Consider the following 121,896-nt stretch of genomic DNA (forward strand, 5'->3'; position numbering starts at 1 on the left):
AGGTAAATTAATGCCGTTTCACAGTCGGCTGTGTCGAGTATACGTCTTTGCATTTACTCTGACATGATGGGCCGTAATGAAGTTGTGATCTACGGGGGGTAATGAGGCGCTCGCAGGGACGCCACAGTCGGCCGGCTTCATTACCAACCGTCGGCAACTGAAAACATACAGCTTATTTGCAGCGACTCTTCACCGGTCCATTTGAATGGAAGTAAGCTGTGATTAAATGAGGGGAGAAAAATGAGAGCAGGGACGTGAGCCAGCGCCGTATCTGGGTCGATTGCGAACCTTCCATTTATAAACACTCATCAAACTTGACACCAACCCTGTCCAGCATCATGCGTCACTTGTTCAGACGGAGCTAACTGCTGGTGAGACTTGTTGATTCATTGGCTTCACTGCCGTGTCACGTTACTCAGCTGTGACTCTTAATACTATCACGTCCTACCTTTCGTATCAACACAGTCAACACTGCAGAGGGAGGTGGTTCACCAGGTTCCTGACAGACAGAACCACTGGCCCCAAATGTAAACGTATATGCAGATGACTGGAGGCTGGACGGAGACAATAATTCAAGGAACTTCAACCCTACATATATGAATGATCAAAGAGAAGTGGCAAGATGTACCACAATTGAACAACAATTTTTTTTTTACTGCGGTATTCATCATTTGTTAACTGTGAAATATTTATCAGCACAACAGCTGAAACAAAAAAAGAAAAAAAAAGTCATATATCATTGTGGTTTCCGCACCTTCAGTTCAGTTCAAGTTTTCCATTGAGAGTTACTTACCATCTTGCCTTGGACAAACTGGGAGTGTGCTGTTCAGTCCACATAATGCTAGAATTGGACAACTAGTGCTGGGCCGCTGAACTGCATCCTGTGGGGCACAAATGGCCCGCGGGCCGCAAGTTATGTTCACTGATTTACATGCATCGAATGAAACATCAGACAGACCTGATCAGCCACCAGAATAATCCACCCGAAATTTTCATTTTGAACGGACCGTTTCATTTGGAAAGACGTGCTCACATCAGGCATTCAGATTCAGATCGGGTTCTTGTTTGGGTTAGCGTGTTCCGTGTAAAAAAAAAATGTGGAAAAGTCTGCCATTGAAATACTGCCGAAGCTCCAGAATCACAGTTGCTGTTGCAGTATATTTGATTCATTATTTGAAAAACAACTTAAAGTGGAAAGCAATCTTGACATTAGACCAGTAATTCATCATCTGAAAACAATAAATTAAAGCTCATATTTAGTTTGTTCTTGAGTCGTCTGAGGTTCTTTTGTAAACGTTTCATTGTTTTCCCTCCTCAGAGAGTCCTTTATCTCAGAGCGCTGCTCTGAGTCAACAAACTTGTGATGAATGAAATCTCCTCACTGCAGCAAGGCGACCACAAAAGCAGCTCATGATAACAAACAATCTCGGGAGCGTCACAATACGCAGAGTCAAGCGCTCTCTGCCAGAACACCGCCAGAAAACATGCAAACCATTTCATTCAACAGCCAGTCACAGCATTGATTACAAACCTGTCAGACGGTTGTTGAGAGCTCTTCAGGTCTTGCCCAAAACAGGGCATTTTGCTGTTTAAGAGTCGAAAACATGGCGAAGTTATCAGGCGAAGAACAGGTCTGTCCTGCTTTCCTCACCACTGTGTCCAGTGTTGCTCACTAAAATGGGCTTTTACAGTAAAACAGCAAGAGTGAGCTTTTACCAACCTTTGTTTCAAGGCTCCTACCATGGTGACATTTGTTGTTTGTGAAAAAGTCTCCAACACTTCAACTATTACAGTCAGTATGACAGTACTGCATGACGGACAGAAACAATTTTGACAGATAGTCAATATGCAGGTAGTGGGTAGAACAGGTTGCTGCTCACCTTTTTATCTGGCGTGCCTGGTTCTGTCTGTCTCAGGCTCTCACACACTAACACTCCACATCCAGAGGACGGTCTGTTTTAAACAACATGTACACACAAAGATGGCCATTAATTAATTGTAAAGAATAAATAAAAAATAAATAAAAAAGAAAGAAAGTAATTGGGGTGATTGTGGCGTCCGGCGGTTGCCAGGCAACACTTTCTGTCACACACGCTCCTGGTGGAACATGTCACCAGGCAGAAATCTCAGCGAAACTGTGGCACTGCAGCTTCACGGCAGAAACGCCTGTAGTGGAAACCAGTCCAGGAAGAGCTGCGCTTTCCCTACACGTTCTATCTTCCTCACACTGTTTGTGACGGCAATTTGTTAAAAAAAAAATCTTCTGGACGTCCCCAGAACAGGTTCTTTGGCTGTGGAAGAGTTGAGGCAAGATCAGCAACGTGTACGTGGGGACATGCTTGTAACTAGCTTGGGTTAAGTATATCACATGATACATCTTTAGCAAGTTCAGCATCTATCGGTTTACATTCAGTGGAAAATCATCTCAGCACAAAACATATTGGTTCCCAGTCTGATTTATGATCATGTGACTTCATCCATGTTCATTATTTCCTGGTAGAAACTCAACAACTGTTAACAACAGTTTGCTGCAAGTCAGTGGAACAGGAGGTGGACAGCAGCCAGGAGCCTCTTTTCATTGAACCAACAGCTTCAGCATCACAAATCATTGCATTTAAAAAATGAAATCACTAAGGAGCAGAACATTAATATGCAAATCACAATGACACAGTCAACAAACACTCGAACAAAGAGTCATCTGTCATCTGACAGTGAAATGAATGGGCAGTCATAAGTCAGAGTACAGAACTATGGATGTCTGAACACAACAAAGTGACAAATACAGCTGTGGACGACTGCGTCAGGTAAATCTCTTGATTTCATAATACAGTGGTACCTCGGTTCTTGACCACAATCCGTTCCAGATGGCCGTTCAAGAAGCGAATTGTTCGAATCTGAATCTATTTTTGGAAAAAGAAATAATGTGTTCCAAGCCTTAAAATAGTCTTTTGTAGGAGTGAATGTAGAGTGTCTGCTGCAGGTGGCTGTTCCTCTATGTGTGTGGCCGCTGCATGTGGGAGGGGTTGCCGAGTGAGTGACGTCTCTCCAGAAGTGAAGAGGTGCCCGGTGCGTGTCCAGCTCTGAATGTGCGCTTCTGTGCAGTTTGGCTGTGACAAAGTCATAAACCAAGTAACGCTCTGTCCCAGACTCGCCTCATCCCTGTCCCAGCTCCAGCCCACAACAGGACATCAAACCCTGGAGTGAGCGCTCCAGCCTCGGAGGTGTGGAGAGCGAGCACCTCCCCTGTGACACTCTACCACGGTCCAGTGCGGAGACAGGAAAGGTTTTACACCTCAATATGAAGAAAAAACAGTCAGTAAATGTAGCTAACGGGACACGTCTGCATACAGAGGCTGTGGTATACACAATTACAAAGCGCGTCGTGGGTCAGCTGATCGGTCCGCGCACGTTAGTTTTTTCCGGCTTTTTTCGCGGGGCGTTCGAGTTCTGGATTTTTGTTAGAAATGTTTGTTTTAACTCTGACTTGTTCGAATTCCGGGACGTTCGAAAACCGAGGAACCGCTGTAAATCAATGAACACAACAAGTTTGTAAACACAACTTATTGCTCGATTTAACACAACAAAACAAAACATGCTGGCTTTAGAACAGACCACCGCGGAACATACAGTACTGTTTGAGTTCTCCCCGCTACTGCGTTAAGGTTTTTCCAAATCATAGCAAACCCTGGTCCACAACAGGACACAAGTGCAAAGCTTGAAGGGCTGAAACTTCTTCTCTCCTCACGTCTTGTCCTTTTCTTCCTGCAAATCTTGTCTTCATCTCCGTGTCATTTGTTTGTGTCAACTTTTCGAACTGCAGCAGAGAATTCATGCAATATTTCTGAGCCGTTCTCTGTGTTGAAGTTCCTGAGACGTGCCAGGAGAGAAAAATGATGCAATTCAACATCAACACTGGAATTATCAAAAAGTCCTTTTGTACAGTAGGAAGACACCAGTTCTGGGGCGCAAAGCTCAACCGCCAAACCCTAATATGCCATCTCTCGACATCCTCTTCTGTATTCACAAAGGACTTTTCTCGCTTTCTCTCAGTCGCTCGCTATTCCCACTCCTCCCGTCCCCGGCCTCCTTCTCCGCAGCTCCCCCTCCGCTCCGGGGCGTATTGTTCTTCAAGACTGGAATCATACGGGAGATTTAGAACTCGCTGGATTAGAGGAGGCGGCGATGTCCCCGGTGGCTTTTGCCTTTTTTTTGCAGAATAGACCCAAAAATAAAGGTTCAGAAGCGCCTGAAGAGAAGGGAAACAATCCATCATGCCGGTTTTAAACCCCCACTTGTGGTCAGTTAAAAAGACCATCTGTGAGAGTCACCATTGATATATCGGAGTTTTCCCCGCAACGGGATGGAAGACGGTCCGGTGAGGACTGAGTGGAGCCACAATTAGAAGCTTCCTCAGATGTTCCAGCAGATGTTCATGTGCATCCATATCATGTTGTTTTCGTGGCGTAATCTTGAGCAAGCTGTGCGAGGATTCTGAGCTTTAAGAAGACGTTCTGCCTGCACACAAGTGGAACCTCACTTGAGCAAATAATGATGTCTCTTGTTCACCTTTAGACTCCTGGTGATCATTCTCATTCACTCACATCATCACCAGAGCGCTGTAAGTCCTGTAATAACATGGTTATGACACCTATGAGACCAATCACTATTATGCCTGGAAGTGATTCCTAGTCTTATTTTACTTTTTACATCATGGTTTTTGCACGGAAATATATGTAACTTACACACTTTGCAGGTATATCAGTGTAAAAAATGTTTATTTTTAAACAGTGGATTAAATCTTTAAAAGTAACACAGACAAGCAACATAGCGAGACAGGCAATTGAGAAGAAGCTTTCTCACACACACACACACACACATACACACACACACACACACACACACGCAAACACACACACATACACACACACACATACACACACGCGAACACACACACACGCACACACACACACACACATATACACACACACACGCAAACACACACACACACATACACACACACACGCAAACACACACACACACATACACACACACACACGCAAACACACACACATACACACACACACGCAAACACACACACATACACACACACATACACACACACAAACACACACACACACATACACACACACACGCAAACACACACACATACACACACACATACACACACACGCAAACACACACACACACATACACACACACACACACACGCAAACACACACACATACACACACACACGCAAACACACACACACATACACACACATACACACGCAAACACACACACATACACACACACACGCAAACACACACACATACACACACACACGCAAACACACACACATACACACATACACACACACGGACGCACACACACACACACATACACACAACAACAAACACACACACACACATACACACACACACACACACACACACACACAGAACGAAAAGACTAGAATGCTCTCCAGGCTCCGGTCCTCATAAAGTGAAGCACTATTCATGTGAAATCATGCCAAACTATAGCCAATAATGAAACATGAACATTTTACAGTAACTTCTTACTGCATGTACATTTTTGGGAACAAGCTCCTAAAACATTTTTTTTGCGACTATGATCAATATTTTCAATATGTCAATATGTCAGTGTTTATAACAACTTTCTAATATCATTGTTAATTCAATGGTATTGTATTTATTGTATTTATTTCACAAAAACAACAGTTGATTCAAATCAATGTTTGTGAAATATATCAAAGATCAAATATATAAAAATAAAAAAAATCCCCTTTGTCCTCTAAAGGTACTAAAAAGACAGACAATATATCGTCATAAAGACCCAGAATTCATCTGCTGTAGTGAAGACAGAGCTGAGCCAAATGACAAAGGTTCCAGACACGACATGTCTCTCACTTGACCAGGAATACTTGACTATTCTGAAGAGCTGGAGGAGGCTTTGAGGAGACGGACGTCTGGAGTTGTCTTTCAAACACTGGCCCATAACCTCGGACAATTGGAGGAAAAAGAATGGATTGATATTTTAACCTTATAATCACTTTCATTTCAAATCTCTCCAGTCATTCCAGCGTGATAAAGAAAGAACAAATAAGAACTGTTTTAGACATAAACCAAGAATTGAAATTAATTTAAGACAGCAAATATAATCTGCATTCCTTTTTTTTCTTTTTTTTTTTTTATAAATAATGAGATGCACATGTTTAATGTTTGATATTTCTCCTGTAGAAACAAGCTTCTTCTCCTGAAGAATCCTGTGGAAGAAGGTTCTCCTGGATCATAAGTCAAAGTCTCAGGCCGGTGTTGCACCTCCAGTGATAGGTTTCACCCTCAGGCAACGCTAGGAAAAATTCCAGGTTACATCATGTCTCCTTTCTTTTCTTCATGAAGACGCCCACACGCCAGTGATACTGCCCATGAGAGCAGCTCCTCCAGGTCCAGAAGTCGGTCCACACCTGACAGCAGTGCGGGTGTGAAGAGCCTCAGCTAAAATCATTTTCAGCCCACTGATGTTCTCTCTTTTCATCTCTTCATCTGTCCTCTGATGAAGAGTTCTGAGACTGGAACACAGCAACAGTCAGTTTCACCGTCCAAGTGAACGTCCGAGAACAGGGGAGTCGATCCACAAAATAATTCTAGCAAAGCTTTTTCATCATAGTTTAGGTGGCATTAAGAGAGGCAGAAGAGATATAATCATCATGTCAACAAAAAGATTCAACAATCGCTATAAGATGAATTGAACTGAAGGAGAGATCTACGAGGAGGCACATCTACAATGACAACAATATTAACTGAAACAAAACGAATCACTGCGGCGTTCGCACCGCATTCTTTGCTCACTGGTTCGTTGTCAAACTCCGCCAGCTCTGCACTTTTCGAAAACTAGATGAAAATAAAGTAATTCTACACCTGCAAGTTAACTTTTTTGGGGTTAGTATGGAGGTGTGGTTGAGGGTCATCCCCAGCATGTTCCCCAACACCTGCTAGCTTCATCCACGCTGCCCTGCTATTGAGATTTCTGAGTGAGTCACATAACAATCGTGAAATTTGATCAAGGTTTCGAGAATTATTGAGTCATTTTCTAAGTCACATGACCAAGACACCGGACTCGCCGAGAAGCTATTTCCAGGCGTGATTTTTGGCATTTTTCATGTTTGTTTTCTGTCGTAGACCATGGGCTCACAACGTCTCCTGCTGTGCATTGGAACCGATTCCCAAGTCACATCTCCTTTGCGACCCTTAAAAAGACGAATCTAGCGTGAAGCCAGGATTCCAGTGACTTCTTTTGCCATTAAAGTCACAGCAGAATGAGACGTAATCACATCGTTATGTTCTAATTACGCTCCAGATTGCGACAGTTCTGTCGGCACGTCCATAAATCTCAGCGACCAGCTGCTAAGTCGCTCCTGAAACTAAGCAGCTTTGCAGCGCCAGCCGAGGATTAAGCGCCAGCGCGGAAGGCACTTCAGCCATTTGGATTCTGACACGTTTATTTCCTCAAAACCAATGTGAAGGACTGCTGTATGAGCTTCGTTCTGCACCCACCAGGACACCGACATGTTGGGTCCAACCTCCCGGGATAGTTTTGACCACAACTCAAGAGGTTCCTCTGCTGTCTGTGGTGATCTTCTTGTTCACCTGTGTTGAAAGACCGAGACCAAAAGAGTACTGTCCATGATTCAGTGACTGTATTAAGCATATAGAATAGTAGTGGCACTAGCTAGAATTCCTCTTCTTCTTCTTCTTTTCCTTTCGGCTTCTCCCTTCAGTAGTCCCCACAGCGGATCATCTTCCACCATCTCACCCTGTGCTCTGCTTCCTCTTCTCTCAAACCTACAAACCTCATGTCCTCCTTCACCACCTCCATCAATCTCCTCTTTGGCCTTCCTCTCCACCTTCTGCCTGGCAGTTCCAACCTCAACATCTTCCCACCAATGTACTGGCTCTCTCTCTCCTCTGTACATGTCCAAACCATCTCCATCTAGCCTCTCTGACTTGGTCTCCTAACTAACTAGAATTACTATCAGATGTTATTTACCTTTAATACATATGTGCGTACATTGAAACGCATCAATGCATGGGTTTTTTTTCTTTCAGTTTCATTTTTTTCCAGTGTATTTTTATATGCTATACATATGTGGTTGGAGCGTCACTGTTTCCGATGACGTATGTCGCGAGGGGAAATTCATCAACAACAAGAAACGAAATGGGAGAGAAGCTGATAGAAGCAGTTCCGATGCTGCACAAACTGAAATGTGTCTTCTACCAGAACAGAGGTCAAAAAGACCCTGGAGGAACGTGTGTGAAACGGTCATGCCATTCTGGTGTTTAGATCAAAGCGCGAGATGTCGCTTCTGCGGGATCACATGGATGTAATGTAGGGATTACGCCGACATCCACAGGAAGCCGCACATTTTCATACCCTAGTTTCCAAGTATTCCGCAAAAACGGGACAAACAAGGTGCTCTGCTGTCGATCGTGCCGTTTGATAGCGGTGAGCTGCTCAAGTTTAAGCAGTACAACTTCACTTTATTCAGTAGTTAGGTTTAAACAATGAGATGATGCATGGTGCTGCTTCTTCCTTTCGGGAACTCTGAGACGTCACGGTGAGAGGATGAATACATTTGATGTGGCGGCTCTACGGGATGTTGGTCGTGATCTGCATTCAAAGTGGCACCACGACTGGAAGAGAACCTCGGCAGAGTCATTGCACTCTGCAGATCCCCCTCCTGCAGATGCTCACAGAGGAAAGCAGAATGACTAATGTGGGCGGAAGTCTGTCTTTGGAAGCCCTTGGAAGGATGGATATGTGTGGCAGCTCCAGGCCCGGCCATCCGTCTTCCACGTCAGGGTTTATAAATACCCGTTACAGAGGACGGCTGCTGGATGCGCCGCACCGACCATGACGGCGCGCAGGCAAACACACAACAAAAACATACAAGAGTCAGTGGTGCTGCGACCCTGAGGAGCCGGGTTCCTTCCTGGGCTTTTAGAAAGCCCTTTAGCAGAGACTACTTGAGTATCAATCTGGATAACTGCCTCAGAGTCCAAACAAATGACAAGTTTGTCCTCTGACTCATGCCGTGGCACTTAATCTTCAAAGCAGGTTCTTTTAAAAAACACAGATTCGGGTCAGAACTGCAGATTAGAGGAGAATGATTAAGTGCCCGACAGCTTCAACCTTTCTAATCAACATATATAATCATTTTCCCACGAGGCCGCGTGGGAGGAGGAGGGGGGGGAGCACGGAGACTTTTATTTTTAACCTGCGCCGTGCGGCGATTAATGTGCCGTTACCATTACGAGCAGAATCTACGTGATCTGACCCGAAGCTTTCAGGCACTCGTGCAATGACAGACGAAAGTTGTGTGACTTGTGTCGCCTATTAAGGAGAGAACTGGAGGTTAGCATCAACAACCGGTTAGCTATACTGTAGTCTCATTCGCGTCTACATTGAAAAAGCAAAATGGAGTGTTGCGACCACGTCAGTTCCTGTTGTTGAAGAATCTCCCTCCTGCAGGACTAGAACAGCAAATTATGTTCTCCAAAACCTAGTGTTAAATACACAGTGGACAATAAGATCATCGATTCAAAAACAACATTCTGATACACAGTGTACCTGGCAGAATTGGGCCGAGACTCTGGAACCTCTTGATGGTGGACATTCTTGTGAACTCTTTTTGACCCTAGCACAGACTTACACAGGGGACACGGGCAGCGTTCACAAGAACAACAGAGGAAGAGTGTTGCACTGGGTCACCTGCAATGCTGATGGCTGTGCAGGTCAGGTACGTGGAAAATGTCCTGGCCTCCGATGATCCTGAAGTTTTACAGAAGGAGGTGCCACAGCTTCCATAGTTTACAGTAATACAGTGAGTGATGATGATGCTCTCGTAGAAGCAGAGCATGGTGGTGTTGGGAGGATGTGCTGATGTGTTTAAGTGTTTCCTGCTAGTGCTGTGGTGTTTTGGTCCTGTCTTTGTTCTCTCTTAAGTCCACCACAATCTCCATCTTTATTTATTTAGCTATTTATATATTTTTATTTGTCTATTTTGTTCATTATTGCATGACGTACTGAAGCACTTTTCTATTTTGTGGGATCCTCACTGACATTGCAAGCTTTTCTGAGTCTGATTCTCAAAAGAGATTTAGACCACAGCGTCCGGTCGGCTCAACTCCATCCTGTAGTTGGCCTCTTTGTTGCCTGAGTCCCACCACAGTGACGCTCTCCTCTAAAGAGTTTGCTCTTTCTGTAGGTCAATCGCCTTTGCAGAACTTGGCCCTTTTTGCAGTTAATTTTGTGACAGCTGTCTTTGGATGGTTGACTTTTGGTTTTGGTTTTTTGTTTGTCCGACCGACTGGTGACATCCTCTTCAGCCTGGATCAAGGTTCAGACAAGGACCTGCCTCACGCTCACATGCTGCCACATCAACCGTCCCGTTGCCGCCCTGTTTCATTCTTCTCTCTAGCAGCCGGCCTCAGCATCTGATGAACTGCAATGTATTGTTCCAATCTGCCTTCTGGTCTAATCCCTGACAACCAACTTTGTCTTCCATTCTACCTGGCGCCCCATGTTTTCTTTCACGATTGGACCTTTGTCATCTCCCTGTCCTCAACTACAGCTCTACCTTCAAAGCCTTGGACTTCCCTGTTATGACTGTGGATGATTCTCACTTTCAGCCTGGATTGGCATCGGGTCTGATCCAGGAGGAAATGACTGGATGCGGTATGAGATGATTTCTGTGTTTCATGATTTCAATAATTCAGTGTTGAACAGTTTACACTGGTAGACAACGACAAGTAGACGGTGTCAACTGATCAATCTCAATCCTGCAGTATCGGCAGTATCAAATGTGCAAAAGTGGTATTGATCCATCCAAGTTTTGATCCCAACTTGTGGCATGCATGTAATTTTTTCTTTTTGTGCTCAATAAAGACCAGAAATGTGATACCAGATTGTTTCTCTGGACTTGGTCCTATACCACCTGCCAGTCTGTGTCTGTGAAGGCAGCGCAGGTGGAGAAAAGCGACCGGCTAAATAGGCGTAATTGACCAAATGTTGCTGTTTAGAAGTGTGTTAGTTTGTGTGCTTGTGCCAAGCGTAACTGTACACAATCATATTAGCCAGCGTTGTAAGTCTTCTTGTCTGTTACAATCTCCCGAGTCATATATCAGCGGCTGGGTAAAAGCTCATTAATCCTGCTGTATAAATGAATTCAAAATAGACTGTAATTACTATTTTTAATCTACTTTGGCTCTCAATATGTCAAAGCGCTGGCCCCGTTGTTCCCGTCACAATCCTGAGCGATGTAGGTCACATGGAGGTCTGAGGACAAAGACAGATGAGCCCAAATAAACACTTCCAAATCAATTTCCATTTGATTTCAACCCGCCGCGGCGTCACAACGGCTGGTCCTGACAGGCGGCGGCGGCGGCGGCCGGACGGATCCGGCGGTTTCAAAATTGCCAAGATACATTCTCTGACCTTAATAACTCGGCAGTCATTTAGAAAATGGCAGCACTAGAGTAAATGAAAAGATGAAAGTTTGATGTGGCACAGGAGGCAGAAGGCTTCTAATTTTCAGAAGAGATGACCTTCTCCAGTTTTTGTCTCGCCTGTGTGTTGTGCTTCTGCTTTATATTGGTTTGATTAAAATTCAGCAGCTCTTGGAGCCCATGTCCCCGGCCGGCCTCCCACTTGAAACAAAGTTTCACAGTCATCGCCTTTGTTCAAAGCTGGAATTAAAGCCTCTAAAGGACCACACGAGAAGTCCGAGTCCGTTTGAATGTTATTTGAGGGTCATCTGTCAAGTGAATCACAATTTTGTGTCGTCAGATGTACAGACTATTGTTGTCGACCCGTCAAAAACAGAAGCTCTCGTCCACGAGCTACATTCTAATCCAGACCAACAACTTTCTGTCCTCCTATATGGTTAACCGGTGTCAGGGGTAAAGCCTCCTCCACCTTGCTTACACTCCTCTTCATGTCCTCATTGACCACCTCATGTGCCTCACTGCTCGTCTAATCCTCCATCGTTTCTGTCCAACATGCCCACTGTCTCTCTTTCAGACGCGTCCAACCTACCTTTGTCAGAATCAGAATCGACTTTATTGCCACGGTCAGTGGGATCCCACCAACTAGGAAAGTGCTTTAGAGTAAAGTGCTGTCAACAAAAAAATAAAATAAAATAAAATAAAACACAAACAACAAAGGCTGATCATGAATTCAACAGTCTGTCGAGGGGAAGAAGCTGTTCCTGTGATGGGAGGTTCTGGTCTGGATCGACTGTAGCCTCCTGCCAGAGGGACGAGGGACAAACGGTCCATGACCAGGGTGAGAAGGGTCGGCTCTGATCCGACCTGCACGTCTCTGGGTCCTGGAGACATAGAGGTCATGAAGAGGTGGCAGACTGCAACCTTCTCAGCAGGACGCACAATGTGCTGCAGTCTTCCCTTATGCCTGAAGGTGGCGCTGCTGTAACGGACGGTGAAACTTCTCTACCTGAGCCGCACCCACGTACCTTCACCTGGAGATCGAAAGCTTGTTTAGCATCATGTTTGCTTACTTTTCCAGCACAATCTGGTGTTGAATACAGCAGGAGTGTAGGATTTCGCTGCGTACACTTCTGAGTTCATGTTTAACTAACAGTGCATCGTTGTTTGAGGCTACGCTTGCTAAAATGATGTAGTACTTGGCCTGGCCCAAAGTGGGCGCTGCAATGATCTAACCAAAAACTAAGGAGCCCACGTGAAGCGTATGAAGTCGCAAAACAAACACGGAGGAGACTGACAACAAGGTTGAGCTGTTACTGCGAGGCCACTCTGAGCAGCAGGTCAACATGAGAAAATGACCAGAGACACATTCCTTATTGAGCAAGTTCTGTGAAATCCTTGCTACATGCTCCATCAACAGTGGAGGCATCTGAATTACAGTACTATCAGTTCTACAAGTTCTCATTTGTTTGTGGTTTGAGAGAATGTTGAAAAATGTATTTGTGTGCACTTCACAACAGTCACGACATGATGCTCACTACAGAGAAGCAGCAGATTTTGTGTCCATATTAGGGCTGATAATAGATTTAAATCTTTAAACACAGCAGGGTTGATCACAAATTCATCACTTTGATCTATTCTGAACGCAATTCAAGGGGCATTTTAATCAATCCAATTTTCATTTGCGATTAGTCATGAGTAAACTCTGCTTCAGTGCAGATTATGAATCTATTGACAGCACTAGTTCATATGAATAATAAGAGCTGCTGGTGAATAAACACGAACACTTTGGTCCAGCAGCATTGTAAAGAAGTGACGGCGGTATCCATGCGGATGAAAGGCCGATCCGGCTTTGAACTTGTGCAGACACAACCCACTCCGTCTCTGTGTGGTCAGTGCCCAAGACATTGCATTCTTTCTACTGTAAACATGCTGAGCTGCATAGTCACTGCAGCGAACCGACGGTCACATACCTTTGAAAGACAAAGCTTTTAGTTCGCTGGATTCATCACTGTGACTGTTTTTAGTGTGAGCTGTGTGCACCCTCAGTACATCAGCACCCTGTTGCCTTCAGTAATCTGTTTTTTATTGACATATTAAGTTTAAGACTGCCGTTATCCGAGCGCAGAAGCAGGTGACTCATCGTAGTAAAGTTAAAGGAACAGGAGCAAAGTGCCCCAGACTGAGGCAGCAACTCTTGGCATTGAAATAGGACGGCGCTTGTCGTTGGTTGTGGCCTTGCAGCAAGCAGATCCTTTGGTCTGTCACTCAGTGCAGGCAAAGTGCATGCAAACCTTCAGTCAATAAAAGAGCAGCAGCGGAATCTTGTATTTCTGCATCTCACTGAGCTGTGTGGGAGTCAGGTAGGTTGGGGTGCCAACGGAGCAACATATCGAGCTCCACGGTGAGTCGACGGCCGCAGGGCCATTTTGTCCAACCTGTTTAAAAAGGCTCCTTCTCCATCCCCTCCACCATCTGCTCCCAGAGCAGTGATCTTTTCCCCTCCCACTTCACTTCCTGCCACAGCAGCGTGTCCCTCGCAGTTTATTTTCCATCCCTGCGCAGCGTGAGTCCTTTCTGTTGATTTCAGAGTTGTTCTTTTTTTCCCTGGTCGGCTCCTCTTCGTCGCCGCATTCTGCTCCACTTGTAAATAACCCTTCTCTCCTTCACTTGGTTGGAGGCATTAAACAATATTTGTCGTAGCAGGTTTTTTCATTTGGAAAATTGAACTTCTAATAAAAGGAGTGCGTCTCGGCGAATTTAAGAGCGTTCAGCGGGTCCAACATTTAACTGCAAATCGAGTTCCCCAGTGCTATTAAATCGACTGTTTTACACCCATTTGCCGACGCTGGTTCTTCATTTACAAGCTAGAATGCAGTCAAGGACGCGTTCAGCTTTCGCTTTCCTGGAATCAGAAACTGTCGTGACAGATGTTGATACAGAAAATGAGCTGATAATTCCTGGAAACATTGTGAAAAAATATATCAACAGCAAGAAGATGAAAATGGCATTAACTCAACAAGAGTCCTGCAAGAGGGAGAGTCATATATTTGCTGTTGAAATAATGTGTCCGTCCTGTTCGCGGGGCATAAAATGAAACCAAAAGAGGAGAGATGTTTCCGGCACACACCGTATTTACTGGAAGTCTCCGCTGAACATTCAGACCCGAGGTGGCATCCTGAGAAATCGCGTGTGCACGAGAAACTTTGAACGGTGTCACGTCACCAGTCAAACTCGTCTCGAAGGAACCAGCCGCTGAAAAACGCCCCTCATCACTCATCCGTTTGTTTTCAGCCGCTGTTCTCCTCTTGTTTCTCCTCCTCACCGTGCTCGCTGCGTTTTGTCAGAGTGATTAATGTCAGGTGAGGCGCTTGAATGCTCTCCGCTGTACCTGTCGAAGCTTTCCCGCTCTCTGCCATGTTTCCTGTTGGTCTCCATTTGTCCGCGGCCCTCCGTCGCTTCATTAAGAGGGACTCTGCGCTGCGGAACCTCATTCACCCCGTCACAATGGCTGCTCCGTGGAAGTGTGTCGGCACCGACTTCCTGTTGAGACGCTGCGACGCTGAGGAGCGTTTTAGTGATGCTGACGAACCCTGGAAGCTGGGATAACTGAGGCATAAGTCAGTCTTAGGTAGAAGAGTAACAAACTTTTCTTTCTGATGGAAAACATGCGGTCGAGACCACCCACTCCAGACTGTGACCAGCGTGAGGTGAGATCAAACTGAATATGGCACAGAGTACTACAGTTCATTCCAATGAGAGTATTTCAGTTTATTTTACTGTATTTTTTTTGTCAAAATAAACCCTTCCATTGGCGTCGGTCTCTGTCCCTCTGTCAGCTCTGGTCTCGGTCTCAACTACAACACTAGCTCACAGTAAAAAGACCTTGGTGGCTGAGATATATGTGGATCTGTGGTCCTGGGTCCTCGTGTTTACAGAGAGACTTGATCCACTTCAGGGTGGTAAGTGAAACCCGTTTCATGCCAGGAGACCATCAGCTTTCTCCTGTTGATATTCAAGTCCCACATGAACCCAACACATGTAGCTGGATGCTGGGAGCAAATTAAAAGTAACTAATAGTAGCAGATAGATAGTAGATTTTTTTGTGGAAATGAAAGTAAAACAAAAATTATTGTCGCTAAGAAATGTAGTGTGCAAAAAGAAAGATGAGAATAACTGGAATCAATGAATGAAAAAAGCATGCAGGCAGCACATCGCAAGCAGAAAACTCCAAATGCAGCAGTTTGCAGTTTATGCAGTTTCGGAATGAGAGAGAGGTGAAAAAATAACTCCAAAGTAGCGGTGGCTCAATCTCAGAAAATCATGACGCCACATCAGTAAATAGTTCAGCCATCAAAAAAACATCTGGACGTGTGTGACTGAGAAATGGGACACTCCTTAAATGCTCAGACTGTGGGGGGCAGCATTACGCAAAGGTGGTGTTCAGTCTGTCATTTCAGAAGAAGAAAAAGATTGACAAAAGATTGTAAAATAAAAGTAAAAGTCCTGCTACAAATAGGTAGACAAAATACATTGGTTTTCATGAATGTTAAATGTATGTTTTCAAGCTCAGTACAGGAAGAAGCGTGAGGCCAACATCACGTGCAACTGTAATATCTGACTTCAATCACAGAAACGCTCGCGCAGTGGCGGCACACACTTCATCTGTTGTTTCAGACGGAGATGAAATCTACGTGCCGCGGCCCCGTGCTGCTACATTTTTCATGGACGATAAACATGAGCTGTGATTGATGTGAAGTCGAAGGAGAGGAAGTACGGAACCCACTCGCGAGGCGCTATGACAACGGAGCTGTGATTGAACTGGTCAACTTTGTCTTGAGCATGTGGCATCGAGAGAGGCTGATGATGCTGGAGGCATCCCAGCTACCTGGGGCGTGAGGGGCCTGCACTTCTGTGCTCCTGTCTGCGGAGGTTCCCACCAGTGGTCACAACCCGTGACGGCCGTGACCCGAGTTTTCAGATTACATCCTGCACATGAGCTCTGAAGGGCACTTTCAACAGTTTCATCAAACCTAGTTTCTTCCTGTGAGCCGACCAAGTCAGCGCACGTCTCAGAGGTAATTTTGATCCGAGAGAAAGCGCACTCTTGCTTCTCGCTGCAGTCGTGAATTAAATATAAGGACGAAGTGGAATGCTATCACCGATGCTGCAATTATTTAAAGGAGCAGCGCGCCCGTCCTCCAGTGGCCGGTCGGCGTTAAACTTCAGAACTCCTCAATAAATTAGCACTTTTACCAAACACTACTGGGTCGCCACGTGAAAAGGAATCAAGCTTGTTCAGAATCTTAAATGGATTTTTGGATCATGTGCAAGAAGCACGGTCTGCTACCCCGATATGCTGGACCCAGATTGAGAATTTTGTTACACAGCTTTCTCAAGTCTCACACATTCACGGCGTTACACGCACATTTTGACCATTTTACACGCATAAAAATGTCACTCGCCATGTTACGATGATATTTTAAGTCACAGTGTGCATCATTGAGTTCGACTGGACTTTGACATGCGCTTGTCACTGAGCTCAACCACCCACCAGCCAATAAAAACATAGCATACTGCCGGTGATCAACCAGTCTGCCGCGGTGTGTCGTTGGCGGTCAATCCTGTACGTTGTCGTACCGTGAAGAGGATGAGTTCTCGTCCCACTCCAAGAACAGTAAGTTATCCCATCATTTGATCTGAGCCCTAGTGAACCAAAACAAGAACAAATCTCAGGGCTTGTTACCCTTTGTAACAGCCAGGACACTCACACCTGTCACCGGCCTTTAATGTAAATAGGTGGTACAATAGGTGTCAGTTTAGAAGGGAAGAACATTGATTTTCAGTAGTATAAAAAAACACTCCTGAACGCACCATCCACACGCATCTGAGATACTAACTCAAAGCACTTTCCGCAGGAGAGAGAAAGAAATGAAGGAAAACAGCAAAAGCGCAGCAGAGCTATGTGTTGCCCGACTGTGACATGTAAACAAACATATTCCTCAAGATCAAGTAAGTAACGTAAGTAGCTTGATCTACAGTGACCTGGCTATTTATCGAAGTAAAAGTAAACCAAAAGAAGTTATGTTTCACGTAAACAATGTAACAAGTGTTGCAGATGCTTCTATAGTTGCCTAACTTAAAACACTGGCGTTGATGGTGTTTTATTGGCTTTGGCAACTTGAGAGAAAACAAAACATAAGTAAAGTTAGAGATGGATTGGAATTATCATCATTTTTTTTTTGCCCATGATGTAGAGGCAGCCCTCGTTCAAAACCTCAAATGTATATTTACAAAAAAGGTTTTCTAAATTTAAAAGTCACAGACTAATTTCCGATCTTCCAGGCGAAATCCCAAATTCATCTCATCATCATATCATATTTTTTATTTGTCAGAGACCCCATACATGAAGATAAAAAAGTCAGACAGTTGTGTTATGCACCGACAGTCCGCATTGTCCCCCAAGCCAGAAAGATTTCGGTTTCCAAGTGGAAGCAGCAGAACAACTCACAACATGCAAGTGCATCAGATGATGGTTTTATTTGTTTTCTAGCAGCATAATAACTCAACGACTGGAACACTTCCGCTACTCACAGAACTTAAGTTTGTTTCCGTATCGTTTCCACTCAGACACCTGACTGAACGGACATGGTGAGCACAACTATGGATTGCAGTGATATTAACATCAAGTGATTCAAAACCAGCATTTTTATTGCCATCAGTTCAATAAATGTAAACCCATCCCCCGGGTCCGAGTCGGCCCTGAATGTTTTCAGAGCCGATTATCGCGACAAATTCACACTTAACGCTGCCCAGACATAAGGACTCTCTAACTTTGCAAGAGTTAAGATAAGCAGGCCTTTACTTCCTTTGGGACCAAACCAGCAGTTATGTTTGTGGCCCCCTCAGACTGCCATACCTCTGACCCAGAGGAGTGACATTAGTGCTCCTTAGATTCACGACGAAAAAGTTCCTAACTCTTAACCGAATGTAACGCCACACACGCTTGAGCTTGTGATGCCCAAATGTGTATCAGGTTCCTCAAAATGGCTGGGCGTCGATGTTCGGAGGAGCTCCTCGCTGAGTAGATAGATATAAACGGGAGGCAGGATATTCTCTGATGTTTCTAAACAAAATTGTTTACGTGGCGGCGGCCAAGCTGCTAATATGCAGTAATGATGCCACATCACGCCGTCTTCTGTACGGAGGGATAGACCCGAGCGGAAAATGAAAACCCATTCCACGTTTGTTCCCAGGGAGCAGGACGGCCGACAAATAGGACATACAGATGGAAATTGATCCTTCGGCGGAATGACTTTTACAGACGGCTCACTGATGGCCGCCTCGCCGAATAAATCAGGTCTATAATGGCCGCGGCAGACAACCAGAGAGCGCAGGCGGGTTTTGACGCTCACTTGAAAATGTTGGATATTTAGTGAGCCGGGCTTTTTCGCAGCGAAGCAATGGCTCACTCAACTGTTTGTTTTCAGGAGTGAATCTCAATGATGTGTGGGAAAAACAAACACGTTTGAGATGGAAACTTGAGGAACAGACGCTGGTTTGGATGCCAACGGTGAATCCTCAAACTTTTACTCTCAGCAGCTATAAGAAGTACATTCTTCCTTCTCTGGAATGTTGTCTTCCTTTTATGTTGTGTTTATTTCTTACACACTCTTCTTTCGGTGTTGCGCTTTCTCCGTTCATCATTTTTGTGGTTTGTCTTTTCTGTGCTGTTTTCGTTTGATGTTGTGTTTTCTGTTTGGTTATGTCTTTTTTCCCTGACGGTGTCCGTCGGGTTGTTTAATCCTGTGGTGCTTGTACTACTACTGCATGCTGTCATCCGCTGTTATCCCCCCCACTTTTTGTCTACGTTTTTTTTGTCTTCACCACTCACAAATCCAGTGAGCCATCGTTACCTCAGTTATTATCAGCAGTATATAAAATTCTCATATTCATTGTCAGAGCCAAAATGTTTTGTTGCTGCGTTTCATTTGGTATCGTTTATACTATTAGTGATTTGTTTGTGGTTCAGTGCTATACATATATATATATATATATATATATATATATATATATATATATATATATATATATATATATGTATATATTAGTGGTGGGAATTTAACAAGCTAATTACAATGAATTAATTCTAACAAAAACCATGTTAAAATATTTTACTCGCATTTAATCGTTTTTATTTAATTTCATTTAATTTAATTCAACAGACAGCGCAGAACCTTTGTAAGTGCAGGAGATCCTGGTCCAGTGATCACACTGATGCACAAGACACATGGCAGCTAGGATGATAACAACAACAACAAACATGGAGGAATCCCTGAACAAAAGCAAACAGATGCTTTTGGTTTTTCACTACACAGTGGCCAGGGTTTCCACTACTCTGAATGGACTTGAAAGTCTTATAAAACTGAAATTCTTATACAAATATTTTCAAGACATTAAAAGAGTTTTAGTTTAAATAAGGTGATATAAAAACTGGAGGAAGCAGAGCACAGGGTGAGATGGAGGAGGATGATCCGCTGTGGTGACCCCTGAAGGGAGAAGCCCAAAGGAAAAGAAGGAGTGGACAGCACATGCACAAGGTTGGTTCGTTGGTGATTGTATGTTGGAATATCGAGGACGGCATGATCATTCAGGTTTTTGACCGTAGACCTTTGGAATTCTTCATGTTCCTGAGCCCAGAAGAGTTTGCGACTTTCAATAAAGAAAAGGATTTCAAGTTCCACGGCACGAGCTTCAGTTTGGTTTTTCTTTTTTGATTCCTGTCAAAGAGAAGCTCAGGGAAAATGTTCGTCCGGCTGTGCTGTTGACCGCGAAGGACGAAGAAGCAAACACTCAGGACAAAGGAGGAACAGGTCCGAATAACGTCCACAAAAAGAACCAGGTAGCGAGCTATTGGAGTTTGCACACACACTCCTGCGAACGCACCATCCGCACACAACAAAGTACATATATCAGCACTTCACCGGAGAGAACAAAAGAAATTCAGTGGAAGTGTAAAAGAAACATATTCCTTGTTTATTTTAGCCTGATCAGCTCAAGCAGGTAGCACAAGTTCACTTGATCTGCGATGGCCTGAAGTGGAGAAAAAACACTTACACCTTTGGATGATGTGTTTGTAAACCTTTTCTTTTAACCTTTTTTCCTCAGCTTTTTATTCTATTTACTATATTGTTGTCATTGTGAAACAGACAGAGAGGAAGAGGAGGAGACAAGCACAAGATTGATGCTGGAACGGGAGGACACTCATCCTCAGAGGTGCCAACACTGTGTCACACAGGCAGATGACCGGGTCAGGGATCGCTGGGGTGAGAAAACTGAACTGCAGGCTCATGAATCTCAATTCCTGAAATAGCAAACTACAATTTAACTCATGTTTACAAATATCTTGCTTTCTGGATCATAAACAACAACCTCCTGTCTCACACCTTCCGATGTACGTCAACAGGATCAGTGGACTTTGTGTGAGCCAAACTCCTGGTCACATGACAGTGATAGAGCAGCTCATCAGTATTCTTCTGCAGCTCCCGACTCACTTCATCAGAAGGAGACATGATGTAACCCCGATACACGTTTCACCCTGACCGGGAATCAGCCTCACTCGGCAGTGGCACAGCGCCCCCTCTGGAGAGACATATTTCTGCAGTCGCACAGAATAGGATTCAATAGAATGCATGGAAACGCAATCCCTGAAAGATGTTTTTGCTTTCATTGAGGTATGAGGCTTTAGGATTTATTTTTTGCAAACGCACTTTCTCCATTTTTCTCTTTATGATTCCAAAGCCAACCTCCAAATGAACCTCTCGATGTGCGTTCACCTGCGGTCATAAGCCTTCAGTAGCGACTGCAAGGACTAGCTTGCAGATGGAAGCAGCTGAAATGAATCTTCTCTGCAGGGTGTGACAGGATGACAAGCGCATCCAGAGGAGACTCAAAGTAGAGTCACTGCCCCTCAACATCGAGCTAAGCCAGCTGAGGTGGTGGTCTTATCTTGTCAGGATGTTGCCGGGATGCTGTCTGGGAGGTGGGTTGGGAAAATCCGCTCCTCCGGGAGAGCAGGAGCAGGATCCTGGCCAGAGGGGGCTGTGGGCTTCTCTTCAGCTGCTGCCACCAGTCAATGATAAATGCAAGGAAGCGGATGGACCTTCGCTAATTAGCTGTCCGTCAACATTCTCCGAGGATCTTCCACCTTCATGCAGCTCCTCCACCTTCAAACAGGGATCTCTGTGGACTTCAGGAATCAGCTCTCTCCAGTGGCAAATCTCCAAGTGAGAAACCAAAATATCTAAATGCCATCGTCGGCTCACGGCGTAGAGCGCAGTTTAAAGAAACCTGGATGGTTTGGGAATGAAGATTATTGATCCCAGAATGTCCCGGGGAAAACATCGATCCTGACATTTGAAAGACTCCTCAGACAAGCGTTGGTGAAAAGGAAAGTTCTGGACAGACGGTACAGCGAGTTCCAAGTTTGGCGGGTCCTTTGTTCACGTCGATATTTTACATCAAGGTCAACGCAGCTGCCAATCACCCTGTCCTCATTTACACGCTCAGACAAATTTGGGAATACCGCGCTCGGAGGATATTTTCTGTCTGGAAGGGGAAGAGACGACGCGCGTCTCTGCGGGAAAGATCAAACTCATCCGATATTTGAAGCGGGAAGAAAGAAACGCTTGGCTGCTGCTGGTCTGGACGCTGATGACACAGATCCATGTCAGAGGAGTTGACGGATACAATCGATGATTAAAAAATGTCGTGCTGTGAGAGGCGAGGGCGGAGCCGCATGTTTGTGATACAAATGTCTAGAGAGTTTCATAGACAAACCTGCAGACTAACACGAGACAAGTTTTCCAACCGCTGGTCATTTTAAACAAAGACTGCTGCTGGTTGAACTCAAAGAAATGTGTTCACTGGATTGTTTATTTTTTTCACTTTATATATAATCTGAATAACCAGTTGTGTGTTCTATACTTTGGATTTTAGTAAAAAAAGAAGAAAAAAAATATATATATATTTTTTTTTTTTTCATTGGTTGTGTGTGAACCCATTTCTTTCTAAACATTTCTTATTCATCTTAAATATATTTTCAACAGTATTACATTGATCTTGCGCACAGCCTCCAGTTTACTGGTGCTGGTTGAACGTGTTTACTGAATTGTTTATTTTTGTTTTTCAGTTTATATATGATCTGAATAACCAGTTGTGTGTCCTGCTGTTAATTTAGTTTTGATACGATTTGATTTTTTGAATCATTTCAATTTCATTTTTACTTTTTTTATTTTACATTTTCATAATTCTACACTGCCGTCAATGCTGTAAGACATTGGTTTTCTAAACATTTCTTGTTCATCTTAAATATATTTGCAACAGCATTGCCTTGATCTCACGCGCAGCCTCCAGTTTACTGGTGCTGTCTTTTGCTGAGTACAGTCTGGAAAAGTTTGACTGAAAGTTGTTTCAGTTTGTGTCTGTGTCCTACCTGGCACGGTGCTGGTGACCCCTGCAGAGACTCCCCTTCTCCCCCACCAGCTGTCTCCTCTCATCCGCTGATCCTCCGACGACCAGACTACACTGAGTCGCTCCCCCCTGCAGGCCCCGCCCACTCTAGACCCACTTTCCATTGTGCAGCTGAACACAGGAGACGCATCAGGAAGCATCTGCTCCATGATGAAGTTTGGCAATTCTCAAGGAATACAGTCAGAACTTCTAAAGCTATTTTAAAGCAGTTCAGTGAAAGCGGTTTGAAAACGTCGTCCTTCTGGGAGGAAGCCACCTTTGCCGACCCCGAAGCTGAGAGCTTGGTCACAAGCTTTTGGTGGAGAATGGAAGAACAAGATACAAAATATGACTTTTCTCTACAGCTTGTCAGAAGTCTCTTAGAAGCTCAACCATCCAGGGAAGACTCAAACTAGAAGCCAGTTAAGGTGACACAGTCATATCGCTCCTGGTGTGAGTGAAGCTGAGCAGTTCCGTCCATCACATTTGTCTTAATAGCACATCACAGCGCCTCCTGCTGGTCAACCAAAAAGTTGTTGTTTGATTCATAAATTCTCAATTTTTCATTTCCGTCTGAAGGTCATAGAAACAGTCGGATCCCGCTGACGTCACCGTCACGCTGAACGTGTTGTTGCTCCCTCGGAAGCAGTGTTGAGTGTGAACGCAACAATTCCCAAAGTGTTTAGATTATATTTGCGGAGGAAGTGTCGACGGAACAACAAGCCAGTCATCAGCAGGCAGTTAATTAACGGCTCCGTTTTCAGCTTCAAGTGAGAAACAACACCTGTTCTGGGGCGGGAGCGAGAGGTAGGGGAGAGGCGGGGGAGTGTGACTCCACAACAACGCCAACAAAGCCAGGAGAAAGAAGCTGAGACTGAGACCTTCAGGACACTTATGTTGGCCTAAAAGACAGAACTGGACAACCAAGAACTTTTTGGGATCATTTATCTGTTTGATCCTAGTAGGGTTTTTTAATATTATTACAAAAAGATGAAGAAAATAAACTCTGTCACACGAGAACAAAGCGGTATAGCAGAGGACACTTCGACAAATGAAAACAATGCAATACCACATTACACACGGAACAAGTAAAATATGAACAAATGGACCGCAAACTTTCTCTTTCTTTTGAACCGCTCTTATAATCGCACACGTGTCTGCTCCGGTTCACTCTGTTAAATGAAAACATACGACATAAACATGACGACGCATAACAAAGTTGAACACACATGTAAGCACTCAATCACACCTAGCCAACATGAACAAAACAAAACCATCTTATCGAGACACTGTATCACCCATATACATGTGTGTGACGCATCTGCACCCAGAAACTACTCAAAACTAAAAATGACCATTAATATCTTGTGCAACGCCTAATATCCAACATAGTTTATACATATTAAACACTTAGGTTTTCCTCTAACGCAGGATGACAAAATACTGAACACACCGATGTAGATTTCAACACTTGTTCTCTGTGACATCTATAACTTTGATAAACTAACACCGACATGGGACGGTAACATTTAAATACATTTTCCAACTGGTTACAGTTGTAAAGAATCCTATGCTCCTGACACTTCCGTCACTTCATGGTTTGTGCCACATGTCACAAACATGGCCACATCCCATTTGTGTTATGTGGGGCAAAAAAGGGCTCGGCCTGGTACATCATTTACTGTGTCATGGACGAATGAACACTCCTGCTGCACATCTGCACGAGAAGTCCAGGGTGAAATCCACATGTGCAGGCAGATTCACGTACAAGTTAAAGCGCTCTATGACAGAGTCGTGCGATGTAAATGGCTATACATGACTCCCAGCGCTGAAGTTTCTCACATGAAGTGAGTCTTCAAGTTGCTGTATGATGTCCAAGTGAAACAATAACACTGGCAACCTCAGCTTCAAATGCGTCGCAGCACAACTTTTATAACCTCCTCGAATGACATCATCAAGGCATGTAGAGCAATTTCAACTGCCTAATAAAGTATCCGCTCCATCGATCGGGCCTCCAAACTAGCTAATAACTCCGGCGAGGTCGCCACTTTCCATGCGGGTACGTGCGCGCAGGGGAGCAGCGAGCGGCCGTGGCAGCACGCTCGCCGCCGGCAAACTTTAATTGGTCACCCATCACCGACAACTAATTGAAGCTCCGAGCTGTTCGCTCCTCGTGTGAATAACAGCCACCCCGCGCCCTTGCAGGGTCTGTTTTCAAGTCCGAATTAGGAATTTTTTATAATCTCGGAACCTCAGACGGATGTAAATACGTCGGACGCCGCCATCTCTAATTAGCGCTCGCTGGCACAAAAGGAAAAAAGCAAGTGTTTGTCACGAGGAAGAGGCCGTTCACTTCATTATGTCCATCCTGCGGCAGTTGTGGTGTTGTGACGCCGCGCAACTATGACACAACGTCCTCTAGGTCATGATGCCATCGCTGCTGCAGAGGCCATGGTGGAAAATGAGAATTGAATTTAGTGAGTTTTGCTTGCAACTTCTTCTACTCAACTCCTTGCTGACGGATGTTGCACATCACATACACAAATGTAACATCTTATAACATATTAGACACGAATATAAAACATCACACACGAAACACAATACCTAACGTTGGCACGTATGTACATATTACATATATATCTATCTATATCTATATATAGATAGATATAGATATACACTTAAGCCCAAAATTGTTGTCAAAAACAAGGTATTCCTCATTTTTCTCAGTGAAATGAAACTTCAACAACAAAGCCACCATGTCCAAAATTATTCATACCCCAGTGATACTAAGACACTAGCCACAGGATAAATCGTCCTCTCTGAGGGTCTGAGTTCGCATTTTGTTCTTTAGCCAGTTTTCGGACTATAAAAGTTGACTTGCTTCAGACATTTCAGTCATTTTCGAGTCAACACAAGACTTGCCATAGCTCATGTAGGACTTGAGAACACGCATTGTAAATGCTAAAACGGAAGGAAAAGGGTACAAAAAACAATTTCAGGTGTCAGTAGCAAAAGTGCAAAGTATCATCCGGAAGTACCAAAAATTTCACACCGTCAAAAACCTCAATGGACGTGGACGGAAGTCAATAGTGTCACCTCAGCCTGCCAGAAAGGTCAAGTGGGATGTTGAATCAATCCAACGACAACTACCAAGAGTTTGAGTGCTGTGACTCTATCAAGGCAGACACTCCAGCGGGCGCTGCACCAAAGTGGCCTCTGTGGACGTCGACCAAGGGAGACCCCCCTGCTTCAAACTAAGTATGTAAAAGTTCGTCTGACCTTTGCAAAGACACACTTAACGAAAGATCAAAGCTTCTGGACGTCTGTTCTATGGTCAGATGAAACAAAGATGGAGCTTTTTGGGCACAGAGATGTGGCTTTCATCTGGAGAAAGAAGGGTGATGCCTTTAAAACTTTAAGTTAAAGTTTAAGTGTCTAACATGGAGGTGGAAGCATAATGCTGTGGGGTTGCTTTTCTGCCAATGGACCTGGCAGCATGGTTAAAGTGGAGGGAATTATGAGGAAAGAGCAGCACATCAAGATTCTTCAAGAAATCCTCAAGAAGGCAACAAAGAACCTGGACCTAGCATTGGACCTCTCAGCAGGACAATGATCCAAAGCATACTGTGAAGAAATGGTTCCAGTGCAATGATATCAATGTTATGAAGTGGCCAAGTCAAAGTCTTGATTTAAACCCCATCGAGAACCTTTGGATGGAGCTCAAGAAAAGGGAGGCAGCACGGAAACCCTCCAACCTCAAAGATCTGGAAACATTGGCAAAGGAGGAATGGTCCAAATTTCCTGCTGATACATGCAAGAAGCTTGTGAGCAATTCTAAAAATCGTTTGGAGGCTGTGATAAAAAATTAGGGGTTTGCGACTGAGTATTGAGGCAGGGTATGAATAATTTTGGACTGTGTGATTTTTTTGTTTTTAACCCGATAAAGATGTTTATTTACTCTCTTTAATAAATTGGTTATGGCTTCAATCTTTGTGTGTCCGATTTAAGTAAAATCTGAAGCAATATACTATACTGTGTAACTGAAAAAAAATAGGGAATTGTTTGTTTTTGACAGGAAAACGCCTGAAACACACACACATAAAGCATGTTGATATGATGAATATCCCACACACTATGGTTCAATATTTAATAAGCAGATGGATATTCAGCCTCGAGGTTCTGCAGGAGACCTGAGGTCTGACCCAGAACTCTGGTTTGGGAACATCTTGGAAATATCAAAGTGAAAACTGCAATGAAATAAGGCTTTTCTCTCTTTGTGTCTGCTTCTGAGCGCAGCAACTTTCCCCTTCACGTCCCCAAATTTGATTTCTGGAGTGAGACCATGACGGTAGAATATTTCCCGCCTCGCTCGATGGGAACTGTTGAACTCCGGCGCCGCTATCAGATGGAATTGGGCTTCGTGCTGTGAGCGTTTATTGTCGGCAGTGTTGATTTCACAGCCAGCCACATTTCATTTCCAGTAATTTGGCAGAAGTCAATGGTTTCCAGCCACCGATGTGCGATAAATTACTTCATGTTTCCTCTTTTCTCTTGATAGAAATCATCTTTAGGAAACCAGCAGCTGCTTCTCGATGTAAAGGTTTTACGGTCTGTCGCCTCGCTGCGTTATCGGAGGCAGGAGAGATCAAATCGTCTACAAATTAAACATCTTTTATTCTCCTCCATTTCAGTCTGAAATAACCGTTTTGGGTTCAAACACTCCTATGATGTTACTTGAATGTCTTTCGCTGCAACAACTCGTAACCAGAAATCGCTCATTTGCTGCTTAAAAACTAGCAAGTCAGACTTGAGCGAGTGAGCTAGCAGTGCCCACGCTAACGCTGGAGTTAACCAATATTCAGATCACACAAACAAATTCTTTAGACATGACGTACTTGTACACATCGCCTCATTTCTGAAGTTCACATTCGGCAGATTTCAGGCACAACAGGACCTAGAGAAAAAACCCTCTCAATCTAAAGCACATCCGCCTCACATCAATCCTGTACAACAGTGTAAAGTGCTCCCCGCCCTACACATTTTACAGTTTCTGTCATCATATATCTGAAACACATCACTCACTCAGACTTACATCGATCGCCATTGTACTTGTACATGACTGAATTCCTGTGGAAAAATGTTTATTGCCAGAACGGCTCACCACATGGCTCACGCTTCTATTCGCAGAGAAACACAGATGTCCCTCTTTTCCACCGGCAAGTGAACGCAGCGTGAATGGACACCAACAGTTCCCAAAATCCATGCGGGCTGTGACCAGCCGGAGCATTCACACACACGGCTGACATGGAAAATGGTTCACACGGAATGAACATGCACAATGCACAATAGCATCACACCTGTGAGGGAGCATTTGTTTGACTCACCTCTGAGAAACAAACATGAATAACCAGAGAACCAACAAAGACTGATGCCTCAAACACATCAGGATTGTTAAGCCTTGGACACTGAGGCTTTAGTGCAGGGGTCAGGATCCTTTTTGAATAAGAGAGATGAAAAACCCACATATTTTAAAACAGAATTCCATGGGAGCCATATATATATATATATATATATATATATATATATATATATATATATATATATATATATATATACACACAGTGGTACCCCGGTTTTCGAAACAAATTCGGAGTTCAAGCAAAAATTTCGAGATTTTGTTGCTTCGGATTTCGAACGAAAATCCAGAACTCGAACGCCACCGAAAAAAAACGGAAATAACATAATGTGTGTGAACCGATCAGCTGACCCGCAACATGCTTTGTTATTGTGTATAACGCAGCCTCTGTATGCAGACGTGTCCCGTTTACTGACCATTTACTGACTGTTTTTTCTTCATATTGAGGTGTAAAACCTTTCCTGTCTCCGCACTGGACCGTGGTAGAGTGTCACAAGAGAGGTGCTCTCTCTCCACACCTCCGAGGCTGGAGCGCTCACTCCAGGGTTTGATGTCCTGTTGTGGGCTGGAGCTGGGACAGGGATGAGGCGAGTCTGGGACAGAGTGTTACTTGGTTTATGACTTTGTCACAGCCAAACTGCACAGAAGCGCACATTCAGAGCTGGACACGCACCGGGCACCTCTTCACTTCTGGAGAGACGTCACTCACTCACCAACCCCTCCCACATGCAGCGGCCACACACATAGAGGAACAGCCACCTGCAGCAGACACTCTACATTCACTCCTACAAAAGACTATTTTAAGGCTTGGAATGCATTCTTTTTCCATTCATTGTAATGGGAAAACTCGATTCAGATTTCGAATATATATATATATATATATATATATATTATTTTATTTTATTTTATTTTATTTTATTTTTTTCTGAATGATTTACAGTCCCAGACTGCACAGCAAAAACGCAACATTTGACTCTAGTAGGGCTCTCCCCAGCATTTAGCATCTTCAGGTTGCACCCCCTTCCCACCATAGGGTTTTCATCTTTTTTTGTCAAGATGTGGTGAAATAGAGAGGTAGAACCTTAAGGAGCACTTTGCGGCTTTTGCGTTTACGGTTGTCAGAATCCGACACATCACTGCTGCTACCCCTCCATCAGAGACACCTCCTGTGCTGTGGAAAAATATGGAAAAAACAAAACAACTATGCCGCATGACAACACAGCATATTCAACAGACATCAACCACAAATGACAACAGCTGCACACAACAGCATGCGCATTGACAATGGCATGCAAGGTGCACAGCCACATCATTGCACCGCCCACCAACGACTGCAGGCAAAAACAGATCAACAATGGTGCACAAAAAAGCAGGTGACAAAAAAGTCCCACAACATCAACAATGCATGACAGCCATGCAGAGCAACAACACCTTACAGCAACTGTGACAAAATGGCGGCTGACAACAGCGCAGATCAACTGTGAAAATGCTCAATAAAAAACACAGCCACTGTTGAAAATCAAACTGACAAAAGGCAAACAAGCCTAAATTTGCTTAGCGCCTCACGAAGGAGCAGAACCAGTGAGGCCGACGTGGGAGCGCAACAACGCAGCGACAAGTCAGTCCGGCTCCTGGTCTCGGAGGAATCCGCCATTAATTCTGCCTTCATGCTAAATAAGTCACCCGTCTGCAAGGGCGCGACTATATTTAGTCGCTCACTCACATGACTCCACGCAGAGCACAACAATTAACATTTTAAAGGTTCCGCAAGGAAACCTCGTGATGACACTCACAAACCTCCGAGTCCCACAGCTGCAGCGTGGAAAAATCACTGTCTGTTATAATGTTTTATTTATTAGTGTCCACAAGAGGGCCTCGGCAATTACGCCTGACACACCACTTGGTTGACCGGCGCGATATTTCGTAAGTGGGTCACTGAACATGAGAGCAACCAATGTGCTTTATCTGAGCCAGTTAGAGAGGCTCAACAAACCCAGAAGAGGCAAAGTTCAGAGGGACAGAACTACCTGTACAGTCCAGTCATCCAGGCTCCCAATCGTTTTAGAATGTTTGACACAGTGCTACACTGCAACAGTTTCAGCTGCCAGCAGAAGCTTTTCTCCAACAGGGAGCCCTTTAGTGGACCACGGCATCACCACATTATTGAAGGGGCCATAAGAAAGTTCATTGAAACTGGCCACCTCACACAAAAACACTAGGTTAGGCGACAAAAATGGCCAACACACGCTCCCAAAAGTTCTATACACAAGTCCTGGCAAATTCGTTATTCATATTTCGAACCAAACTATACAGGTCTATTTTCTGTTCTCTGTGTGTTTGATGTGGAAATGCAAAATTACAAGTTGGAGGATCGACTGCACAAATAACATTGGTTGGTCTGAGCGATAAATTCAGTCATTACACGCCATTTCCTCACGCTACTCAGCGCTCACTTTCTTCCCAAATACATCCTTTTTTAAGTGAACTTGCGGCAACTGAATAAAAACGCAAACTGAAGGTGAAGAGGGACATGTGTATGCTGTTATTTACCAAAACGCATACTGGGCCACTTTATTAAATGAAGGCATTCATACAAACATGTCCACATTCATACACTTCATCTGAGTATGTATTACTTTGAAAGGAATCCTTTCTTACAAACAACATCCTGCTTCCAGAACAGTGTTTTCCCCTGTTGGGATAAAACCAAACTTGGGTTCAGCTATCTGTACATTTTGAAAATACAATGTTGGCTTGGTATTTATAATGGAAAACATTTATAAATCAACCTACAGGTTTATCTTTTCATCTGTTGTGCAAGAGAAGAGTAAAATAGTTGTTGGTAGTCATGGGTAGACGAGGTTTCATGAAACTGTGTGCTGGTTTTTAAGTGCCACCAGATATTGGCTGCAAAAGGTTTGGGTTTGATCTAGTGTCCTCTGAAAATTAGGTCACTGTTTCATGCTAGTTCAACCGCCCCATCACCAGTTGTCAGTTAGACACCAACTCCAATGCAGTGTGTACTCAAACATCCAGGACTTTATCCAACCAGCCTCAATATCTACACTTTATTGCACTTCATTCACAAAACAAAATTCAGTTAAAGTCGAAGAAATACACAGGCACACATAATGTTGGAATGTTATGTGTTTTCCACAGTCAGTTCTGGCATGTGGCGTATCGTGCCTTCCTGCAGGGCAGGGAATATCTTGGAAGGCACGCACGAGTGGTTATGCCATCGTGTGGAGCGTTGAGGACCCAGATGGAATTTCCCGTCAAGGAGCGGCACTACATTGCCTTCCAGCCTCCCCTCGGCTGTACTGAGAGACGTGGCTGGCAACGACCTCCTGGTTTGGTGTCTTCTCAAATTGGGAGGACCAGTCATCTGGAACTGGGACCTTATTGAGTTCCTCAACAAACTGTGCAGGATTGTCCAAAACCTGATCAAAAAGGAGACTCATCAGATCACCAACATATCCTGCAAAAAACAACACATCATGTAAGTGCTGACTTGTAAAATGTGAGTGTGAATAAAGTGGTTTAAAAAAGAGAGATTTTGTTAAACAAGAGCGTTGACTCACTGTACGTTGGCTTCACTTTTGGAGGTTTAGCAGCGGCTCGTCCTTTCATTGTTTTTGGAAAATCTGTCTTGAACGCAGCGGTGCCATCTGCAGCGGGTGACTCTTCACGGTTTGTATTCTCGTTGAAATGAAAAGATGCCAGGAAGAGTCTGGAAGACACACACAAGATCAGGAAGTTAATTAAATGACACAAAAATAAAAATGTGTTTTAGTCCAAATATAGAGCAGCGAACAGTTGGTCAACAGACGCAACTATGTAAATGTGTCTGCCAGACCAACGCCTCCTAGTGACCTTCTTCTCAGATGAGGTGCAGAGGCCTTAACTGTACGTGTTTAATGTAGGAACCTTTTTATCTTGTCAGTATGGGGGGACAAAACTCCTCAATATTATGTGTATAATTTACCCAGGGAGGCCTCGATTCCAATTTTGCCGACGAGTACGAGTACTGACATTTGACTCTTGCCACCCACAAGTACCATTAATGTCACATGTCCCCGAACAAACATGCCACCCTGCCACAGATTTCCCTTTTGGCATTTCAAGACTAGCCTGCACAATCCATGCTTATCCTGATCAGGCACAAGATCCTGCTACTGCCCACTGGTTCACGTGTACAGAGCTCCCTCCAGGACCACATCGGATTGTTGAAGCAGCATAACTCCGATCATCAAATAACATCTCTGTCACTACTAATCTCATTGTAAAGTGCTTTCTTGAATTAAACATGTTTAACACTACCGTCATGAGAAAAGACTCCTCCAGTATCTTGACTTGTTTCTCTCACAGCGCAGCTGCACTGGCTAATACATCAGCTGATCTCATCGCGGCAGACGCACAGGTGGATCTAATCGCATCAACAGAGTGAACTGTTGAGTTTCTTGTGTTAAAAGTTCCATGAAAACTACTCTAGCACGCTGCGCCTGCAGCAGTCTCTGATGTATTGAACGCCCTGCCTGCCATACTGTACCGACGACCACCCTTGTTTGGGTGAGAGTCGACAGCCCTGCAAAAACCGACGACGCACTGAATCCCCAAAATACAGCGAGGGAAGACAGTAACAGGTATCAGGTGTCATCATGAGCAAATATTTGACAAGAAGGAGTACAGCAAAATAGGCCAGTATCGGTGCAAGTACCAAGGCTGGTTATATTATAGACATCATAATAGTTTAACTACAGTAGAAGTGGAACGTTAAAAACATTTTTACCTGCACAAAATCCCGATGTATGAAAAGACCAAATTCTTTGGTGCAAATCTCTGAATGAGACTCTGGGAAGACTCCAAAGTTGATGTTTGGTTACAATGGCTGAGGTCCCCAACATCACGGACGACTCGCTCACTAGTTAGAAGCTTCTCCAATGAAGAATGGAGCTGTGAAACTGAGTGATACCAACATCGTGCACTAGTAAAAACACATTTAGTTTACTGTGCATTCTCTGTCGTGATGTAAAAATCCTCACTAACCAGGTTGCACCCATTTCTTCTGGTTCCAAGTGGGTGAACACAGCGGGGGAAGAGCGGGTCATCATGTGCGTGGACATCTTGGATGTGACTGAGGAGACTCTTCCACTTGGCCACTTTCTCAGGTGCCTCTTTAGAGGACATGGCCGTCCAGTACACATGGTTTTTAATACTTGGCAACCATTTGTGCAGCAGCTCGTGAAAATACTCTCAAACTTTGAGTGAATATAAAATTCTAGGATCTTCCCACCTTTCTCAAAGTGACATCATAGTAGTGCTTGGTGTTTTTTTCCCTCAGATATTCCAGTACCTGCGGTTGGCGCTCAGTGACGATGTAGGCCACTTCATGACTCTGTTGAAAGGAAAACACAAGTCACTATGATAGAACCCGGATACGCACTGGATACGCCGACTCATGACACCTTGAAACATAGGTAAGTGAGTTGGTCAAAGGCGAGAGGGAGATGGTTTACCTGAACTAGCTGCATGTCCAGAACTTTGTTGGTGTCCAGGTGCATGAGTGTGTAACTTCCATATTTGGCAGAATGTCCTAGGTTGAATGAGCAATGTCATTACTGTGAGGATTTTAATTCAAGATGTATCCTCACCTGGTGACTCTGCTCTCATGACACCACCCAAAGCAATTTTAGTGAGCGGCTGTAGGTCTCGCATCGTGGCCTGTTGGTTTGTCTTCCACTTGTGGTGTATATGGTTGGCTCCAGATAGCTCCTGGCATGATGTCTGAACGTGTCATAGTGGTGGATTTGCATATTCGTGGCCTGACATGTCTGGAAAAATAAAGCATGAGTTTTGTTTTTTTTTTCCAACCGACATCAAATATTTCATCAAACCTTTTCCATTTGTCCGAATGATCCACCGGTGAAATACACCGCTGCAGACAGTTGCAAGCTTCCAACAGGGGTGCTCCCTCTCATCGGCTGAGTCTGCCATTTTCTGGAGTATTTGCAGTCGCCGCAGACCTGGGTGAAAACCACACACCCACCGCCGAGATGCGACATGCTGTCGCTGGACATCGGTACGACACCGACAGATGGGACATGTGTTGAAAAGCTCTGTGAGAGCTCTCAAAAACGATATATTTTGCTACATTGTAGTCACTACATGTCCCAACTCCACTGCAACAATAAAATAAATATCAGATTCTGAACAATAAAGTCAATTACAGACAATACTTGACATTAAAACTGTACCTAGTTTTACATCAAGAAGATGACCAATGCCAGAAATACTGAATTCCTCATCTTCCTCCTTCAAATCCAAACAAAGTCTCTTGGGTTTGTGGCAGATGTGGAGGGCATCTGGAACCATGACCCCGCTTTGGCAGATTCTGTAACAACCCTTGTGGCTACTGTTGCCTCCTGTGTGACTGAGAAAGTAAAACAGGAACTTGAATTTATCAATGGAATGTTTCATGCACCTTTGTTTGTTAGCTTGCCTGACTGTGGTGCGGTATTCTGGAAACGGAGCAGAGAGATGCACTTCAGTGGACCTGTTTGTGTTTCGGCGTTTTTAAAACGGTGTGTTGCCTGTCTCGTGGACACTTGCTCACCTGTGATCTGAAATGGTTTTCAGCATAACAGATAAACAAGACAGTCATTTATAACTATGTTCATCTTAAGTAAACAATTGTCGTATTCCTGTTCAGAGAGTCAGACGCGAAACTACTAGCCCTGCTAACGGCAGCTCACTCACACTTGCTGCAGGTACAGGTCCAGCGCAAATCGTCGGAATAGCTCCGTGATTTAGCCTCAGTTTGGTCGCAAAACCTGCAACGTACTGGCTCATATTGGCAAAACTGGCCGCCGTGAAAAGCTTAAAGCACATGTACAGTCCGATGCCGCTGGGCTGATGCCCATGTGGAAAGGCAAACTTCACCCACTCAGCATTGGTCTCTGGGTTTTTAGGAAAGGAGAAGGCATGGTCTTCTTCGCCACAACCAAGGACACACTTCTTCATCTCTCAGCAGGACACACCACTGCAGTAAAATATATATATTTAAAAAGTTATTCCTCAGCGACCGAAGCTGATTCAAACAGTGGCTGTCAGTACAGTATCTGTGTAGGATTAGTACTGCGCCTGTGCGACAGCGTCGAAGCTTGATGACTACCGTTACGCCACAAGGACAAACATGTCTAACGTCTCCGAAGCTGTACATCAGTCCATTTTTGGAAGGGCAGCTTTACTCAGAATCAGAATCAGAATAGAATTTATTGCCATGGTCAGTGGGGGTTCCACCAACTAGGAAAGTGCATCGAAATTAAGTGCTGTAAAATAAAATAAAATAAACAACAAAGGCTGGTCACAAATTTAACAGTCTGATGGCTGAGGGGAAGAAGTGGAAAAGGAAAGGCAAAAAGCAACAAAACAATCCCTGCAGGGATTTTATCCATATCAGCTGTTGACAAAGAGATCAATAATGTGGAGAGTAACTTACCGCGCTGGCTTCTGTTTTGTACGGAATTACTTGTAAATGTATGGTCATCGCTCACACAGTGGACGAGCACGACACAGCCCTTTGTAGCAAGTGGCAGATAAAATTCTACAGCAGGGAAACTCAAAAGACTCATTTAGAAGTGTGTCTTGTGACCGATGGGTTAATTTACAGATCCGGGTCTGAAGAAATGTTCCGTTCAAGGAAGAGAAGAGGCCTCTGCGAAACAGGATTGCTGAAACAGAGGAATATTCCCGGCGAGCATCTCTCTGCGGGGTCGCCACACAGCGATGCTAGTTGTTAAACTTTTGGCTAAAAATGTGAGTCATACAAATTTCCAGGTTTCTCGGGATATAAACGCTGGCTGCTGTTTCAATATTTGCTCAGGTTAGGAGCGAGGAGGCAGCAGCCGCTGACAGCAGCGGCTCCAACCATGACAAAATGGCCTCGGAGGTTTCGGGCAACTGCTCTCAAAACAGCGAATAATGAGACAGGCCTGTCAGGAGGCGCGTCAAGCTGCGATCATGAAGATTCACTGCTTCCTCTATCCTGCACAATTAGCCCGGGCAGCCACAGCCCAAGAGAAATAAACGCCAGGCAAGAGAGAAACCCCAGACCTGTGGCAGGAGCCGGCTTTTGTTCTGCTGCAGGCGGAGCGCCGACAGGTCCCGCCGGACGATACCTCTACCTCGCAGCACGTACGGCGGGCGCCTGCATGCAGAAACCGGGACTCCTGCGAGCGGCTTGTCTTTGATTTGCAACCAAGTCTGCACCCACAAGTCCAACACCGGTGAGATGTATTAAAGAGACTGGCGAAATGAATCACAGTTAAATCAGATTTCGACAAATCATATGCTCGACTCCGGAGCCTGGAGGAAGTGCCAGAATCAAGTTAGATTCTAGATTGCAACGCTTCACATGATGAACACAAGATGATGCCAAGACACACATTTTGCAGGCTAGTTTGAATACATTTTTTTATGTTGTTTTCAGTTGTTCTGATGTGTCCTTGTAGGATGACCTGTTAAAGGGTCACAACAAACAGAAAACCGACAAATGCAGGGGCAATAGAAAGATGCAAACAATGAAACAACTCAAAGGTCGTCAGTTCAACCAGTGCTTAGTCCTGTCCAGGGTTGCGGGCAGTGCTTCAGTCTATCCCACTGGTCACTGGGCGAGAGGCAGGAATACACCCTGGACAGGTCTGGACTGTTGGGCTGTGGGAGGAAAGCCGAGTACTGGAGAAAACCCACGCAGGCACAGGGAGAACATGCAAACGCCACCCAGAACTGGATTCAAACCTGGAACCTTCTTGCGGAGAGGCAGCAGTACAAACCATTGCTCCGTTGTTCCAATCCATTTATTATTATTGATATTGTTATTATTATTAGTAGTATTAGTAGTAGTAATAACTGTCTCAAATGTCTCATTTTTACAAAGTAAAATCATCAACAACATTCACCAAATCAGTGAAGACAATAACATGAGTTCCTATGACATGAAACGGACAAAAACAGAAACAATTTAAAGAAAATTAAAATAAGGCAGCGGAGCAACTAGAGCAACCATGTCAAAAAAAAAAAGATTTAAATGCTAAACAATTTTCAAGCTAAGTTGCAGATGTTGGAATTTAAAGTATAGCCAAATAAAAGAGCAGTGGACTTTAAGAGCGCCATGCAAAAATAGTGAGCATGAGGGGAAGCTGCCCAGCTAACTGTGTAGTGATGCCAACACTGGGGTTGAGTCAACATGCAGGCAGATGCGTGTGACACACACACACACACACACACACACACACACACACACACACACACACACACACACACACACACACACACACACACACACACACACACACACACACACACACACACACACACACACAGACTGGGGATGTTGGATAAGACGTTTCCTATTATGGACGCGCCAGGAAATGTCGCTGTGTTGTGGGGATCCACCGCCGCTGTCGTCAAGCTTTTTGTCTGCTGTCGTCATCACTTTGCTTCAACGTGCTCCGTGAAGAAAAGGCCCTCGGCAGAGGAAGATACATTTCATCCGCTCAGGGAGGGAGACACTGCCTGATAAACCAGCGTCATCTTCTCTCTTTCCAGCAGAATGACTGCTATGTTCTAGAACCATCGGAGAAGTTTCTTCCTGATGTTATTCAACGTACTCAGTGGTTTCAGGTCCCCTTCAAAATGAAGGATTAACGATAAGGCCAGTAAATTAAAATATCTTGCCAGCATCGCCGTGAGAGAAAAGACGTCGGGACCACAAATTTCCAACCATCAGAGCGGTGCGTTTCCCAGCATCCTGGCTCCGTCACACACTCTCACTTGGTGGGCTTCGGCGTGAGAGGCAGCCAACAGCCGGTGCTTGGCGGGGTCCCGCTGGCCCGAGTTCGCCGTCGCCCCAGCGCACCGATGGAGACAGATGGATCGGGCCAGAGCTCAGATGCCACAGCCAGGACCCCCGATCAGTCAGAGTGGAGGAAGAAACGGCAGGTCAGTCCCAGGACCCCCAACGGGTTTGAACTTTTGAACCAGGAAATATGAGGAGTTGAGGAAACAATGAGGGGAAGACATTTCACTGTCGTGGCTGACAGTCTTGGTGCCGTCCCCAGGTCAGATGAGGTTCATGGTGTATCCAGAGTTTTCCGTTTTAAAGCAATCAAATGTGGCTAATATGGTTGAAATGCACTGAAGTGAAGCAACAGCACTGACGTAGCATAGCAGCTAACAAGCGCAAAAGCTTCAATGGCAGCTAGCCAAGTATGAAAAATAGAAGTGAAATCAGGCTGGGGAAAAGGGCTAAAATGAAAGTTTCATTTCGAGTTAAAATGAAATGAAAGTGTGTGTTTGTGCTCATTTATTCATGCTGACAAGTTTGCGATTTTAATTAAATTGCATGTGGCACAATCGGCGTCACCTGACTTCACGTTCACTCATGCATGTCGGAGTCGTTGCAGATGAACTACCCGGGCAGAACTACAGAAATCCTCCAGAGGGGCGGCGAGTCAGAGGGCGACCCAGGTCGCTGCAAGCACCCAGACACGACAGTGAAGTTAAACATCAATCCGACACTCAATCCACGGCCCAAACTCTCCAGTGTTGCTAAACAATGAGTCAATGGCCTTTCAGCTGCTCTGAAACACACTATGTATCAGCAGAGAAGACGACTCCCGCAGAGGCTGAGCAAGTATGTCTCATCCAGAGCCGACATGAAAAGGACTCTCTCCAGCGTCAACCCTCAGAAGACTTACCTGGCTACGATGTGAAGGTGGTAAAGAGGAGCTCAAAGATGTCCACATCACCACCTCCTTCAGGAGAGCAGTTGTACCATAGTGGCACCAACAACAACTCCAGCCATTCCAGACACATTGACCTCCACCAGGAAGTACATCCCCACGACCTGCTCCCATTTCACTTTGTTGCTCTCACCCACCTGGACTCTTCAACTCAGCTTTCAACACCATCATCCCCCAAAAGCTCATCCAAAACCTCCTCCATGTCCCTTTGCAACTGGGTGCTGGACTGCACCACATTTTTTTTTGAACGGAGCCCAGAGAGATGGTGTCAGACCTCCGCACCCCAGACTGTAAAATCAACAACTACACACATTCTAAATCTGTCTCAGCTGCCTGCACACAGGGACACAGCCAAGTGACTATTGTCGATATATTAGCGCCATCCTGCGCCGTTGTTCTCGCACTTGAATGGCAATACTTTAGATCCCTGCAGCCATCTGCTCAATACTGAATATAGATGGGTTGGGTGTTTCTACTTTTCTTTGTGTTGGCAGTGAAGAAATGTTGCAACGGTGTCCAGTATATCGTGGGTGTGCTGCACAGAGAGCCAGGTTGACCCTCGCAGACTGACGCTTCCTGCTTCTATTCCAGCTGAGGTTGCTGGTTGCCCTCAGATCAGCGTGTGCTGAGAGCCGAGTTCAGTCCGCCCAACATCCTCCAGTGAGTTACGACATGATCCACAGTGCTGATGCGCGGAGAAGTTCAAATCCACTGGCAGCGCTTGACAATTCATGCGATTGGCTTCTTTAGTGTGGAACAGGAAACTCACCGCCGACAGAGGCTTTGAAAACACGGAGCACAGAAGTCTTTGAGACGTCTATCAGCCGTGGCCTGTGATGAGAGGCAGATTAGGGAGAAGTTAATTACACAGGAGTGGAGAAGGGTCCACGTTCTGTGGAGACTTCCTCCTGTTCAACGTAGCAATGTCTTGGGTCTGGAAATACAGATGATATGACCTTCCTCCTCCGGCTCATGTGGGGAGTTCCCAGGCATACAGACATGATGGCGCCTCTCAGTGGTTGGATGCTTGAGGCACTTCATCTGGCTTGGCTGACTCTACTTTGAGTCTGTCCCGGATGACTGTGCTTCTCACCTTATTGCCAAGAGTCAATCCAGGCACATTAGTCAACCACAGGACAGAAACCATGACAGGCTCACAGACACCACACGGTCCCCTCTGTCCATCTCACGCCCTGTCCTTCCTCACTTGTAAAGAAGACCTCAAAATATTCAAGCTTCACTTCAAGTGTTACTTTTATCATCCCGCTTCTGAGCGCCAGTGAGCGTTTTCAGTTGCTCCTTTGTACCTTTCCCCGATCTGTTCAGTTCAGCTCTCGCCTTCCGTCTCAACTGAAACTCCATTTTGTTTGCGGTTTCATTTCATTATTTTTTGGACTTTTTTTGAACTCTCTACTTTGTTCTATTTTTGTTCTCCTCACTGAAGACTGTCGAGTTTACTATTTTTGGACTCGTACTCTACTTGTCACAGCTTCGGTCAAATTGATTCCACTTCATTTAGGATCTGTTTGAAAGCCAGACATACATAATTAATTTTAAGCTTGCATACAAATTCAGGCGTCAAGGGGAACAAAGAATTAGTCCCTCCAACAACTGAGCTCATTTAAATGTTCTTTTCCATATATATTGAATGGGATGAGGCCAGAAGCCTCGCAGCAAGACGCCCATTTGTTCGATTTCCACTACAACTCTTGTAGTGAACCTTGATCGGGGGTCGCAAACTCGATTGACCAGGGGGCAACCAGGGGCAAATTCTTGGAGAGGCTCGGCTGCAGACCAGAGGAGTGAGGGGTCCTGTGGTTTTTGCCGCTTATCATTCTGTTACATCCTTAGACTCTAAAGCCATGTAGATAATGTACATGGAGGTACAGTACATTGAGGCCAACAAAACAATAAGACTCATTTTAAGAGACCTTATCTGGTGTTTACGTGTCTGTCAAGATGATACCATTAAACACATCAGTATGTTTGCATAAGAAAATGTGCATAAGCCCCGCCCATTGAGAAGACTAGTTTAGTGGGAGCTGAAATTGTGCTCTCCTCAGCCACGCCCACTCTGCTGTGGTTGGTCAGGAGAAACACCTCTAAAAACTAACACTCTTGTTGATGTTCCTCACTGTGGGGCTAATAAAGGTCATCTAATCTAATCTAATCTAATCTAATCCAACCCCTCCCCATAGCTCTGCAACAAAGTTGCAAATTATCTGCACCATTAGTCGAGAGTTTAACTACATGTTTTCAAGCTAACTGTAGCCTGTGTCATCTTCACTCATACAGTGTTTTTTACCAGATGACATGGAACAAAGAGGCAGTGCCAAGTTGGGGCAACAATCATGCTAAAATTGGGCACCAAATAGCATCTTGGGGGGCGAAAATGGCCTACAGGCCGGAGGTTTGACACCACTGACCTACATCCATCTGCCAACTCCCATTCAATCGGAATGAGACACAAGCAAATGGCACGTTTCACACACACCACACCTCCCATTCCTTCAAGCCAAGTGGATTTATAACTTCTCTGCAGCTGTCCTTGAAACGGCACAGTTTTAAAGGACAGCGGTCAGATCCAATGAAGTCTGAAAAGGCACTGTTCTGACTCGGCAGGCTGCCACCATACAATAAAGGGAGTGGTATTCTGTCTAGATCCTCACACATTCACAAACGTACTGAGGTGAGGAACTATGTAGGTACAATTACGCAAGTCAATGTTTGTTCATCTGTGCGTGCCTGGCACGAGGAAAAGGATTATTAAAAATAACTTTGCTATATTTTCATACCCACAACTTTGTCATAACAAAAATGACTCATCAGGCCGGTCGTGTTTCATCGGGCAGTTTATTGACTTCGTAAATGTGTTAATCGCATCAGGTACGACTCCTGATCCTCCTGTTTTCTTCTCTACACACAAAAAAAAACATAAACGTAATAATCTGCGGCTTCAACATTACATTCAAAGCTGTAAATCGTTATAGCTACATATTATTTTTCATCTTCCCGATAAAAACATATTTACATCAGTCGAATACACAAACCTTCAATATTTGGCATAATTACATTTAATCTCATTTACATCTGATTCTTCTTCATCGCACCACAAATCAACAATATGAAACATACAAAGGACTCTAAAGCTAAGCCCCGCCCACCCCAGCCATCTTTAGAAAATCAAACATCTCACCTCTATTGTACAAAACGCTCGAATAAGCTCGCGTCACAACTCTGTTGCTTTACCAGTGCAGCTCGGTCCCGCATGTCATTGAAGTTACAATAAAATGTGTCAATTGACTGTGCTTTTCTAGAGTTTCAATCTCACTGAGCGAAGTGCAACGTGAGCGCTTGAGGGAAAAAAAGGAACTGAACTGTAGGTTGCAGACTGTGAAAAAACAAAAACAGAAGGTTTGTAATTAACACTATGAGTGTGTTCCCAAACATGTAAAAAAAAACTACCTTAGAGAGGAGTACTACTACGGGATGAATTGCCTTTTTTCTGTTTAATGCTTTGCAGAACTGGGAGACAGAATCCCGTAATACAGAGAACATAAACACTGCTGCCTCCTCGCTCACTATCATAGGTTTGTTTTGTGTGCCAGCGCTCCTGTAATGCGGCGGTGACATCACCAATCCCCGTCTCTATGTGGAGGATGGTTCCAAGAACAACGTGGTTCTGACAATCATTCTATAAACTAAAAAAAGGAAAGAAGCAAATGTACTACATCAGGAAGTTGCGGTGATAATTCTTATTGTTAGCTGATGAGTACAGTATTTCAGCAGATGCAGACATAAGGATTGTCCCCAGAACCAATACTTTGGCATTACTTGTCTAGATTCTTCATGGCAACATTATACGCGTATATGTGCACATTGAAATATCTGGGCTGAAGAAAGCACTGGCCTTGTTTTTTTCCTAAAAATAAAAATAAAAAAAGCTCCCAAAATCCTGTGTTTTAGGTTTCTACTGGCAAAGTACAAGTAAAAACTGAAGACACTTTGTCAATTAGGAACATTTTAATAAAACAGTGAACTTGAAGTACGTTTGTTTTTTTGTCGAATCAGCTTCACTAATTGTGGGAAATTGCTGGTATTGGTATCAACTACTGAAATATTAGTAGTATCATGTGTGATGTCTCAAATATCATGACAACCCATTAATTCTAAAAGTTTTTCTTTTGTCATTTTGGTTTTGTATCATGACCTTTTCAACGTTGGTTTTCCAGTATTTCATTTATCCCTTTAATAGTAAGAAGTTGTTCTGAATCAGCAACTTCTCAGGTGACAAACATAATTCAACTTTGAAGATAATTTCATGTTTAAAAAAAGGCTACATTTATAATAAATACCAATGCCTCACATGAAAAGGCTGTTTCCAATGGACTTCAAGTCATTAGCAAATGTAACTACAACAGTGATTCCAATTTCTTTCTTTCAGTTTTTCGTAGAATTTGACTAAAATGGTTTTCCGATAAAAAGTAAAAACATTGATTGATGCATTGAAGCAGAATGACGTAAAATTAGCGGAGAACTCAAGTCAGCTTTGTCTCAGAAAAGCTCAGCGTTCAGAAGACGACAAACATTCTACTCAATAAATAATGACCTATCAGACAAAAGACTTGAACATTTAAACTGATGCTGCTCAGATTTAGTGACTAGCTATTATTAGCACATCACATGAATATATCTACACATTGCACCAAAGTACTCAACTTTTATTACGATAAATACTACTTATCCTTTTGATGATGATGTGAAAACAAATAAAAAAGAATGTCACTTTTTTTTTTTCCTCAAGCGTTAACGTTACACAGCTGAATAATACCAATAATGACTTTCAGCGTTTTATGGTCCCGTTGGATAAGCTATTTCCTTTGGCACAATAATCAGAATCATCAGAATATAGTTGCGTCATGCAGGAATAAAAAGTCGTGTTTTTAACTCGGCAACGGTACACAAGTGTTTGGTCCTCATCGGTTTGTTTGTGCGCAATGTTTTTTTTTTTTTTTTTAACGAAAATGACCGTTAAAATCGGAAACGTTTTCTATCAAAGGTGATTTATAACTGAAATAACAAGATGGATGTTCCGATTGTTCCACTGAGTTCATCTTTAAACTAAATGCAAGCATACGTCTCCCTGGCCAGTGACAACAGATATGTAACAGTAAAACAGGAAGTTTGGAGTTTCAAAATGGATGTCTTTTTTTTTTGTTATTCGAAATTAAACGTAATGTTGAACTTATCGCATTCATAAGCGGTTAAGACCTAAAATCAAAGTGGGTGTGTGTGTGTGCTATTAGCGAGAATCCCGCACCCTGTGCCAGACTGTTTTTCGTGGTGCGGTTGCCGCATCACTCCGTTTGTGCCTTCAAGTGAGGGCTCAATAAATCGTTCGCCTAAGTTGTTTCTCCAGCTCATGAACAACAGCACATTTCGGAGCCCGACTTAGCTCCCAACATTTGAGACGGATGCTAGCAACCCGCTCTAGGATGTTGGACTGTGCGATGTTACTGTTCATGGCCAAACGGAAGGGTAAGAACGTGAACTGATACGAAAGCATTTCTCTTCATGTGGACACAGAGTTGTTCATATTGTGGGAGTACGCTTGTCTTCATCAAAGGAATGCTAACATCCAAATACAGAGCACGACACGTATGAACACAGTAGGATTTGAGAATACGACGGCAGCTTGTGTCTGGTGGACTCGCGGGTGCAACTGTACCATGTTGCATGTGACGATATAACGACGAGAACATGCCCTTAGCACAACCCTCCTTCTAGCACCTAAGTAATACAGTGTACAAATCTCTTTAAAATCATAGAAAAAGACGTGCAAGAATCACCGATAAAAGACTCTGTTTCCAATACTTAAGGCAAAAACAATTCTGGTATATAAACTAATGTACATATTAGAGATTATTACATCTATCAAAACCGCGTGTTTGCAAGAGTGTAAACAAAAGTCGGGACTGACCTGGTGACCTGCCATACGTAGCTGCTCGAGCTAAAAGTGCGGAGAAGTCTCTAGAAGATACCAGCTGATGTTCTGGTCTGGATTAAAAAAAAACAAACAAAAAGAAAAAAAAAACTCCCGGTAGAAAAGTGCAAAGAAAGCCACAGTGCAGACCAGAACCTATAGCTGGGACACCTTCCTGGGGAGAGGGCGCGGTCTGGGCACTCGAGGGTCAGAGGTCCCTTCGAGCTTCATACTGCCAGTGCGGAGCTGGTGAGGTTTGGGCGGGAGCGCCGGGGGGTCCGACTGAGGCGGGATGGAGAGGCTGTGGGGCAGCAGCACTGGGCGACGCGGGTTGTTCCGCTCATAGACGCTGTACGGTGGCGGCGTCTTGTTCTCCCGGCGGATGGGTTCATCGGAGCTGCTGGAGACGGAGATGGGCAGGGTGGTGGGGGGAGGCAGTGGGTGGTCGGCGGTTGGAAACTCTGTCCCTGAGGCCTCGGAGACGCTGCAGCGACTCAGGGATGAGATGCCGCTGCTGTAGCTGCCAGACAAAACGGGAGAGCTGCTGACCAGACCAGTAGACTGGCACTCTGTGGGCGACGGCGTGAACGGCGGCACCATGGCCTGAAGGGGGGGAAACAGAACATGTTGCGAACACCATATTAGAAAAAGAAAGAAAAAACGTGACATTGGGTGGGTTTTGAAACTCAACTGACATTGTCTGCATCACATAGTCTTTCCTTCATAAACAAAGTACAGTATGTCAAATGAAATCCCAATGAAAATAAGTTCACAGACTGGAATTAGCCAGCCGTGTTGTGTTGTTGCAGTTAAGGGCCTCCAGCTGCCCCAAGCCACCAAAGACACATTAACAGGAGCAGCAGGAGTCCAGTGGAGGACCCTGGATGGCTGTTGCTGTGACGCCTTGGCAGCCTGCTACTTTCTTCTCGAGGCTCTTCTGTCCTGCACCACACACACACTCACACACAACTCCGTGATTGACAGATCCTGCTGAGCACCGAGCTGTCATTCAGAAGACATCACGCTTGCACCGAGGCTGGAAGCTTCGCGCCCGTCGTTCGCGATAACGCCGCCGCTTCTGTTCAAAGCAACTTCCTGAGCCTCATTAAGAGCTCAGAGTCAACAGACTCCCCATGATCACGCGGGCGAGTATTAACGACTACAAGCCTCATTAGCGGTAAACCACAACAGACACGCAGCGATAACACTCGTGAAAACACAAAAAACATTGTCTGGGGAAGTTTTTGTGCCGTCGCGAGTCATTGCTGCTTATGTTGTTTAGGCTGGGACATAGTTTTTCAAATACTTGCTTTGATTATGAAAAAAAAAGGCTGGTTATCGTGCGCCACTCATCACAAGACTGAATGTCTGTTTCCAACTGTGTTGACGGCAAAGACACAACATAATTGGTTTGCTTCCCTCACGAGCTCCCTGGCTCATGACGTGTTGGGTTTTTCTCGGGTAATAGAGACACATTTGGAAAAAGTGCTGACCTTAGCACTTACGGTCAGAGGGGAAAATGCAATTTAACTCCGGAAAACTTAGCTTGTGTTCGACCAGGTTGGAGGAATAGGTAAAAACAATAGGTAGAAAGGTGCAGTCCAGATAGCCTCATTCGGGTATCAAGGAACGCTGGTGGCGGTGGAGGATGAGCACTGACTGACAAATCTCTTCGTGAATTACTGGTTGATCTACGCTTCTAGATCGGAGATACAAACAAGTATTCTCTTCTGAGTATCAGGACTGTCTCCCACAGACGGGGCGAGGAGCTCACTAATGCAAGACAGAAAATGGAGTGGAATCAGCGCTCCTCGACTGAACAGGTGGCTTAGGCATCTTGTCAGCCTGGAGGCTTCCCTGGTGAGGAGACGCCCTGCGGCACAGCCAGGATGCCAGAAGAGCGGGAGGGGGCATGTGGGGAGAGTGACGTCTGAGCCGCTTAAAATTGACTGCTGCCCCCACAACCTGACTTCAGATAAGAGGAGAAAAATGGCTGGCTGGAAGGACGTCTAAAAACGTATGCTGCAGCAGAGCCAACCTTTATCGGAACCCGCATGAAATCCCAGCGCAAAGTAGTACATAGTCGCACAACATTCCGAGAGAGCAGAATCGGTACTCACCTTCTGAGGAGACCTGGACAAGGGGACAGGCGACTGCGACCTCATGTTTCGGGCCGAGGATCCTGCTGACAAATCAAAAATGAGAGTGAAAGGCCAGATGAGAGGACAAACTCCAAGGCTTTCAGGGTGGCACTGTGAGTCACACACACACTGAGACACGCAACCAGGGGCTTTCACGGATCAACTAGAGGCTGACGCCGTTCGGCTCCTTGAGGCGGCCAGAAAACTGTTTTCACTCCGGACAGCTGCTGCAGAAATGGTGGGGAAAAGAGGGGGGAGAGTTTGTCCCATCTGTTTTCCAACGCCAGCGGGATATATGATGCACCAGCAGCTGGCGGGGGGAGCTCGTCTGTGGTGACTGTAAATACGTGATTCTGCTCACAAGTCTGACGATTAAATGTGGAGACACGAGCGACTACAGGGGACGCGAGAGGAGAGGAACGATAGAGGCCGCGCTCCAACGGTGAGCTGGTGGGAAACAGTGACACCAAGTGTTGATCTTGAAAAAATGTATTCACATAAAATGTTTTTTCTTCGGATGGCAAAATAAAAAGATGTGTGACCAAGATGATAATAAATAAAACCCAATTAAATTAAATTGTTTTCAAAAATAATGCTTTTTATTACTTCTAATACAGACCAAAATATATTTCTATGAAGAGTTTTCATGAAATAAATAAAAATGAAAAAAAAAAAACATTATGAAGAAAAGAACAGAAAGGAGAACGAGAATAAAAAGAAGAAATATTTTCTAAAATTTCTATTTCCCAGGTTAAAAGTTACTCTCACAATGTGGCAAAGTAGGTAGTTCCAAGGAAATGTGGAGGAAGACACAGGAAGTAGAAGAGTCGGTTGAGATGGTTAAAAGTCGGGGCGTTAGTGAACGAGCGGGTTCTGCTTTGGTCAGACCAGTTTACCTGAGTGTGGCGGTCGTGGTGGGATGGGAGGGCAGAGCAACTTCCCGACAGAGTCTGATGGTTTGACGCTGTCAAGACTCCAGCTACTTGGGGCGAGGCGCACTTACACAGGAAGACACACAAGTCACTCGACAACATGAACAAGATGGTGAACGTTGAAACGGAAACACACAACACACGAATGAGCCACATGTGAAGAAAGTTGGAGAAATATCGAGAGATCTACTGAGATTTCTCTGGTTCCGCAGGGTTTTAGTTACATGTCTTGTGTTTCGAGGCTGTCAGACATGTTGCAAAATCTCAAAATGACACCTGCTGAAAATAGAACGTCACATTATGACGAGTGCCAATCCACCTTTTATTTCTTTTATTTCACATTCAAATAAAGATTTATTTTATACATTTATTTTATACATGCTTAAATCTTTTAAATCATGTTTGTTGTTACATATAAGAGACTAAAATAAATAATAAATATTCATAATATTGCTTCTCTCTTTGCACTTATGTTGTTGTTTCTTGCAGGTTTGTCATGTCTTCTGGTAGAAAACGAATTCCACATCTGTCACAGTTAACATCCGACTGTCCTTGTTTTGTTTTTTAGGTCGCACTCCATCACAGCCCGCACCAGTCTGCACGGGACAGACGAATAAGTCTGGAGCGCCATTACTGAAATTACCGTCTGCTGCTCTGAGGAACAAACACAGACGACTGTCAAAGGTGCTCCTTCACTGCGCGCTGGTTATTTGGAGGTAATTTATGATCAGGTGGCATCACCTGCTCACCAACAGCGTTAGATCTCAGAGCTTTTATCATTGTCACTTTTGGAAAGGTGCTGTGTTAAGGTGCGGCTGCGCTGAAACGCTCCAGCACCAGGAAGTGTTGGTGGTGATGAAGTTGTTATTTCCGAGTGACTGACATTCATTAACACCTACTTTTAACTCAGTTATCCACGGGCTTCACATGTGGTGGTGATAAGGAGAGATGGAAGGATGGAAGGAATGAAACTGAAGCACGACAAACCCAACAACAAAAGAGATGTGTGGGTGCAACATGGACAGCTCCTGACCAACACACGCAGTTCCAATGGTGCATTCATCTGACAATAATTCTCAGTTCTGTTGAGAGTTACCTTTGTCTGGCGCCGAGAGATTTGGGTCGCTCCTAGGTAGAGTTGTGTCTCCAATCTGATGAGGAGCAGCTCGCTGGGGAAACACAACGCCGCGTCAAATGTTATGTCTTCTGCAGAGAATAAAGTGCTGTGCATGCCACATCCTTGGCACACAGCACTCTCATGTTTCCTTCCGAAGTGCAACACTGCAAACATAAATACACACGGCGCCTCTTCAAGCTGGTTAGCTGTAATTACAGTAAACCATAAAGCTAATTAATGGCCCCAATAATCAATATTCCATTAGCGGCTAATAGCTACGTCCAGTGCAGTCGCACAGCAACTCTCAACTTCTTCCTCCTCTGTCTTAGAATTACAGACACGATGTGCTGAGGAATTAGGACAAATCTGATGACAAGCCGAGGTTAAAGATATAAACACATCCTCAGCATCACTGAGCAGGAACAGTGGCTGGATCTTTTCCTTCCTCTAACAGTGTTGGACTGTCATCGTGTGAACGCTGGTAAGTTGTTTCAATTCGTCATGAAACAATTACACTTCCATATATGAAAGAACAGTAAACAGTTAACAAGTGGGATTAAAAAGAGTGGGATAAAAAGCAACACAAGAATGAAGGAAGAAGCGATGGATAGAGAAACCTGTAGATAGAAAGATGGATGGAGGGAAGGAGGGGGAGAATAAATGGATGAGTGCATGGAAGGATGGAAGGAGGGGACGAAGGAAGGAACAATGGTAAGAATTAGTTGAAGGAGGGGAGGAAGGAACCAAGAAAGGAAGGAAGGAGAGACTGAAAGAGGGAAGGTAGAAAAGAGGAAGGGAATAGGAGCAGAAAATAGTGATGGAGGGAAGGTCTAGCAGTACAGAGGATAGATGGATGATTAGAGGAGAAGAATGAGATGGATGGGCCAAAAGAAAAAGAATGAATGAATGAAGGAAGAAAGAAAAAATCATTGTACTGAAAGACGAACAGACGGATGGATGAAAAACAGACTCCAACAATGAAAATTTGCTCGGGCGTCGACCTCAAGTGTCTCGTGGTTGACATTGTACATGTTGAAGAGGAGTAGGCCACTGGAGCTCGTCCCAGTGGGAGTCGCTCGAATGAAACAACACAACTTAACAAAGCGACAAAAATAAACACAAACTCCTCATCAAAGTGGCTCTCATCTCCCGCCACGGTTTTCATCCGCTCCCCCGCTGAGAGCAGATGTCAAACGACGGCGTGACGCCAAACACTTCTATTATTAGTGCCTCTCTAACCAATTACGGAGTGTGTCTCGACCTGCGTGGGGTCCAGAGGGTTGGGAAAGATGGCGCTGACGGGCCGCTCTCTGGGCGATAGGCAGGCGTTCTCTCTGGAATGTTTGTGTTTCTCCGCCATCTGAGGTGACCCTGCAACACACACACACACCACAATAAAGTGAATGTAGCAGGAGTTGTGCGACTATTACCTGCAAACACTTGCAATCAGGAAAAGGCCAATCTTGTGCTTGTAGCTGCGAGCCTCCATTTTCTCAGGCTCACTTGCTACAGCACATGATGAATGGACCGAACCCCTCCTCTAATGCTTCTTCACAACGTTTGACATCAAGCCCCCACAAGCACTAAATGACTCCACCTTTAGAACAAATCGGTAGCATCAGTGATTGAGACAGTGTGGTAATAACACTGTTATTATCACTAGTAAAGCAAGTGCATGGTGTAATAACACTTATGAAAAGCTCTTTTCCAAACGCAATAATTGGCTCATAAAAAAAGGGTCTCACAGCGCATTCTGTTCCTGTCTACGCTTCGATTTCCTGTTTAAATGTACCATAATCTGTAGCTTCTCCCCAAACCTGTGTGGCAGAGCATTACAACTGCTCTTGACCTACCAGAAACTTTGGTGAAACATGAGAGCAATATTGCATAAATATTTTTGACCCTAGCGATAAACAATTCAGTCCTTGCATCTGAGACCTTGTTTCTTCAGTCATTATCTAGCGCTTGTGACCAAAGTTGAAAATATCGATGGGTAAATCGAGAGTGTCTTTTGGCACAAGTCTTTCTTCTCCACAGGCCAATAGAAGTCCTCATGACTGAAGACGCCTCACACATTCATCTGTCTATCTACATCCTTCCATCACTTGCGAACAAGTTCCAGAGATACTTGAACTCCACCACCAGGACTTACACATATTTTATCAGGACTAAAAACACCAACAGCAGAAAAATGGACCCACCTCTGGCACTGGATGGAGCGGAGCTGGTGACGTTGGGCGAGGCAGAATGGTTGGAGCTGAGGCTCGAGGTAGACGGACTGGGCTGGAAACACCAAACACAGAAGGTTTACACACGCAGGAGATCCTCCAGTAAACTATGTTGTCATTTCGTGCTGTGTTTACCTGCATGTTGAAGACTTCGTCCGAACTCTCCGACTGTCCCGTGATGTTACTGACTTCGTTAGATGCCTGAGACGAGAGCGAAGACGACGAGTAGCGGTTCACTGCAGGATAGCTGAGGAGACTGACACAAAGCACAAGCGGGGAGGTCAGACCTTGTTACAGACCAGGAAAAGAAGTTGTTCTCTGAGTTTAACTCACCGTGAACAAACAACATCAATGAGAAAAGAGAAAGAGAAAAGAAGAATACGTTCAGATTAGTGAACTCTGTCAAGTCTTCAATGTAAGAAACACAATCTTATCCACAATGTCCAACAACTGCTGACAACATCCAGACCAACTAGTGCCTTTTACTGTTGAACCACATTAGTATTCCTTTCATTGTTGACAGTCCACACAACTCCAAACGCCTAGTTGATGAACATTTTTAACTCTGCGAACTGAGAACAACAAAGTGAAAATGTCACAAAGACCACAGCCGGTGTGTGTGTGTGTGTGAGTCTCTAGGGGCGAAACAGTGGAGGCAGAATGTCGCAGGTAGACCGACTGTCGCAGGGTCAGTGGACACATCAAAACACAGACACGCCGAGACGCATGCGTAAAATGGTCCCGGAGGAATTGAGCCAGACTGACCCCTCACAGTCCTCAACCACTGCCGCCCACACCATCTGAGACAGAGTCATGACGGTAACGAAGCGGACAAAAGAAAAGAGCAGAGGACTGGAGTGGCGGTGAAGTGAGGACAAGAGGAAGTGAAGCCGGAGGCAAGTAGTGTGACACTGCAGAGAACCAAAATGTTAACTGTGTTAAACTTTTGCTGTTTTTATTATATAAATGACATCTTTATGCTGTGCTGTACTGATGGTTGTCTTAAAAGGGTTGTAATAACACCTACTGGTGTTCCAGGATCCAGCCAAAAACAACATGACATCCAGCTGAGAATTTGTGTAGTCACACCAAAATACAATGCTGCTGAACTTAAATACCAAAGTTCTTGCACTTGTTGAGACAGTAGTGGTCAGACACTAGTGAAATTGAGCTAGCAATTGCACTCATAAGACAAGCGTAGTCAAGCAAAGTAGATTGTTGGGTCGAATTAAGAGGTGGTGTAGAAGAAAGAAGAAACTTGGGTCAGTTAAGTGGTCAAGTCAAGAAATTGGCATAGTTGAACAAAGAGAATTGAGTTGCAGAGTAATGAACGTTGGAGAATTGAGTGAAAAAAAAACTTGTGTGGTTGAGTTATAAAAGTTATTTGGTCTGGCTCAGAAACTTCCGCTGTGAAGTGAAGAAATTTGTGTGGTCAAGCTAGGAAATTTGCGGCGTCAAATTAAAAACTAGAACTCAAAAACTGGAGCTCAACAGAGCCTTAGTTGAGCTAAGAAACTTGTGTGTGGTTGAATGAAGAAAGTTGTGTCATCAACCAAAGACACTCGTGTAGTCGACTTAACGAACGTGTGTGGTTGAGTAAAAGAACCTGCGTACCCAAGCTAACACAGAGGTTTCCAAAGTAGGGGTCATTTGGGAACCTCTCAGTTAAGAGACTTTTGTAGTTGAAGTTCAGAAACTTGCATAGTTGCATTCCCACACAATAGAAGGAAACAGTCCAGCAGCTAACAGTTGGTCAGCACATCGATTACAGTTCTGCGGCTACTCACCTGCGCCGAGTGACCCCGCGACCTGCGTCAGGACTGATGATGTTCGGCACAGAGTTCCGGCATGCTCTTGGGCTCCCGTTGGTGAAGTGCACAGGGCTTGCACGCACGTATGCTGGGAACTCCTGGAATATGGGCAGAGCTAACACTTGTGAGGATAGGTTTCTTCAGCATGGCGATGAGGGAGTCCACGAGTGTGACCCACCTGGATGCCCAGACTGGACTTCATCAGGTGGAACTGGTCCACCAGCTTCTTGTGCAGCGGCCTCATGTCCTGAGGAACGAACTTCTCGTGCACGGCCAGACCGTACTCCAGAATGTGTGCCTGACCAAAACATTACAGGAAAAACCGGGGAGGAAATGAATTCAACATATAAAATACTATTACTCTGTTAAAAATGACAAAAACAACAATGCAATACTGACTACAACAAGCTTCATGAGTTTTATTTTAAAACAATCGTTCAGCAAAAGCAAAGAGATCTGTAGTTTTTTGGGGGTTTTTTGACTCACCTGCTCAAACATGAGCTCCCTCAGTCGGCCAATCTTCTCCCCATCCTCCGGATGGTTCACAATATAATCCTTCACAAAGAAAGCCTGACAGGACACAAAATTATGAAGACAAAAATTCAGATTCACTTTCTAGAGAATTGAAAGACTGGTGCTTCTAAAAAAGACAATTCAGTGAAAGGATCTTATCATTAATAAGGCAAAACAATATTGATAAGGATGTCAGTAAAACAAGAGGAAATAAACATGGAATGCAACTATAACTTCAATTTACGAGAGTGTTATAAATTTAAATTAAACTACGAACAGACATTTTTTTAATGACATGATGGATTTTTATCACTAGTATTAGTATTGCTCATACTACAACCGTAAATAAACAAAAGGAACAACAATAAATCAATGAAAAATATATTTCACAGGTTATAAAACAATTGTACCTATAAAGTAATTAAAATGTTCTGAGGATTTTTTTTTTTTCAAATTCTGACAAAACAGTTCAAATTCTGGAAATAATAACAGTAGCTAAGTAATGAGTAGGTCTCTTAATGGGTAAAAAACATAAAACAAGAAACATAAACAACATAAGAACATAAGAACCAGAATTAAATGTGTAGAATCATATGCGTCACCATCAAAAAACTGCATCGGGGGTCGACATGTATTCCAAAGAACACACACACACACACACACACTCAGCAATGTGGAGGCAGGTTGCTAAGCGACCACTGTGGATCGTGGAGCGTGAGGAGGAGAAAACAGGTTTTTCTGGAGTTCATTTTTCATCCAGCAGCTTTCGTCTGTCAGAGCCGCCGACAGAACCGCAGACATTACGGCCGTGTTCCACTTGTGTTCGCTGTGGCCCTACGATCCAGCAAGTGGTCCAACAGGAACGTCAAATATGACTCAGAAAGCATGTAAACACATTTTTCATTTTTATCCCCCACATCTATTGTTCTGACAGGCAAGTGAACATCCATTCAGCCATCCTTTAGGAGGCCCATCCTGCAATCCGTCCACTAATCCTTTAATACTTTCTTCATCCCTTATTCCATAATAATTTATATTGTGGAATATAATACATGCATCCTCCCCAGGGCCACTCCATTCTATCTCTAAGTCCAGCCAGTTGTGGAGACAACACGTCCTTTCAGAATGAACAAGCCCATCTATTGTTTCTTAAATCTTACCACCGAGCCAGCGATATTTAAATCCACCGAGTCCTTACTCCACCATCCATGCATCTGTGAATACACCCCACATCCGGCAATCTGTCCATCAATCACTCATATTCAAACCCAACCAATTGTCAATGAACCAACATATTCATACTAAACTCCATCCCTTCCTCCCGTATAACAATAACAACCCCCACCTCCTGGTATCTGGCCAGTCCTCCATTGACGGCAGCATCAATGACTCCATTGAGACACATGGTGAGCGGGTTGATGTTCTGCATCTGTCGGTTCTGACACTGAGTGATCAGGGTCCTCAGCTGCAGGTTCTTGTTCTCCATCACCTCGGTGGCGTTTTCTAGTGGGCTCACCTCCACCTGCGTGTGCGCACACACACACACAGGTGAAAAAAACATAAATGCTAGCGGATAAACATGCGAGGAGACAAACACATATAAATAACAAAAACATGACTTTTTTTTTTCCTCATCAGGTGACTTGGCCAAAACCGGTCACACAGACTCATGAGACTCAGATGCTGAACAGAAACCCATCGTGTTGATCCTTCACCAACTCACCAGGTCGCGTTTCTCCACCTCAAACCATCGTGATATTCCTGGGAGACTCTGGACAAGAGTCAGAGTGGTCCTCTCCACCCACAGACTCTATGGTGACACACACACACACACAGACAGTTGGTCCAACAAAATCATAGTTTTAGAAAAGTTGTGTTGTAATGCTGGAAAGCAAGGCAGATTTTGAATGAAATACTTGCGTTGCTGCACGATAGAGAAACAGAACGGTGCTTATCAGTCATTCATTCATTCATTTTGCAAAGGCATGAGTCTGTGCCAATCTTGACGTGTATTTGTCCTTAATGTGTACATGCTTTGCTGTAACTGCATGCAGTCCCCAGTGTAGTACAACGCACACAGTATCTCAGAGTTCTGCGAGTTTGTGTAACCAATTGGTGTGTGGATTATGTTTTTTCCACTTGCCTCTAAAGGAGTGGATGTGTAGCTGCACACTTCTCTGTGGGTTTTGTGCAAACCAAATTTGAGTTTGCAAAACGATTCTGTGTGTGTAATTATTGATATAGAGTCCTAATGAATAATGAATATACTCACAACCCACCCACGCACGCACGCACTCACTCACTCACGCACGCACGCACGCACGCACGCACACACGCACACACGCACACACGCAGGTGCCTAACTGAAGAGCAATACAAACATTCCACAGGAAAAAAATGTAAAATAAACAAAATATTCATTATTTTCTTCACGTGGCAGCAACGCCCCCTCCTCGCTTTTTAATAACATTTAAACCGGCAGAATTATTTTCGGTGAAAAACTCATTATTGAGCGGCTGATTAACTTCCGTCACCGCCATTAACTGATTAACATCACATACCACTGAACAGGAATTAATTGTTGAAGAACAAACATAATGCACGCTCATAAAAAAAAAGAAAGAAAATAATCCATGTTAACAATAAAATATTTACAGCACGACTTGATAAAATTGAAAAGTCAAATTAACTAATTAATTGTCAGCATGTGACGTGCGTACCTAGCTTGGCTATACTTGTGAGGACCAATTATTGGAAACACACCTACTTGTGGGGACGTATTTGCTTTGGTTAAGTTGAGTTGAGTTGATGAGAGGCTGGCAAATACATCATGTCAATGAGAGGTACCCAAAAAGACCGTGGTATAAGTGTGTGTCTGTGTGTGTGTGTGTGTGTGTGTGTGTGTGTGTGTGAGCTTGTTTATCCAACTTTGTGAGGAAAACTTCTTCATTATCATTGGGTTTAAGTTTGGTTCAGAGTCCTGGTTAAAGTTAGCCATTTGTTTTGGATGGTTTGGTTTGGTGAGAGGCAGGGGAGAGCATTATAGAAATGAGAAACCTCACAATGTCCCCACAAGAGCAGAAATACAATTACGTGTGAGTGTGTGTGTGTGTCCACCTTGAACTCATTCTCCTTGTCCTTGCTGCCCTTGTGGAAGGGCCGGTCGTATCTGAATCGCCAGATGTGGTTAAACTTATAGAAGCTCTTGATGTTGTCCGGGACTCCATCTCTCTGCAGGACATCTTGGCTCTCAGGGATCGGGGTCACCGCATAGATCTGCAGGTCTGTTTGTGCTTGAGTCAGGGAGACCAAACAGACCGAAGACACAGGGTATGTGTGTGTGTATCTGTATGAGTGTAGCTGTCCCACATTACCGTCACATAATGCTCATCAGTGTGTGTGAGTGCTTAATGAACACAACTGTGCATGTGCATGTGTGTTTAATCTGTCGTATGAGTGCCACTATGCGCGTGTTTTCATTTTTTATGAGGTGCTTGGGTGCGCGTGACTGTTAAACAGCTGCCTGTGCGTGTGATCTAGCGTTCTGCAGTTTACATGAGAGCAGGTGTGTGTGTGTATTGTTTGTGACTGCGTGCGGGTCACTATAAGTGCAACTTCTGTGTGTGGTAAATGCAAGTATATTTCAGTGATCACATTTAGGTGGCTTCATTGGTGCAGTGGGTTGCTGTGAATTCTAGAAAGGATACACTGGGCCTCAGCCTGGTAGATGGTCTGGTCAGGCTGGTTGACATGCTGCATGGCGATGGCATGAGGAAACTCGCTGAGCATTCGCTGCTGGAAAGCCTCCAGTCGCTCGTAGTCGTGACCCCGGCACACAAACTCTTTATTCTGCAGAGAAGACGGAGACATGTGGGCTCACACTGACCCCTGCTGGCCGCACTGCGCTGCCGCAGCAGACTCACTGGTACTTACGCGAAGGAAAAAGGGAAACTTCTTGCCATAGAATCCGACTCTAAAGAATTCCGGCTCCAGCCGCTGCTGGTCCATAATCTTGTCATAGAGTGACGCCTCCATCATCTGAAGAATGAAGATGGTTCAAATGTAAAGATGAAGGAAATAGTGAGATTAAATTTATCTGTTTAAAATAAATATTAAAATCAATGTATTCTACTAACTTTTTTTTGTTTGTTTTTTGCAAAAGTAAATAAGGGTTTAATGCCCATTATAATTATTGCACTGGTGAATTTTATGTAATTACTGTGAACTAGTGTTAGTAAGGATTAAAGACAAAATAAAATAAAAAATATTTATTTGAATTGTATTTAAATACATGTTGCAAAAATAGTGATGAAAAAATGTGATAACATTATCAAAATTATATGAATGACAGATATTTAAAGAAAAACAATGCAGCTTTCAAGCACATGAAAATGCTATTCAAAAAATAAATTAAAATACACGTACGAACGTATATACATATACTTACAAACTAATGATAGCAAACTAAAAATATAGATTTTGTTTATGTCACTATTGTAAATTAAATGTATTTAATCTGAAAATGCACAATTAAAATAAAAGCAAGAAGAGAAAACTTAAAGATGCAGATTGCTTATGTAACATTTATCTATTCCAGGGACTCAAAACTACATTTATAATATAATGTAAAAATGTACTGAATATGAACATAGCTTCAAAACTTTCAAGTAAAAGAAAGGATGATAAAGAGGTAGGACTGACTCTCATCTTGCTGAGGTTCCTGTAGTCATAGTAGGACTCGTACTGGTCGGCGAGCTCCCTACAGAGGATGATGCCGTTCTCCCAGCACTGGAACACACAAGCTCAATTATGTCATTAAAAATTAAAGGACACAAGAAATCAAAGTTGAATAAAAACAACTCACATCTAAACATAAAGGACATAAGAATTTCAAGCTATGCATTATACATAAAGCATACAGGTATATTCAATCGTATGATTCATTGACGGTAAACATATCAAACGCAAATACATTTACAAAAAAAATTACACATCATTTTCATAAAAATAAATATTAAATAAAAAGGTAGCTAATATTAATTACATTTTTAATATATAAAAATCTGAAGACATTGTAAAAAAAAAAGGTTACAAAAATCTGTCAGCAATCTGTTAAGTCACAATCATTATATTGTGACAAAAAGAAACATCTGAACATCTGATCCACTTTATTGATGCTGCAGTTGTGAATCTGTCCACGGGGCGTCAGTGTCGCTCAGCTGTATGGTCGCCATGACAACACAGATCAGCGCTGCTGCCGCTTCCCAACCTCAGTCCCTGCAGTCATCACAGCGGGAGAAGGGAAGCGGCTGCTCACGCTTCACCTCAACAAACAAACAGCCTGCCTGAAGAATAAAAGACACGACTCAAACGTCATCAAAACCAACTGACACAGCTGAACTGCACCGCCACTGAAATGCTCACACAAATGAATCACTAGCCTGACACCAAACAAACTAGTTAGACCACGGTGTCCATTCTGGTCATGATCACATGACCGTGGTCACATGCCTAGCAAACACTCACCTTGCCACGGTCAAAATTCTGGACAATGGTCAGGTGCAGGAACTCTTTGCGCTGCCACTCGCTCTGCATGGGGTAGTTGAGGAACTCTCGCAGGGGTCGGTCCGACCACTCCAGCAGCTCATCGTAGAGCAGCAGCGTGTACGACGCCTCTGCCAGGGAACATGGCAAATGTGAGCCATAACCAAAGCCAGGTTGAGGAAATCATCTTCGAGCGTACCTGTGTAGTTCTGTGCTTTCAGGTGAAGGTCGTAGAGTTTGTGGATGTAGCGGATGTACATCTCTTCTTTGTTCAGCTCCGTCTTGTAGAAGTTCTGACCCGGGAGTTGGACGAAGACCAAGTGACACGTCAAGATGATGTTCATACTCGCAGTGTGAACAACTTATCAAAAATACATCAGAGCACACACTTAAATAACTAGCTTTACATCTTTTAAGTTAATTTTAACTGATGATAGACAAAACGTCTGGATATTAACTTCAAAATGAAGCCGTTCCAATCGCTCATTTGACTGACCAGTAAACTGACGGTGCAGCCGATCTTCTTCCCGTCCACTTCTCCGATCTTCATACAGTCCCTGAGACGCGCAAAGTTGTGATCAGCGACTTGCCACATCTGACACAACGTCATCCTCACCTGTAGTCCAGCAGGCGCTCCATCAGCCGGGTGACGGTGGCAATGAGCGAGATTCCACTTTCCCGCCACGTTTCTCTCTCGATCTTCTTGAGAAGACTGGAAGCAGAAAAAAAGGTTGGTGATGGCATCAAAACTAGTCATGTCGGAACGCGACAGAAAGCCTGCTGCCGCCACTTGGTGACAGCACGCTGGGTTGTGAAGTTGTGAAAAGAAAACACTCAACAGTGAACAGTGACCCAAAACATTGTATACAATACACTGGCTACCACGACCTTAACCTCATGAAGTCAGAAATGTCATTCTGGGCAAATGCTTTCACAGATGTTGGCAGAATTCGGAAACAAAAACGACGGCGGTGATGACGTCGCAGCAGCGGGGGATGGGTCTGTGGAAGAAGAAGGAGGGCGAGCAGGAAGAGTCTTACCTAGGGTACGGACCAAACAGAGGAATTCTATCCAGGTGGGAAGCAGAGGCGGAATAAAGTCAGACCGTTAATAGTCACACACGCACACACACACACACACACACACACTGGTTATTGAATTAAATATTAAAAAAAAAAAACACAATTAAATATGTTTTTTAAAAAGTGGGGGAAATATGAATAACAAAAAGCAGAAAAATCAAAGTACACTATTTCTTTTATTACATTTCTATGACAAAACCACCAAAACCCTAACATGAAAAATAAACACTTAAACTGAAGCATTAAAGGGAATACAACTAATAATAATTTTAATAAAAGATCCTATATTAAAAGTGATGAAATTGAAATGATTTTACTAAACAATTTCCATAGAAAGATGAAAATGAATGGATTCACAAATGAAATCAAGAGTAATAACATTGCTGGTTGCACATGTCACTGACATCCTATTGATTTATGCCTCAAACTCCATATTTGGCAGTTGAGTTGAAGCATGTTGGTGACTATAAAAAAACAGTGAGGAGGGATGACGAGAACAAGAACACCCACATTCAGTACACACCAGAGAAAGAGAGAGAGAGAGATCATGCAGGAGTCAAAGAGGCGCAGTGGAGTTGTGACGGCAGTGGAGATGAAGACGAGAGAGGACTTACCTTCACCTGTCAAGGTTTGAATTCATTTCCCCAGTTTTGACATATCATTGTGTTTACTAGTGAGTTATAGTAAAGGTTCTATATTTCTGTTTTCACCTGGGACCCACTTAAATGTCTGTTTTTCCTTACCAAACAATATTAAAAATGTATATAAAATCAACCAAAAAAGAAAAAAAATGAAAATAAACTTTTAGAAATATTTACTACCTACAAACTCATTTCCAGCTGTCAATTTTGGGGATTTGTTGTTCTGAGTAACAATCGCAACACTTTATATTCCATGAGTAAGAAATAGGTACAACTTCTTTCCAGATCAGTCAAGTTTTTCGCCCGCCTGCAGGTGAACATCAAGCATCCACTCACATGCTGTTGAAGAGCTCCCTGTACGTCTCGTCCCCTTTGCCCTCTGACATGAGACTGTCCAGCTTGTCGATCAACTTGGCCTCCACCTGCAAATGAGAAGGTATGGTGATGTCATCATAGCGTGACAAACTGAATAACAAAGAGAGTTCAGCCCACCTGTTTGAAGTTCCCACTGCGCCGCTGTTCCCAGTCCATCATGTCGTGGAAAATTGGGATCATCACATTCCGCAAGTCGGGCTGCGGAACCAGCGTCACCTCCAGGAACGGCCCAATCATGGCCGGGATGAAATTCAGCTTGTGTTCACCTGTCAGAGCACAGCACAAGATGTCGGGTTTTTTATGACAATATTCAGGATTTGAATTGAGATTGACACTTTGAATTAACAAATATTTAATCTGACTTTTTTGCTATTGGAAGGAAGATGAATGTTTTATGACATACACTTTGGTAACCTTGTAACCATATTTTTATCTAAGGTTGAATATTTATCTAATTTTGATTTTGATTATATTTTTCAACTTTTACACCTTTCATTATTTTTTTACTCTCTGACAAATTATCTACAAACCGTATTTTAATATTAAATGAATATAACTTAAAATATGCACAATAACCTAAATTAATATTTAAATATAATTTCCATGGTTTCTGATGTATTTTGAGCTGTATGCATATTTTTATTACGTAATACTCTTAAGCCACCGCTAATATTTTAATAATGTGAGTGTGAAATTGTGTTCCAGTTATCTATTCTTCATGCTAGCGTCAATATTTTTTGTGATTTATTTCCAATTAATTGTATAATTATTAAATCATCCAAATGGATGATGCATTTATTTTTCAAAATTAATATATATTTACTTAATTATATTATTTATTTTAATGATTTCCTTTTTTGTTTTCATTCTCCATTTGCTTAGTAAGGACTAGTATTTTTTAAGTATTTACTTCTCCCTCACAACTGAAGTCTTTTGCATTATGAAATCAAATACTTGAGGGCAAAGAGAACAATTTGAACCAGTTATACACATCTTTTTAACAAGGAAGTTGAAAGATGAAATTTTAAAAGTACACATGAACAAATGAGGATTAGCAAAGCAGTTTTGCTGGAGAAAGATTGCTCACCAAGGTTCTGCCACATACTGAAGATCTCGCATCCCATCATCACCCTCATGTCTCCATACCTGGAGGAACAAAGCATGTTATGAATTTGGATTTATGGCAGTGAATCTGGACCTACTTTTCCAGAATCTTCTTCCTCTTGGACGGAGAGAAGAACTCCAGTTGGAGACACGGCTGGTTAATGAAGATGACGGACAGGTAGAAGTACGAGTCCCACACCTGAAAGGAGTCAAACTGCTGCAGTCATTCTGATCAAATGTTTCAAAGCCTATCACAGTCAATTTAAATGGTCATTTTATTAATTAGAAAAACCTAAATAAGCTCTCACACAAAAAAAAGGGAAATATTATTAATGTTTTCAAACAATAATAAAACATTATAATAAAAATAACAACATAAAGATTAAAACATTTTTTAAGTGTTCTTTTATTCAAGCGCTTACATTGTATCCATCGGATTGTGGAACAAAATTATGTACAATAATAATAATAAAGAAAATACGGCAAAGTAGGGATGATAAACACACTTCACCTTATAGTCAAACTTATCATTGAGGAAGTTCTTCCTCAGTGCTTCAGAGAGGTAGAGGACGGTGGTGATGATGACGCTGGCAAGACAAATACAGAGTTGTTGTGACACATCTGCTCCAAGATATTACTTCCTAATGTCTATTATTTGATGATCTGTCCCACAAAGCACTGCTAAAGTTACCTGAGTCGAAACTCCGAAGTTAAAATCTAAATTGTAATCCTGAGAACAAGATTTTACGGATAAATGTCGATCCTGTTTGACCATGATTTTAATTTTATTTTGGAAAACTCTGCTCTGCAACATCACCACCTCAGTTAACACCACGTGACCGTACTTGTTGGTGACGAGTCTCATGACGGTCCAGTCTTTGGGGAACATCTCTGGTCTGATCAAGATCCTGAAGACAGTGAAGATCTGGAGCAGGAAATCCTGGGACAATGGGAACACAAGGAGCTAAGGGAGACCAAGTGCGTTGCTGAATAGTGAAAGTGCACTAACACATATTAATTCTAAACGATTCTTTCAAAGCAACCATCACTCAGCTGATGTGGACCAGATTCTGGTCCTGCTCACCCGCAGGTCGTCTTTGTTGGAGAAGGCCTGCAGCAGCTGCTGATAGTGACGGTCGCTCATCTGACGCAGCAGAGCCAGCAGGCATGACACAAACTCGCCCTGCACGACCACGACAACACAAGATCAATCAAGGCTGCATTAAAAAAATATATATTTTGAGGAATACATGTTCAACCAAACAGCCACATAACAACACACAAAGACACACGCACACATGACTAAATAATAACAAGAAGGAAATGCACATGAAGCACAATTAAAGCGATAACACCCAAAACAAGATCCATAAAGAAACACACACCAAGGAACACAAACTTACACACCAAAATCAGTCTGAGATTTAGGAAGAGAAACACAGTCAAGCACAACACATAAACCAACACTGTGACACACAGCATGAGACAAAACACGCTGGGCGACACAAACACACACCACAGCACAAACATACCGTGACGTCCTGGAACTGCAGCCTCATGTTGGGTCCAGCTGGCTGCGGACGGTTGCTGATTTCCAAAATGGTCCGCAACAAAACCCCCAGCAGACTCTCCACAATCAACTCCACCTCCTCCGACACCAGTGGCTCCTGAAACACAACAAATGCGTCAGAAGATGCAAGTGAATTAAGTTCATTTCAGCTTTGGACTGTACAAAGACTAACAAATTCACTGTAGTGTATTCTCAGTGGACATAAGTGGCAAACTGGACTTATAGCATCTTGAATTTTAATTTTCCACAATCATTTTTTATCGTAAACTTTTCCAGGTAGCCATGACTTTTTCAGTATGGACCCCTTATGGCCCAACTTTTTCCTACTCCGCACACAACACGATGTATGAAACCAATCAAGATCATTATCACAACCAAGTTACTGCTGTCAGTCATCCACAACAACTCTCAAATTGGGCTCACGTCAGCAGGAGAAAGTTGAAGATGATCTTAAACACTTTTACACAAACATACAAGAACCTCCTTTTTTCATGACTTGTGCAGGAAAAGAAATTCATATTCGTGATAGAGTGGTATTTACAGGACTCTGTGAAACCTGAGATTCAAACTGACAGTATTTTTCAACTGCTCATTCTGTCAAAACAAATAAGTTTGAAGGTTGTCCTAAAGTCAGAAGCCGGAGCAACAGAGGACACAGACAGGGCAGAGCTGCGATAAACTAGACTGTGTGTGTGTCCTGCTGAGACAGACAGGATTTCAGTCTGACACTCTGCCACTTTTCCTCAGAGGTGCAGACTGCCGGCGGGAGTGTGTGTGTGTGTGTGTTTCCCCCAGCTCTGGCCCAGTGGATAGCAGCAGTGCACACCTGAATCTCATTGCTCACCTGCACGACTGCCAGACTCTCACGCTGAGACTAATTACTCCTTTTCACAACACAGTAATCGACCTCTTGAATGTGGCGGCGTGGAAATTAGCCAAGAATCATTCCTTGCAGCAGATGATGTAACAGAGACTAAAGACTGTCAACGGCATACGGCAGAAGTAAAAGGAGCAACATGGAGACTGGAAGGAGTAGGAGTAGTAGGAAAGGCAAAGCACATACTGCAAAAGCTGTACTATAGTAGAAGTCAAAGGAGCGGGGGCGGTAGAAGAATCCTAGGTTGGAATAGCAATTGTGAAAAGATTACTTGTATCTGTGTACACACTGTTCACACAAACAACACAATAGAAACACTCTGACAAACAGAACTTATTAAAGACGGAGACAAATCATAAGAAGTAATTATTGGAAGCCGAAGAAAAGCTCTAGCTGAATTTATGGGGAGCTTCCTTCCACATAACTAGGGCCCCTCAGGCAACAGATAGTACGGTGCTTTTGGTGTCATGAGACCATTTCATGATTGGCAGGTATGTTGTCTTTTTCCCGGTGCTCCAACGGGAAGCTGCGTCTTCCAGAATGCAATCATCTGTTTGACATGTTGCAGAGCATTCAGACACTCTCTTCCTCAAAAGAGCTGAATCAAAAGGAGGAGGAAGGGGAGGTGGAGGAAGAGGAGAAGTAGGGGGAAAAGGAAGAGGATGAGGAGAAGACGAAGGGGGAGGAGGATGATGGAGGAGGAGCAGACGTGGTAGAGGGATGTTTTGGATAAGGAGGCAAAGGAGGAGGAGGAAATGGCAGAGGAAGAAGTTGAGGAGGAGGAGAAGAAAGAAGAAGCAGGGGAGGGGAGGAATGAGGAGGAGGAGGGAGGAGTGGTAACATAATAGGAGGATAATATGGACTGATCATTTATTCACATTATTCATATTTTCTCAATAGCATCTAGGACATGTGTACAGATGGGTCCACAGTTAAAGTAAACTGTTAAGAGACATGAAATACATTGGGGACAGCAGACAGACGGCTGAATTTAACCCCTAAATAAAACTGGCAGAGCAGTCTGTCAGACACGACGAGGTTGTGAAACAAAGAATTTCTCATCTCTACGCTTACTTAACTAATATATTTAAACTAAAACAAATGATGTTGGAGACAAACTCTACTATGTTTCATCATAAAACAGTTTCAAGGGTGCCAAAATGACAAAATGTATCATGATTTTTTTTGTGCATATCGCCCATCCCAGTGGTAAAACATCTAGTAGTACAAGATCTGACTCCAGCTCAGTTGGAGGAAAGTGTCTTTGGACTGAGAGAGACCCAGAAGCACTCCTCCCACATCAACAAGTGACTCACCGCCGTTCCGTTCTCCTCCTTCTTGATGAGCGACAGCATGCTGGTGAGGATCCGGGCACACATGACCTGGTCCCTCTGCTCCTGCATGTGGGCCTGCAGGACCCTCAGGACCACCGGCAGCAGGATACAGCGAGACTCTGACACATAAGTATTGAACACATGATGAAATCTGCTGTCCCACACTGAACCAGGATTTTACAGCAAGAATCCATCATCATCACCAACACAACAATTTCCAGATGCAGCACATGCTCCTCCGCACCTGGGTTGATGTACAGCTGACTCTCCACAGTCTTGGCGATACACTGCAGCTTGACAGCCTCCAGGGGGCAGTCAGGCTGGACGGTAGCCGGGAGACTACCCAGCGTCTCCCTGACAAAGCCTGCCACCTCGCGCACCGTGAAGATCTTCAGCAGCTCGCCGTACACAGCCGGGAACGTCTGCAAGAACACGGCCTGGACACCCGCACACAATCACAGAAGGTCAAACAAAACACCACAACAAACTGTGTTTTATTAATTCATGCATTTATCCAGAATATAACACTATGAAGCTGAAACATACACATTTCAAATTATATTATTATTAGTAGCAGGGACAATAGCAAATGAGCATCCGAAACAATAATAAAACAAACCTGTAAATTTGAAATAAATATATTCAATACTAGCATATGTTTTAAGTAAATATCATCTAACAATAAGCGAATGACTGATAATGGTAACATAGCAAACCATCAAATATAACAGATTTCTATTGACAACAGGAACATTTTGAGGTCGTTTATTATTGTAGTTATAATGGAAACAATTGTTATTGCAGTAATACTAACATTGTTGTCGCAGTATTAGTCGTGGTGGTCATTTATCTCCTCCTAATTATCAAGCTCACAAACGAAGACGAACTGTGGGCACAGCTCGTAATTGGAATTAGTTGGTTCATTTCCACAGAGCTGACAGTTGAATCCTCATCAGGACCGTGGGCGGAGCGGGAGACAACAAAACAACACACACTCCCCTTCTGAGCAAAGGCCCACACGCACAAATGTTGTGTGTAATTGCAATTATTGTCGGCGTATTTACTGGCTTTGTTTCGGTCCCTGAAGGCGTCTGGCTGCTTTGAGGCTGGGGAAGAAGACCTACCACTCTGACAGCAAAACAGACACATACACACACCTGTGTTTGTGCGACGGCGGTGATGCCTTTGTTCTCCTGCGACAGGAAGAAGCGGATGGACATGAAGAGCTCGTGGATGCAGACCCGGAACTCGTCTTCGCTCTGACCGCCGGTGGCCAAAGAGAAGAGGCGGCGCGACTGGATGATGTACTTGAAGATGTACTCGCTCGCCTGTGGGACCCCAAAAACTTGTGAGCGAGACAACCAATCGATGGGATACTAGGAAGTGCATCACCTCCAGCTGTATTTAGAATTGTGGGTCTGAAAGTGTTGGCGAGATAAATTAACACATGTGGAATAGTGTGTGTTTTTTTTGCATATAGGAAAGTGATTTGTGTGATTAATGTACACACACACGTTCACAAACACAAGCTAACTTAAGCACCCACAAATTTTCATCCATACATAAACACACGGCAATCCCACACGTTGCACTAAAACAAAACAAAGGCCTCACTGAAACACACTCATTTATGCCATACGGTGACTTGCATGTGCGTTTAACTGGTAGCAGGAAACTCTCCGTGTCCAAGGTTGTGTCTATGCAAATGCGTATTCTCACCTTGAGCACCTGCTGGATGTGATCCTGATGCTCAGCATCAACAATCCGATCCACGTACCACTTCAGCACTTTGATTAGGTCCCTGGGGACGCGCGCACACACACACACATGCAAAGACATACACGTTAGATTATCTGTTTACTGAGCACGTGCAGACCACAAAACCTTTTCATAATCAGGTCCTCGCAACTACCATGTAACCCACAACCATGGGGCACATGTGATAGTTGCAGGTTTCACAATGACAATAAACACACAGATGAGGGAAAAAAACATGACACTCACTGAAAATAAACCCAAATGTTTAAAGTTTTTATCATGAAAATCTTCAGCTCTTCATCACAGTTGAACTGTCGCTCAGTGCCCAGCAGGGGGAAGCAGAGTCTCAGAGATGCAGACACTCATTCATCACGCTCTGTCGTGTGAGCCTACACGCGTGAACGCCTGCTACCTTGATATAGCTACAGATTGGACACACACCTGTATGACAGAGCCCCAGCAAAGTGGCTCTCAATATAAGTGTCCATGACCGGCTTGAAGTGCTGGAACTTGCTGTCCTGTAAGAGGTTAATGATGTGAACCTGCAAAACAACAACCACAAAATATGTGTTAACAGTCAAGTCCCAGAAACAAACTTTGACAAATATAATCGACACAAGCAACAGGTGATAGTGTCTGAGCGCAGCGGTCAGTAAGTACTCAGAGCAAGACAAGTGTGTCACGTATTTTTCCAATTTTGGTTCCCAATCTGCTCAATCTGTTACGGTACAGATTGATAGCTTAGTACAGTTTTTTTTTTAATCCAAAATGTATTTTAAATAAATGATCTTCTCATAAATCATTTCGAAAAATGGATCATGACAGATGGAATAGTATCCAAAACTTTAAACCAGATAAACAGGCAACACAATTTCACAGAACAGTCATTTACTTCATGGAGATAACCTAGTAAGCTGCATCGAATATCAAATGAGTGATATTCGATGTGCAAAAGATATGAAATAGCAAAATGACACAACTTTTTCAGTATCTACCATAATGTGTTTAGTAGGAGTGCAACATCATTTTCTGAAATTGATTGTTTTCCATTTGTCTTCATCTACTCAGGCATTGCGATGCTTCTGGCAGACAGCATTTTTCTCAATTGTCATTCAGGTGAAACAAGTTCAAAACCTATTTATCTCTTTTGCCATCTTTAATATCATTTATAAAATAAATAAGTGCAACTTCAACTCCAACCTAACTGTCCTAACCCCTGTTCTGTTTGTCTCTTCCCATAGTCTTGTTTCAGAAATGCGATGGAAACATGCAGAACTTTCTAAAACGTTCCTGAAAGCGATCAGCCAAAACATCAGTCCAGTGTGACACTTTTATCACTGACACGATGAGGCTCAGAGTGTGCGTCAAACGAAGATCGATCTTTGGAGCCACTTGTGCATGACCACTGTGATGAGTTCACTGACCACCGGAGCGTTTCATCACTTTTCCCTCAGTTCTGTCCTGACTCATACAAAATACACGTCACTTCATCCGTAAAGGACAAAATGAAGAGCTTACCAGAGAGTCAAAAACTTTGAGTCCATAGCGCTGTGAGCTCTCATCCAGAATTCCAAACAGAGTGTCCAGAGTGTCCTGCAGGAACTGCCAGAACAAGGAAAGGTAAGTTTCAACCAAATATTGACAATTAAGGAAGTGGTAATGACGCACTTTGACAATCTCAGAACCATCAATCTCCTTCAGCTTGGAGAGGCTGTCGTTGATCCGCTCAGGATGTGCTCGCCACTTCAGCAGGTCCAACATGTCGCCTGCAGAGCATCACATCGCAAGTCAGTGGAACTCATTTGTCAGCTCAGAAATAACTCATTTCATTCAAGTTTCTCAGTTTCATGATCCAACTGCCAGAACTGGGGATGTAATGGCCAGTCAACGTAGTCGACAATGACAACAATTAACTTAGTTGCTGACAGATTAATGTGTAATGTGTAGATGAGTCCTGACTTTATTATTTATTTATTTATATATATATATAATATATATATATATATATATATATATATATATATATATATATATATATATATATATATATATATATATATATATATATATCCTGACTCTTTTCATGCTTAAGTTAGTACAATCCACAATAGGAAAACCAACGAGAAATACTAAGTAAGGGAACATCTAAGAACATTTAAACATTTACTGTAGGTTTCGAATTTGTGACGTTTGGACTTTTTCTTTGGCCAAATCGACTTTTTTCTTTTTTTCTTTTGCAAGACGATATTTTTTCATCATGCTCTATCTTATTTGATGGCCAAGTTCTTTTTCACATAGCAAACTGTTTGTCGTAGGATGGCTTCTTGGGACAGTCCAAAAATGTGGCAACATTCAGGTGATTCTTAAAATAAACACTCCTTATACATAATTGCATGGCAATGGAATTTAAGCTTGAACGGTCCGGGTTTACCATTCTGTGTGAGTTTGGTGGAGCACAGGAAACTGGTGATCCAGAAGGACTCCTTGGTGCCTTTGAGCGTCTGGTTGTTGGACGGGACGTTGGCCTTGGAGAAGGGGAGCTTCAGGTATCGTGAACAGTCCGCCAAGTTGGTGTTTTCCTCACACTAGAAACAAGAATATGTACATTCAATTACAATTCAATTAACGTTCTATGATCTCTAAAAACTTTAAATTAATAAGGCTCAATCTCATGACACAGGGGGTCACCGCTATTAACCACTGACTCAGACATGGGTTTTAAGTGTAACATTAAGTGTAGAATTAGAATATGTGGAAATGTATCCTGTACTTTGAATATATATAAATCATTGTCCCTCAGCAGGTGTGATGATACAGGACCGGCCCAAAAAGAAACATTCCAACAGGGTTATTTGCTAAAGCCAGATTGTCCAATCTCCTTTGTTGGGATTATAAATTCTCTCAATCCAGCACAGATTTGTTTGTTCCTGAACTCACAGCTGCCTGTATTTGAGCTGCCGAGCTTCCTCACACTTTGTTCTGATTCTTGGGTCTATTTTGGGTCGGAGGAGAAACTAGGCCACGTCAGTTTTGCACAGCAACTTCAGTCTGTCACCAGATTTGACTTTTTTCACAAACTGCAACGGGCGCTGGACCTCGTCATCAGAAGGTCAGTCTTCAAAGCTCGGTCCGGAAGCGTTGTTGACGGGCCTCACCTTGTGAATAATGAGCTCGTGGTTGCCATCTGGCAGCGTCCTGCCGTCTTCCTGCATCAGAGGAACAAAGGAGTAGCCGAACAGTTTCTTCTCACCCTTGTCTTTGGCTGTGAACAACAAAACAGATAATGTCAGTCACAGAGAAATAAACTTAACTTCTACTTTTAACCTTTTCCAATGCAAACTTGCATTGAATTCTACTTGTACGATGCTACATCACTACGTCGCTACGCATTTCTGAAGCAGGTCCATCAGAAACTTGACAGACAGAGCTCACATTGTTTACAACTTTTTAAAAACGCTTTGCTGCTGACTGAACTGAAATCATCACAGAATTTCATTTCTTCTTAACTGCTTAATGAAAACTCCATTTTGGTTCTCAAACAAGCGCAAGCGACTGATGAACTCACAGAGCATATGTTTACATTGACAAATTACAATAGAACAGCCATAAAGCAGTGGAGAGGAAATATTCCTTTTCAAAATATCTGGCTCCGTGTAAAGTCAGGAACATGAGGTGACATCTTTGGTGATGCCAATGAACTGAATCAGTCCCTAGCCAGACATTCAAAAAACAACTTCTACTTTCACTCCATGCACCAAACACCACTGTGACGCTAAGGCCATAACATTCTTGGTAGGCCCGATTAACACAAGCCGTTGTGTTTTTAAGAAGCTTTGGGAAAGCTGCAGGCGTGATTTACATCAAGAAAACTTGTAATCTGGTTTATCCGAGTCGCTGCTAATAAAGCGCACACACAGCAGGAAGCGCGGTGAGGAGCACAGTGTTCCATTTGCCTTCTCTATGTTTGATTTGTGGCTGTTTTTGTGAGCTCCGCCATGAGCCAGAGACAGCAAAACAGCAAAATTGTCTCTTTATTCAGAAGCCATTAGAGCCTGCTTACAGCTGTTTTATGTCAAGGTCATAGATTGTTTCCTTCCTGATCTATAAACGTAGCAGGCAACAGCAGATTACAAAAGATTAAGGGTGTGAAATTGAAGAGTTTTGGTCTGACAAGGTACAGGATTGATGTCAGCTGTATTTGGGTGACACTAAATTCACATCGCAGTTGTTTACACAAACATTTGTCCAATTCTTCAAGTCCATGGTTTGTCTTTAATCCTAATCTTAGTGAAGTCTGTTCTGCCAGTCGTTAAATATCTGAGAGCTATTTTTAACTCCTGGCTAATTCATCTATTGTCTTCCTCTTAGTTGAAGTCGGGTCGCGGTTGCAGCAGCTGAACTAAAGAGGCCCAGACTTCCTGCTGCCCAAAATAAAACAGCAAATATGCTCCCAGGTCAACAGAGACAACAACGTAAAACCTCAGTAATGATCAGTCACATTATCAAAGCGCACTTACTTGAACAATGCCGGAATTCGAAGCGCACGTGAGAGCCTCGAAACATATCCACGGGAATCGGCAGCTTGATCTGCTCCGCCCACCGGGGACTGTTGTTGTGGTACAGAACCAGGGAATGGTACTCGTCACTTCCTGGTTCACCCGAGCCAGCGGCAACGTGACCCTGATGACGAGGGAAGTTCAAATAGAACAGTTGAGGTGACAAGTCATTTGGGTTTTTGGCTCAATTAAGTAAGTATTTGTCGAAAAATACACGAGCAGACACCAGCTGGACTCATACCATAAAATGTGCGGCAAAATAACATCCGACACGTAGACAGTGTGCCAGTGTGTGATGATGTTTTTCAAGTTTTTCTCTACTTCAGAACAAGTCAAGCATGAAATCTGAGAGACTGTAGTAGCAACACACAACACTGCAGGGAGTCAATAAGGGTCAGAATTGATCGCACATGATGGACTTAAGCAGCTGTGATTTACCAGCATGCACAAAGGACAGAACGGTTGGTGGTCACCTTGAGCACTTGTCCATCGATGTCCAGCACGTAGACGGTGATCTCAACATTCCGGGCCACGCTCTTCCCACCCTTATCGAACTCTCCCTTTTCCAAAGTGACATACAGATCGTTTCTCATCTCTCCTGTGGAGAGACAATTTTTAACCATCAGAACTATCGTCACCCTGGATTCAGCAGACTCTGGGATCCTGATTCAAACATGTTTACCGAGAAGAGCATTCCTCAAATTGATACAGACTCACAGGATTCACTTAAGTGTCAAATGAGCTTGGATCTACTTCAGTCAGTATCCCAAGTCCACTCCTGTAATCTTGAGCTTACAAATATGAAGATGGAATTCATATTCAACAAAAGATGTGGGCAGGATTTTTTTTCAGTCAGAATGACTCATATTTATCAATATTTTTATTTATTTTCCATGACAGGCTAATTTTGCCACTTCAGGTCTTGTTGTGTGCAGTCTGTATCATATATAATCATATAATCATAGCTTCAACAGTTGTATATTTAATTATTAATAAAGTCCCCTTTTGAAAATTCAATTTGAAACCTTGTTGATTGTTCATAATAGTAATAATGAATGCATTTTTTTTCTTGTTATATTTATATTATATATATATATATATATATATGATACATACTTTATCTTAACTCCACAATTAGATGTGTTTGTTGCATGATCAATTTTTTGTTTTAAACAATTTTTTCCCATAGATTTTTTTATTTCGTCACTCGAATATATTTTTAATATTTTTTAATTTAATTTGTTTTCATGGAAATCCTTTGCTCCTGAAAAAAGGAGGGCAACATTTCTGTGCTTGAAAGGTTAGCTCAAATGAATTAAATCGATGTTTCGAACAGATAATTGTAAAAAGGTGCAGAGTGTGTGTGCCAGTAGGGGGCCTAACTTGGCATCACACTAACTTGAGGCAATAGACATTAGGTTCAACCGGACAGGTCCAGATAGTCTTGGTCATTTTTGCCAACTAACTGTTGCTGTAAAAACAATCTGGCGAAAAATGAGGGAGGGTTGTTGTTCGGGTGAACACTCTCGTTTCCTTCTCATACGGAAGTCAATAGTGGAGAGGAAAGGCCTGTTTCCTCGGCAATGTGTACATGTATTCATCATATCCGTCTCCTGGGTCAACATTGATTTTGCTCTTGACAACAGTAGCCGTGGCAACATGAGTCGATCTATATACTGTACAGGAAGGCAGCAAACATGCAGGATGTTGTTTTAGACAGACAATAGACAACAGTGAAAGCAGCGAGGGGTGAGGTTGAGGTACACCAATGTGCCTGTTGTGTTTTAGTGTGTCCCTGGGGGGCAGACAGGGTGAGAAGAGACATTTTTATTTCATCATCTGAGTTTCATCTCATCGGAGACTGCGGCGACCCAGCAGGCATTCAGAGGAGTGCATCATTTCTAGCCCAAAATGACCCACCAGACACAAAGAGAAGTATGGTGACGACAGCCAGCTTGCTTACCTGGCATGATGACATCTGAGAAGCCCAATTTCCGGGTTATGGACACGCCACGCGTGAAGAGGACCATGTACTCCCGTCGCAGCTGTTCAATGTCACCGTGGAGGAGCTGCATCGCAACCGCTAGTCCTGAAGGAGAGGTCAAACATAAAGCATTAGTCCGTGCTAACGTTTTATATCACTTGCACATCAAATGGATTCATGAAGTTGTATGGGTCGGCCGGCCTGTACTGCAGGAAAGCGGCTGTGAAAGTGATTCATTGGGGAGGATCATGTTTGAGGCTAAGGGTTTCAACTTGACTTATGAATCTATAGACTATACTGGTGAAAAATGCAGGAACCCAGAGGAGAACAGGTGCTCATCTGCTGTTTATTGAAAAAATGATGCGGCTAAAGGACGTCACAATGAGCTACCGGGTGTCAAGTAGCCAGTCAGCAGTCACTGGGAGCTCCTGTGTGGCAGCGCGGAGCAGTCGGATCTGCCCGCTCCCTAATTTGGAAGCAGCGTCTGGCAAGGAAAGAAGGCTGTAACAGCTTCTCGAAGGCGATGACCGAGCAGACCAGCTTCATTACTATTCCGGCTGCTTACAAAAAAAAAAAAAAAAAAAAACATGTTGCCCTCCAAAGACTCCCTTTATCTGTAAGGACTGTTGAGTTGTCGCGGCTTCTTCTGTCGCAGCCTACGCCGGCATGGAGGAGGCTGCCGAATTATTCACCTGATGTGACTCATCCACAAACACAAAACTTGCTTTTTAAATAAAGTAAAGCCCACACAGGTAAAGAGGGATGACGTAAGTAATGTGGGAGCAGTCCTTTCACGTCGTTGTGCAGCCGCATCTTTGTGTTCCTGGAGCGGGGTATTCATCCGGGGCTCAGCTAATTGGCAGCTAATAAGAGACTCCTGGAGCAGCGCCAGGCCTGTTTAGAAAAGGGGAACCACACAGCGAGACCGAAGGAGACACAAAGACCGCAGACAACACAAAACCAGCGCTGCAAAAACTCAGAGACAGAGCTGGTTATAGTCGGGTCAAAAGACAGCATCGTACTGAAAAAGGTAAGTGTCACCGTCCCTTTCCGCGAATTCATAATACAGGTCCATAAGACTAGTGTCAAATTCACTTAAGTACTGGAAAAGTGATTTCAGAGTCGACAGGTTGAATTACACAGAAGACAAAAGAGACTTGATGCGCTTTGAAAACGGGGGCGCTCAGGCGAATCGGGCTCTCAGCCGGATCACCGCTTGGATCTGACAGCTTCTCGATAGGAAGCAGCAAGGTGACAGTGAGGAAAAACCTAGTAACTCTTAATTAGATCATCTTGTTCTGCGGAGGGAACTCAAGTGAGAAGGAAGGTCAGCTTTGTTGCGACAGGTGACATGCTAACACTATTGCACTTTCTACTTAGAAACTTTTACAGAACACTATAGCTCGATTTTCTCCAACCACATATCGCTACTTATCCCTCCTTCGAGTGGACAGCGGTTATGTCCATCAAACATCATTCATTGAATGTTTCTGTTAACCTGTTAACCTTCAACAGGCAAACTTTTACATCAAGGGTGGGTAAGTACATATCTGCACTCATCAAGCTCCCGTGCTGAGAACATCAAAATACTCTCTAGATCAGGGGTGGGCAAACTGTTCCACAAAGGGCCGCAGTGGGTGCAGGTTTTTGTTCCAACCAATCAAGAGGACACTTTTTCACCAACAGGTGTCTTAGGGGTACAATCACTCAGTCAGTCACCTCCACTTCATTGGTCAAACTGTGTGAGCTTGTTTGGTTGGAAGAAAAACCTGCACCACCACGGCCCTTTGAGGACCGGATTGCCCACCCTTGCTCTAGATGGTTGCAGCGCCACTGATCACAGTGACTTTGATTTCCACAGCTTAGATAAGGCTTGGATTTATCAAACTCAAAAGCTATAGAAGACGGTCATTATGCAAATACACAGATAAATACATTCATCCGAATGACTACATGTTACAAATGATGCTGATGAAGCTGTAGGATCTTTGACCATGACCAAGACAATAGTTCAAAGGACACTGTTTACAACTGAAATGTATGACCACCACCATATTAAGAACATCTTCTATCACATTCTACCAACACTCAAGTACTTCCCAACAACCTCCTCTACCAAAACACACAGTGGACGTCAAACACTTAACACTATTTGTCAACCTAATATTGATCATTAAGCAAACATCTACCATCTTCAGTCACATTCCTTTGTCAACCTAAAACCGTTGTTCCCAGAAGAATCTGCAAGACAAATACTTATATATCTACTATATCTACTTCTATAATCACCTCTGGATCATTTTTACCAAACACACGCAGACTAAATAATTGACAAGTTCTAACACTTGGAAAGTAATGAAACCAAAGGCTTCAGCCAATCACATGAATCAGTCCAGCAGCAGACGTCAAGGAAACATTTTCTTCCACCAACATTCATGTTCCTCATTTCCTTAAAGTCACACATTTCTAAATACAAGCCACATGGCAAATATACTCCTCAACAAAATTCTTCTGATTCACCAGAGTCGGCGTCTAGCTAAACCTTTCTATGGAAAAAAGCAGCAGCATCAAATCCTAGCGGTATTTCAATAGCTCAGCAGTGAACGAACATTCTTCTCTACCAAACGCTCACCACACACAAGGCTTCTTCCCAACATTTAAGATGTTCAACAACACGCCAAAACATTCCAGAGACAACCAAAACAAGGCACAATTCAGACCATAGTCTACCAAGCACCTAGTCAACTTGGTTCCATCCAAAGCAAGTAAAAGACCTGATAAGCCGATATTAAGTATGGAATATCCAACAGTTTTTAAGTACAACGACCACAAAAATACCAAGAAATTTGAAAATGATAATAAAACAATAATAGTTTAAAATATGAATAGGGTTTTTGTCCCATGGTTACAAAAACAAGAACACCATACGGAAGAAAAACCTCACACCGCACATTTAAAAATGCCATTACTCCACCAGTCGATGACTCAAGTATTTTATCGTCTAAGAATTGCATAATCACAGCAATGATGGAACACTTAAACATCTTTGACATTTGCAGTACGTTCTCTGCCAGCGTCGCTATGGGAACCTGCTGATGCCCTCGTCAGTTCTGGTGTGAACACAGTTATTTATAAAAAAAGTGGTTGAGAAGCACTTGGCTGTCGACTACCTGCACTAACCAGCTTATTTCTCAGCTCAGCTACAGAGAATGTCCCGGATAGGGTGAGGGATCTGGTGACCCGGCACTGTTTAGGAAAGACAGCAGGAATCAAAACGTGACATATCCACTGACCTGTGTTGGATCCAGATAGGTTATATCTTGAATTGGCCTTTTTAATGATGTTCTCGTGAATTTGGTTCCAGTCACTCTCCGTATTGCACCTTGGAAAAACATTTAATAGCTCTTAATGTACAGCTGTCGTCAACCAAATGAAGCAAAACATGTCACACAATTTGTTACATTTCAAACAAAAACATCAGTGACAATTTCAGGAATTATTGAATTGAATTATTTTAGCTTTGGTTGATAATTAGCAAGCTAGTTCATTGCATCCCTGTTAACATACATTCCATAACACACAAGTGTGTTACAGTCATGATAACAAATCAAGCCACACGTGGGTAGAAAAGAAACAAACACAGCTTTTGTAGTCAAAAATACTGCTCATAACTTGGATGCTAATCGGAGGTTGCAGCTCATGATCCGGCGACGAAGGTGCTTTCCTCCGAGCTTAACAGATTTGGCAAGTCGGTCTGAACCAGTAATTTTTTAGGTCAAACTCCTTCAGGGTCCTGAACATTTGTGTCAGACCACATAGCTGAGGCACTGAAACATGGTTGAACATCATAGCACTGAAATATTTCATTAGCTTGTTGACTAGTCACAGAAAAAAAAATAAAGAAAAGTTAATAATTTGGAAAAAATAAAAATAAAATCACTGTGAAACACATCACATTGTTTTAAAAATCACTGTGAAAACAAAACGACAAAAGCTATTAGTTTACTTACGCATAAACTTTGAGCACGTGGTCATCTTTGGAGTCTGCCGTCAGGAGATCCGCGATGCTAACAATAGCGCAGCCAAATGGGCGTCGATACTGGACGCTGCAAAGGTTCTTCTTCTCTCCAGCACCCATCCTCCCTGCATATATAGGCCAGCTCACAACAAGACCAGAAAGAGTCGATGAAGCACAGACTAACCTATTCTGATGAGGTGGACGACGATATAGACGTCTTTTCTGAGATCACTGCTCCCCAAATCCTGGTGGAAAGAATGTTGCGTTAGCTACACACACGAACGACTGTATTAGTGCAAATGTTCTCTAAAAGAGCGGAGTCGTAAGGCAGATTTCAACCTCTCCTGCTCAATATACAACTCCACACTCACTCAGAAGACACAAGGTTAAGAGCACCAATCGTGGAAATGGGGTGCACGAGGATGACACTTGTTGGCAAGCAGAAGCGTTCAACCAACCATTAGGGAAGTGTACATCTTGTGACGGCAAGTTGGCCAGTCAATGGTCCGATAATACCAATATCATTGTGGTTCAGAGGCCAGAAATGTTTGTCGGATGTCAGATGTGTTCACCAATTTGCCTTTTGATTGTCAAATGACACGACAGTGTCGATGTTATTTTCAGCTCTGAGAATTATGAGTCGATAAAGAGAATCGATGAACAGCAACTCAGCTGTTTGGAAGCATAAAGGCTCGCATGAGTTTCTGTTTGACTGAAGAGAAACGTGACATCGGGTGGGACTGATCGACTCACCACAAACAGCGTGCACTGTCTCTCTGTCTTCTCTGGCGACTTGGGCAGTCCGCTCTTATTCAGCCGCACAAAGAACCTTTCACTGAAAGAGGGAGAGAAGAAGAGGGACACTCACTGATCGACTGACTGAGATGAACAACAGTCTCAATAGCATCAGAGTGAATGAAACTACTGTGGTTAAAGTTAGCAGCTCTTTCCCCTTTGACTGTTTTACCCACCACACGTTTTCTCATGTGATCAAAAGCCTTTTTAAACTAACTTTTCTTTTCCTACACAGCACAATATGAAAACACCTTGAAATCATTAAGCTCTTAAAAAAATTAATCTCCAGTCCTTCCAGCGACAATAGTGGCATTGTTTCACAAATTAAACAAATTCCAAATACAAGTGGGAATAAAAACCCTTCAGTGTTCAATGGTCAGAAAGGCTTTGTTTCTCGTTTCTCTCACAGCGATGAGTGTCGGTGGTGGTGGTGCTGAAGGGGAGGAGGGGTTAATATCGGTTCCTGCTGTGACAGTCCTGGTCGGTTGGGCCACAGAGCACTAATCCAGTTAGGTGACTTTCACAGTGGGAGATAAGCAGAGAGTAGAACCCCGACACGCCGGCCAAGTGGAGAGACCAGCAGTCAGAGTGAGCCCGGCTACGTCGGAGCAGAGTCCGTATTCTCACCAGGGATGGACTCAACAATGGTCACTCATTTTCAGTTCATGTGGATGCTTTCTTTTTTTTGTTTGGATGGATGGCACAAGGGAGGAGGAAAAAGGCGAGAGAAAGTGGAGAAACAAATGGCAAGGGAGGAAAAAAGAACGGCAGAACTAAGGGAGTCATTAGGTGAGGAAGAAACTTAAAGACAAAGACAATGAAACAAATAAGTTAGCAAAGCATGATATCTGTAACAGGGGAAGTCAGAGGAGTATCAAGCCAACAAAGGACAGATGGGTGATAGTCATGGAGCCTGGAAACATGAGAAGAATTAAGGGCAGAAGTTGGAAAACAGAATAAGGGACATTGGCGATAGATGATGGACAGATGTAAGACAGGGAAATGGCGAGGTGAAGAAAGAACTAAAAAGGAATCTAGAAATGAAAAGGACAGAGGGATGAGAATAGAATGGATAAAAGAGGTCATGGAGATAAAGAAAAAGTAGGAATGGCTGAAAGACAAAATAGAAAACGGGATACAAATGAGATAGATGCGAGAAGAAACAGGAAAGAAAGACTGTAATCGAAGAGAAATGGAAGAGGAGAAGAGGTTAGGTGGTTGGAGGGGTAGTCATGGAGGGAAACAAGCAAAGTAGGACTGAAGAAAATGGGAAGTAGGAGACATAAGAAGGGAAATGAGGGGCATATAGAAAGTAGGACGGCCCCATGAGAATGAATTACCCAAACTTGTAATTAATTATACAAGTGTTTCTCCTTTACTATTCGGCCTCACATCAGAGTCCAAAGCCAAATCCATTGGTTCCTCATCAAGGTTCCCGACTCCAGCCAGAGCATAATTAGTCCCCAAGTCGGGAGGATCGAGGGTCCTTGATCCTCTGAGCAGAGCCAAATCTCCCGCGGGATCCGCCTCAGATCCATAATGGAAACAAGAGCTACTGACCACTGCTGGTGTGGAACATGACCTTCAGGTCTGGCAGAAAAAGAGGATGTGAGTATGGTTAGGAGGCAAAGGAGAAAGAATGAGATAAGATGGCAAGTTTCGAAGGAGGTAAGGCAGAAAGAGAAATGGGTAAGAAGAGGAAGAAGGTCAGGGTAATAAAAGAATGAATACGAGCAGAAGGAATTGTTTTGAAAAGAAAGTCACAAAGACGAGATAAGGAAAAGAGAGAGGGCGACAGAGACTGAAGAGGGTTTGAAGGGAGGAACGGACCGAGAAAGAAAAATGTAAAATGCAAAAAGAGTGTAATTGTCAAATGAGGGATTACTATGAGACAGGGAGAAGGAGGATTAGCGGAAAGAGGAAGAAAGCAAAAATATGGTGAGTAAGGTATGACTGGATTGAGGTGTAGCCTAAAGGAAGGAATGCAAAGGGAAGAGGGAGACAAAAGTAGAGTTCATACAAGACAATAAAAGGAAGCAAGTAGAGTGGAAGCAGGTCAAGAGGAATATGGCAAGGAAGGAGATTGGAAATGAAGAAGAGAAGGAAGGAATTAAAGGAGGGAGAGGAGAAGAAAGACAGAGGGGGTGAAAAGTAGGTGGATCCGCTGCAGTCTTGGAGCAAAACTCATGAGCGGCAGCTTGCCAGTGTTGTCTATCACACAGACCCACACACCTGGAGAGCAGCCAGCGTGTGTGTGTCAGGACCAGATGGGGGTCCAAACCCAGCATCTTGTTGGTGCCAACACCAGAGTCTCTCTGGAGCTGGGGCTTCTTTTGAGTTCAAGAATGTGGAATTCACTGTGGAGCCGGCTATCCTCCCTACAGTCCTTCTCCAGGTCATACTTCTGGGCAGACTCCCACTGTGGACTTGTGACCACCTGTGAGAGAACACGCCTGACCATCTGAAGAGGTGCCGCAGTGTCAGCGCCCCCTAGTGTTCATTTATATTCTTTTTTTTTTCAGTTTCGATTCCAACATTACAAATGATGATTCAGGTCTCGAACTGAACCAGAGCTATTCGGGCTGGATGAGTCTTAGTACCTCAGCGGCCGATTTTCTCGCCCGTCGTAGATGTGGAAGAAAACCTCCAGCTCCTCCCCCAGGTTGGCGCTCATCAGGCTCTTGACGTGGACAAACAGGTGATGAGTGCTGGCCGTCGTTGACGTCTCCTTCTTCCGATGTCGGTGCTCCATCTGACAAAGAAGAGTCACATCAGGTGAGAAAGGTCCTCACACCTGGATGAGTCAGCATTGAAAATAATAGCCCCAATCCCAAATCCTGTCTTTTTTCTTTGGATCACTTTACATTTTGTCAAAGCAGATCACACACTGAATTTCAAGATTAAAACTTCAGTATGTGTTCAGAAGATCAGAATCTGCATTGATAGAATGGCCCCAAAAGACTATATTATCAACATTTTATTTCCTCTCTGTCTCCCTCAAATTAGTCTGTCACATTATTATGTCATTATAGATTATGTTCCATCAGATTATTTCTCTCTGCACAATCTGCAAATACTCTATCTTTACATTACAAAGATTACATCTTCCACATTATATGCCTCATGATTCTTCAGATGATAATTTGGATTGTTGCTCTCTACACACCATCTCTGTTATTCATGTCTCTCTTGATTCTTCAGATCTATCAAACTTTCAGATTATTCTGTTTTTGATAATTCCATGAGTCTGTCGGACTACATTCTTGATTTCTTTCTGGATGCAGTCTATTTTTTTTTATTTTATTTGTTGAATTTTCTCCAGATCATGTCTTTTTATATTATAGCTCACTACATTATGTTGTTTATTCTCCCAACATTATTTTACAGTTAATTCCATCTCTCCAGTTCTTAAGTCTTCCACTACAGATTATGCCTACATTTCTTAGTTCTGGATTATTTTCTTGATATTGTCCATCTCATGGACTTTGTCTCTCCTCCCTCTGGCAGGAGGCGACATCAATTCAGACCAGAAGCTCCCATCACAGGAACAGCATTTTCCCCTCATTGATAAATTTGTGATCAGTCTTGTTGTTTGTGGTTTATCCATTTATTAGTTACTTCTATTATTACTGTTTATTCTCTTCTAATCTCATCTAATCTCATAATGATTTTGTTCATGACAGCACATTATTCCAAAGCACTTTCCTAGTTTGTGGGATCCTCACTGACCATGGCAATAAAGCTGATTCTGATTCTGATTCTCTCAACTCTGTTTCTTCTGCAGCTACCTTCCTTTTTTGAGGCTGTAGATTCTGGACGTCTCTCTCAATTACCCTCTGAATTGTTTTGACTATATTATATATCCCAAAATCAACTCATTTCGCTTTCCAACATCCTCATTGTTTTCGTTAAACCTTTAAAGATTATTGAATAATAACACCTTGTAAGATTATGTCCTCTAAAATACACTGTAAATTATGTTTCAATAGAGTTTTTTTGGATTCCACCTCACTTCACACATTAAACAGTAAACCTTGAACCATGTCTCCAGATTACGTCTCACTAGATGTTTCTGTTCTATTTTGTCTCAAGATTATGTCTCCAGACTGAAGCGTCTGCAAGCTCAAAAAAAAAGAGGGGGAAACCAGACAGTAGTAAATTTACACAATAAAACTCCTCCAGCAGAAACACGCACATGCACACAAACACACGCACACACTTAATCTTCCTCACAAAAAAGACGGTGAAAATCTCATAAACGCAGGTTTTATTGGGTATATCGATGTCAATCTGCTGTGTGTGTGTGTGTGTGTGTGTGTGTGTGTGTGTGTGTGTGTGTGTGTGTCATTACATGGTGTGTCATCAAGGTGAGACTCTCATCCTGTTCTCCCGCCTTTTGTTGGACTCACAACAAAATAAACTGATTAAGCTCCTCAATTATCCCTCAGTGCGTGTATGTGTGTGTGTGTGTGTACGGGTGCCGTAATAGGGAAGGGAGACGGTAACCATGGCAACAGCGGCTGCAGGAAGCTGGAAGGAATTCCGCGGAGGGAACGGAGGCAAGAGGAAGCACGATCGAATGAGGAATTCTGCTTGTTTGTTTAAAAAGAAAACAATGTTTTTTCTATAACATTTCCAGCCACTCAACTGGCGATCAGATATGTACCCAGATCTGAAACAGTGGACTTACCAGTCTGTAGAGTTCTGTGACGCTGATTTCATCCGGGTCCACCATGCTGAACTCTTGTCTCGGAACCAGGTCCAAGCCCAGTTGTCTGAGAAACACAGCAGGGAGGGTTGCTGACATCCACTATGATAAGCCAGTAGAAGACATGGATGGATGGATGGATGGATGGATGGAATCAATGGATGAACAAAAGGATGAAAAGATTATTGGACAAACTGGAGAGTAAATGGATGGAATGATAAGCAGTTGGATGACTGAAGAGACGGATGAACTGACGAACAGATGGAAAGCTGAAAAGAATGAACACAAAGTTCTGCTGCTCTCACTCGTTGCCCCAGTCCAGCCGGGCCGTGATGTGCTGTTTGACGTCCCGCATGCGGTCATGTGTCAAGTGACCCACCAGAACCTGCCGCCGCAGGTCCAGAATCTCGTTCATCACGTGCCACAGTCGGTGGAACAAGTCGCCCTCATTCTTCTGCCGGCGTCAGTCAGAGGAAGCGAGAGAAGAAACGACAGAATGAGGATAACGGACGGGAACCCTCAGAACCAGAGCAAGAAGGAAACATCAGAGGAACATCAGATGAGCCTTAAATGGATCTGAGCTGGCATCCTGCTGCTATTTAACACCAATCTCTGCTCTTCAGTGGAGCAGACCGGAGGCGCGCAGGCGATCAATAATGCTGTCGATAAACTTGGCTATTGTAAAACTCTTGCCAGTTTACATTAACCAGACTTTAAATGAAATCCAGAGTGAGAGAAGGTTTGATCATTTAGTTTGATCAAATATTTAAAATATTCTGTTTACAAGTGCCCTGACATAGAAACCAAATCAGTAAAATTGGGGAAGAAGAAAACAAATTTGCTCAAACTTCAGACATTTTTTGTTACAATGTAGACATCTATTTACACAAACACACCACGTTCGTACCACATAGAGCTGCTTCCACATGGCGCCCCAGTCTCGTAGAGTTGACGTCATCTCTGTAATAACAGAATCCTCCACCGGGAGCACTGTTTCAAATTGCCTGAAATCAACAGAAGGAGCATACATCCATTCATGAGCACCATTTTTGTCTTTTTGAGAGGAAGTGAGGACACTTTTGGTGAACGAAAATTAGCCAGGAATTTTGGAAAGAAGAAGTGACACGACTTGACTCACCCTTTATTTTTGACATCAGCATTCTTTAAGTGGATGTAGCTGGACGGAAAGATCCCCTTTTGGACAAAAACAGAAAATAACCATTGGATTTTTGGCTTCAAACGCTGGTTGAATTACACTCAAGACGAAATGTTGCATGGCTCTTTGCAAACCCAAAACGCCTCGCTAACTTTTTTTGACCTGGAATGTAAATAGTCCAATTATGGCAGCAAGCGGAATGCCAATTTCTACACGAATATATTTTGGGTGAATACATTGTTTAAAAAAAAAGTAGCCCAGTGCTTGACCCCTTGATCTGGTCATGATAAAGCATATGAATTTGAAATGAATCTGTGATTTCCAAACAGCTTGTGGGTCATCAGACTCGACTGGAAAGGAGTCCGGCTAATGGAATCATCTTTGTGAGTCAATTTGTCACTTCCACATGAGAGACTCCTTTGGCTCTAAGAATGTCTAAAAGATTAAGATAAATACTGATGCACATGCTCATTTTCTGTAAAACAGGAAGAACTCAAGTTTGTCACGTTCACTCACCTTGACATTTGGATTCTTCAAGATGAATCCACGATACCAGCCTGCAGGGACACAACATTTGTCCAGAATGAAGGTTTCTACATTTTTCGCACGAGGTGAAACAAAGAGATTGATGAAGGTTGTCACAACAAGATAGGTTCAACATCCGACACAGGTGCAGCACCCTCTCTGCGCGTGATAAATTGAATTTGATGTTAAATTATATAGTTGGACAAACAGAAATTATCCTGCATAACTGATGATAAAACATTGACTTTTAATTTACATATATATATATATAACATGAGAATATAAATATGAGGGTAATGGGTGTAGGTGTTAAGAACACCTACATACATCTAAATAACAGCACAGATGATTTTGATATAAACCATTTCAGAAAACAACACTCAAATATTACTAAATGTATCAGTTAAATAAACGCAAACATTTATAAATCCTACTAGTAACATCAATACTATCCAGAGTTTATTGTTACATGAGGCGTATAGCTACATATACATACTTGCAATATAAATTTCAAGTGAGAATTTGAATTGAATATTTTTATATACAAAAATGAGAATGTATTTCATTAACAGTTGAACAGACAATTCCATAATGCATTTCATTTTAAGTTGTTAAAACATCAAATATTAAAACTGGGAAGGCACTTAAGTTCATGAATGTACTCTGATACAGCCATTCAATTTTCACAGAAATGCATTTTTTTCACTCTATGATTTAAACAGGCCTCCCTGAAACACCAGCCTGATTAGAAGGTCTTTAAAGCGAAAAGAAACGGAGGAGCAGCAGACCTGTTTTCTCACAGGTTCTTCACTGACATCATCACAGTGTTTGTAATTACTATCATGATTGTAATGACTATTATTATGGCAGCAGCTGCCACCGCACTCCCAAATTATGATTTCAACCACTTTCCACGAAGCAGCCTCGCCGATTTGGAGCAACGGCACGAAGACGTGATTAAATACTGAAGAAAACATGTAAATACTTGTCTGGTCTTGAGCCCATGAGCTTGTTCTCCTAAATAGAAGGAGAAGCTGTTTGATCTGATCTTCCCGCCATTGTGCTCTGATCCTGATAATAGCATTAGCTAAACAGATAAGATGCAAACGCGGCACATTAGCTAATCACTGCTGGAGTGAAGACATGGTGAAGTAGTGGCTGTCGACTCAGCCTTGTTTTGAAGATTGCCAAGTCGGCTACTTAGAAAAGACAATCCATAGATCCATTTTGGTACACTTATCCAAAGACACATCACAGGGAAGGTACACCGATGAGGCCCAGACTTCTCTCTCCCCAGAAACATCCAGCTAACACCACCCAAGTCCACACTGGAACATGCCCTGGTTGTGCCCAGGGACCACCACTCAATTGAACAACTCCCAACGGAGACGTTCAGGAGATCTCCTGGAATGACGTCCAAGCCACCTCAAATTGGAAGAGTATCTCCTGGACATCATTTCAGAAAGTTTTGACCAGGAGAAAAGAACATATTTTTGGGCTGGGTTTGAACTGAAGACAAAAACAGAGTCAGTGTGGGCAGGAGAGTTGGGAAGGACATCCAGCAGGAAACCTCATCAGCAAGGCCAAGCTCCATGTGTTTTCTCCTTAAACTCAAACAGTATTCTTGCCACTCTTGGTTGTTCTTCTCTCGACAACGTTCCAACCTGATCTGCTACTTTAATACACATCTAAAGGTACTAATAAATACCACATGGTCAAACCTTTTAAATCTATTTTTACGCTGGGAACTAAAATATTTACAGATACCTGGGTGCCAAAAAAAGTACAGTTTATTTATTTACAACCTTTCTTTCATGCATATGAGCTAAAACTCTTTTGGATCTTCCTCTTTAGTCTAGTCAGGATACAGGGGCCTCGTCCACTGTAGCCTGACTAGGTCACCCTCACCAATCCTGTTCACATCCTCATTTATCACATCCATGATTTTTATAGGATGTCTACCTCTTTTCCTTTTTCTTTCTCAGTACCTCCATCTCCAACATTCCTTGCCAACTGCAACTATGAACACCTCCGAATTAAGGAGAAAAACTATTCCTACTTTGTCCCCCAAAAATTAAAAAAAATGTGGAGCCACACAATAAAAGGTTGTTCACTCTATTTTAGTTTTTACAAACAATTTAGTAATTACGTGATGTTACCTTCACATTTCTCCAGGATCTGCACGGTGTCTCCGATCTCCAGTGGGAGTCCGTGCTGAACAGTCCCTCGGAAACTGGCGAGCACTAAGAAGAAAGACAGAAAAGCTTGATTATGAAGGGTGTGAGGAAACAGGTGTGTAATCGAAAGGGTCTTTGGTTCAATCACACCTCTTGAACATCAGTTATGAAGGTCTATTGGTATTAGTAGGTAAGTTGAGCTCCGGACATGAGGCTCAGCAGTTCTTCTACTTTGAGTAGCTTCACATCTAAAAAGTGTGGTCAGTCACCTCACAGAGAAAATTCATTTTTTGTGTCAGCAATCTTTCAAACTCAAAAGCACGTGACAACGTCACAAGTTGCTGCACTGATCAGTCTGCCACTTCATGTTCCAGCTTTCCCTCACTTGTGAACTAGAACCTCAATCCCATCATTGGATACAAGACTGATGTACTACTATATGATTCCACACTTTTTTTCAGTTGAGTTTAAACTCTTACAAGAACTGTACACTCTTAAAAAGTCTGAATTATTGGTTTAAAGCAGGATATCAGAGGGCATCCACACAGCAGGAGTATAGCAAGGAAATTCGGATCACCCCAAATCTTCAGGAATCAAAAAATGTACCTGTGGAACACTTCACTTCAACCAAACAACAGCAGTGGGCCAACACTCTGCAGCCACACAAACCCACAAACCAGCAAAAATCCCAGCAACCTGTTTTTCAGTTGGCACCTTCACACTCGGACACGCTGGGCTCCTCAAAGTAAAAAGTAATAACCAGCAAAAGGCCCGAGAGGAAACTGGGCTGAATTTTATTTCTACCGCCAACCCGTTACGGAGAATTCCCACTGCCGCGAGGGGATTATGTTTAATCCAGACCAATTTAAAGACGCCTGGTAGACGCAGCCAGACAGTGTGAGGAGGGCAAACGGCAGAAATGCTCAGGTGATGGGCCAGGGACTGGAAAATGCTTTGGTAAATCGTAAATGGTGGACTTAACACACAGTAACTTTTTTTTTATTAATTGCAAGACCTTTCAACTGGGCTCCCACAGGTTTTCTTTTGAGAAGACCATTTTGACCACTAACAGGGACATTCATGTGGCTGTGAAGTTGCATGGAGGTGGAGTGGTCCCAGGTGGAGTCATCAAGAAGACTAGTGAAGTCAGCAAGTTGGCAACACTGCTTAGTTATTCAAATAAATTATGTCATTGTTGTATGTAGCACTATCATGGCCATAGAAAAAGTGTCACCGCCTCTGGAACAAGGCACAAATATGCAGTATGAAATGATCATATATAATCTAAAAATATCACAATATGTGTATATCTGTGTAAATCCAGCTCAACCAAATTCAAGGCAGTTTTGCACGAAACAAGAGCTGGTCACTGGGGGTAGATCCTGTCACCGCAACATTAGAATGCATGTGAAAAGGCTTTTCAGCTTCAGTATCAGAGGAGAAATACAGAACCGTTGCACATGCTCACGGTTTCAACATAAACAAATGGCAAGCGATGACACCAACCTATCGAGAATCACAATGTATTTTACGGTACTACATGGCAACAAAATTCCTTGAAATATTTTTCGCATACACAAAATGAAAACCCAGTATTTTATCTTTCTAAATATGTATTGATTGATGGTGACATTGGTGACACTATAATGGATGCTGTCCCTGAGAAACAAGATGCACTGTTTTCTCTGCCCTAATAGTAGTGCCATCATACTGGTTTCCATGAAAACAGTGTTTCTCCCTGGTAATTTGTCTGAATTAGATCAAAGTTTGCCAATTCTCATGCCTCTATGGACCCGAAGCTTTTCCGTTGTGGGCGCCATATTTGTTTTCAGGCGGAATCTCGTTGAAAGCTGTGGACGGGAAGAAAACCCAGGTAAGTTTGAAAGTTGAAACATTTACAAAACTTACTGAAAGCCTTTTAAGCCAAGGCATATTTTGGTGTTTTGTTTTTGGTTTCTTTTTGCCTCTTTGGTGGCAAAATGTAGGAAAGTAGACATTTGAGTACAGAGTAGTCAGTAATCCTCTTACACTACTACAAGCATTTTAAATAGTGATATTTTCTTTTCAGCATGTGTCGTACAAACATGACACCACTGCCACAGATTTCACTTTCACAATCCATCAATATGATGGTTTACGTATAGAGAGTCAGTCTAGGGGTACCAGTGGACAATTTTTTTATTGACGCATGTAGGGAAATTCAGCAAGACGAGATAACAAGAATGGAAAACAATGGCATGATCATGGTCAAAATTGGGACAATAACATCATGTAACCCCAGATTAGCATTGGTAGTGCAGATCATCAAAAGAAAACTGAGTCTCTGTAACTACTAATGTCATTAGTGTGCGTTTTCTTAAATTTGATCATGAGAAAAAAAATGTGAGGGCGCTGCTCCTCACATTTTCAACTACTCACATACTGGAATACGTGAGTAGTTTCACCCGCAGCAGCTGGAGCGGTTCACAAATCAACTGATCCAAAGCGGCGTCTGCAATCACATCAGGGCAGACGCACAAGAGGACCTCATCAAATCACCACTGTGAACTGCTGAGTTTCTTGTGTTAAACGTACAATTAAAACTACAACCACAAACTAAGTTCCACCACGCTTGCATGCTGGGCTTGGGCCTCGTGTTTCACAAGTGCTGAGCCGCCGTGATGTTCCAGTTTCTCTTTTAAAGTAAAATGCGAATGGTATTTTATCCTGAAATCTTCCTGGATTCACAGCACTTTCCACAGACTGATTTCCCGACGACCCTCCTCGGCGGTGCTCCGTCGCACAGAAAGTGCTTTCCTTTGAACTGCCCCCCACTGGTTTGCTCTGAAAACTACAACGCTCACCTCTGTTCTACTGAAAGCCCTGTCAGGAGTATATTATTTCCTCACAAGCGATTTTCCAGACGCACTCAAAATACGTCTAGATGTTTCTTCTGTTCGCGTCTGCTGCAGAAATTATGGAGACCCATAAAAGCTCATAAATAAGGAAGTGTAGACTGTGTTGCCAGTTTATCTGCTGAAACATTCAGATGAAGTTGAAATTCAATCTTTGAGTTAGTAAAACACAGAGGAGACTGCGGAGCCCCCAGCAGCCCCCTGGAGGCTGCATCACTTCCTTCTGTAGCAGAGCACCCGAGGAGGGACACCTGATCCAGACGAGGGATTTGTCGAGTCCACATCAGAGTTTGTAATGAAATCATAAGACCGACTGCTTGTTCAAAGAAACCCGAAACCACATTTGTGAATTAATTAAGTGGCACACATAAATGACTCCACACACTCACACTTGCACAGGCACACACTCCCGACACATGAATTAACAAACCATCTTCAGCAGCGCAGAGAGCTAAATTATTCTTCACATCATCCGACCAAATCTGTCCATCAACTGGACTCTGGGCGTCATGGAGGAATCAATTTCTCGTGGTCTTTCTTTGCAGCGGTTGACAGATGTGTCCCATTACTCCAAAGAGGAGCCGCAGCCAGGAGCGAACAGAGTACGAAGTCGACGACAACCCTCAACGGACGAATAAACAGGCAGACGGACGAATGAGCCAACGCAGCTGAGGCATGAATATTGAGTATAAAATAGTAGTCGACTCAGTTAGGATCTCTCAGTCAAACTCCAAAAGAACTACTTCAAGTCTCTAGAGTCGATGTTTTCTATTACTCTGGTTCCTGTCAGAAGGGGTAGAAACTGGGGCTTGCACAAAATGGCCATATTTCAGGTCATATGTCGCAGTTAAGAAGGAAGTGTGTTTCGCTCTTAAACCCTTTGTAGGGCAAGGAACACTGGGTGAGTGACCATTGACTGGCTTGAATGAAATGTATTGAGGTTAAAATAAAAAGGTGATTATGACAACTAATACATCTTAAGGCTCAGTTGTTCAGTTGAAAATCCTTCCCACATTCCTGCTCCATAATAATCTGAGTAGCTGTACTGCACAGCAATGTCTCCTCTAAACTGCGCGCACGCAATTGCGCACAGCTGATACGAAAATATCTACGCTGTGCAATATAAATTCATCCTGAATTGTATGTAAACTGCCACCACACAAAGACACTTGTGATTGGTCAAGATGTGCGCATGCACTGAGCCAATTGGGCGGCGGAGTTACGCAGAAGGAGAGAGAAACGAGAGAGAGAGAGAGAGAATCGTTGCAGCGCAGGTTATAGACTACAATACACAGAGACTACACGCTAGTCAGGTGAGAAATTAACAGTGTAGTCCGTGAAAGAAATCTGTTCCCTCTTCATTTTAGCCTGGTCCACACAGGCTCGCTGTTCCACGAGGAGCGGTCACAGAATACGGTGGCCTCCAGTGGACAGAAAGTGGCTCAGAGAGTTTCTGTGTTTGCTCAGACGCATGAAAAATTTGAGGGAACATTGTTGCACAGGTCACCATGCAAGACGGCACAAATCACCCTGCAGTTTTTTCATGTCTAAAGAAGCCACTCATGTTCAACTTGCATTTTCTCAACCCACCAAGCACATGTAGCAAATAGAGTTCACAGAGTTTGACAACAAAATGGGACACATTTTAAGAATTTTTGAGTGGTACAAAAAAAAACCCCAGGAGCCAGTGGACTCACAGTACTCTATCTCCACAACAGAAACGATAAGATTCACTAGTGCATGGGGTAAGAGGAAGGCCTACCACAACTTCTGCTCGAACGCAGAAGCATGAACGATGGAACCCAGTTACAATTTACTGCGATATTGGATTAATGTTGGTGCTATTGTGTTAGCTTGACATAAATGAAAGAACATTTAAGCATTGAGACACGACAAACATAGAAATTAATTAATATCTATGTCATTGTTGTTGCCCTAAAGTAACTAGAGGGGCTTCTAACTTGTACTAAGGGAAAACCCAGTCAGAGTCCCAGACCAAACACGATGTATACTTATTCATAACATGAAACAAGAGTCAAAACAGAATGTCAAACTAGCGCAGTGCTTTACCACTCTACTTTAGCAACACGAAAACAGTCTGACATCTAGCATCCACTTTTATTTCCTTCCTTCTGCATCACCTGTCTAAGTTTCCAGAATAAGTTTACATTTACAATCGCAGCTTGCTTAAGAACATTCAGTTGAACAGCAAAGTTTGAACAGTGTCCTCTTGGAGTGTCACAACAATGGCATGTTTAGGAAGGTAAGCACTTGCAGGCCATGAAAGATGACTAAGGAGACCACATTTATATCCCCCACACCTTGGGTTTGACACATAAACAATAAAATATCATGGAAAGGAAGGAATAAAAATGTCAGACAAAAAGGATGCAAAGCGGACATTAAATCAAAATCAAGGCTGTGATGTGTTTGAATTCTTAAATGAAATATTAACCTGAAAAAGGCCAGAATGTCACGTGAATATACACAATGTTAGAAGCTTGACAAGGCAGACAATGACAGTGGACACAGGGGCAAAGGCACACACACATAATAATGATCATTTTTTGCTTCATTTATTTTCCCTCAATCAGTTTTGGTCCCCATTGTGTCAAAGTAAAGAAACTTTAATACATTCCTTTTTTCGCTGCAGTTTCACTGTAGATAGTAATTGAGAAAAAAAAGAAAGTCTTCAGACTTCAGAATCCATCTGGCTTGGTTTGTCCTACATCCAAACCGAATGCTGATTGGCAAAAAAGCACGGTCGTGTGGACGTTCGTCTGCTTCCAGACTTTATAATGCACCTTCAAGTTAAATTTGGGACGCTCACGCTAATCCATTGTGAGGGCTGCTCGCTGGTTGGAAGTGGATTCCTGCAGAGCCGCATAGATTTCTCTCACGTGTGTTTTCAGCTTCAAGTCATGAGTTGTCAAACCAAGTCACGTTTGGTTTCTGAAACCAGAGACACCGGCAGCAGCAGCGACTCACCCCAAACGCTCAGCAGGAACATCAAATCACAATATTTCCACACTGTCTGCTGTCTGTTCATTTTACACAAAATTACACGCTAAATTTCACTCTGCAGTGGCGGTTAACATGCTTTTTAACCTCATTAGCACGACCCTTTCTTCCCTCCACAGCGACTCACAGGCATCATCCACGCCCACGCGTTAATTATGCAGCATTTATTTCATTAATATGCAAATTTGGCAGCAACTGGTGGCGTTACGGAAGCATCATGAATATTTAACGATATCGAGGCCGAAAACACGGCCAGCATCGCTTTCACCCTCCGACTCAGTGTGAGAAACCGAGTCGCTGTCACAGAAATATGAAAACTGCACACTATTCGCGTCAATTTAAGCCTTTGTACAAGTGTTACCCAACAATGTATACTAATCTTGATACAGCAGAAATCTAATTCAAACTCCCACCAAAAAAATTCCCAGAATGCAATGCTTTTCACGTGAAAAAAAAACATGAAAAAATGGACGCCCGGAGCATGACCGCCAGATGCCGTCATCAACCAGCATAATCTGGTAAGCAAAGCAACAGTCGGGAATCAGGCGTCTATTTTCTCATGTTTTGCATGATGCCCAGACGCAGTCCTAGCTAAAAGCCGGCCGCGTGATGACAGCTGCAGATTGGAAGCAGATTACTTCTTATCACCAATTCAGTAAAAGACAAAAGGTTCCCCTCTGTTTCTATATCACTACTTGATTGGCAACATTCCGTAATTTGTTTGTTTTTTTTCCTTTTTTTGAGACGGAGTGCAGGGGCAATTAATTATACAATAATTATACAATAACTAAAAATTTAAAATGCACTTTGTCAATTGTCATGTGTATGTTCGCTTGTATCATTTGCTCATCATTTACGACTAACTAGACCGTCTTCACTCTGTCTACAATGACACCACTCCGGTCAGATTTGTGAAACATTTTGTTGGTCCTTAATCTCAGCTGACTCCTCCAGTCATCTACTGAACACAAACTCAGTGTTGCAATTTAGCGGGAACCGCGAGGAGCAACAAAATATACGATATCTTAATGGAAATATAGGGAGGAAAAAAGCCAAATGCCACAGCCCCTATGTGGGAATATTTTTGTTTCAAACCTAATGCGCAAAGTGAGCACAACAACATGGATGCGCCACTTTGTCAAATGTGTTCTCATGTGGTGACAACAAAAAGTGCAACACATCAAACATGCATGCTCACCAAAGCCACAACAACCAGCAAAGTGTATTAAGCTCAGATATTGTTAATTGAGACTATGGAGGCATTTTGAATTGGATTTTTGCATTATTCATTTGTTTTAAGAAATTTAAAAGTTCTTTAAAAGACATTTCAACTACAATGATAAAACACTGATGACAAACAACATTACATTTGGCCATAATTTGGTCTCAAAATAGCACAGTACTATCGTGTATTGACAATAATTTGAGGGACAATTTATCTACCAGATGTATTATATATAATATAATAATGTACGCTTTCCACTCCAACCAGACCCTGGAGCAGATGCAGGACATACAAGACAGAATATAACTCTATTGGTCTTGTTATCTGCTCAGTATCTCACCAGAAAAGGTCCATGTGGTTTCTAGGGAGAGATAAGTCTGGACTTCCCCCATACACCTAAACCTTCTTCTTTCCTCCCATCATGGTTGTCACAGCAAGTCAGCCTCCTCTACCTGAATCTATTTTGATGACCTTCCAAGCCAAAACTATCCTCTTCACCCAGTCACAATGCTTATTTATAGAACATAATTTAATTTATTGCCATTATTTTTCCTTCAGAAAATGATTACTTACTATTGTCCTCGACTGACCAGTCTACAATTTAACGTTTTTTAGCTTCTTTGTTTTGACATATTCTAAAAACAGAGTCTTACCACCAATTTAAAATGTTACACAACAGCAAACACAAAGAATCTACACAAGAGCCAAAACCAGAAATGAACTTTAACTGGAAACCAAAAATACCCAAACTATGTTTTTTCTGCACGTCGTCTTGAGGGATCCATGTTCCTCTCTGGTGGAGCTGTCGGGCCGAGCAGGCGTCCAGGACCATCTTCGTGGTTCCAGCCAGTGAATGTGGTTAAGGACTTACTCTGGAATCTCGTGCCGTATAAAATCCAAACCACAAAGACGTGTTTATGCTTTTAGGAAGACACAAATATTCAGAAGCTCAGAGTGTGACGGCGGATTAAAGCCAGTTGAGTGCACTCAAAAAAAAATGTAGCTGCTTTTGGAATGCGTCAAAGCGGTATTTTAGAGCAGAGGAAGAGCAGTGGGGCAGCAGAGAGATCTGAAAGTGTTAATGGCCTTGCAAAGAAACACAGCCGTTTTCTCCTCATTTGTCTGAGAAGAAAAAAACTTTGCAGATGCGTCAAAGGCTTTGTGAGCAACAAAACCACCCAGCCACATTGCGCCTGGAGAATTGTTGGCTGTGGGAGAGAAAATGAGACCTAGATACATTCAGGTACAACTGTAATAATTTCACACCATCGGCCCAAGCGGTCAAATTGATCTGACTACAGGAGTCACACGCACAATTTCACCTCCCATGTCTCTGTTGCTTCCGGTTATCTTTTCTAAAGTCAAACCAAATTACTTGTGTGGTCATCCACCTCAGAGTTCCTTAGCTTCATCAGTATTTCCACCACCGAGTTCATCCACATCAAGGATAATAGTGGTCAAAATGAGCCATCTCTGCAGGGTGTTTGGACTCTCTCACAATACACTCACACCAAACGTGATTTGGCAACATCATTTCCTGTGACAAAAAAGAAGGTTTGCTGGGAGGTGAGTTGAAAGTGAGAAGTCAAATAGAATAAATGGACCATTGAATAAATGTCTTAACTTTCATTGTGTCGTGAGTCAGTCAGAAACCATCCACAACACAAAGTCCAGTCACCCCAAACGGGTCGCATTCACACACTCGCATTCACATGTAGAACCTCAAAATTGACTTTGTCAACTACTTGTTCCATTCCATTTTTCACTTGCGTTTAGTGCTAACGTACTGTTAGGTGCAAAATAAGAGGCTCAGTCATAAAGGAGATACCCAAAGTAGGTAGACAATAGTCCTCCAGAAGTTCAAGGGGTGGACACGGGCATCTTGTCAGGATGTCTACGAAGTAAGGTGCTCACATGGCAGGAGCCCACAGGAAAACCAGGAAACGCAGGACTGATCATGTCTGTCACTTGACCAGGGAAGACCTCGGCATTCCCCCAGAAGAACACCGATTATTGCTATGGTGTGGATGAACTCAGATAAAAAAAACATAAACGGCCGGGATTAGGCAGAAATATAGGTCAGTGAGCTAAACCACATGCTGGGCAGTAATCTGACCGTGAGTGCATGCTGTAACATTAGTTAAGTGCATGCCGATAACTAATTCCTTAATTGAGATGATTATATTAATCCTCTTGAGGAGTTTTTACCACACCTGGAATGAAAGATTACAACCAGGAGAATCATGGTACTTTTCAGTATTATGCTCTTGTAGTATCATGAACGCAGAACCTCCGTTATTTGTTCTATGTTTTAGCAGTGTAAAATGCTCTTTGGACAGCACTGTTGGAAACTCTACTCCAAGTGTCATGAAGCAGCTCTTGAGTACTTCAACCAGAGCTTGCAGAGGAAATACTTAATGCTGGTACAGCAACTGTGTCTGAAGCCACTCCTAACACATGATTCTTTCCTCCAGGCACTCTGGTTTCCTCCCACAAAGACATACTTAGTCGAAATCAAGGGTCTCAACCCAGTCCTCAAAGGGCTGCAATGGGTCCAGGTTTCTATTCCAACCAAACAAGGACACAAAGGCAAAACGATCAGGTCTCAGGATCAGGCCACAAGTTCTACAGAGACTGTCATGAGCTCTCGCACCTTTCAGAGGGCAGCACTACAGGTACAACCAAGGGCATCATCGAAGGTCCTCAGAGTGCTATACCCTCAATTACTACCAATTTGTCAAGGAAGTGCAGAAATGTAGGCGAACGGGTATTAAGCTCATCCTAGAACTCTGAATGATCCATTCTGGTGAGTGTCCTTCAGCATCTTCTCCTAAGTACCCTCCAGAGCGCTACTGCAGATCTCATGGCAAACGGTTTGAACCCTCAAGCTCTTATAGAAGCAGAAGCATGAAGTTAGTGGATGCCATTGTCTTTCTTGTGATTTCCTGAGCAGTCTCATGACACACCTCCAGCAAACAAAAGCAGCTGCAGCGATTGTCCATTTTTAGCCAAAACCACACAAGCGCCTACACATCCTCCCACCCTGCAGAGAGCAGAAGTGAGGAGGAGGAAGAGTCCGACGTTTGATGGAGGCTGCTGATTCTCCTGACAGATGGATGGCCGAAACAAAAGATATACTTCCTGCAGCTATGGTGGTTAAAAGAGATGCTACTTATCGAAACCCGCTTTGTTAATCATGTTCTGACTCAGAGCCACTTCCTTTGTACGTGTCGCTGCAGTTTTGTCCGCCACTTGAAATGAATCTACAGTACAAGCGCTCCATCACAACATCTGAGGCGGATGAGATGAATCAGTAGAATATAGGCAGTCATCTTGTCGGGATTAGGCATATACAAGTTTTGACTGGTCGTCCAGAGTTTCCACTACTACGTACAGCGCACCACTATGGCTTGCTTGAATGAGTGCCGCCACACGTTCAGAAAAACGATCTCTTTTTAAAGATGAAATATCACGAGAGCAGCATATGTACAGCATAAGTACAGGTTTTTTTTGTGTGTGTCCCTCTCGTAGCACCAGTTCAATCTCAGATGTAGGCTAAGCGTAAAAATGGCGGCCAATGCTCTTGCAAAACCCATGCAGAGCTGAAGACCTTTGCACTAAACTATTATATGTGGCTTCACTCGCGGATTGGAAACACAAACAGTGTGTATAACTAGACCAGTTGCTGCCTCATCCTGAAATGGCCCCAGCTGGTCCAGAAGTGCAGTGAATTAATCTTCAATAAAAACATTGGGACGGCGACAAAGTGGCGCCATGGTTAGCATTGCTGCCTCTCGGCAAGAAAGTTCAGTTCATGGGTTTTCTCCGAGTACTCCGGTTTCCTCCTACAGTCCAGGGTTAACTGAACACTGTAAAACACTGTAAATTGCCTTCGTATAATTGTTAAGATAAACGTTAATGTCATTGTACTATGTGAATGTTGAACTGATGCTTGACTTAAAGAGAATCATGAATCAAATTGCAATGTCTTCCAGAAAATTAACAATACATTGTTGTCCAACAATTGTTTAGCACTAATCTACAACCTTCTGCTGCTGCAACATGACACCTGCTGCTGTTCATGAAACCACACAAGACCATTGTTTGTCACCACAAAGAGCAGGAAGGAAACACACATCCAACAGAATGAAACTTGAAAAAAAAAAAAAACATCTGTTTTGTGATTAAGTAAAAATGAGGTTGAATTCATGAACAAACAATGCTGTCTTTGACAGACGAGTCTATTACATTTAAATTACTAAAAAAAAATGCTAAAATAATTTCCTTTTGTGATAACAATTTACTCATTTATTGGAAAAAAATGCACACTGAATTAACAAATAGTGACTACTATGACTGCATGGATTTTCAACGCGCACACAAAATGCCAACGTCAGGCCCACAGTATCCAGGTACACTCGAGGTGGCCTGATGCAGGAATCAAACCAGCAGCGTTTTCACGCAGCCTTGCTTTGTAAAAAAAAAAAAAAAAAAAAAAAACACAGTCTTTTAGTGCATCTGTGAGTACACCCCATGATGCTCAGAAATATCAATACATGTTTTGATTGGATCAGATAACCTATAGAGGAAACTTCCAATGTTCCACCAAATCACTGAGTGGTTGAGCTGTGTTCAGAGGTCAGGAGGTGTCAGAGAAACAGACAGGAAGTGAGACAACTGACAGAGAGATAGAGCAGAACAATGAGACCAACAACAGAAGGGAGCGGAAGACAAAGTCTGAGTCAAAGAGGGAGAGGCAGCAGAGATAAGTGGCTGTCAGCCTCAGTGTGTTTGACTCACCGGCAATAGAAGGAAGGTACAGGAAGTGAGGGAGTGCTACATCGCATCACCCTCTTAAAAAAAGTCAAACACTCCCATCACCACGAAACCTTCCAGTGATGTTATTTGGAAAGCGGTGTTCCAACTGCCACCACACATCATTAGTTCTCATCCCGAATTGCAGCTTAACGTCAACACAAATCAGAGGATGGAGACAGGTGACGATGACGTAAAGCACGCTTTGACGCCACGTGACCTCAGTGACGGCCGTTGTTGCTAACTCAGCACGTCAATAATTGTAACGCTTCTTTCGTCACATAATTCTGCATGTGAGTGTTTGCTCTTTGTTCCCAGTGTGTCTCTCTCTAATGTGTTGATATGCACTCATCTATGTGGCTACTTGTGCCTTTCTAAGTGTGTTTGTCATTTTCATGATATTTCTGTGTCCTCCTTTTACACTTACTAGTCTGTGTGTGTCATGTCCTGTGTGTGTGTGTGTGTACATGTGCAACTCAGTGTGTCAGCATGTGTCTTATTCACTTTTGTATGCTTCTGTATATATCTCTGTCAAAGTGTGTCAATCCCTGGCTGTCTCCTTGTGTGTGTGTGCAAGTGTGTGTCATTGAGGGCGTCTGCATGTGTAGGCATCTTTGCCTGTGTCTTCAGTGCATCTATGTCAAACACTGTTTCTGTTTGGGTGTCATACTAGCAGTGTGCTGTCCCATTGGCCATGTGTCTATAATTCCTACACACATCCACTTTAATGACCCACAGTGTTTGGAACTCATCGCCATAGCAACCAAACCAGCTCACCATAATTGCAGGGTACACACACGCACGCATGCATGCACACACACAGTTGTACATTCTTCTGTGCTGTTTCATTTTTAGGTTGACAATTCACATAACATGGGTTTGTGGGTCCAACAACGAAGATCTCCAGACACCATCTTCCGTCATTGGTGCAAACTCTGCCATTTTACTTTTTGATGCACGCACAGAACCAATCCGAGACAAATTAGACAAATTACTTGTTCATTATGTCACCCTCCATATAACACAGACATCAATCCACCAGGTGGCAGTAGCAGAGGGGTTGGCTATTGAGAGAGGAAGAGATTTTAGTACTGCTAGTTATGTGAAAGCACAAACTTGAGCAGCCTGCGCCTGCACCTGCGGCATCTGCAACCATGCCACCCCCAGCTTTGAAAGAGTTATGTGGAGAAATTTAAGTCATACCCCTCTTTTATTACGAGGCAGAAATATCTCAGGTATAATTACATTTTATTAGCTTTCTTTTATTTTTATGTTTATAGTGTTTTTTTAGCAGACTGGAAATGCTTCACATGCAGCCATGGTAGGTATTGATTATTGTGACTTGCTCTATTATCAGTACCTTGCAAGCTGAAAAACGGTGGGCACCAATGTCCTGTCATTAACCCCCATGTTTCTGTGAAACTTCAGTTCTCCTATATTGAACATACCTGTTTAATAAAGACATCACAACAGCAATAATGAATGTGTTCATTTCATGACAGCAGATATGATGTGAAATCAGTTTTCATTTTACGTGTTTGTAAAATATCAGCATATTGGATATTGGCAAAAAGTCAATATCGGACATCCCTATTATTATTACTCATATTATTACTCAGTATCAGCAAATAGGGATACACCGACTCAACTTATATGGACCCAATACCGATGCCAACAGCTGGGCGTTTCGTATCAACTGAGAGATACTAATCCAATACCAGAGTTCAAGCATAAACCTTCTCACCGTGCTGCAGGATAACACTGGTCATGCTTTGGCACAGTGCTTCCTAAGGTGCTTAAATAAGTTTGTGGTGTTGAACCTTGTAGGGTCACTCCCACACCTCGAAACATCCACTTACACATTGCAAGTTGCTGATGCAGTGGAAGCTGTAAAGGGAAGGTGACTGTTTCCACAAAGCTGAGCATCTAATGTTAGTTACTGCCATGTTATCGTCCAGACAGGTGCTGTGTGTGACGTCACTAAACATAGAGTTTAAGTGCCAAGATCGGCCCATTTTCAACGCTACCCAATCCAATGTGAAGAAGCTGGTACCAGGATCGGTGCATCCCAACTGGCAAGTACGTTAGGAGGGAGTGACCATACAACTGCAAAAAAGTTCTTACTCAAGTTAAAACGTATTTTACATACAAGACAATCTCAATAATTCCATTAGATATTAATGAAGATCAGCAGTCACATGATTTAAAGTGAGTGCAGTGTTTGCCAATGTTGGGATCTAAACTAAAATTGTGTTACGTATTTTGTGTGTTATCGCCGTGAAGTCATTTTGATTCAGCTTAGCTGAGAGTCGAACAATTCGACACTCAACACACACTCACACAGCTGCTGCTCCAAGAAAGTGAGAGTACTCGGGTGATTCTCTACAGGAGGGTCTCGACACCTTCTGACAAGAACACGCACTCTTCAGTTAATAAGCTCAGTGACAAAAGGAAGCTCGCCGCACAGTAAGGGCACACAAACGCACACACATTATCATCACCTGACCACAGCATGACATTCAAAACAGCTGCTTCACCCCAGAAAACCTTGTCAACTTTTTACTTTTCACTGCCGTTCCTTGCTGTGGAGCCAAACTCATCAAAACTAAAAAGTTTCATGACATCGCAATTGTAAGGTGACAAAAAGATTGATTTAAGTGTCGTTTTAACATCAATCACAGCTCGCTGTATTAACATCATACATGGATCGGTTTGGTTCCAGGGATAATTTAACATCAAGAGGTTCTGGGTCCATGAGAACCTGATAACCATTTGTTTACCCAACAATGATTTTCTGTTACTAGTAAAAGAAACAGAACGCATAACAACTGACACAGGAAGACTCAGTTCCCTGTTTCTAAACTTGCTTTCATGTAAGCCTCCATGAGAGCGCTGCTTCCACCACCTGAATCCTAAAGAGGAATGTGTAGAATGAAAAGCTCTGTTCTGAGTGGATGTATGGCCGTGTGTGTGTCATCAAGCATTCCTGCCAAGGCTAAAGGGGCTCAGCTGTCGTCTGGGCTATTTTCCGGTGTGCGACATGCCACTGGAGGATCAGCCGGGATTGTTATGGTTCTGGAGAAATGGTATAATGTAGTCTGCCAACAGAGAGAGAGAACCAGGCCCCATCATCATAATTAACCGGTGAGAGGAAATCCCTGGTGCCGACTTTGAAGACGACGTAGCTGGGGGAAGCTTCCCGCTCTGCTTTTCTGCACTCACAGCTAAACGGGAGCTCCTTAGTTTATTTTGCCACCATCGACTCCACTTTGAAATGGATTCCCCGATTCATGCCACTGTTGGTGACCACACAGTGGTCCAGCAAGAATTCAGAGCAAGGTTTGAGAGCTAGAATAACCACACCACCGTGGGGTGAGTGTCACATTCTGCATTGTGTTTATCAACACGCCAGGACACTGGAGAACAAACACAACATTAGGTCTAGAATGAGTTGGCAAAACTCAATTTAAGGTACAAAATTAATGACATCAAAGAATCTCTTTTCACCAAAAGCCGGTAGGAACCCATTACTCTCAGAAATAGCAGTTGAATTTCAATTTTTTTAGGCCCATGAGATTTCTGTGACGCTCAACGTAAAACTTAGGGCGGAACTCTCCGCATCGGTCCCAGAATGTTAAACCTTGTAGAACTCTCTGCAGTGGTATAGTTTGTTATACAAAACAGTCAACAATTAACTCTAACTTTAAAAGTAAAACAGCGGGTATGAGTCAAACTCACAAGTGTTAACGACAGAAAAGCTACACCACTTTCTTCGGAACCGCTCGCGTAATCTAATGAGTGATTAAGATGAACAATTCTCTCACAAACTCCTCCTGACTAACTGGGAGGGGGCGCTCACAGTAGACTAAACTGGGCTAATTCAGAGGCGGGTCCAGAGAGACTGGCTGACACAGAGCGTGAGAGTCAAAAGGCTGATTTTCACACGCCGGCGTCCACATAGACAAAATCAATAGGGCTGGAACTTGGAGGGGCTGACTAAAAAAGAAAAAAAAAAAACGCCCCAGTTTCCTGATTTAGGTCATCGAGCGTTTGCAGCCGGGAACTTTCCGTCGGTAATTAAAACCAAAAAAAGTCTGCTGGAGTGGAGATGACGGGATGAGAGAGTGATTAATTTCATCTTTGTTTTTCTCCTCCCACCGATGCCGGCGAGTGCTGCATTACAAAGTAGACAGGTAACCTCATTTACTCGCCTGTTCACGATGCTAACATCCCGCAGGGCTGAAGGGGAAGCAAAGAAGCTCTTAATGAGCTGCAGAGAGACTTTCCTGAAAGACAAACAGACCAGATAAAGGCACCGTTTCGTCAGACACGACAGCTTCATGCACGGGAGGAACTTCGCCTGAATGCTCTGGCGACTACAAATCAACCATCCGAATGTCACGTCTAGTTTTACTCACAGTCCCGTATTCAGCCTTTGTCAAGAAAGAAACACAAGTTTTTTTGTACAAGCATGTATTTAACAAGGACCAGTCAATACTGAATAAAGGACAAAAAAGGTGGCTGGATGGACAAGCATGACATGATTTTGTGGATAGCCATGGATGGTTACTGATATGTAGCTACTGTGAAGAATGGATGGACCACCATGAGGAATTACTCACGAGAATACAAATCAGAATGAGATGGCAGGGAAGACTAACTGAAGGAAGAATTATTGTCTTGTAGATGACTGGATGGATGGATGGACGACAAGACATGGATGGATGTTGGGAAATGTAGATGTTAGGGCGAATGAACATGGAGTCACAAACAATTAAAATGAAGGCTTGATGATCCACGGACAGAAACAAGAAGACTTTAAGAAGACTGAGTGGATGGGTGTAGAAAGAAGGATGGATTATTCAGAAGATGTAATGGTGGATGGACAAATACAAGGATGGATGAATGGTTGGACAGAAAAATGGATGGAGAGATAGAATGGACTGAGTGACAACTAGTTAGATGGAATTCCAAAGAGCAATGGGAAGAGGGAATAAACATTGACAGTACAAGGTATGAATGAATGACAATTAGGAAAAATGGCTGCTGCAGAAAGATGGATAACTCAATCTAACATTTGTGGACAGCAAAAACAATACTGCCGCACCATCTTCATCTCTCCTTGAGCCAGGTCGTAAGTTCTGCGGTAGAACCATCACCTGGGTCCATTAATGATATGACTGTCATGAGGATGATACGTTTTGATTTAAGGTTACTGGATTGTCACAAGTCTGACAAACGTTTCAGCGAGAGATGACAACAGCTGGTTATAGAACCAGGATTTGACCGAATTAATCGAGATGTAAAGTAAACCGGATGCTTGGAATGGCTCAATGCTGTTGCTCCCAGAGGAGGAGGAGGGTTCAAAAATAGCTGCCCAGTTTCTAATATGTGCTGTTAACGATCAATAATGGAAACCTCACATTGCATCATCAGCTGCCCCCCACCAATCCATCTTCAACCCATCAGCGGCATCTCTCTGACCTTGATGCTCAAAACTAGGATCAACAGTCAGGCTCATGGATGCTGTTCTTTAAGGACTTTGAGAACAACTTGGATAAAGGACAGTGAAGAAGAAGAGGTCTGTTCAGGTGGAAGTGCTAACAGCTGGCTGAAAAACCTGCTGGAGCAATGCACGTTAATGCTAAAAACACTGGCAATAGAACAGCAATATTACAGCATAGAAAAGACATTAAAATGGTTTAAAGTTCGATTTGATCTAAACTAAACTTGGGAAGTGTATTTCAAACAGTTACGAAATGGACGGATAGAAAGATGTGTGTGTGTGTATACAACAATATGGAAAAAGAAGACCAACAAATGAGTCCAGTCAGAATGAGTTGAGTTTTTAATATCTTTTACAGCGATAAAGTTAAATGCCCAGCGCACCTGGTCGATTGCACCCGTTGATGTCTATGGGTATCTGGCTCTACTGGATGGTTCCATGAAGAGATGACGATTAACTGTGTGTCGTCTGTGACTACAGTACTGCAAATTTAGCCAATACTGCCATCAGTGGACGAAAACAGCACATTTTGGCATTAGCATTCAGTCATGTGGCGTGGCTCAATATTAGCAGCAAAGCTCAACTGTGACTGGTTGACTGGGATGCAGTGCATCATAGGAAGTCACCGTTACTGAGCTTGCTGTTGAGAGTGATCGGAAAAATTGGGCGAGAGAAAGAATTAAATAGAAAGATGGACAGATGCCTTGAGTAAGTTGGGCAAATTAAATGCTGGTTGCTTTATTTTAATGAAAGAAACCAGCATGAGCCAGACGGGACCAGGATCACTCTGGATCTTCAACTGGCATCATGTTCGTGCAAGAACACTGACACACAAAGGTCTGGTGCAACGATGCAGACTCTCCACATCTGGATATATCAGGGCTGCTCTGGTGCCCTAAAGCAGCTCAAGAGAACCACTGGTGTGTGACGAGGTCTGCAGATGTTTCCTCCGCGGTGGAGTCGGCTGAAATCGTTCAACTCTGGTTCTGAGGTGAATCGTGATGATGTGGCGTCCATAAATCCACCACCCCCTCACCCCACTGGACCCTCATCTGGACAGAATCACTAATCCTCTTTGGCTGCTCTAATGCACCAGTAACCTTCCCATCACCAGCTGGATCCAGACCGGGTTAAACACAGGTGAAGATAAAACCCGAAGCAAGACGAGGAACTTGTGTGATGGCCATGATAACCACCCAAATCACATCACAACTCTTAAGCTGAGACCAAGAAACTAGAACCTGAGTTCAACAGAGCCATTTGACCTCAAATAGTCTCGTGGAGGTTCCGACAACCTTTTTAGTATCAAGACCATAGTTACCATGATCCCAGGTTTTGGCTAGGACTTTGAAAGAGAGTGTCCAAGCCCCGGCCCAAGCCCATTCACCTCCCAACACCCATGTCAACGACTGACTGAACAACTTGCTTTGGTAAAAAATAAAAAATAAAAAAAGCTTTAAACCTCTACTTGTACAAAAATAACTTTTTCTAAAACCAAACATCTGATTCTCCTGATCTCTCCTTGTTTTAGTTGACTGACCCCGATTCATTCATTCGTTGGGACTTGCGCACTCTCATTCAAGTAGAATTTTTCTTGAAAATGAAATGATGAGATCATTTGAGGCTGAAAACCCACCGTCGACCGAAGTACACTTCATGTGTGACATCATTGACCAGGATCCAGCTGCAGCCTGCAGGAAGGTTTTAATTACTCTGGATCCAAGCAGCTGCACCTGCCACAACTTTGAGGAGGTTACGTGCAGATACTGAAGGATGGAGCCAGAAGTTGAAGACTGAACTGTGGGTGGATGATTATTTTATACAACTCCAAGTGCTTTTGCAGATGGAATTATGTTACTAGCTAGCACCAGTTGAAATTCCAAATCTAAACCGGGGCCCTACAGCAAAGATAGTTAGGCTTTAGATAATGCCCAGTGCACTGTTTTCTTATCTTATAATATAATTTAAAAATACATATATATATAATAATATATAAATACATGAAAATAAAGAAAAGAAAGTAATCAAATAAAATTATAAATATTAAAAATGTATTTAAGTGTCTTTCATTGTGGAGACTTTTTTTTAATCTATCAACATAAAAATTTCTGTTTGTCTGATAACAGATAATATTGCGCCCAATAAATAAGATAGCAAATGTAAGTTCTAACATTGAGTAATCACAACACAAGTTAGAATGTAACACCAATCAAGTATTATATTTACAGCATATTCTTTACCGTTGCAGCTAGAATGACAAAACTAAATTCGCTTGTTGTCATGACAAATAACAGCAAGAGCCTCCATTCTTTAATCCTGCACACTTTTCACAATTCTGCTGGTGAAGTGGTTTTGTTTTTGATACGTTAATAAAGCAAAACAACTGGGGCACCTGAGCTGTAGTGGCGCCTTTCCTCAGTGTCTAGAGCTATTAGTTTACAGACCACAGCCTGGTCTCTAAATCCAGCCACACAGAGAAAGTGCTTGTTAGCCAGAATAGCTGGGAGTCTCTCGTGGATCGAAATTCATCCCCAGAGAGTGAGACGGCTTCAGGCTTAGAGCTCCTGTCGTGTCCACAGCCGACGCCACATACAAATTACACTCTTGCTTCCCACGGCCTCCAACTACTGCCCGAGGTGCCCACCATTATCACCCCAACCAAGTGGTCTTACTGTGTGTACAAAGACGACCGCCGAGGGGGGTTTACCGGCCTTCGCCCACACAAAGGGGATCCATTTCAGCTGCTTTTAACATCAACACTTCACACTTGCAGGTCTGGGGTCTCCTTCCCCTGAGGGTAAGGGGTCCCAGACACCAGGTGGATGAGAGGTTCTGCTTGTGGCTTGCATTTCAAGTTAAGCCTTGATTCCATTCTACTTGGGAGGAACTCCACTTGCCAGTTCGATGCTGGTGAATTGAAAATGTTTGTGTCTTAAAGTTTTACGTAGTTAAAAACTGGAAAGAAATGATTGTTGTTGTTGTTTGTTCATAATGTGAGAATAAAGTTTTGGATTACTTCTTAATCTGGCACTCATCAAAGGGCTGGAAGGGGCTGATTCCAACAACACGTTTATGCACCAACCAGCGCACTGTTGACACCTCCATCCTTGAGAAGTGCTGACACATCAGCAACATGAGCAAGGACACCGCAACACTCGCGGACAGGCAACACGGTCATACAGACCAATACACTTGTATAGGCTGGTGCTATGACGGCATTATGCTCTGATACACCATCAAAAACAGAGATACAGCACTCATAGGCGCCAACACAGTACCAACACACCGGCATGCAAACACTCCACTGCAACACCGACCTGCTTTACTAAACAATTTGCCCTGTTCAGTTGGTTCAGGTTAAGTTGCGCTTAAAAAGCCCTCCCATTTCATTGGGGTTTTATGTGGGTTTTTTTTTCATACACCAATATTCCTCATACAGTCACACAAAGAGACATGCTGTTTTCATCTTTTCATTTCAATAATTCACAATAGCTTGATGAGTCATTAACTTGATGACCTAATCTGAGTCATCATTGTGTCTTTCATCATCATTTTAAAGTGAACAATATTAGAATGACTAAATCACAGGGGGCGCTCTGATGAGAATCAGTAGTCCTTTGAAATTGAACTGAATCTCCTCTCTATGGTAGTCTTCTACCACAGCCGTGACATCACAAGTAAATAAATAACTCCTGGCCAAACACCTTGGCACTGCAAATGTTGCCTGGCAGGACGGGCGAGAGAGCAGCGTGCAAGGGATGAAAGGAGCTCTTCTTTTGGAGAGGAAGTGAGGGCAGCTCACAGCGGAGAGAGAGAGAGAGGTGAGCAGGACAGGCGTTGTTCCAGCAACCTCGCATGTTGCTGCAGGTCAACATGCAGGGAGAGAGAGCAAGTAGAAGAGGAAACAGATCACTTGTATGCATGTGAAGCCACAGAGCATTGTGGTGAATACACACATAGACGCACACACATACATGCACGCACACATATATACACTACTGCTGCTGTATGCAGACTCAATTGCATCCCCCTCTTAAAACAATTTTCCTAGTTACATACTTAACCATAAAACTCACATCAATATGTATGACTTTTCTCCCCTAGTCAGAGTTCGATGACTCGACAGGAATTGTGTTATTAAACTCTATTTTTGTAGCAACAATAAACCCAGAAATTCAATTTCATAACAACTCGGCTCCTCCGAAAGGAGCCTATGATAAGCTGAAGGAGTAGGTGTTGTTGCTTGAACCGAAAATGCACAAACACATCATGTGAAATGAGGGGAAGACAGGTAAAGCTGACAGTTGGAGCATCAGATGAGGGAAATCAAGAGAGATAAGGTCCCAACCTGCGGTCTTTGAATTCACTTGTCTCTGCCAAAATGACAGTTTGAAGAGAACAAGCAAGAATGATTCCGTTGGAGGAGCAGAACAGCACGGGTCAACGGCCAGTCAAGGTCGCTATATTTCTGTTTAAGGGCAGCTTACTTCCTGTCTCGCTTTCTCGCTGACATTCATCCAGACGACCTTAGCAGTGATCAACTCTCAGCAGTGTCCTCGCTGACCCCATCTGTGGCGCTGAATCACCAAAATTTGAGACAGAACGACTTTGTCGCAAGATCCGTAGCGTGACTCAGAGCTAAAAAAACTGAATGGCCATCACAAAACTGCACATGCAGAAGAAGTGTGTTCTAACAGTTAAAAGATGTAAACAAGATGACCAAACCTGAGGCAATTTTTGACACCTCACAATACGCTGTGACAATACACACATAATATGAAAGACTCAGACATTGCATCACTTTCAAACACAACCAAATGACACAAATCACAGTGTGATGTGTCAAAATTCAATGTAGGCCACAACAACACTGGCACGTTGGCAGCAATTGTGTCACAACGAAATCGGCTACAACCTCACAAGTCTGACAAGACTGTGATGTGATGCACCACCTAGAAGAAAATACAAACGCCACATCTAATAAATCGGCGCAGCACCGCATATATGCAGCGCAACATCAGAGCATAACATTTGCAGCAAAACGCACACGCCATACAAGATCTTGTTATATGTTGCAGTGCAATGATGTCAGAGTTACAGTGTATACTGTTTAAAAATAGAGGGGAAACATGTAGCATGTCAACAACTAGACAGCAGTGTGAAAAGTAGAACCACCTGACATGTTGTGAGTGTGACTCAATATAGCACCTCATACACTGATATAAAAGAGAATAAAATGCAATATGATTTTTTGCTTTATTCATTTGAGCAATTGACCTGGACACCATTTTCTTTGATTATTTATTCAGAACTATTTTGCAGACATATAATATGAACAGCTATCTGCAATGTGCCTAATGTTTCATGCATAGTTTGTACAGAAAATAAACTGGCTTCATTTATATTTCAAATGAACACATGAATGGGACAGAACACCCACAAAGGGCTGAGCAAGAGGGGACGCCTCTGCCTGACCCTCCCCCACTCTGATGTCTACCTGAGGCTGATTCTGTTCCACACCAGCACCAACATTTACACCCTTTCACATTTTTAAAACCTAGTGTGAGCTCACCGCCTGCTCCAACACTTCATGATCCATCAATGATGCATTAACAACCTGACGGAGCTTCTTTATTATCACGTTAATATTGAATTTAACAATCGCTTCAAGTGGTGTGACAATGGACAGTGAGCGTCCATTAGGCAACTCTGGGTCACGCTGCACAAACCTTCCCACAAATCAATGCGCGCTTCCTTTATGGTCAATACTGGCAGGCCTGAATTACAGCCACACACGCACGCACAACACACATATACAATAGCTTTTAGATTTTCAGTCGTAAACTAGCAGCGAAGAACAAGAGGGATGCTAGCTGCATAAACACACACTGATAGTCCTCTTCAGTTGCAAAAATGGCACGTCAGTCACATGACAATCACAATTTTACACACACACACACACACACACACACACACACACACACACACACACACACACACAGATCAGTTGGGCAGCTGAATTCCAAATAGGACATATCTCATTAACCTCTCAACTGTGAAGGCAGACTGATGTCCAGTGGTGGATGGCCTCATGACACGAATAAGAATGTTTTGGCCAAGATTTGCAATGTCTTGTCACCCATCAGTGGCCAACTCACGCATGCAGTCCTATCACAGGATATTCGGTCGTGTGGCTTGTGGATGACAACACCGTTTAGTGACCACTGGATTAACCCTTACCCAACCGTGCTTCAAACAAATACGCATGTGCTTTACATATTTAAATATAATTGAGCTTAAATGTGGAATAAAATATTATACAAGACTTTTAATTATTAAGAGCATATCTGGCCAATAGTTAACAATTTCAGAACAAGCCCTGCACACGGCTTGCGTTGATACAGACTAGGAATATACTAGTACTAGTTACTATATATCCTGTTATATATTTCCCTCAGAAAGTATCGATATTTGAACCAAACATGAAGCTTATTCAAATCAATGTGCCTGGCACGATCGTTGAGGAAGACTAGTTCCATACAAGACCATGTCGGTGAACATAATGGCAGCACCTTCAGACATGATGTATGGGATAACTTCGGTTTTAAAAAGAAGGACTGTGCAGACATTGATCAAACTGTGGCAGCTTGCAAGCTCTGTCACACAAAAGCACAGTGTCAATACGACAAACCTCTGAACACATCTCAGCATGTCGTGAGAGACTGTCAGGTGTATGATCCAGGTTTACCTACTGTGTCCCGAGGTAGAGGTGGGTGACATCCATTAAATGAACAACTGACAATCTACCAACATGAGGAGATGAAATGGATTTGGTCACATTCTTTATACACTCTCAAACCGGCCCTCAAGGGACGGTGCAGCTTTTTGTTCCAGCCCGTCACCTTTAGCTGATTCTGGTGCGGTTTGTTTCAGCTGCACCTAATTGGTTAAACAGTGTGTGATTGTTTGGTTGGACCAAAAACCTGCAACCACTGCAGCCCCTTTGTGGATCAGTTTGAGACCCCTGCTAAAGGTGATGCTATAATTCAACCATCGCTCGTAGCTAAGCTGAGCGCGGTGCTCCTTTTCCGACACACTCACAGCAAAGAAACTGGTAAATTGTGCGAGTTACGAGTTGTTTTTAAACCTGATATGAATATCACGACACGTCCTGCGAGCTGAATTTCGGGAATTCGTATCATGAGATTCATGTATCGTTACAGCCCTAGTTAAGACCGCTGTATTATGGTCCTGTGGAACACAAACTAAGTAACACTTGTTGTGCAACTAGTGCTGGACTCATGCCATCATCTATGCTATGCAGTGTGTGTTACTTACAAAATTGAGCTCGGATTATGCTAGGTTGCTAATACGACATGTCGTGAAGGTACTTCAGTGATACGTTGAAATGCAGTCAGTTCATCATATAGGTGTATGTTAAGTAACAGCGCAACAAGTCACAAGTCTGGAACAACATTTTTGGCCCCCATCATATCTTCCAACACACGTGTAACCGTATAATAGAGATTAGATGTGTTTAGATGGCCAATAAAACTGCATTTTGCTGCAATGTATGAAGTCACGGACCAAAAAGGTTCTCCCCAACTTCTAACAAGAATACATTAGACCATGACGGCATGAACAGAGATCATTTTTGAATATAGCCATCACATGCAGCGGCCTCTCTGATGGCTAACACATTTCTTTTAAGAAAAATTTCTACCGTCCCAAAATATATTTCACCTAAAAAAAGAATTCAACATTCTTGTATATGAGAGAATGGAAGTCCTCCCCTGACTGTTAATAACTGATCAGTACTAGTGTGATATGAATGGCCAGCAGACACGCACAAAACAGCTAATGAAACCAGTAATTCATATCAAGTCGATGTTAAAAAGGCCATATGCGCTCTGACAAACTGAAAATCACTGGACTAGATCACCCCACAGCAAGCGAACTGGGACGCCACTGGAGCGTGAACACAGCCGAGCTTCCCCCGGCTGCCTGTCACATCATTACACAGGGTCCTGGTGCACGCTGGCACGTCCATGTTGGCCAACCACAGCGAGGCAAAACCCAACAGGACAGCGACGGAGGGAATTCTTTTCTCAGAACTGGCGTGTTGTCTATTGTTGGAGGTTTAATTGAACAACACAACTGCAGCAGTATTATTTCCCCAGCGTGCCGACGTGTTGGGTCTTGATTCCACAGGCATGTTCCACCAGGATGGAACTTCAGGTATATTGGACACTACATCCAACAACAAAACAGAGGAAAACTGTAAGCACAGACCGGTTTCCCTCATCAGAACCACAGCACCCACATCTAACGGATACTCCATTTGCAGACATCAGCAGGGGAGGCGCAGTTTCTGATTGACAGGGCTACTGAACAGGCATACTCCTACTACACTAACTTGAGAATAGACACAGCAATGTTTTTATATTGTGATAGTCTGTTGCATCCAGCGTTTTGGCTATTTGGGAGACAGCTTATTATGCAGTGTTGCTAACGGCAGACGTTGACAAACCTGTGGATGAGCGGAGTTTGGAGAATGTCCGAATGTGAAAGACTATATTTGTTCAGCATCATATTTACTATTATTATTTATTTCGGACGGCTTGACATCTAACTTTCAGTACAATTCCTGGTATTCAAGGCAACTAGTGAAACTAGATGGTTAAGGATTTATACATAGATATATATTTATTTAAATGTATACATTTAAAAACTGTGTTAACAGTTAGCTAGAGATTATACCCTCACAATATTGAACTAGTGCAACAAAGATAGCTAGAATAATGTGGACAAATCAGAAATATTGGAGCAAATAGTCTGCAGTAGCATTAGAGGAGACAATACTCAAAGGGGGAGTAAAGAAGGGTGATGATTGGGGCCTTCTCCGCGCTCATGATGTGCAATGAAGTCGGGCTACTTGTTTGTGCAAATGTGTGCACCGAGAGAAACAAGAAGGGGACCGCTACTGCTGCAGACGAAGCAATTACGAGCCAGCTTCACCCACCGCACCCCCACCGCAGGCTGCACATGGCCGTGGGGTATCAGCATTAGGGAATCATGGGTATAATGTTGGAATGAGCCTTAAGGGAGGGGGGCTCTCAAAAACAACCTGCTAATCCCCTGTGGAGAGGGGCGTGCAGGGATAGTTTGGGGGTAACAGCCATGATGTACACACGGACATCAAGTCCAACCCCTGACACGCGCCAGCAGCATTACCCACCCCACACCCCACATTGGAGCGCGGCAACATCCCCCTGGGGAGGGGCTGAGCAGTCAATCGGAACGGGGCAAGATCTGGAGGCAGTTTTTGTTTAAACATGAAGCTGTTTTCAGAGAATCCATGCCAGGGCAAAAAACAAAAAACAAAAAAAAACGATAGGTACTATGAGGTACTAAAGTTCATCAGGCTATTAGATGACGCAAGGAGTACTGACAAATTTGAAAGTGATCCTTCCAGGATAAGATGAATCCTTGGACACGCATCATGGAATACTTGTTGCAAATGTAGCCGAAGCCCAGTTTGGAACTAAGAGAAACTGGTTCACCTGGTAATATGGCTGTCAATCCAGAGCAGCTTCACACAGATTCCAACCTCTAAAACAACAACCTCTGTCAGAGACAGTTTTGAGCATCATGGAAAGTTACTTAAAAGCAACTACTGTGCAGGATATTCCACATCCAAGCTTGTCATTACAATCTCACGACCATAACTAAAAGTCCACCTCAAATGTCAGGATTTGTATGGCTGGAGGTTGTGTGTCACTGTGTCATGATTCCACATCATTTTAATTAGCGATGTTTCAATCCGCCAATCATGCGTGACATTGCTCATCATAGAAGACGAGTAATTAAAGTATTTTTAATGAGTCGGACTCCTCACGGATGATTGTACAGAGTAAATAACTGGAATGGGTCAGAAACAAGCTCAAGGCCTTTTAGAGTAGTCGTTGGGCAATGTGTTCTTGAATGCCTCATTTGTCAATAATTGTCGCCAATTTTGTGTTTGTTCTTCATCTTAAATGTCATTTTCTGTCATTTTTCCGGACTCTCTTATTTTAAAGTCAACAATAAAACAATTTAACATTGTTGAACTTTTTTGTCATTTGTTTTTTCATTGCTAAGGTCAACTTTTTAGTGCATGCTAATTTTTTTTATAATTAATTTTCCCCTTAAAAGCGATAAGCACTGTTTATGTTTCTGCAGGCTTTGTGTTTCACATTACATCATGAGTAATGTTTAACAACAAGATTACAATATTGATTTTAAAAAAATCGATGATCAATTGGGTCGTAACGGTGACTTTTTGAGTGGTGCCTTCAATAATGACAACCTAGAGTGAAGTTTTCTTTTCCTGTTTCAAACTGGTGGTGGGAGTTTTGAGAGTTTTTTCCACCATTGACTTATGGATGTCAGCTTATTATATGGTTACTCATTTTTTCCATGTGAAAATGTATCCATAACTAACATTTCATGTTGAGGTTTGCACACTACATTTCCTTTCTATAAAGCAGAATTATGTCTCTTATCCTCAAGATATATATATATATATATATATTTTTATTTTAAAAGTCTGATTCACTACCATCAGTCTGCTTAGCAACTTTCAAATATCAGTGATAAAAGTGGTAACTCATTGTACACAATGCAGCATCTGTATAGGCATCCCATAAATTCTTCGAACGAAACAAGAGCAATCCAAACAAATTTTTGACGCCAGTAATATTCAAAAGTATCAATCTTGGCTCAAATGATAACCCACTCATGCAGCAGCCTCGACCCCCTGGGGGTATATGAATGTCATTTGGGTTCATAAATAAAATAAATTCAATAATCTTCACTGGGCATGTTCAGAACCAGTAATTCTACACCCCCTTCTCCATCTCTCCAAATCTAAGGCTTAGCAAGTCCATTAAGGAATCAGACATTAACATGATCTCATCTATCTTTCTGCGTCTTGCTCCAGGTTATAACAGCCAACTGGTGGACTAATGGGCGCAGTAACATCAACTCTCCACTGGTCCATTCATATTTCATCAAGACGCGCTTCATGGGGTGAAAGATGAATCAACATCAAACGTCCGAAACATCCAATTAGACCTGGATATTCCCTCGCTCTCTGGTCAGGGATCAAGTGGAATTCCAAACCCTTGGTGTGGAAATGTTTGCCGAACACACCTATATGCAAAGCCAATATTTAGATATCACACTTACGTAAGTTGATCAAAGAACCAAAAGGAAATATGTATAACATTAGGATTCCCTGTGTCGTATGGATAACAGCGAATCCTCTCAAGCATGAATAATTAAGAACATTCACATTGTTCTGTGACCTACGGCTGAGAGGAGACATTTGTGGGTGATCGGTCAGGTTATGACAGCAGAGGAGGCATTTGACTTTTAGAGAGACTCAAGAAATACACGCTCGGTCAGTTGCGAATTAAAAAAACGTGTTTCGAGACAAATTGAGAACTTGAGGCTACAAGCTTGCTCAACCCGGCCACCCATCGTCATTCAGTGTTGCCATTACAAGCCGATACATATCTCTGATGAGACACGAAGAAGACGTAATGATGCTGGAAATTCTCCATCCTCCAGCTGTGGTATACTTAACAGCCTCACTCCTCCAACGCTGCCTCTCTTTTCCTCTTTTGTGTCTTTTGTCTCTTCCACAGTCGTCATATTTGTTATGGAGTTTGTGTTGTCATAAAATTTTCACTGTGGGCTGCTCCCCCTGGCGGATATATTGGTGAACAGCAATCCTAACACAGAGAACGTATGGAGATATGTGACCAGTGACATTGTTTGAAACAGACGGGTACAATTTCGGGAGCATAGATTGTCCTTTAGAGATTTCAGTGAAAACTTATTTCATGTTTCTGTGCACTTCGAAAACCAGAGACCACAAACAAGTAGGAACTTGGATCAGTGGTAAATCTTTTGTTCAGCTCACACCCGACCGCTTCAGACTGCTCACGAATGAAGACAAGCGCGCTAATCAAAACGTTTATCTCATGCCTTATCTTTCACTCAAGACTGCAAAATTAGAACTCTTTCCTAAGGATGGTTTTATAGATCCCTGTTCTATACACAGCGTTGATGACCAGGAGGAGCCTCTAATGTTAACTTACTGATGGTTAGGCCCAAGAAAACATTGCAATGTTAGGGACCACAGAACTTATGCAGAGTTTGACAACCACCAGATCTGAATTGCTTTCTCCAAAAAAAAAAAAATAGTGAAGTCACTACAGAGCATCACCAGATTTTGATGTCAACAATAAAATCTGAAAAAAAAAATTCAAAAACTTGATGCAAAAACATAACATCAAAAAAGAAGTGTAGGCCTTCTGGTGACATCCAGGTAAACTCCAAAGCAACTCTCAAAGCCAGTCCCCACCCATCTCACAGCAGTGACTGTGTACCTCTATTAAACAAAAGAGCAACATTTCCAGTCTGAGAGTGAGGCATGAGTTTGTAAGGAAGACATCAGTTGTCCCCATAGGGAAGCCTATTTCAGCTTCTTGTTCCATGATTTGGTCCCCTGGTAGAAGGGAAGTGGATGAGAAAATGCGGAAGCTTGACACTGCCATGAAGAAACCGACGTCTTTGTATACAGAGAACTGGTCACTGCTGAACCCCTCGTCTCATCTCAAGGGGCATTCCAGTCGCCCACCAACAAACAAGCCCACATATAAAAACCACTCTTCATTTTTTTTCCTAACACCCACAGCCAAAAAGTACCAGAGTATGATCAGTACCAACACGATTCCACGCAGACAAAAACACTGAGCACCACTTCTGTGTGTGTGTGTGTGTGTGTGTGTGTGTGTGTGTGTGTGTGTGTGTGCGTGTGTGTCATGTAAGATGAATTTCCCAACAGGAAACAAACACTGCAGTTCCTTCCTCGGCGGGAACAAGCCACAAAAGAAGCATAACGCTGCCAAAACACGTCCTAAAAAATAAATCACGGCCAATTAAATGAGCCTTAATGCTGCTGGAGAATGGCGAGGGGAGTGGGGCTGGATCAAGAGTCCTAATCCAATTAGCACGAGCCCTTCAAGCAGGTTGGGAACAGTAACAAGTATGAGGCCCCCAGAACAAATATCCTCGCGTCAACCACAAGTGAACTCTGACTGGAGGAAAAATAATCTTAATGAAATGTCTGAGGATGTTTTCTGTCCTGCGGTGGACGATAACTCCTCCTCGACACACACCACAATGACGAAGTCAGGGGAAACTACAGCGCTGCAATGACCAGAACACATTAAGATGTAGACTTTAGGGGGTACTTCCTGGTTCACGGATTGTTCAAGCTGGGTTTTATTTCTTCAGCAACAAACAAATATATTTGTAGACCATAAACAGCAAAGTGTTCGTCTTAATGTCAAGTTCAAGAGCTCTGTTTGTGAAATCTCAAGGGACAGCAGCTGATTTCTGAATGAACTATGATCAATAAGAGCATCTGAAGGTTGACCACATCTTAAGCAGTGGAAACATCAGACACTTTATTCAACAGTGTCTAGCATTCAGTTTCTGTTTCTGCTGTGAAGTCCTTTGTGTTGTAGTACCAAGTCTTATCCCACTTCCTATGGGTAGTCAAGTTCCAAGTCAAAATGTTTCCAAGGGGGTTTCCAACGACCGTCTGAACCAAGACTATCCTTTTGAAATTGTAGGAAACAATTTGTCCTTATGACAGGAAAATGCTTGTCACTCAGATGGGGTACGCTGTCACTCGCTCGGTGATCAAGCGTGATGGAGGAGGAAGAGGGAGAACATTGTTTTCATTGTTTCAATGGACCTTCTTCTTCTGTCTCTCAGTCCCTTTCCCTTTATAGTAATATAAACAATAAAATGGCAATTATAGGGTGGTTAATTTGATTTGAAAACAAAGCCATGCTGTGTTGGTGAATCTCCAACACCATCAACACCCCAATTAAAATGTCCGTAACAACCGGCTGTTACGCGAAATGTGTAGAATGAGCACGATCTGGAGCCATTTTCAGAATTAAATGGCTCCAGACCAAGAGATGTCTTCAATCTCTTGGTTATGACTGACAACAGTAAGAGGTGGATGCAAATGTTGAACAACATTCGAGTTAAGCAGGGTTCTCCCCGGATTGTGTTCTTCCCTAAGCTCCTAAATGCAGTGGAGAATCCTGGTTTAAGTTTCTATCATCAAGGTAAACAGCGTTCCCATGCAAGAGACTCTCCATATTTACAGGTTATGGCTCTAAAGTGATGTAAAGAATGTCCAATAACTTGTATTCTGACAGACTGACGCTCTATCCCAGGTTCCCCCCCTTTCGCTCCCAATTGCAAGCGGCTGAAGGAAATAACTGAAGTGCAGAGACTGAAACCTTTTCAGATGAGAGTCAAATGACAGCACTTTGCCAGGTTGCGCTGTTAGTCACACAACAACAACATGACACTGCACCAGCATTGCAAACGTCCAAGTCAGATGCCTATCACAACTTCTCATTTCAATGGTGATTTTTCACAACAAGCTCTATGGAGGTAACGTTAGTTGTTTGTCACTTCTCAAGTACCTCCAGCCTTCAAAAGACATTCAAAAGTAGGGGGCAGCTTCCAGCAGCACGCCATCCCATTTATACCTCTCAGCATTTCAACGTCTTTGCTGAGCACATAAGCAACCACAATCCTAAAACGACTCGATCGGGTCGTTGCCCTGCCATCACCGGGTCCTGGGCATTTCACACGCAGCAGACCTCCAGGGAATATTGTTATGAGACATTTAATCCGCCTCTCAGCGGCCGCATCTCAATGAACACCCCCCCCCTTCTGTTTTTTTTTTTTGTTTTTTTTTGTGGTTTGTGAAACCACGAAATTCCATCAGCAGGACAAGAATATGCGTGTTCTTTCCTGAATATTTGGCTTTGTTTGTCTCTGGCATTGGAACAATAGGATGCACATATTTAGAATGATAGCAGGTACAGATCATAAATCTATATTGTTTACATGGCTCCTCATATTTAAGTGCATTTTCAGACAGAATAAGACTGAAGAAAAAAGATGAGGCAACCCGCGAAAGCATAAACAAAGGCTTTATAGTGAGAGTTGTGTATTCTCCAGTGACATTTAGCAGCGTGACAAGGGAAATGTAAATGTGCCTGCTCATTTAGGAATCCGTGGGGGGTCACAGAGACAGACAACCCCGAGCTGTAGCGATGTGGCAGGATCCCCTCGGTACAATGAGAAACGGAGGAGAAGCGGACAGCATCGGACCTTCACAGATGCGGTTCACCTCTACGCCGCTTCAGGCGGAAAGGACAGCGGAGGAAAAAATCAGGTTGATGAACTTACCGACGCCGTATTTCTCCTGCTCCGTGGGTATCCACATGTTTACAGTCGGCACATCTAGGCGAGAGGCGGAGAGAGAAGCAGAGAGCAGGTCTCGGTGACGCTGTAACGCATTCTAGTGGCGTCCAAAGCTCCGGTCTGTAGCGGGACTCATTGTTTAGCTTCCACGGAGAAGAAGACGCCGCCGCCGCTGCTGCTGCTGCTGCTGCTAGTGGTGCGGAGACGAGCCGCGTTCACTGGCAGTAGGAAAAAACACCACCCTGCAGTTATCGCCTGTGAGTGGGGCTAAAAGAGTCACGCTTGTTGGCGCAGAATTTTCTGGGCTTCAACATTTACAAAACATTGTGGGCTCATGAACTAACATGGTTCATGATCTAAAACGAGAGAGTGATTAATAAAAGCGGAAAAAACATGCAGACAAAAGTTAGGAAAACAAAAGGTGAAAAAAACATATATTTATATACATATTTATAAAAACATCTCTATTGCCTAGATACTAGACCAAGGACTTTGTCTTCAATGACGTTTTTGCATGTATAATTGATTTATTTCAAATTTCCTGTTCCATTCTGTTACACCAAATGTTTTACCACAGGTCAGAAAATCACCACAAAAAACTAAAGGTTAATTTATTGTTTGTTTTTCATCCAATTGTTTACTTTCTTGTTTACTGTTGTGTCTTTTCTTTCGAACAGACTTGGTGTGGTGTTGTCAATCCAGAAGGCATAAGAAATGAATCACTGCAGTAGATATCAAACTGCATTTCTTCATTGAATGTTTCAAACTGAAGAATAATGATAATAAAGTCAAGGTATTTCCACACCCCTGTATACACAAACTATTAACCATGTGACACAATTCATTTGAAAGTAATCTGTAGACATTTACTCATATTTTAAACAAAGGGGTTATGTTCACC

At 43.1% G+C, this 121,896-nt stretch overlaps 1 protein-coding gene across 9 annotated transcripts; it reads right to left on the bottom strand.

The window, feature by feature from the left end:
• Positions 1-41,696: 41,696 nt before the first annotated feature.
• Positions 41,697-121,183, bottom strand: dock4b (dedicator of cytokinesis 4b). Of its 9 annotated transcripts, none has more exons than XM_053864168.1 (53): positions 120,981-121,183; positions 88,166-88,249; positions 85,998-86,038; positions 85,464-85,519; positions 85,233-85,329; positions 84,631-84,776; positions 84,308-84,392; positions 82,218-82,369; positions 79,576-79,657; positions 79,007-79,067; positions 78,815-78,947; positions 78,098-78,186; positions 74,784-74,909; positions 73,294-73,418; positions 72,782-72,944; positions 71,420-71,526; positions 70,696-70,849; positions 69,933-70,030; positions 69,783-69,866; positions 68,706-68,806; positions 68,226-68,307; positions 67,664-67,834; positions 66,751-66,943; positions 66,489-66,625; positions 64,258-64,392; positions 63,810-63,908; positions 63,571-63,665; positions 63,237-63,312; positions 62,824-62,924; positions 62,709-62,767; positions 61,739-61,887; positions 61,583-61,668; positions 60,564-60,590; positions 60,140-60,235; positions 60,020-60,080; positions 59,723-59,816; positions 59,506-59,654; positions 58,681-58,767; positions 57,913-58,017; positions 57,687-57,828; positions 57,097-57,263; positions 55,703-55,789; positions 55,325-55,501; positions 53,953-54,036; positions 53,645-53,764; positions 53,443-53,564; positions 51,791-51,911; positions 51,629-51,710; positions 50,689-50,798; positions 49,407-49,479; positions 48,275-48,376; positions 47,358-47,422; positions 41,697-45,840 (listed from the first exon to the last, which is right to left on the bottom strand). In XM_053864168.1, exons 1-53 carry the CDS (start codon positions 121,015-121,017, stop codon positions 45,394-45,396), a joined length of 5,922 nt encoding a protein of 1,973 aa, XP_053720143.1. In that variant the 5' UTR covers positions 121,018-121,183; the 3' UTR covers positions 41,697-45,393. The 9 variants fall into 9 exon arrangements, with proteins under 9 accessions (XP_053720143.1, XP_053720145.1, XP_053720144.1 ...); XM_053864170.1 differs by having other exon boundaries at positions 41,698-45,840; positions 47,358-47,419; positions 51,791-51,902; positions 84,631-84,779; positions 120,981-121,182; XM_053864169.1 differs by having other exon boundaries at positions 41,698-45,840; positions 51,791-51,902; positions 84,631-84,779; positions 120,981-121,182.
• Between the last annotated feature and the right edge of the window lie 713 nt (positions 121,184-121,896).

This window comes from Synchiropus splendidus, chromosome 4 (genome assembly GCF_027744825.2).
Source record: "Synchiropus splendidus isolate RoL2022-P1 chromosome 4, RoL_Sspl_1.0, whole genome shotgun sequence".
Classification (NCBI taxonomy): domain Eukaryota; kingdom Metazoa; phylum Chordata; class Actinopteri; order Syngnathiformes; family Callionymidae; genus Synchiropus; species Synchiropus splendidus.

Bases quoted from the DNA above. Each gene is read 5' to 3' on its own strand.
- dock4b (XM_053864166.1), bottom strand. From the start codon at position 121,017: ATGTGGATACCCACGGAGCAGGAGAAATACGGCGTCG. The intron at 59,655-59,722 runs GTACGCTCGAAG...GTTCCCTGGCAG, and splicing joins GAAAGCACAGAACTACACAG to AGGCGTCGTACACGCTGCTG. The intron at 49,480-50,688 runs GTCGAGACACAC...GTGTTTCCCCAG, and splicing joins ACCCTCTGGACCCCACGCAG to CGAGCTGCTCCTCATCAGAT.